The 138,249-nt window shown below is 47.0% G+C and overlaps 3 protein-coding genes across 3 annotated transcripts; all 3 read right to left on the bottom strand.

Moving 5' to 3' along the window:
* Positions 1–4,816: 4,816 nt before the first annotated feature.
* LOC144146567 (uncharacterized) lies at positions 4,817–25,844 on the bottom strand. Its single transcript, XM_077678510.1, has 5 exons — positions 25,783–25,844; positions 23,674–24,667; positions 7,379–7,524; positions 5,531–6,524; positions 4,817–4,955 (listed from the first exon to the last, which is right to left on the bottom strand). Coding segments are annotated over exons 1-5 (2,139 nt in total). The 5' UTR covers positions 25,786–25,844; the 3' UTR covers positions 4,817–4,953.
* A 19,789-nt stretch (positions 25,845–45,633) lies between these two features.
* Positions 45,634–60,581, bottom strand: LOC144146566 (uncharacterized). Its single transcript, XM_077678509.1, has 6 exons — positions 60,448–60,581; positions 58,487–59,435; positions 48,780–48,784; positions 48,565–48,594; positions 46,309–47,293; positions 45,634–45,768 (listed from the first exon to the last, which is right to left on the bottom strand). Coding segments are annotated over exons 1-6 (1,974 nt in total). The 5' UTR covers positions 60,451–60,581; the 3' UTR covers positions 45,634–45,766.
* Positions 60,582–83,123: 22,542 nt separating this feature from the next.
* LOC144146565 (uncharacterized) lies at positions 83,124–114,053 on the bottom strand. Its single transcript, XM_077678508.1, has 10 exons — positions 114,008–114,053; positions 112,203–113,121; positions 108,329–108,404; positions 105,768–106,547; positions 105,553–105,689; positions 104,804–105,207; positions 104,327–104,680; positions 85,805–85,846; positions 84,049–84,961; positions 83,124–83,263 (listed from the first exon to the last, which is right to left on the bottom strand). Coding segments are annotated over exons 1-10 (3,630 nt in total). The 5' UTR covers positions 114,011–114,053; the 3' UTR covers positions 83,124–83,261.
* Between the last annotated feature and the right edge of the window lie 24,196 nt (positions 114,054–138,249).

Raw genomic sequence — 138,249 nt, 5'->3', positions numbered from 1 at the left:
ATCTATCGCAACCGAAAATCGCACGAGCAACAGGCCGCGGTTAGGCCTAACGTCCTGCTGCGAGGTCCACGTGATCAGCCAGTACCCACAGCTTTACGTATGGTGAGTATGACCTTGCTTGGCACGCCGTGAGGATTACCTTGAAGATAACCTAAATTCTAACGTCGTTACAATTTCTAACGTCGTTCTAACCGTAATTTCTAACGTCGTTACGTACCGATTGGAAAAGGCACTCACTGTACTCATTGTACGGGAAGCCCCGGGCAACGAGTGGCCCCGGAATATCCCAACTGGTCCGTGCAACACTTCTCTTATATTTTTTTTTCTAAATGCTAAAAGCTTTCTAAACGCAGTAAAAAAAAAAAAAACATCGAGTACTTAGAATAGGAGGCCACAAAGCACATTGGCTTAGAATGGCTGTTCTATGGCCCCAGATACCTTAAAGCAGCAGCAAACCCCCCCCCTCCCCCCCCCCCCCCCCCGTCCCCGCAGTGGCAACAGATCACTCAGAGAAATTCGACAGCGTCAACTCGCGCGAAGAGATAGCAAATTACTACAAACACAGCAGGTGCGAATTTCCAGCCGCCCACCGCACACTCCACGCTGCGCAGGCCAAAGCATGGATGCAACTTCAAACCAATACCTACCCGAACCCGCTGGCCTATAGTCACTTCCATCCAGAGATCTTCTCGGATAAGTGCAAGCACAACGGTCACCGCGCAGACCTCACGCACACTATGTGGAAATGCCAAAGAAAACCACGGAGCAAGACCCCTCTACCCCCCATAGATATCAACCACGTAGAGCACTGGGAAGCCCTGCTGTGCAGCTCTGATCCTCTAACGCAGCTACGCCTTGTCCAGATGGCCGAAGAAGCCGCCAGGGGCCAAGATTTTCTGGCTGACTAACGCGGCAAAGAGAGTCCAAGCTCTCTACTTCTGGGCAAATAAAGTTCTTTCTCTCTCTCTCTCTTAGAAACTTGCTCAAGAAAATTTTCTTTGTTACCTGGTCTTGACGCTCTTCGAGCGCCCGAATTACAGAATTACACAGGTGTAGAGGCTATATGCGGGATTTCTTTCAGTTCTTTAAGCAGCAATCACCTGAAAGGGCCGAGAGAAGCAGAAGGCTTTGAGCTCATGACTTTACACAAAAGTTCATAACAAAACGCAACCTCTCTCACCATAATGTTGATTAAATCGAAATGAATAGATGTGTCTATGACCGCTTAAGTCTGCACCGTATCATAGAATATCGGAGCCAATGATGTAGCGTTGTCATGAGTCATCTTGTCTTGCATGTTGCTCATGCAATCACCATTCCCGAAACAGCCCGGGCACCTTTTTTATCACGGCAGTAGTGAATGGGGGGATCTGTCATTGCAATATTACTTTACGTCTAGACAAATGTGATTCGCTTGCCTGGAGAAAAGCTTGTTTTTTCATGCAACAATGTCTGGGCCATTTGCGCTTTAAAGATCAGATATTTTTGTGTTCCACAATACTACATTAGCCCATATTGTTTGTTCGTATACGCCGTCGTTTATTGTTTATATAAAGCTCAATCATTTTATTATTTTCGCAACGATGAAAGGTGCGAACGTGGCTCTTCGTTTAGGCGTTAGCATACTGAAAATACAGGCGTAAGTATAAGCCCGGCCGTGGGACGCGTTTTTTATAGAGGAGAAAATAAAATAAACCTGAGTGTGTGGAGATTCATGTGCATTTTAATGATCCAATCCTATGTATATTTATCCGTACCCCTGCGCTCCAGCGGAACTGTAACTTGGAGAGTTAGGTTTTGTTGAACGTATTCAGGAGTTCACTTACTTCTGCGCATCTGGTATTATATGTGTGTCACTTCGGTGTGTAAACACTACCCCATTTAGGAAAAGACGATAACTGTAAAATTCTAATTGTTATATTTTATGAAATTAAACAGTCTGCAGAAAGATTCTAACTTTTGATGGGGCGCTTAGTTTTAGCTTCTCCACATGCCATCAGGAAACATTTGCCGTTTCTCACAGAAAAGCTCTCATTTTCAGTGCATACAGTCCGAAGAAACTAAGGCCCACGCTTTCAATATCTGCTGGGAGAACGTGTAACCTGAAAGGGAGCGGAGAAATACACGTCTTATTCTAAGAACCTTGATGCGCTGCTCATGGAGCGTCATAAATTAATTTTTATTTTAGGTGAAAAAGGCAAACATATTCGTAATGGGCAGTTTTAAAATGTCTCGCACTTAAAGGAAAGTTTTATTTAGGCAATTTGAACTGGCGGATTTTTTGTTTTGTTTTTTAATGTGATAATATACGCAATTAGAAAAATAACGTAATTTACAGCCATAGTATGGCACGCGTCTCGTGGAGGAAGACAAGGGACGATGGTGGAGTTCCATGCGTTTCTGCAGGAGGTCGGTTGTTTCTCAGGATGGAGGACACGTGCACAGATGTGTTACTTGTTGCTCGTTATAGTGAAAGGCACATCTACTTGAAATGATTCGTATCAACTTGTTTGACAGAAGCCTTTCTGCGGGGGCAAATTTCTTTGGACAGTGTTGCCAAGTTGCCTTCCCCCGTCCGCTACCAGCGCTACGCTGACCTGAGCGACAAGGCTCTTTAGCCCACGTTGAGTTATATCATCGTTTATGAACAATATGTACAAGGGTAACAAGGGCGTTACATGGCTTGCAGAAAGGCTAGAGCACGTCTCAGCCCGGTGCCTCTGTTGAATGCCGCCCGCCGAATGCCACTCTCGCTTCTGCGCCCGCGCTTTCACCTGCTCTCCGGGATCGGTTCCGGAGGAGAGCAGTTTCATTCCTTCCAATTAAAGTTCTCCGCTGGCCGCACCTGGAATTCGACCAATCTGCCACGTAGGAAAAGGGGGATGCGACTCTTTGGCACTTGTTCCTGGCTTTTAGGTGCATCGTGGCCGGGAACCGTTTGACCGAGGCACGATTCGGCACACCAGGCGCCGCTTCGCCAGGCCCAGCGAATTTGTGTCGGGTGCTCCTCACAACAACGACCATGGTAGCTTGGTGGTCACGCCGGGGTCCCAGCAGGTGAAAGAACCACTTGAACGCGAAGTCTTCGCAACAAGACCGTCTCCTACCGAATAAGTGTACTGGAGATGTATGTTCCACTTGGTGGGATGAGGGCACGCGTGGTGCGATTGAGATCTTTTTTTTTTTTTGTTGGATAAAGCTTTCTTGGGAAGCTGTTGTCAACTATAGTTGCACACGAGAAATATACTCAGGGTAAAAAGCTCTATCCGCTGCAGTCTGAGTTCAGAGCATATGTCGGTGAATGTAAGACAGCTGCTGTGGGCAGGCGTACGCGGCCAGTGTAGTGTGTGTGTTCCTGTAGGTAGCCGAACTGTGGGCTACGGGAGCCAAAATTGCTAAGCTTTTCTGACATTCATGTATTCATGGTTGGTGTTATATACGCGGAGTATCCGTGTTTGAAGAATTCTTCGCGATATAGGCCTCAGACTTTCTTGCCGTCTAAATAATGGAACATTAGCCGTACGCTTAACTTCAACAGAAACTGATATCGCAGGGCTCATTCAAAGATACAAAATCTAATTTTCTGCTCACATTTTAAGGCTGAAGTCTTGGGTCTCAATGTTTCTAGCTTCCGCGTTTAGATGGATACAAGTTCGCTGGAAGAAAAGTGTTCAAGTTGTCGGAATGAGCGGGAGGCGGGTTTCGCGCACGAGGAACGTCAGAGGAAGGTCGGAGCAGCTCTGTGAGAAAAGCCGATGCAGAGCGCGCCCGAAGAGCGAAACAAAAGCTCAAATGAAAGCAGAGGGGCGCTGTCTTGCATGAAATATGATCCTGCTTGAGATGTGACGATGGCGAGGGAGCGGAAAAAAATTCAGAGGATTGTTGTTCAGAAGCACACAAAAGTTGTGGCGGCCACGGTAGCAAAGTTCATCAGCAAGTACAACAGCAAATCCGCAAAAAAACTCTTTCGCTTTCGCGTTCTCAGAAAGATCTTTCTTTTTCTTAGTATGAATAAGCATATTTTTCTTAGTATGAATAAGCATAGTTTGTAAATTTTAAAGAATGAGTTAAATCTGTATAACAAGTTGTCGGTGATGAACGTGATGAGTTTCAGATTTGGACCTTGATACCTCAGGAGGAGGCGTGGGGGCCAGATGAATCCCCGGAAGTCCGTTTTCTGGGTAGAAAGCGCCTTTTCCGATGAACTTCAAAATCATCGTCGAGCAAATTTAGCAATATTACATTTATTCTCCCCGCATAGAGCAGAATATCGCAAACTAGAGAGAAAATGTGTGGTGGGAAATGAGAAGGGGAGAACGGGGTCTGGTCCAGCAGATATGTGATATTAAAATTTTACATTACACATACCCATATTTTTAGTTTGCTACTAGCATGTGTGCCGGTGACCTCTTCAATTCTAAGCGCCTGTTATCTTGTCTGTCCAGCACTTCCGTGTGTGTTGCTTTTGCTGTGTTGATGCCAATGTGGTCCTGCCCGAAATCTTGCTGGCATCTCGTAACCCCTAAACCAAATACGGACGAGTGTTTCTAAATCATATTTTTATGTTCGACGTTTTCCGGTGTTCCTTAAAAGTATTACTCCCTTCATCGCAGACCTGTCTCTTAAGGAGGCATGGCAGTGACGACACACTACGCCTTAGCCAATTGTCAAAAACTCTGAAGATTTCTCTTCGATTTCAACTCTCTACCTCACATATTATGCAATCAATATGAATACAACAGACAAATGAAAGAGTAGACTGCAGCTTGAACAAAGAGCCAACAGTCATCTCAGGAGCAGCTATAAAGGACAGCATATTAGTTAATTTGTTTAATTTATTCTCGCATTTTTCTCGTGCCGCAGTTCCGGCGCCGAGAATAGAAATGCATCCATCGAGATTTGGTAAATCTCGAAATCTTCGTCGATAACTGGCTTGAATCCTACGACAGGTGTTTCTGAAAAAAAGAAATGAAATCATAATTAAACATTGCAGCTTTACACTATCTTTCAACATTGCCCTATTTTTTAGTATCCTGTGTCTATTAATTGCCTGGTCGAACGATAATGCATACTGGCAGAGAATATTTGAGAATACAGAAGAGCTTTAAGCTAGAAAAATACATCGCTTCCCGAAACACCTGAAGAACAACTTGCAGGATAAGAAAATCAATATAAGTTATTTTACCACTTCCGCACGTCGCTGCGAAGAACGTATGGGTTGCAAGTATACCTAAGACTTGTTGCGGGTACCCTCACATCAAGTTGAAACTTCAAGTGCTGGGATCTTGTTTTGTACGGTTTAAGCAAAACGTTTACTAAATCGCAAATCACTCCGCTATGAGAATTTCGTTCCCTCCAACAATAGCCGGGCTATCATAGTTATCCCCCCAGAAAAATAAATGTTTTCATTACAGCAGGACATCATGAAAAATCTACAAATCTCGCTCCGTCCTGTATGGTGATCCTGGAATAAATTTATTTTCTGTGTTTGCCTGTATAAGCTTGAGAATGAAATCCCCGTAGTACTTACACTTCTTCTTGCGGAGGAGGGTGGTGTAGTCGAAGGGAGAGCCAAGGCCATAGCCGTAGTTCAGGCCGTAGGCACCAAGGCCGTGGCCGAAACCGTAGTGGCCGACACCGTAGCCGAGGTGGCCAACACCGTAGCCGTAGGCTGGAGCAGCGTGGGCGACGCCGTAGGAAGCAACGACTGGGGCAGCGTGGGCGACGGTGGCCACAGCTGGGGCGTGGTGGACGGTGGTGGTGGCAACAGCTGGGGCAGCGGCGTAGGTGGCGACTGGAGCAGCGACAGCGGTAGCGACTGGGGCGGCGTGGTAGGTAGCCACGCGGGTCACAGCTGGGGCAGCGGCGTAGGTGGCGACTGGAGCAGCAGCAACGACTGGGGCGGGGCGGACGAAGCTGGTCACGGCTGGAGCGGTCTGGTAGGTGGCGACGCGGGTCACGGCTGGGGCAGCAGCGTAGGTGGCGACTGGAGCAGCAGCCACAACTGGGGCGGGGCGGACGAAGCTGGTCACGGCTGGAGCAGCGGCGTACGTAGCGACTGGGGCAGCGTGGTAGGTGGAAACGGTCTTGGTGACAGCTGGAGCAGCGACGGCGTAGCTGGCGGCTGGGGCGAAGGTAGCGACTGGAGCAGCAGCCACGACGGGAGCAGAGCGGACGACGCTGGTCACAGCTGGAGCAGCAGCGTAGGTGGCGACTGGGGCAGCGGCGTAGGTGGCGACTGGGGCAGCGTGGGCGACGGTAGTCACGGCTGGAGCAGCGTGGTAGGTGGACACGGTCTTGGCAACAGCTGGGGCAGCGACGGCGACGCCAGCGGCTGGGGCATAGCTGTAGCCGAGGCCGAGACCAGAGTATCCGACACCGTGGGCCAGGCCGTAGTTGGACAGGCCGTATCCGGCGTAGCCAAGACCACCGTAGCCGAGGCCGTAGCCAAGACCGTAGCCACCGAAGCCGGTGTAGCCAGCGAAGGCGCTGGTGGCCAGAGCCAGGACAATGCAGGCGCGGATCTGCGTACCAAACACGCCCAATGCACTGTTTGAAGGTTGGGAATAAAAGCATTGCTTTCTGATGCACGAACCATCACTGAGGCTTCGTTTACCGTTTATTTTGCAGGTATAGGATAGCCCTATTGTAAGCACCTTGATATTCTCAAGTTTTCACTGTGACACTGCTTGATATGCAGGGCAAAATATGCCGCAGCCAATATCTGGTAGGTAGCATAGTGTTGTTGTTACTTTTTGTTCGTATGAGGTAAAGCGATTTCTTTTTACCTCCGCCGGACAATTGCACGAGGCCGCAAACTTTATTAGGGTATATTTTTCCGGAAACGGCGTTTATGATGACCTATTATATGTCTCTTCAATGTACGAATTGAAGCATTAGGAGTTATTTACACGCTGCAGTGTATTTATTTGCGCCTCACCCTTCTAAAATTGGGGCACTACACTTTCTTGTAACAATAATTATGAGGGGGAGGAGGCTTTTTGATGAGTAATAATAAAACTTATCGAAATCTTTGTCCTTTCGATTTGCATTTGCAATTCGCGTGGGGTATACGCTACATATAGTAAGGAGCCTTTTCTCTCATTACTTCTACCTTGAAAGTAATGCGACATGGTTACTCGGATTGCATCAGTTTTAAATTTTAACAGGTGTCTTTTCCTACATCAATACGTCGGCCCTCATAATAGAAGTAAAGTTGTATCCTTGAGACAAATTAATGCTTACAGACAGAATTGGTGGTAGAATGGTGACGCAGGAATAGAGGAATTGAGTCTGGGTGACGCTTTCCAGTGTGGCAGTAGGCATTTTAGTGTTCGAAGCGAGTTGGGGAGCGTCAAGAAGTTGGAAGTTTTCTTACCATGTTGTCTTTCAGCTGCTGTAGGTCCAACTGCTGATTTCCTAGCAGTTGCGGCTCCTTTTTATACAGAACTTGCCTGGAAAGGCGCTGTAGTCCAGTCTTAGTAAATGGGTAGAAAGAAAAAATAAACGCGAGAAACTTGGAAATTCAGAAAACGAAAAAGTCAGCGGAAAGTAGTGCTCTAAGCTGGTATCACTATGTGCTTGAACTGCATGAGAAATGAGGGGCAAGACAAGGCGAAGCGGAGTGGCCTCATACGGCCGCGAGAAATGCGGATTCTTCTGGCTGTCCTTGACAATGTGAATCACCTCTTGAAGGATGTCGTCGTCGCTGGTGGCGCGTGATCGCAGGTTGAAAGTACGTAGTTTAATAGCGGGCATGGATAAAATAAAATCAGTGGGACATATTACAACGAGTGTGGGAGAGGATATGCTTACCGGGGCCATGACTACAAAATAAAAGTTCAAGTTTGATTTAGAAAGACTGCTTTGCCTCGGTAACACGGTTATAAATTTTATTCCAAGCTTGAAAAAATAATGAAGACAATAAAGATAACATGGGAAGGAGCGGCAATTGCCCGGCCACGTGTTCAGGCTCCTCTTCAATGACGTCCCTGAATCTTTTGCCCGAATGGCGGACGCCAAGTTAAACCATCGCTAAGACACACTACTGGACATTTTCAGTGGGCCTTAATAACGGTTTATCGCATCACGTGAACGCTAGTGCGCAGGTAACACGCTGAAAACTATTTTAGTGCTACCGTATATCAGGCCACTTCCCTCCATGACACATGGGGTGACCACGGCGCAAAACGATTGTTTTTCAATACTTCGTGCGTTTGTTCGGCTTAAAACTGTCTTTCCTTGATGGAATGGAGCTTAGTAATGTACTGAAGCCCAGTTCTTTCAAAATAAACAAAGTTGTATTTTTTCGCAGCCGATTAAAATATCAATGGCTCGCATGAAACTGGGTATTACCCGAGACAAGCGTTCGGAAACTTTGTCAAAGGGAGGATTTCACCACGACCGTCCCGCGTCATACGCAATCGCCAAGTCCAGCGGAATCTAGACTTTCAGTGTTTCGAGGCGCAGATGGGAGAAGCATCGGAGATACATCTCAACCGATACGAGGCGGCATGCGCCAAGGCGCGCGCTCGCCATGCGCGCTTGCGACCGTCGTCCGCGGGAGACAAACAAAGAAATTTACAAGGACCTCTGCCTTCCCGATAGACCCACCGTCCGCCCAGCGTGCGGGCGGTGGCCCACGGACAACTGAAGACGCGTAACCATTAACGGCACAATATCACAGACTATATCAAGGTACATACCTGCTAAATATGTGCAAGGTCTGCACGGAGGGAGCCATTTTAACTGGTATGCTGTGGGACTAATAAAAACCCGCACGGCACCAACGCAGCCTTAGTCTCGGCGACCAACTCTTGGGCGTCCAGCAGGCCCGCGATGCCGCGGAGAGGCGGACCCTTCACGCCCCCTTGTGGGTTACCTAAGACTTGGTCAGCGATTGCTCTGTACGGCCATCAATGAAGGTTTCACCAACGAAACGAAACGGGGCCCTGGGCACTTGTTCTAAGAAAGAATCAAGCAAGCTGATCTTAAAAAAGATTTTTAACAGGGAAGCTGTTTAGCAAATCGTTATTTCGTGCATCAGCAGTCAAAAATATCAAGAAAATGCCGAGCGCACGTGAGCACGTGCCTCGCGACGGCCGCCCGGCGGCGCATTTCTAAACGCTTCGCTGCCACCCACGTGACATGTCTGTTCGCACGATGCAGGACGGTAATTAAATGTCGCCATTGGCTGCGTCCTGAACCTAAAGTGACCTAAAACATACCAAATCTCTAATATTAACAAAACGAACACGTATATTTGTGTTCAGAAAAAGACATATAATTTAGAAACAAAATGTAAGGCTTAAAAAAACAGGGAGGTAAATCTGCTGGGGCTCAAACACACGCTGTCAGCGCTAGTTCTGAGTACTCTCATTCGAGGCCACACAGCCCGAACGGGTGGGCACCTTTTAGCAGGCGCCCAAAAGAATAGTGCGCGCAGTGACATTACACATGCCACGTGGCTGCTGTGTGCAGCGAAGCGTTTGCAAACACGCCGCCCGGCGTCCCCGACGCACGTATGTCAAACAAAGCACACACACATTGGGACACTGGTCAAGAGTGGCCAAAAAAAGAACTCCACAGTTCGCCGTATTCGTGGCCACACTTGAGGCGTTTTTTTTTTTCTCGAATTGAGCCAGATCCAGAAACCGAAACTGAGTCGGATAAAGCTGCAGTGACAAAAAAAAAAAAAAAAAAACACTCGGCAACTTTCCCTAAAAAAACGAGTGACTAGACAATAGTTGAGATAACCCCCTGAAAACGTGCACGCAGATCGTGGTTCGTATCGAAAACGAGCCAGATTCTCCTGCTTTACGGATTAAAACGAGCCAAATGCATTTGCCCAATGGGAGAGTGCTTTTGGCTTGAGTGTTCAGACTGTTTCGTTGGTGTTTTAGAGAGCTTTGTCAGTATGTTTAGGAGCTGGCCTATTATGAATTCAGACGGCAATTGGGAGATCGGCGATAGATCCGACCGCAGATGTCAACGACGAAGTGAACCAAAGGTTTGATCGTAATGAAAGAGAGATGTGAAACAATGATTTCATTGCGTCCCTCGCCCCCCCCCCCCCCCACCGTTCCGACAGAATAACTCTGGTTATATTTATTTTTACTCCCACATTTATCGTTTGAGTAGTTTACTAAGTAGCCGCCGCTTACAAGCCCTGGCGTATCCCCATCCCCCTTCCTCCATCTGAGAGTACGAACCACTTCAACGGGAAAAATAAGATATGAAAAAACTTCTAGTGAAGCATTTTGGAAATTCGTGGCAGTGCATTTAAGAGCTTGCTTACTTCGTTAGCGCCGTGATGCATGGCCAAGATAATTATTTTAGAGAATATTTCGAAAAGAGCAGCTAACGGGGCCAACTGGACTCACCTCCTATAGGTGTATTGTTCTGCTTTTCTTGAGACCCTGATGCATATTTTATTGCCTTTTCCACCAAAACTCAATAGCAGAATTTTGGAAAGTCAATTTAAATAAATTTTTCATAAGAATGCATCATCAACTTGAGGGTTTCAATTCAGTCTGAGCAAAATCCAAGCTTAGCACCCAAATATTGCTATATTGCTAAAGTTCGCGGCATAATTTTAAGTACTTGTTGCTGAGATTTAAATGTAAAGTAATTACTTTAATAACTTGTTTTACGTGTCCCTAGCTCACGTGTAAAATATATCATGTAACAGCTCCGGTAACAAACTTCTGCTTGTTTCTCAAATTTGCGTTAGGTGTATCTGGCTCATTTCGAAAACAAAAATGCCACACTTGCTCGAAACGAGAAAGACACGGCATATCGTACGCCTCTTCAAGGTGATATTCAATGGTTATCGCCTGAAGAAAAAAAAATGAAGGAAGTTCACACTTACAGCAACATAGATGGAGTAGAGGTCGTTGCAGCAGCGAAGAAGCAGCAAATCAGCTGCAATCGTGGTCTTAGGCTGTCGTGATGGTCGTGAATGTTGCGTACATCAGTCGGCAGCCGCAGCGCCGTGGCGCTGATGTTCCACTAATTCCCCTTGTGTCCACTTTCCAGGCTACCTGCTGCATAACCGTGAATACTGCCTTGTGTCGTCCTGGAGATTGGCCAGTCATCGCGAAGCATTCAACTTTTCTGTATCTGCGCCATCAAGTGCCTGGGCCGTTTCCTGACATCTATAACATAAAGCAACGCCTTAAGGAACTACGAAAGAAGACACCGACTCTACCCAAGCCTCAGTCTGCAGCAGCAGCGGGGCGGGAGGAGGGGGGGGGGTATTTGACGTTCGACTAAGTCCTCCTGCGACAACTTTCAGTTTTCTTTCAACTCGCCTCACAACCTTATAACGACTGTACTCTTGCGGCTTCGTTGCTGCTGCTCTCCTATTTTTACTGCCTCTATTTTCTTTCTGTTTTCGCTAAAGCATTGTGCCGTAAAGTTGTAATATTTCTGCCCCGACGTCATTCTTCGGATATGTCTCATGACTACTCATCAACGGGGCGCCACGTGCGCTGAAATGCATGAGCCAGATGAGCGTGTAATGTCATGCCTTTATTGCTCAAGCCAGTGCCACCTTCGTAAATATTCTGGCATTTCTGAAGAAACCTTTACGACAAAAGGAGAGGAGTACAAAAAATCTTGGCGATGTCCTCAATGCCGAAAATCGAAGATGAGGCCAGTCTGCCCAACAAAAAATTAGCAGACTCTTGCCGCCATGCTATTCGACGTAAGCGGGAAGCTTGATTATTTGATGCCTCTCAAAGAAACCGTAAGCGAAATCAAAACATCAAATCAAGCATCAAGTTCCCGCTGATGTCGCAAGGCAAGACGGTGAAATGAAATCTCTGAAATCCAGGGTCCTCAAACGCGAAAAAACTTGCACGCCACACGACCTCTCCAAAATGTATGCTGTAGTAAACAAATTGGAGTACGACAGCCGCAAACTAAACATGGAAATTTATGGCATCAAACAAATCAAAGATGAATGCCTTTTTTCCAACGTAAACAACATCGCTTGCAAACTCTCACTTTAACCTATGAACTAGCGATCACTCACAGATATACATCGACTACCTTGAAGGGCCGACAGGATCCTAGGAATTATCGTTCGCTTCGCGAACAAGGCGTCGCATGATCGGTGGCTTGACTAAAGGAAATGTATTCAAACTGTCGCGCCGAGTCACTTTATCTCCGAAAACCTCACCGCACGCAATCGAGCACTACTGAAACTTGCAAAAGAGTGGGCATCACGAAATGGCTATTGTTTCGCCTCGCACCGAAACGGGAGGACACTCGTTACGAAGAATGAAGGTGGGCGCAATGTCCGAATAAAGTGGGCCGATAATCTAGACCAGCTAGCCCCTCCTGGCCATAAAATGATCCCTCAAACGGCTATGTCTCGCGCAGATCGAGTTTTTCTTTCTAAAGTTCTGAATTTTTTGGAAATGAGCGTGCTCAAGTGACACGTTGTTTCCACTTGAACTACCAGTCCGCCCGGAATAAAGCTGGAGGTGGACGTATGTTTTCGCAGCCTAGACTTTAAACTTGATTTTCATAATTTTGTGCGAATATTGGTAAAATGACTACGGTGTTCCTTGGCGTCTGCCGGATTTTCGTTGTTTTACCACATAAAGAAAAGCGTCACGTGGAGAAGGAGTGTCCTTGCTCGCTGGCGAAGATATTTGTGTACCACCTATAGAAGATGTTTGCTCTATTACCGCTAATTACGCAGTTTTGTCTGTTTTATATGCGAAAACTGTGTATTCCGTGTTCTACCGACCACCGCTTGGGAATATCGATGACTTCATATGTTTTCTTCATACTTTCATTCAATATGTCTCCGACAATAAGTATAATGTCATCTGGGCCGGAGACGCCAACACAAATATGTTAGCTGACAGCACTGTAGAACAACAATTTCGCACGCTGCTAGCAACTCATGGTTACTACAGTCTGATGTTCGCGCCGACCAGAGAGACCATCAATACATCCACATTCACATGTATTGCTTTATTCATTACCAATTTTAATCCAAAAGGTGTAAAAGCCGGTGTGTTGTGACACAGTGTAAGTGATAATATGCACATTTTTTCTGATTGTAGGTTGACCCGCCGACGCAACGCAGTCGATGAGGCGCACCATAGTGGAGGGCTCCGGATTAATTTTTACCACCTGGGGACCTTTAACCTGCGCCAAAATCTCGTACACGGCCGTTTTTGCTTTTCGCGTCCATCAGAAAAGCGGCCGCCGCGGTCGGGAATCGAGCCTGTGACCTCGTGCTCAGAGGCGCAACTCTTTAGCCAGTGAGCCACCGCGGTGGTATGCCCATTTTTCTTAGTGTAAAAAGAGAAGTGAAGACCCAAAAAGCATGGTCCCATGAACTTCAACTGAATACACAGCATCAATTGGAAGCTTTTGGAAAATAAATGTTATCTACTCACTGGAACAATGTGTACAATGCGCGGAATGCTAAGCTGGCTATGAATCTTTTCTGCAAATACATGCTGTTATCAAAAACTCTTCCCTTTGCGTAACAGTGCGAAACGCCCTGCCAAGATACGCATACCATGGGTAACGAATGAACTTCCTGACAAAATTAGAGCTAGAACGAAGCTATACCTGAAGTTCATCGCATAGCGTTACCCAACTGATTTTAAACTATTTAAATATTTTCTAAACAAGCTACGAAAGGCCAAATCAAACTATCATTACCAGCCATTTACCTCCTTCCACAATGACAGCAGACTAATGTGAAAAAAAAATTGCATGATGACCCGCCGCGGTGGCTCAGTTGCTAAGGCGTTGCACTGCTCAGCACAAGGTCGCGGGTTCGATTCCCGGCAGCGGCGGCCGCTTTTCTGATGGAGGCGAAAAGCAAAAACGCCCGTGTGACCGAGATTTCGGCGCACGTTAAAAATCCCCAGGTGGTCAAAATTAATCCGCAGCCCTCCACTACGGCGCGCCTCATCGCCTGCGTTGCGTCGGCGCGTTAAACCCTACAATCAATCAAAATTGCATGATGAACCGCAACCGGAGCTCGGTTCAGCCGATTAAAATTGTAAGAAAGAATGTTATCATACCAGAACAACTACTCTCAGATACCTTTATTAATCATTTTACTAGTCTTGATGACACTGCTGCTAGTGACATGGCCTCCCGCCATATTAGGGCGTTTTGCACTGGCAGTAGTTCCTTGCAACTTGCCAATGTGGCTGAGATTATTATGTGGCGGCAAAAGCAAACGCAAATTGGGCAGAGCTTATAAGCTTGCCGAACGAGCTATTTGCACTTAAATTTAGACAACATTCTTTTTAAAGCCTTAAGAATGGTGGGACAAACAGTGGGAGTTAGTAAAACACACGTAAACACAGAAGTATCGATGCGTATGGTGATGTTGGCACTGCTCACACTATGCTTGGTGTAGCTGCACAGGACTGCGGTGCTTTGGGGTTGTTTCAGGCGACACCATGGCCTATTGACGCAAGCGACGATGTCTTACGTGACCATGTTTGTCAAGCGAGCACCATGTTTTACGAAACGATTGTCTCCATGAACAAAACAAGCCAGGTACAAATACGTTCTCAAACAAACCAAAGACAGAAAACTGCTTGCGGCGGTGTGGTGGAACCACCCAGGTTCACTAACGGTAAACAAGGCCCGGTGATGTTATTGCAGACCACAAAAACGCACGATTTAGCAGAGAAATCAAAATTTTACCTTAGATTCATTATTTCTTAGTGAATAAAGCATTGTTTGCATTCAGACAAGTGCTGGGGCACTATAAAACACGAAACCTTTCGAATAACACCAACTTGTATTTTGTCTTCAGGGCTCCTTTAAAGGGGCCATGAAGACAAAACACAAGCTTGGTTCATTCAAAAGATTGCCTCTTTAGAATCATACTGACACCATTTTTAACGCACACTTTGCTCAAATAAGCTAAATAATTAGGAAAAAAGGGAATGGCATGCTAACCACTGGCTCATTTCCCGCAACAGATCCTATGATGTCATGCCATCCAGCTCTGCGATTGGCGGAGGCAGGCGAAAGCAAACGCAGATAAGGCACAGCTTATAAGTTTGCCGAACGAGCTATTTGCGTTTAAATTCAGGGCACATTCTTTTAATAGCAGTAAGAATGGGTGGATAAACCATGGAAGTTGCCAAAGGATACGTAAACGTAGAAGTACCGATGCGTACTGTTGTTGAAACTGTGCACACTATGCTTGTTTTAGCTGCACAGCCGTGCGCCGCTTTCGGGTTGTATTTTCGCCGTATTTTCGCCGCTTTCGGGCCGATTGGCATAAGCGACGTTGTCTTACGCGACCGTGCTTGTCGAGGATATTCCATGTTCCACGAAACATTTACTTTCTACAGTAGCGAAAACAAGTCAGGTGCAAATGCGGTCAAAAAACAAAGCAACTGCAGACAAGGGTGCGTGCATGATTATGGTAGCGCCATCTGGGAGGACTCGCGCCAAGCATCGCTGCAGCCGAATCTGCAGTGCAAGTTAGTTGTATACGCGCGCTGATGACTTCCTTCCTGACGTCCCAAAAACGCACGATTTGGCGGGGGAATCAAAATTTTAACCTAAATTGGTAATTTCTCAGTGAATACGGCAACATGTTCTGCCAGAAAAACGCTATAAGAGCACTATAAAACACGAAATCTTTCGAATCAAACTAACTTGTATTCTGTCCTCATGGCCCCTTTAATGGGGAGCCGGGTATGCCGAGGATGCTTGCCAGACATACCTCGGACGAGACTAACGCGACATAGACTGTCCCCCACTCACCTCCTTCTTCCCTCTCTTTCTCTTTTCCTGTCCTGAATGTACCCTTTCTTTCTCTGGACTAGGTTGTATGAGAGTGAATTCCCCGTTGAGTTCAACAATATCCCCAGATCTTTTCTCTTCCCTGCTTTATTAATAAATCACCACCACCACAACCCACCCGGCAGTGACGCGCTATGAGACAACGCCCGATTAGCGCGCGCCGGCGTGCATTCGCTGATAACTCCATCACTTCCTCAGACGCCGCAGCTACGCACTCTCGTCGAGAATGGCTCAGTTTGCGGTGAGCCCAAATTTAGCATTAGGGAGTATTGGAATCGTCATCCAAATTAGTTTCTAATCACCCCCTCTTAATATTTTGGTGTTTATAACCAAGGTAATGTTAAGCAGCCATTCTGATAGATATAAATGAAAACAAACAGAACTATGACAGTCCAACGTAATTATTTTAACAGTGACGTTGAGTACAGTATGAGACGAAAGAATTAGGTGCCGCATTCTGCGAAAAACCGCCATAGCTGTTGTGGTTGTCCCGTCAAGAAAATGGAGTCCACTAAAAAGAATAAATATAACTACACTTGTGATCCGAAGTGATTTAAACCCGGGTCTGCACATTTGCAGCCAAGGGATATGTCGATTGTAATACGTCCTTTTTTTTCTTTGGTTTCCTTTTTAACATTTTACAAGTCGTCGTTTGGTTTGCGGAAGCTACCAGACACATAAAAAAATGTCAAATTTTCAACTAGTAGCGTGATTTCATCATCAGGATTTTGCACTGTTTGCATCATCATCATCATAATCACCAGCCTATCTACGCCCACTGAAGGGCAAAGGCCTCTCCCATTATTCTCCAATTACCTCGGTCCTGTGCCAACTGTGACCAATTTATCCCCGCAAACTTCTTGATTTCATCTGCCCATCTAACTTTCTGCCGCCCCCTGCAACGCTTGCCTTCTCTAGGGATCCACTCTGCTACCCTTAATGACCAGCGGTTATCTTGCCTTCGCATTACATGCCCTGCCCACGTCCATTTCTTCTTCTTAATTTCTACTAATATGTCTTTAACACCAGTTTGCTCCCTGACCCACTCCGCTCTCTTCTTGTCCCTTAATGTTACACCTATCATTTTCCGCTCCATTGCCCACTGAGTCGTTCTCAATTTAAGTTGAACCCTCTTAGTGAGCCTCCAAGTTTCTGCCCCGTAGGTGAGTACCGGTAAGATACAGCTGTCATACACTTTCTTCTTCAGCGACAATGGTAAGCTGCTATTCATTATCTGAGAATGTCTGCCAAATGCACCCCATCCCATTCTGATCCTTCTAATTATCTCTGCCTCATGGTTGGGATCTGGGGTCACAACTTGGCCTAAGTATATATATTCGCTTACCACTCCCACTGCCTCGCCATCTATCTCAAACTGCTGTGTACTGTCTGCATATGATACAAAAAATACACACGCTCACCGTCTGCGCATTGACATGTCCATGTCATACCGCCATAAGGGACCACCAGGTGCTACCCAAAGCAAAGAGCATAGTGACATCATAAGGTAAGAAGCCTTCTTTATTTACACTAAGGAACGTGGTTCCACAATGCGGGGGCCGGAAAAGTGTTGACGTGGAGGGCCGAGTTGAATGAAGCCGACACGGTTGGGGGCGAATGTCAAATAGGGGAGTGAGGGGGGGTTTTGCCGGCAAAGAGAAAACCTTGAGGGTAAATGTGGCGAACGTTAGCTCGCCAAGTCTAAATATGAGGGGCAATGGCAACTGGAAGCGACCTTTCTTGTTTTCTGTGTAACCCCAGTTTAGGTCAAAACTACCATGTGGGCGTACAGATAGGAAGGGACGAGAGAAGGGGCGGGCTCTGTGGTCGGGCAGGGAGACACATGTTGCTGCCCCACGTGCCGCAGGTTGCCGACCCCTGCAGTACGGTGTAATCGGAAACTTCTAAAGACTATAGCCTTTCTTGGGCTACTTGAACGCGAAATTTTTGGTCTGTCTGTCTGTCTGTCTGTCTGTCTGTCTGTTTGTCTGTGTGTCTGTGTGTCTGTGTGTCTGTGTGTCTGTGTGTCTGTCTGTCTGTATGTCTGTCTGTCTGCCCCTCAATTAAGCCAACCGGCCAAAGTGAATCAGAATATTCGCGATGGGCTTATGCACCCACCGCCAAATCTAAACAAACAAGTCCGGGGGCAATGTTCGTACTCAACAACATTGTTGACCCAAACCAAAATGTTACGCTAGTCGGGGGAGGACACCAATACAATAGGAATATTCTCAGTGTTATCTTTATTAGAAATAGACGGATGAGCGAATAAATAAAAAATATGTCCAGAAAAATACAAAAGTGATCGTTCACGGTTTCTCTAGCGGTATTTACAAAAAATGAAGCGGCAACAGTTACGAAGGGTTTTACTTGATAGTTTTCACGTTCAGCTTGGGACGCTTGTGCAGTAGGGTAACACTCTAGTAGGGTGGCTCGATTTACCTGCCTTTCCGCCTACGGGAGCGCTGGCATCGAGGCTTTCGGCGTAGAACAGTGGACCGCGGTAAATTTAAATCGATTTGAGCAAAGCGGTAGCGTGTTGAGCTTGGGAGGAGCGAGACGGAAGAGAAAAAGCATGAGAGGTGCGCGGGAGAAAGAGGGGAGGCATTCACTAAGCAAGGGCGCCCAACGGCTATCATCTTTCGTCCACATTTTCAACGAAGCAAGCAGATACCGGGCAAATTTTTCCCTTTAGGGGTCTCATCAGGACATGTTAAAAGAAAACGGCAGCCAGACATTCTGTGAAAAGAGTGTCACTAGTTTGGAGTTTACAAAACGTAATGCGCTCGTTATTCCAAGCCACCAAAAGCCCTCGCACTTCTATCCATGCTTTTAGAGAAAGTTTGTTAGTGTGGAATTTAGAAAAGAAGGTACCTACACTTACGGAATAGCTGATAGCATTCTTGGATTGCATAAGATTTCTTTGCGTGTTGTTTCGTTTTCAGCACGTGTCAAATGCTCTCGATACGTTGCCGAGAAAAATCTCAAGGGAGTACCCTTTCCCGTACCTCGTTAGTGAACAGTGTACTTTCAGGCAAGGGCGAAATGCTTTTTCCATGGTGGAAAACGATAGTAATTGGGACTGTGCTCTCTCCGCAAGCTGCCATTATAGAACCTAAGCTTTTGTCGTTGTTTGTATTCCTTCTATCACAGAACATACGAAGTGGGACGATTGACCGGGAATCGCGAGTATTGAGGGACGATGGGCCCGCTTTACAAAATTCCCCATACTTACCTTTACCTTTATTCCTTCCCAGAACGATATTAGCAGCCCACACAATTTTTCTTAGTATGATTGAAGGGTAGTTTGTAAATTAAAAAAAATAAGAAGTTAAACCTGTCCAGCAAGTTAGCGATAATCAACAGGAAGGGCTCCAGATTTGAACCGTCACACCGAACACGCAAGCATGGGGGCCTGATTTCAAACCCTCCGTGGTCTACCCATAGGCCTCAAAACGTAAATCAGGTCATGATCATCATCGTCACAGTCTTTATAAGGATGGGCTTTACTGCGTGGCGTTTATAATTCAGCTCTTCGGTAGAACAAATCGCCCGTGGCGTGCCCATAAACGCGCGAACGTTAGCTGCCAGAGCTTCCCTCCTTTACATAAGCGGAAATCCTGCTTGGCCGTAGGTAATTCAGTTCTCCGGCAAGCCTACCAAGCCCTAAACAAGCATCCCAATTGCCGCAACCACATTCATTGCGATTTGAGGTGGAGAACATGGTGACCCGTACCGGTACGCGCGGATAGCTTCTTGCTAATTGTTGGCATAATTTTCATTTGGCGAGAAAATTAGCAAATACAAAATGAAGTAAAATTTTGTGCAATTGTGTTTTTCTGTGGTAGGTGTTGAACCATATTCGCGCGTTACGTATGACGGTAAATCTTACAAAAAATACCGCATCTTTTATTTAAGGGCCGCGCTCGGGCAGAGCCAAAGAATTTTTTCTGGCATGGTGAGGGAAAACAGTGGTTGGTCGTATTAATGAAATGAATAACCTTAAGAGAAATAACGTCGAATGGACGTGTGAGGTGAGAATTCTCATTTCTCATCTACGCTGTGGCGATGGCGGCTACGGGTATTCTTTGTACAATGAAGGTATTCAAAATGTTGTCTGCTTGTTACTCATCGGCGAGAGAAGCTGGGAAAAATTCCCAATCAATGTCGGTCGAATGATCCGAATGGTGTCTCCAAAAGATTCCCTTAAGGGCATGTTAACATTTACGTGATGCCTGTATTACCGCTACTGGGGTCATTTGGGTTTGTAAAGACTAATCAAGCTGGTCCCGCACTTGCCGATACATTCATTCGAACAAATATTATTGAATTTAATCTCAGTGCGTCAGTTCGATAGAACAAATGGTACCATTTTGCTGACTAAAACTTAATCATATCTCATATCTGCCCAAATTTCTGTATTCCCCCATTATAGTGAATAAGGCGATACTTTGGCATTCATCTTGGGTATCAAGGCCGAAATCTGATTCGGATAGGTCATTGTCTATGTGATAGCATCGTCTAGTCGGCCAATGTTACATCGAATATCGCACGCACATTCAGTAAGACTGACAGTATGGCTATTGCTTCGGAAACATACACTTCCCCACATATTAAACATTTGTTCTGTTTTATGATTTCTTGGCTATGTTAAGGAAACGTCATTTTCTCAATAAATTTTGAAACCCTTCCGTGCGGAGCAAAAGGGCAACAGAATGGCGGTATAAAGTAATTTTTGTTGGGGATTCTTAGCGTTGCTCTTGTTTTTCTTTCTGAAAAACTATATGCAATTATTCTTACTCAAAAACAGGAATATATTTCAAGTCCTAGGACTAACAATTTTCTATTTTTAGCAAAAAAAAGGAACTCTGTACAATACATTTTGTGACTGCACTTGCATTATAAGCAAATGAGGCCTAATATTTGCGGGCTCTGAAACCACAACCAACAGATAGCAGACCATGGGCCCATTTCCCTATATTGCATCAGCTTCTGAGGCACCCAGGCTTTTGAGACAGTTGATACTCAAACTAAGTTGCGCACAAATGCGTGTTTTTGTGTTTTTTTATGATATAATAGTGAAGTTTCGCTATTAGGTATGGAGCCACACACAACCGGCCTTGCTCGCAATGCCTTAAAAGTCGGCCGGCGTTGGATATTTATGAAGCCAGCCAACCCACCTGGCCCCAAAGAATATTATTCAGTGTTTCTTTACAGTTTTCCTCTCCTACAACTGTAATTGGACTGCCACACAATTAAAATATTTATTCCGAGGGCATCCCTTGAACATGCGTTAGTTAGGCCGGCCCTTGTTGCAAAGATGAGTTTTCTTCCGGAAGAAAGCACGCACATCATCTACCAAGATGAAGGAAGAGCCCAATCACCTGCTTTAAATAAAAGGTCAAACGGTGGAGCGATGAAGTGGCAAGCAAGGAAATGGAAAATTGGCAGATCAAACACATACGTGGAAATTGACATAAAACACGTTGTTCGGACTTGTGCATGTACAGCAAACTGTACTTCGCTTGCAGCGGGACTGTGAACCACACAAAAAAACGATAAGTCTTGCCTTACAGAGTGCTTGTATGTAGTAAAAGATATATACTCTTTCGCGCTGTGATGTTCATATACATTTCCTCTTGGTTCCGAGTTCTTCCCTTTCTCGGCGCAGTTGTTTTTTTTAATATTTTGGTTCATCTTTCGCTTTCTCAGTTTTGTTTTCGCGCGTCGGTGCATTGCAGTCATCCTTTTCGTCTAGTATATTTTATTATTGTTCTTTTAATGTTGCTCTGCTTTTACTTTTACTGTAGAAATGTAAATCTAAGATTTGTCACTCTAATTTATGTTTGGATGCATTCATTGTATTTTTCTATGGTATAATAGACCGAGAGTCCCTGTGCAATATGAACTACGGGACCTTCGTCTGAATACATCTGCTATTGTAGCGTTTCTTTTACAAATCAATAAACTTTCTCTCTTCTGATTTCTTTTTTTTACCCTCTCTCTCCTGCCGCCGCAATGTCCTACATGCATCCCACATAAAAGTAGTCATCCCAATCAGGTGTAGCAAGCCCTGCTGTAAGCAGAATCCCTTCACCAGTTCACATTAAACAGCTCTCCCTCTCTCCTTGTGTGTGTATACTGAACTCACATAATGCATGTTTACAGTAGACGTTAACCTCCGAGCCGTCAAAAACGTCGCGCGAGGCGGACGCAACCATGACAACCACAACTAATACCTGTGCTACACGGTCGTTTCAAAGGCCTTCGGAAGGCCGTTGAACCGATTATCCATCGAGTGCCCCATTGTAAATACATAGGGAGCAGTTGCGGGCGAGAGTGCAATTGTCAGTTGAAAGTTACCATGTAGCACAGGCATCAGAGAGTTTTGACATGTCTACATTCGGGTATACACAGCGAAAACGTTCCTTCTGGCCAGCATGCTCTAGGGATGCCACCATCTTCAGGAGCAGAGAACATGATACACGCTTGAACTGCCAATTGCAGACCTCAACTCTATTTCTGGCCCCACGGACGTGGAACCCGGAGGCAAGCGTTATCTAATTTAACTTCAGTAGGGCTCCCACTCCCCCACCTGCCTTTCCCCGGGTTGCTCCCCCTGGCACACAGTCTCGGCATGTAAAGAAATGCCTTACCAATGTAAAATAAAGTCCAACACAACGCCCTCCGAGAAACCAGCTGGAGCAACACCCGGAAAGGCGCAAGGAAAGACACAGAAGACAAAGCTTTATAAAGGTCAGATAGTACTGCACCAAGACACTTTGGATAGAAGTGCCCCAAGAATGACAACTAATGTGTTTTCTATTTTTTACGCAGTTGTGTACAGGCTGATAAATCGAGCGAAGGCTCCATAGTTGCTGGTCATCCTTCGTGTACCATGAATACTGACATGTACCTGTATGCTAGGAAGAGGAAGATAACTGATCTCACACCTGTCTCCACAGTAGTCATGACAGCGAGGAAACTCTACTCCTGAGCCGGTTGTCGAAAATTCTGTAGATTTCTCCCAGATTTCACCTCTCTACCTTACATATTACCCCAGCAATCTGGATACAACAGTTAAAAGAAAAAGCAGGCTGCAGCTTGAGCAAAGTGCAAAGAGTCTTTTCAAGAGCAGCCACAAAGGACACAAGAGTAGTGAATTCGTTCAGTTTATTCTCGCATCTTTCTCGTGCCGCAGTCGCGGTGCCGAGAATATCAATGCATCCGTCGAGATCTGGTAAATCTCGAACTCTTCGTAGATAATTGGCTTGAATCCTAGGAGAGATGTTTCTGAAAAAAAAATAAAACCACCAATAAATTTTCAAGTGTTGCATAATTTTTCAACATTGCCCTATTATTTAATATCCCATTTCTAGAAATGCCTGTTCGTACCAAAATGCATGCAGGAACAGAAGGTTTGGGAATACACAAGACTGTAAGGTGGGAAAATACAACATTCCACGAAAGTCTTACAGAACATTTTGCGGCAGAGGCAACTCATTATAGGTGAATTTTACCACTTTCGCAATCTGCTGAGAAATATGGGTTGTAAGTATCCGGAACGCTTTGTAGTAGGTTCCCTCACTTCAACTTGACACATCGGCTGTTGGGTTCTTGTTTTTGTACTTTTGAAACAGAACGTTTGCCAAATCGGGTATCACCAAATTGTGAAAATTTTTATCCCTGTAAGAATAGCCCGAACATCATGGTTACCTTCACAGAAAAAAAATGTTTTCATTATACCGGAAATCATGAAAAAGCTACAAATCTCGCTTCATTCTGTACAATGAACCTAGAATGAATTTATTTTACGTGTTTGCCTGTATAAGCTGGAGAGAAAAATTCTGGAGTACTTACACTTCTTCTTGCGGAGGAGGGTGGTGTAGTCGAAGGGAGAGCCAAGGCCATAGCCGTAGTTCAGGCCGTAGGCGCCAAGACCATGGCCGAAACCATAGTGGCCGACACCGTAGCCGAGGTGGCCAACACCATAGCCGTAGGCTGGAGCAGCGTGGGCGACACCGTAGGAAGCAACGACTGGGGCAGCGTGGGCGACGGTGGCAACAGCTGGGGCGTGGTGAACGGTGGTGGTAGCAACAGCTGGGGCAGCGGCGTAGGTGGCGACTGGAGCAGCGACAGCGGTGGCGACTGGGGCGGCGTGGTAGGTAGCGACGCGGGTCACAGCTGGGGCAGCGGCGTAGGTGGCGACTGGAGCAGCAGCCACAACTGGGGCTGGGCGGACGAAGCTGGTCACGGCTGGAGCAGTCTGGTAGGTGGCGACGCGGGTCACAGCTGGGGCAGCGGCGTAGGTGGCGACTGGAGCAGCAGCCACAACTGGGGCAGGGCGGACGAAGCTGGTCACGGCTGGGGCAGCAGCATAGGTGGCCACTGGGGCAGCGTGGTAGGTGGAAACAGTCTTGGTGACAGCTGGAGCAGCGACGGCGTAGCTGGCAGCTGGGGCGAAGGTAGCGACAGGTGCAGCAGCCACGACTGGAGCAGAGCGGACGACGCTGGTCACAGCTGGAGCAGCAGCGTAGGTGGCAACTGGAGCAGCGGCGTAGGTGGCGACTGGGGCAGCGTGGGCGACGGTAGTCACGGCTGGAGCAGCGTGGTAGGTGGACACGGTCTTGGCAACAGCTGGGGCAGCGACGGCGACACCAGCGGCTGGGGCGTAGCTGTAGCCGAGGCCGAGACCAGAGTATCCGACACCGTGGGCCAGACCGTAGTTGGACAGGCCGTATCCGGCGTAGCCAAGACCGCCGTAGCCGAGGCCGTAGCCAAGACCGTAACCACCGAAGCCGGTGTAGCCAGCGAAGGCGCTGGTGGCCAGAGCCAGGACAATGCAGGCACGGATCTGCACACAGAAACGTCCAATACACTTCACGAAGTTCGTGAACACAGGCATTGTTGCCGTGGGCAAAAACCATCGGTGAGCGTGCGGTTAACCTTCATCTTGTAGGTATAGGGTTGCCTTATTTTAAGCCCCATGATAATCTCGATTTTTCACTGCGGCACTTCTTGAAATAAAAGACACAATCGGCAGCACCCAATATCTGGTAATCAGTCTAGCGTTAACTTGAATTCTTTTTATTTTAATTATGTGCGATGAAGGACTGTCTACAAGACTTGCGCAGTACCATTGTAGGAGGTCACGAAGGCATATTTTTTTCAGAAACGGCGTTTATGAGGGCTATTATATGTCTATGCAGCGTAGGAATTGGGGCATTAGGAGTTATTTACACTGCGTGGTGGCTTTGTTTGCGTCTCGCCCTCCTGAAATTGTAGTACTACACTTTCTGGTGGAAAAACGTTTGGGAGTGTATTTTAATGAGTAATTATTAAACCCATTCGAAATCTTTGTGCATTCGATTCGCATTTGGAAATCGCGATAGGGCTACAGAGAATTTAATGGAGAACATTTTCTGTGATTACTTCAATGGTGAAGTTTGATTGATTTGATTGATTGTAGGGTTTAACGCGCCGACGCAACGCAGGCGATGAGGCGCGCCGTAGTGGAGGGCTCCGGATTAATTTTGACCACCTGGGAATCTTTAACGTGCGCCGAAATCTCGTACACACGGGCGTTTTTGCTTTTCGCCTTCATCAGAAAAGCGGCTGCCGCGGCCGGGAATCGAACCCGCGACCTTGTGCTCAGCAGCGCAACGCCTTAGCCACTGAGCCACCGCGGCGGGTGCCATGGTGAAGTTAATACCATGCATATATTACTTTAATTGCAGCGCATCAGTTTTAAAATTTGAGTGGTACCATTTTTACACTCATACAGGTGCCTCCACAGTAGCAGTAAAGTTCTATCCTTCACACAGATAAGTGCAAACCGACACAATTGGTGGTAGAATGTTGCCGCAGGAATAGAGGAATAGAATCTTGATAAAGCTTCCCAACGTAGCCGTACGAATTGCACTGATCGATTAGATTTGTGGAACGTCAAGAAGTTGGAAGTTTTCTTACCATGTTGTCTTTCAGCTGCTGTAGGTCCAACTGCTGATTTCCTAGCAGTTGGGGCTCCTTTATATACAGAAATTGTCTGGAATAGCGCTGCAGTCAATTCTCAGCTATTTGATAAAAAGAAGAAGGAATAAATGCAGGAATACTTGAAAATTCAGAAAAAGAAAAAGCGAGCGGAAAGTATTGCTCTAAGGTTGTATCACTATGTGCTTGAACTGCATGAGAATTAAGGCGCGAGACAAGGCAAGGCGTAGTGGCCTCATACGGCTGCGAGAAATGCGGAGTCTGCTGGCTGACCTTGGCAATGTGAATGTCCCCTTGAAGGACGGTCTCGTCCCGGGTGGCACTTGATCTCATCTCGTAAGTATGCAGTTTATTAGCGTGCATGGTTAAAATAAAATCAGTGAAACATGTAACAACGAGTGCGGGTGAGTGAAGGTTAAAGTGCCAGTGAAGACAAAATAAAAGTTCAAGTTTGGTTTGGAAATATCTGCTTTGCCCTGATAACAATCGTACCAATTTTATTGCAAGCTCCAAAAAATAATCATTATGATAAAGACAATGTGTGAAGCAGTGGAGGCTCCCCACCGCCGTTTCACGTTCTGGCTCCTCTTCAATGACGTCCAAGATCCCTGTTTGCCCGATTTTGTGGCCACCCACATAAACCATCGCCAAAAAGACATGAGCAGCCATTTTTAGTCGGCCTTCAATTCCGCCAAGATTGACCAAAAAACTCCTGCGTTCACTGTAATCTTTGGAACACTTGCTCAGAATGAGAAAGTCTCTGCGTTCGCCGTGATAACGGCGACACTTGCTCGGAACCAAAAGGACACGTCCTAGCATACGCCCCACCTAGGTTATGTAATGTCGAATTATTATGACTTTCAAAAAATTCAACGAAGCTCACTTTTATGGTAGGAACGGTTTCGGCAGCGAAGAAGAAAATAGGCTGCAATGGTGGGCTTACACCGTCGTGATCGTCGTGATGGCAGCGTACAGCTTAGCTGCCTTTAATTCTTACGTATTAGTGTGAGCTTCCTCCATTTTTTGCCACTCTTTCTTTTCAACTTCCTTGGTCCCCGAATTGTCGCAGCATTAATCGGGGAAGGAATTTATTGTGCGTGCTCGTTACAAGGAAAGGGAGTGTCAGTAAACGATCACGTTGTGTATATAGTGCGGTGTGTCTCGATGGTTGCGCACACGGAACTGCCTCGTTTGTGGGCTAGGAAATGCTGCCAGAAAGTGAAGAAGGGTGCCTAGTTCGTTTTGCAACTCACGTGTAGTTGTAGTGTAGCGAACTTGAGCTCCACAAAAACTACGGTCATGAAAGACCGACCGTGGAAGCGGCTGCCTGGCCAAGTTACCTGCGCCGTTCCTCTTCGGTAAACAGAATGGTGCGGCGTTAGGTCTTCCTATAATAAAGCGAAGCTTTATTTTCATTACTCACAACGTTGCACGCCAATACGCCCTGTAGGAGGGCCAACTTTCTTTGACGATGAGGATAAATGATCACGGATGAAGTTAAAGACAAAAACGCTTCCCGTGTCCAATTTGAACCTGGGTCTCTGGTGTTAGGAAGCGGGTCTATCCATGTGCAATATATCGACATGGTCGAAGCGGCTTGGGAAACTCAGACGACAACCAAATAATGCGTCTTTCTGCGTGCTGTGAAGGCCCAACCACAAGCACGCGTAAAATCGATGCACCCGTGCCTCGCGTCGTTAGCGCGCGTAAAGTCGGCGTACTCTGTGTACGCGAATACAGTGCTACGCGCTTGTCACGCCCAAGTCAGAGCCACTCAGAGATCGACGTAAACTTTCAGGCGCACAATGTTGATGTCGACGACTGGCGGTGATGATATCTGGCGGTCAGAGCGCAAAATAAGAAAGCTAATTTATAAATGAGGTAACTTAAATATTAGTTATGTGATAGAACTGAGTAATTTGTCAAATACGGAGAGCAGACAACTTCAGAAAACACTCGGAGCAACTAGCAACGAAAAGAGCAAGGGCGTTTACGCCAAAAGTAGCGGAAGCTTCGGTGCCTGCAAAGCAAGCATACTTATGCTTAACGTTTTTAATGTCCCAAGAACTGTTTTAGGGTTTCCTGTTATAAATATACGTACTTTTGTGAGAATAGGCATTATTTGTTTTATTTAATTTTAACTATGGTTCAACTGGGCGCCACAAAGCTGAGTCCGGGGTAGTCAAGCCACATTGCGCGATGCATTGGAATGCGTTGGGTTTACGAGCGCGTTGCAGCGCCTATTTGGCTACCTGCCCTCTGCGGCCTCTTCGGATGGGCGTCAAGGCGTACGTCGTTGCCTCAAGGCCTCTTCGGACGGGCGCACGTCGTTGAGCGAGTACGTCGATTTTACGCATGCAGGTGGTTCGGCGTTCAGGCTGTTAGTCAGAGGACGGTTGGCTCAAATTTCAATTTCGAAGTTTACGACATTAGTCCCAACATTACACCTTGTGGTTTACAACATCAATTCGGAACCCACTCAAAGAATTGCTCACTGAACGCCATGCAGCAGGTACCGATTCGAGCCGTACACCCCAAACCCAACCGTTAGGCATACGGAAAGATGCACCCTATAGTTGGTGTGGGTATTCTAAAAAAGTGGAGCGCACCTCCAGAGTGGCACACACCCGCAATTTGTGATTTCCCAACCAACGAATACATCGTGAGAAAGCTTGGAGTCCACCATAGTCGTCGTTAGACCGAGGGCTGCATCTTTTTTTTTATTTGGAAGCACACATATTTCGAGAACAGTTTACTGCACCGATCTCATTGACGATCGAGCAGCAGCAATTCCTAGGTGTCCGAAGTCTGCTTAGCTGCTTCGAAGGTCAAATAAATAGGGCTTCGCGAATAACACTTATCAAAGACGTCTACACTGTGTCAGCGCTTTCGTTTTGTAGTTTTTCGGTGGATTAACTTGAATAGGCAAGCAGTATGGCGACGCTTCGCGCCAGAGGTTCCCTAGAATCATAGTTTAGCGTGGCTGGGGTGCCCTTAATCTACTTTCGTGGCCACGCATTCACCTACCCCGGGATGTTATGTCAGCGCGGCAAGCATTAGAAAAAAGTATTGAATTGTTCCTGCTTCCCATTTTCTAGGCTGTTATATGGCGTCTGGAAACGTGTGGAGGTAGTTTAGTGGTACCGCATTGGACTTCTACTCGAAAGACAAGGGTTCAATTCCTATACCAGCGCAAATGAGTTGTAAAGGGGCACTGACCCATGATTTTGAAGGCGAGATATCTTCGGAGATAGATTGGTGTGAAGTTTGAAAACACATACATCATCTGCAAAATATCAGCGGCAAATACAGCCTAGGACATATTTAAAACCAATTTTGAAGTGTGCGAAACGCAACCGAGCAGCCAGCGGAGGACCTCGCGCAATTGACATTCCCTGGATGTGGAGTAAATAAACAACATTCAAACACGTCACGAGACTGTGTTGGCCACTTCCGTACTGCCGCCGGCTCGCCGCTTCGATCGGACGGCGGTGCTTCTGCTCTCGAGCAACGAACGATCCGATCGTTGGCAGCAGAGGCGAAGGGATTTCGTTGGCTCATCGGGCCTAAGGTCTACAGCGATTTCAGGCACTGTAATAAAGCAAAGCTTGCTACCTCTTACAGCCAACGGCTCTTTCGTGTCGTGCTGAACAAGAAACTCCCACGCGGGTGGGGTGGCGGAGGTCGGTTTTCACTCACGCAGCACAGTGTAGATGGCGCTGCGATGGGGCGCTATTACCCTGCGTCCCTCTGCTTATCCCGGAGGGCGCGTCAGCGTGACCCTTCTGTCGGCTTCGTCGTCTGCTTTACCGAAGGTGTTGGCCCTGTTTTGGCGCACCTTCGCATCCAATGCGCGCTTACTTGGCACGGCTTCATTTCTTTGCTACACATCACCGTCTTGCTAACCCGGAACCGACGGAATTAACTGGTGGTATGGCAGATACGTCAAGGATTGATTGACAGGGTGGGAAAACAAAATGTAGAGACCACTTACAGACATCTAACCGCTAGAGAAACGCCACCTATTGTCCACTGCTTGTCGCGGTTGGCACTGCGTTTTCTAAATTGCTGAATAGCAGTTCGATTGTGTTTTAACAATTATCACAAAAGACGAATGGGGCAACTGGTTCTCATAAAAACCTATTATAAAATTTGCGTCAGCTTTCTCGCAACTATAAAAATTACGGAACTGTTTAGTTTAAATCTGTATAAATGAGAATCACAATGATCACATGCCAGATTGTTTCAGCCTTTATCAGGCGTTACCAGAGCAACTTTCTCGCATTGAACGCCGATGTGAGCTCAGACTTTCCTTCCCCCGCGGGAGGCTTTCCATGCGATATTTTCGCCCATGTATTTAACGCCTAAGGACACCACCATCACCGGTTGCCGGTTTATGCCTGCACTGGCTGGTGATGGATCTAGGGGGGCATGCATGGTCCGCTAGTCTTCGTGCTGCTACCGAGGGCATGTGCTTTGTGCTGACCGGAAATTTGAACCTGGCAGTCTCGTGGCTCAACACGACCTGTCAGCTGCCCTAAACGGCCGAGAAGTTTCTGGCTGCGTTCCAATTCGTGGACAGCTTGGTAGACAGCTTAAGAAGCAGTCTAAAAAGACGTCTAAAGAATTGGAACTGCACAACGGCCAAGAACGCAACACCAACGCAGACGACAACCTCGTAGCAGGCATGTTGAGAATGCGAGCCGCAGGTTTCGTAAATAATATTTCCGTTATTATTACAAACATTACGAGTTATAAAAAAAACAAAACCATCTGTACGGCCAGTAAATTACACTGAATATTTCAATAAAAGAACAAGTTAGTTTGTAACAACATTATTCGCGAAAAAGAAGCGCTGGCGCCGTTTTTCAGTTTAGACAGGAAGGTAGCCTGTATCGTTGCTGACTTCGATGCTGTCTCCTCGAAGCAGTCTTCGTTGACTGCTTCATTCGAATTGGAACAGGGCTTAACATGGCGGACTGTCCTCGAAGACGGCAACAAAGCCGTCTAAAGGGTAAATTGGAACGCAACCTCTGTTTTGGTAGGTGTGTTACACAGACAGTAAGAAGGCTATGACGCGGAACGGAAACGGATAGCCACATGTTTGTTTACTACAATAAGCTTCGAGTTCCAGGTTTTCAGTTCCTATGGGCCGACGTGTCGTTCGCTCGGAGGAAGAACAATGGGAATCGCAGGAGAGTCTGCCGGAGCAGAAGCGTGAATGGGTGCGAAAATAAAAAATTAATTCCCTTCCACTCTATGAAGAAGGATGACCTATAGTGACATATATGACCTATAGATGACCTATAGATGACATATAGTGCTTCGCAGTAAAAGCCGCTGCCGCCGCCGTTTCCACCGCAAAAGTCCACGTCGCCGAGTTGATGGGCATCTCTCCCATTAAACAGCAACGCCGACGTGAGCCAACATTTTTTTGCTCAGCTTTAAGGGCTTTCAGAGCGACGACTTTGGAGGTGCCTTTCACTTCTAACCATACGCACATTACTGGTTGCTGGTTTAGCATGCACGGGTTGGGAGTAGAGGGAAAGGGGGGGGGGGTGCCTGTGCAGATGTAGGTTTCATGCCCTCACTGAAGACATGTTCGTTTTCTGGGGGGAGGTTTAGGCATGTACGTCCACCTCAACAATGCGAACTCTCCCGTGTCCTCAGTGGTCGAGTGGATTGAGTTGATGTTTTACGAAGACAGTAAGATCCCTACGACGCGGGAGAAAAACAGGCAGCTCCATGTTTGTCCACTTACATAAATCTCGAGCCCTCCAAAGTTTCATTGGGATAAGTGCTCAATGCTCAATCGCGAATTACAAACACACGTGTTTTGTTTTGTGCATTTCATGTACGGTGTCCAGCTTCGAACGTCACCCTTCTTCGCATAGTAGAAGGGCACAATTTTTTTCTCTTTGCTTTTATCTTTTACATTTTACAAGTTGACGATGTATTAAAAAGTGCAGACCACGCTTTGATATGCGGAAGCTGCCAGAAGCGTCAAATAATGTACTTTTTTATAGTATTGGCTTGATATCAGCATTAGAATTTTGTAGTGTTTACAAGTGGGAAAAATAATTCGCTTTTTCCTTTTAATATACGCTCACAGTTTGACATCCTCATGCAGCACTGCCATAAGAGACCGCCATGTGCGATCCACTCCTAAGAGCATAATTACACCATGAGGTACGAAAACTTCGTTATTCCCGGAAAAGAACGTGATTCCATAATGCGAGGGTCGGCAACGCTTTGATGGGGAGGGGTGTGCAGCACGAAGGTTACACGGATGTGCGTGGCAGGAAAATAAGGGGAGGAGCAGGCGGTGGTTTTACCGCCAAAGAGAAAACCTGCCACGAAAATTGGGCGATGTTATCCGCGGAAGTCTAAATGTGGGGGACACTGGCACCTGGAAGCGACCTTTTACTGGTAACCAGTATACGTCCCCCCTGCACCCCCGCCCCCCCAAGTTTTGATTCCTGTGAAACCGATTTACTAAGCCCCGCTCCGGGGCTGCCATTCCGAGGGACATTCCGAGCGACATTGTCGCGTCGGCGGCCCTCGTTGACCAGCTGGTCACAGTGGTCATAGTTCCTCTCGCGGAAGAATAATAGACCTTAATCTCGCCGATTATGAAGTCTTTCTCTCTACCTTCGCCAGTGTATTTCCCGCCTAATTATGGGACCATCCCCGCTTGCGGGTTAAGGTGTGTAGGGGGGGGGGGGCGGTGGAGAGAGGAGCATACATGTACAGCACGGTTTAATGCCGCTGCCGATGACATACCCATTGTGGCGACGGAAGATTTAAACGAGGGAGGCTCATGGCTCAGTGTGCCCTGTCAGCTGTCCTCCGCGACCGAGCGGTTTGGGTTTGGTGTGACGTGTTGCACAGACAATAAGGTGACTACTATGGGGCAGCGAAAGCGACTCCCACGTGCGTGTCCGCTTTCGAGGCGTTTACTCACTATGGGGAGAACGCAAGTCTTTCGCTTGGAGGAAGGTGTGTGGTAACTGAAACTATCAGTCCGAACAGAAGCGTGAATGGGAGCGTTAACAACGGGAGGCTGCTGCTGCCGCCGTTTCCGCCACAAGCTCCAGCTGATCGAGTAGTTGCCAATCCCTCTCGGATAAACGACTGGCCCGTTTGGAACGCCGACGTGGGCTAATATCACTTGACCTTCAACGGATTCTAGAGAGACATGTTCGACAGTGTGTTTAACTTATAAAGCACCCGCTCATGACCGGTTGCCGGTTTACGCGTGCACGCGTTGAAAGTAGACGGAGGGGTGTGGGTGGGCACGCGCAGCTAAAGGTTTGTTGCCCTTCGTTATGACATGTCCGTTTTGTTGGCGTGATGTTTATACGTGAGCAACCCACTGCTCAACTCTACTGGTACCGTGTCCTCAGTGGTAGAGCGGATTGGGTTGGTGTGTTACACAAGCAGTAAGACGCTAACTACGAGGGAGGGAAAGAAAGAGCTCCACGTTGGTCCGCAAAGATAAAGCTCGGCTGTTTCCACGTTTTATTCACGTAATTGGCTCGGAAGCAACACGTGTATTGTTTCGTGCAGTCTTGGGAGGGCGTCGAGCTTCGAAAGTCATCCGTTTTCACAGAGTGGAAGGTCAGTAATTTTTGCTGGCACCTGTCTAACCAGATTTGAGGTCAGCACTGCCATGTTGGTCTTCAGATGGGAAGTGACTAGTAGAGGTGCAGAATTGTGGCGTCGTGCTGGGGGCCACAAATTGCTGCCTCGCGTGCCACAGGGTGCCGACCCCTGCCGTCCGGCGTCACCGGATACTTGTTCCTTAGGGCTGTCGTAAGAACATTCCAAAAGAAAGCGGCAGCCCAACATTATCTCAAAGCAGGCTCTGCAGTTCGGGGTTTCTAAGGGAAATGCTCAAGTTATTCCAAGCCAAAAAGGACCTCGTTCTTCTATCGATGTTTTTACAGAAAGTGGTAATGTGGATTTTTAAATATATATATATCTAGAATTAAGGAATAACTGAATAAAATCTTTGACTCGGTAAGATTTCTTTCTGTATGGGTTTCTTTTGAGCACATTACAAATGTTTTAAAAACGTTTCTGATAAAAATCTGACGGAAGTACCCTTTCTAGCATACTTCGAGCCGAGGACAAAATGCTTTGCCTAGCGAGACAACGATGGTAACTCCACCTCGCTATCTCCATGCGTTGCCATTGTAGAACCAGAGTTGTTGTAATTGTTGCTGTTCCTTCTTTCGCCACACATGCAGGGTTGGACGTTTGATCGCAAATCGTGAGTATTGAAGGACGATGGGGGCGCTTTTCGAAATTCCCAAAACAATGAATTGGAAACACAAAGGTTGTGGAATAGCGCGTGCGGTGTGACACCCATACGTGACTCTACGTGAGTAGAACCAGCGCATACCAAATGCACACAATCCTGTTTCTAGGAATGATGGTGCGTGTGCCTGTCTCCTTACTGACATAATGCGCGGCCTAGGACGAAAAAGCGACAGCGAAAAAACATACGCATACAAAGCGTTGCAGAAAGGTATTCGGTGGAAGTAATTCGTGCAAATGCACAAAGAACACAAGGGGAGAAAGAGGTTGCAAATACAATGTACCATTAAACAAGTTGTTAATAAGTACCACGAGGCTTTCGTCTTCAAAGTATGTAAGCAGATTCGAGTGCACTGAAGAATTTTTAGCCGTACATAAGTGTATCCCTGTAATGCCAATTGTAGGAAAATTTCAGATTTTCGGTGAAATACGTTTCAAAGTTATCGAGAAGTTTACATTCGGATGGGAAGAAAGTATTGACTGAAAATCTCTATAGCAGAAACAGAAGCGAACTCAGCTGCTTGACAAAAGGCAAACGACACTTTTGTCCACTTCGAAAGGAATCGGCGAGAATAACCAATGAGGCGACAAGCATAAACCGCTACTCTCCAAGGACATGTATTCTCTCTGCGTACGCGGAATCTATAAGCAGCTTGAGCAGCAGCCTAAGGCACAAAGATGTGGCATTTCTTTCAGACCTTGAGGATTCCCCTCTACGAAGGGGATATTGACCGGAAGAAGGTTGACCTAGAAAAACCATGTGATAAAGGACTCACTTAAAGAATAAATATCTGCTAGTGCACGTCTTCATGGCTTGCTGTGGTGAAAGTAGGCGATGTCCCCCAAAGGAAGTAAGAACCCACCGACCAAGACTGCACAGAGACCTTAGCTACTGCATCACAAAGGAGGTTGTAATATTCAAGGTATAGTTTAGGTGGGTTAATTAGGGATGTGGATACGTATGCCCGGGTAGTTTTTCTTGGTTTAGACATATATAAAAAACACATTTAAAATACTCGCCGTTAGACTCTATACTCAATAGCGTACAATTCATTCGAGCTGTAGATATTTCAATATAGATATGCACTACCCATAACCCCGAAAGGTAAAAAACTGTTTAATGCGAAAGCTTAAATATCCTATCAAGTAAGCTAGTGGATTCTGCCGTCTGTGGTAGGGCAACATATTATAAAATACGTGACTGCGCGACATTCCATAGCGCGTGCTTGGCATTCATCAATCACAAGAAAAAAGAACACGCCGCTATGCAGTGTGATTGGCTGGCGCACGTTCGAGCAGTTTAAACTCCTTAATAGAACACCGCGACAACGCCGAGCTTTCAGGCACCACTTTAGTAGCCAGAATGTTTATTATAAAGGTTTGCCACATGCAATAAGGCACTATATTGTCGCGTGCTATAAACACAAAGTTGTGCGGGGTCCTTGAAGGCGACGACCAGGTGAGTAGGGACAGCCGGAGCCATTTCGGGTGAGCTCAAGCCCAGCATTTCAAGCGCGAGCGCCAGAGCCCTGAAAGACGATTATCAGAGAACACGCTCACTCAACCACTTCGTCGTCACAGTCACCTCTTGGCGCCGGCGTTTAGAAACCTGTGACTATATGTACAACTACATTCCAGATATCTGAAGCATTAAGAGCAGAAGGCCACGCTAGGGACCCTGAATTCCTGTGTGGAAATCTGGTGGATGGCTGATGTCTGAGGCCGCAGCAGGCGGGGTGCACTGCTGAACGTTTTGCAGTGCACGTCTGCTCCACACCAAGTGTTCTGTAGAGTACTGTTCCACGTGAGTTGGGCAGGAAGGGCACGTCGAAGTAAATGGGGCAAAGCAAAGCACTGAGGTGTGCGCTAGCATCGCAGACAGAACAAGTGCTACCACCAGGCCAAGATTTGGGAGAAAGCCGTCATCCTGGTGAACCCACAAGCCGGCCAGGTCCGTACCGCGCGGAGGTTTGAGTGTTCGCACGTTGCGCGCCGACGTTACTTAGTTCTGGCGAAGCGGATAGCCCCTGAGGAAAGTGCAAGTGGGGCGGTATTTTGCACGCTCATGGGTGACCGGAATTTCAGTCCCACATCCCTGGATGGCTATTGCGCTGGCCTAACATCAAGTGAAAGAGCACGGGTTGGTGCTCAGAATACTGTGAATGCTAAATTACTGGGTCAAATATACTTGATTTATTGCTGCGTGTGACGTAGGAGCGCGTGCTGCTCACTTTTAAATCTTAAATCAGCGCGCGCTGCTGGGACACATTTGAGCAACGTAATTCGTAGACGAATTTCACAGCGGGTGCATTGCTTTTTGTCACTTTCATAATAGCTATCCTTAAAAAAACTCTCGGCCTTGAGCCTAGAGGGCTGCGCATCAACGAATGTGGCTTCGCGGAATACGAACAAGCGTTTTATTGTATTGAGTAAACACCGTTACTTTACTTCTGACATTGCGGAAAACTTGTTAAATCTTTCGTAAAGCCTAGCGAATTTTCATTTTACACCTCTTTTGCGCTTATGTTGGTCCGCAGAAGAGGAACAGATTGATACCGTAAGGCGTTGCGAGATTGCAGTCAATCCCGCACCCCGCGCTATCGACGAGTTTGCTCCCACAACTCCACCTACTGTTTTGAACAACTGCTAAACGACCCCCACAGCTCTTCCTCGACGTGATTGCTTTAGAATCTCAGGTTCTCGCGCGAACGGCCGGGATTCCAACTCGGATTGCGCGGGTCCAAATTTTTGCAAGAGCGCTAATTTTTTTTTATGTTGCAATGTCGCAACCGCTCAATTCTACGGATCCTTTCCGTAGAAAAGGCTGGTTTGGTACATTTTACGTCGCTTTACGGTATGCCATATCAATAGGTTGCATTCACTTCCGGCTTCCCGCCAGAAGTTCCAGGCCTCTTTTTAACTCGGAACGGAATATCGCACGAGCTACAGTTCGCCATTACGCCTAACGCCTGCAGTGAGGTCAACATGATCCCTGCTCGACGTATGATGAGTATGATCTTGCTTGAGCCGGCGTTAGGATGAACTTGAAGATTACCTCATGTTATTGCTTGAATTAGGATGCTATGCTTAAAATGAAACCACGATTTCCAACGTCCTTAAGAAGTACCGATTTGAAAAGGAACTCACTGCAAGCGTTGTGCGCCTAGCCCCCGGTAATGTTTGGCGCCGTAAGATATCGAAATGTCAAAGCAACACTTTGTAGCGTAAGCTACACTGACCGAGGTTGAGCAATTTCGCGTGACCTTAAAGGGCCGTGCTGCGCACGCACGAGGAGCATTGGATTGGGTCAAATTGAATTGGAGTGGATTGGATTTGGAATAAATTTGATTGCATTGGATTAGATTATCCAATCCAATCGGAGTACGGGTGTGTGGAGAATTGGGTCTGCACATTCGCGGGTCTGCGCATTCCGGAGGAGTGACGTCATAGCCGCGGCAGACGCACTGGCGCCGGCGCGTGCACAGCTGTGCGCCTCCGTTGCGCAGTAGCCAAGTCTGACGCTGCTCCGGAGCCGCTTGATAGCCGTTTTGCGTGGCTCCTGGAGAGCCGTGCTGCGCGTGCGCTAGGAGCAGTGACTGGACTGAGCCGAACTGGACTAGACTAGATTGGATTGGACTGGGCTGGGCTGGGCTGGGTTGGATTGGATTGCATTGCTGAACCTCAGCTCACGCTACGTATATACTGACATAGCCGAGCTAAGCCACTGCTAATTTTTTCTAACTTTTTTCTAAATTTTAAATGCTTCCAACACGTTGTAACAAGCGCATCCAGTACTTATAACAGGAGGTCACAAAGTACCTAAGGTTAAATTTACTGCCATATGCCCATCGGATACGTTAGAAACTTGCTCAAGAAAATTTTCTCTGTTTCGTGGTCTTGGCGATCTTCGAGCGCACGAGTTACATCATTACACAGGTGTAGCAGCTATTCACCGGATTTCTTTCAGTTGCAGCAATAAAGACGTTAGATAGCCCCTTAAAAAGACACAAAGCAAATTAAAAAGAAACGCGCCTCATCTGCGACGAGCAAATCACACGGTCCCGCTCCGTGCTGGCGATAACTATTGTTTCAAAAGGCTTCCAGAGGCGATGAAAAGAGTTAAAGTGTTTATCGCAAGTGTTGCAGGGTCTCTTTAAAGCCCGCGTTTAGGACTAGGTTGGCGGATGTCAAACATTTTATGTGCTTTCGCACAAGGTGATATGTACCTGCAGAAAAGCGTAGGGGGAAACGGGGATTGGGAGGCCACAGGTAGTCAGTTGGCACTTGAAATATTTCTCGGGACCCTGCCGCCTAATTTAAATCTGGGGAAGCAGATGTCGGAACCTCTATTACGGCGAAGAGTGGCCGCGCTTGGCGCTCTGAGCTCCGGTAAATGTGCAGCCGTAGGTGACATGGCAGTCGATCGCAACAGGTGCATCGGAAGATGCCCTAAAGAGGCTTGTGCATTCATTTATTCTGAGCCGAGTAACGTACGTTGCTGCCTTCTTCAACCTCAAGGTGGATCAGTGCAATAAAATCAACACCTTAACAAAACGTGTTTCAAAGCAGGCAATGTGCATACCAATTACGACCTCCAACGAGTGCTTTGAAGCACTAGGACTGAACAACACGCTCGACGAACTGGCAGAAGCTCAGAGGATAGCGCAGCTGGAAAGGCTCTCCAATAGCCGTACGGGCCGGAACATGTTCCAAACACTACAGAATAACTATGATGGATTACGAGAACAGAAACACGAGGGTCCGGGTAGTATCAGGGGCCACGTATGCATACCACCATTACCAAGAAACATGCACCCTGAACACAATACGGAACCCTTGACAGGCCAGGGCTCAAGAAATACACACAAGGTTGCCACACGTGAACGCCGCAGACTGTAGCCGCCTCGGCTCCATGGCTGTTTCGGAAGTTGACCAACAGGGCCATTCTATCACCTCTATCACGGTCCCCACAGCATTAACGGAAGTTGGGGAAGAGGCACTTGCAATAATCTCGTCCTCTCGAAAGAAAGTATTCCTAAGTGACTCCAAGCCGGAAATTCTAAATTACTCAAGGGGGCGCATATCGTCTGAGGTCCTCAGAGTATCACGGGTCGGTTTCCATGGTGATCGAGTACGGGGAGTTGAAATCGTATGGGCGACAGCTCCCTCTGGCCGACAGGGGAGGGAGAAAGCACATGACGGGGCTCGAGGCTTCATCGACCGGGTCGACATCCGCAACACCCTCGACGGACTTCAGCTCTGCCAGTCGGACAGGGAAAGGTGGGTTACGTATCGGGATCTCTTAAATTACTACAGGCTGGAACGGGCAAAATACCGTGCAGCAGACAAAACTCTGTCCAGATGGCAGGCACTGGCGTGACGCCTTCTCCAAACTCACACCTGCCCTAACCTGATTCTGCACAACCGCTGCTACCTGGCGATTATACTCCAGCGCATGAAAATAGCGAGGAAACATGGTGGACCTGCAACATATGATCTTGGCGTGCCCTAACAATGGAAACAGAATTCGCACGCATAAATACCAGAATTTAGCGTTAAACATTGAAAGATCTGAGCAGTGGGAGACCGTGCAGCTCAGCTCGGGCTCGGGAGAGCAGGTCGGTCTAGTACAGACGGCCGAGCCCGCCGCCGAGGAAACGAATCCTGGCTGAGGACTGAGGGGGGAGGAGCGCTCTGTTCTAGACTTCTCTTCCCTGACGCCCATCTATGGACAAAAAATCTATGTTATTCAGTGGGTGCACATTACGAATCAAGAACTACTCACCTAACAACAGCTTCTCATTTTTAGTGTATTCCCTTGGTTCTATTTGAGAGTGGCATCCACACAGTCACATTGGCGGCTAAAAAAATAAAGGCATGCTATTGGTCACGTCCGTTGCAGTGATGCTATTTCAAAGTTAGCTTGTCGGTTGGTTCAAGACGAAAATCGATAGTCCCGTCTAAAACAGCAGCCAGCCTTATTTGCCATTTTCTTCGAGGCAGACGACATATAATTTTGTTTTGTTTTATTCGTCCAGGCATTGTCTCTATTATATTCCCCTCAATTCCAGGAGCGCGAAAAGGTGGAAAGGTTTGACTCATTCAGATTCAGGCGTGTTATTACTGCAACACTTACCAACTGATTAGGGGTGTGTAGCTGATCTCGGCGTTTTAACAGCTGAGATTGGCTGCAGTACACAACCAAGCATATTTTTTCGGGGGTTGGGGAACATGACGGCCATTTTTAGTTCATAAGTGTGTGATGGAAGTACAGAAGGTGTGATAGAAAATAGCGAGAACGCGTGTGAGCTGAGCAGACAAAATATGTGTGGAAGTGGGGGAAGTACACGTAAAAATGTAGTGCGAAAGTCTGTGGTGCGCTGTTGCGGGTTCTTTTACGCTGTATTTTGCCGACGGTATTGTCTGAATTCGACCTCACATTGAGACCACTCTTTTAAGATTAGCGTTATTTCGCCAGTTGTTTGGAAAATTGTGTTACGCGCTGTAGGGACGGCGTAGGTATACTATCGTGATACATTGAAATATGGACAACGGAGTGCGTGGCTTTCAGTGCATGCCGTGCATCCTAGCGACGAGCTTCGTATGCGTAGTACGAAAAAGCTACAATAACTGGTGTCCAAACTTAGTATAGAAAGGCCATCGTTCGGCGTTTGAGTATTTGGTTTGGCTTCCCGCCGCGTTCGGCGCCCGCTTACGCGAGCGTTATGTAACTTCGTCGCTGCGCTGCAGGTAATAACTGCACACGCAGCTGTAGCCTTTGTTTTTCTATTTTTTGCCAAGCGCTCAAGAGATGATTGAAAGACGATGGTCTTTTCATACCACGGTTGGTCACGAACTCTCATAACGTCTTGGTACTGCACATACGCGTCCTGTGGCCAGGATGCGTGGCATCTCGTGGAAGCCACACGCTCTGTGGTTTCTATTTCAATTGATCACGATAGTTTCTTTTCGTATCCCAGTGCATTCCTTCGACGATGAACAAATACGTAGATGTCGGTGCAGGATTAATGTTTCAACAGGCCCAACATGGAACAATTAGGAATCAACGGTCGGCTCACGATTCGTACGCTGCCTCCAAGATATGCTCTTGGAATCCCGGTAACAAAGGGGTTCTCCCTGTGGGACCCTTTGTGGATCTAATGAAGCCAGTGAGTGAAAGCTGAGCTTTTGTCCTAACTTGCGTTCGCATTCCCCGGATCAAACGTTTGTGAATTAATTCTTTCGTCTACCGGACGTGTAGTTAGGGATGTGGAAACGGTAGCACCGTTATAGATGTAGCAATTGCTCATATCATCTCGTGTTGTAACGTCTACCATCGTGAGTTTGGAGGAGTGAGGCAATGGTTGTGTATACCACTTGCGCATGGAGACACGATTCTTGAGCGAACATGTTCTCGATGACGTGGATGGAGTGCTCGCAGTTTGGTGTCATCCAGTTGGGGATCACACCGTTAAAGTTGAAGGGAATGTCATAGGTTCAACAAGGTCTTGGTAATGGCACGGCTGCGATGAAAATCACTGTGCAGCAACACAAAACGAATGCTGCCCCTCAAGCTCGCTTGCTAAGGAAATTCTACATTTCTTTAATGTGTTCGGAGGGACAATCCGTGCAGGAGGAGTGCGTTACTGTATAGTGGTAGCGTATTTTTGGTTATGTGGCAGGGAAAACTTACTTTCCCTAAACTGCGTTAAAAATATAACGATCAGAAGTAGATTCGTTACCAAAAAAGCGGAGCGAGGTTTCTTGGGAAACATTTGCAAACTTAACTTTTTCTGGATACTCAGTGGAACAGTAGGAATTTTCCTCTTAATTTCATAATTTCATCCTTCAATATAAAGTCCATACCTAATAAAAATAAAATTAAATAAGGCTGGTTGGGCGGTACCCGGTAGTCAAAAGAAGCAAAAAAAAATCCCGCCATCTCCACGAAGTGAATGATAATCAGAGGGGTGAAGCTCAAATGCTCATCGGTAAAACCATGAAACATTAGCCCATACATCATATAAAGACTCGACACGTCAAGCTTTCCACCGCTCCGTTGACAAGCCCGTCGACGACGTTGATGTTTGTGGTGATTATGTAGGGCTTGTTTGGGATGATGAGAATCTCCATAGGTAAGTTGGCGAATTCGGTGTGTGATATTTTAGCCACCTTGGCTGTCGCCTTCTGCAGAGCGTCTTGTGTCGCGTACCCCCGGTACGTGTCTTCAGCTCACAGGCGATGAACGACAACCTCTTCTTCTTCCTCTCCTCTTTGTTGGGTAGCAACGAACGCGTTGAACGTTTTTCCTCTTCGGCCAATCTTTCGTTGGACAATCCCTAGGGGGATCCTGCCACAATCATCATCATTCCGCCGTGCTTGGCAACAACGAGGGACGGGGCAGGGCCCGAGCAAGGGGAGCTTCGCCCCTAACACACAGCTCTTGTTCAGCGCTACGCATAATAGAAACGTTGTCCATGCCAATTAGCTAGCCACGCATGAAGGAAACACAATATACTGCGTTGGATGATAATCTGAAGGTCCTGGAACATGCTGTATAGCGAAACTACCCTTACGTGTAGAACCATAGCAAAAAAGGTTGGTTTTTGGCTGGAAAGTTCTCCGTGATGATGGGAACAGTAAAGAGCTGCGGCTAATGTCTGAAACACAAACGTTTCTAAAATATGCATCAAAAGTAGGAACACCAAAGTGAATAATCAAAATTAGAATCTCCAATGTGTACGTTGCAGGCAACGTGGCGAGAATTTTTTTAAACACAAAATATAACTTGTTGCACCAAATAAAAGAGCAAATAAAAGCACATATACCTCATATAATAAATTTCTGCATGCAAGTTAAAACTTGAATTGACGACAATTATTCATATTTAAATCAAGACACTCCATATAGCTTGCTATAAAAGCCAAGCGGGTGTTTAGTCATTTGTTCACTAAAATGCCGGAGTAGATCTCTTACACTTGCCGCAAAAAGAAGGAAAAAAATTCCCTCGCACTTCCCCGAGGGGGAGAGTGTGTAAGTGCGAATGCACGGTTGTTGATTGCGCGATTACGGTGGATATCGTGATCTTGGAGTGGAGAGGAGGCGCCCAACACCCGCAGTCACTGAGCGGAGAGAGGAGGAGGAGAGTAGCGCCCGCCGTTACGGCGAGGGCTACACGAGCGCCCTCACGCGTCGGAATGCGGAGCGCCCGCTACGCGAGCGAGAGCTCTCCCGCCCGAAGTGGAGAGGAGGCGCCCAACACCCGCAGTTACTGAGCGGAGAGAGGAGGAGGAGAGTAGCGCGCGCCCATCTCCCCCCGTTGCTAGGGAAGACGAGGAGGAAGACGAGGAGCGCGCGCACCCGCAGCTGTTGCTATGCGGACGACGGCGGCGGACGATTCAGGCTCGCTTAAGAAGTGCATTCGCACTTAAAAAGCACCATTGAAATCTTTGAAACCCGCAATATGAAACACAAAGGCAGTGCCGCTGTATTTTCCAGTGATTGTGGAGGAATGCATTTGTTTCTTCACTGTTTATGCAGAGTCGTTTTAATAACGAGCGCACCATCTTATTCACGTCTGCTCCTATAAAAATAATTCCTAGACCTAACAAAATTGAGCAGAAACGCGGATGGTACCATCAGAATTGTTAAATAGGGAAAGACGAAGTACACAAATCATTACATGAAGAAAACACAGCAGTCGGTATACATTTCAACCCTCCCGTGCACATGATTTCGAAAATAATTATTACAACGCAAACAAATTTCTGTAAGCGTGATTGATTGATTGTAGGGTTTAACGCGCCTACGCAACGAAGGCGATGAGGCGTGCCGTAGTGGAGTGCTCCGGAATAATTTTGACCACTTGGGGATCTTTACGGGCGCCGAAATTTCGTACACACGGGCGTTTTTGCTTTTCGCCTCCATCAGAAAAGCGGAACTTTCTGTAAACGTGATTTGAGAAAATTAATGCAGTTGTTGGCTAATGTTGCGATAAAATCATAATAAAAACATGCCAAATCTAGCATTTCATTTATTAACTAAAGGATAACAATAAGGAATACTGTGCTGGTGTCCAGTGAAACCGGAGAAAAAAAACCCTATACTACTCGTGGCAGAAACGCATCACAAAAGTCTTCTAGAGTACTTTTAGTAGTTTTTCCTTTCTTGATACATCATAAGATTTTAAAGCTGGTTACTATTTCAAAAAATGTGTCCGATCGATGGTGCCTAATGTTTATTCACCCAGCATTTTGCGTAAAACGTTATGAGATTGTTTTCCCTTGTTGATGCTGATACGGTAAGGTAAGTGCCTCATTTGCGCAAAATATTTACTAAGTTGCTCGCAGCTGACTTCAAGGATGCGAGAGCGTAGAAATCGAAATCAAGGACTAGAATACTGCAACTGTGAGGCACCAATTGTACAAAAATTTCATGTTAATTCTGAAGAAAATCGAGGAATTTTGTTCGGGTGCTTGCCCACAACTAAAAGCTTGTTATCAGTTGCATGTGGTTAGATGCACTTTGGCGAGGTAACAAATTACAGTACAGTAGGGGGCATCAGACCAGTATTCGGAACCTTGCGTTGCGCCATCTATCACTTGCGCACCCTTTTTGAGACGTACGCTACCTTAAGAGGGTCCTACTAAGTTTGGAGGAGTCCGAAATTCAGGAATTTCTTCTTTCACTAGTAAAAAGTTTAAATAAAAAGCACGGGGCCGCATTACCGCGCCACAAGGGCAGGTCACATAAACAGGAAACGATATTGGGCACAGTAAGATGGCGTTTGATTTTTAGTCATCCAATAGAACTCTTGGCTGTATGAGGTACTTGGCAGTATTTTGCGAAATTGGCATTTTAATACTACTGTAGGTAAATTCGCACACTGTGAAAATACATATTTCTGGCGCGTTTTCAGGCCATGTATCAGTAGGGCCAGGAGTTAGGGAAATGGGAAATTTTATTGGAGAGACAGGTCCTGTAACGAACCTAATAAAGAATAGGATAACGATGGTCTTTGAAAAATACTTTTCAGCGTTCTGAAGATTAGGAGTCGAGCTTTGACATTAGAAAAAGGTTAAAGTTTTTAACCGGTATAATGCCATACCATGCCTACGTATATAAACTGGTCAAAAATACATCATAAACAGCTGAGGTTTCAAAGGCGTGTTCATTAAGTCGAGTATTGTTGCATAGCAGCCTCATAAATTGCCACAGGCGCCTCGTCACAACCACCGCACGTGGAAACCGGGGGAATGCGCATACGTGTTAACAATGAGGAGCGATATGTGCGTCGAATTTTAATTAAAACCCACCACGGCAGAAGCCAAAAGAACGCAGTGTTCACGTCAGTGCTGGCGTGTCGAAAGAGGTTCGTCCACAACCTCATGACTCTAATCAGCACCCTATATGTCAGCAATAGAAATTCTACGAGTTCAAAAACAGGGATAACTGTGGCTTAGACGAGGTGCGAGCCGCTGCTGCAAGAACTGAAACAGTGGACACAGCTTAGTGAATTTGTACACTTTATTTTCGCATTTCGGGGGTGCTACTATAGCGACACCGAAATTAGGAATGCATCCCTCGAGGGTTGAACCTCGTTGACTTCGTCGATTACTTGCTGCATTTCTTGAAAAGGTGTTTCTGAAAACAAAGGATGTAGAATTAATCGTGAGAGCAATATAAAGTGTCTTGATATGGCCTCTGTAAAGTTTCTTCCCTCTACATGTCAGGGTGTTTCTGTCCCGAAACATGATTGGTGCAAGTTTTATAAAATTTTATAGACCTTCAAATTAAGGCCATCATTGCATGAAGAAACATTCACAAAATGGCGAAAGTTGTATTCCGCAAACAACTCTGGGCGTGCTATGAATTTGGTATCGGTTGCAGCAATTTGTAATGCCCATGGCACTTTCTCTCGCGCCGTGTTCATGAAGGGAACTTGAGCTCCGAACGTTTTGGTTTCCCCTCGAATGAAGAGCAAACATGACGCATACCAAAAAATTGTCAAAATCCTACTACCTCAAAGGAAGACACCTCTAACAAAGATAGCGACCGGATAATGCCCCAGAGCTAGAATTCTAAAGTCTACTCAAACAATGCTTTTCCTGAAGTTATAATTGCGCACATTGGCGCAATTACCTCGTTTCTACTATCTCAGGCGAAAATATCTCCAGTACTTACACTTCTTCTTGCGGAGGAGGGTGGTGTAGTCGAAGGGAGAGCCAAGACCGTAGCCGTAGTTCAGGCCGTAGGCGCCAAGACCGTGGCCGAAACCGTAGTGGCCGACACCGTAGCCGAGGTGGCCAACACCATAGCCGTAGACTGGAGCAGCGTGGGCGACGCCGTAGGAGGCGACGACTGGGGCAGCGTGGGCGACGGTGGCCACAGCTGGGGCGTGGTGGACGGTGGTGGTGGCAACAGCTGGGGCGGCGTGGATGGCAGCAACAGCTGGGGCAGCAGCGTAGGTGGCGACTGGAGCAGCAGCAACGACTTGGGCGGGGCGGACGAAGCTGGTCACGGCTGGAGCGGTCTGGTAGGTGGCGACGCGGGTCACAGCTGGGGCAGCGGCGTAGGTGGCAACTGGAGCAGCGGCCACAACTGGGGCAGAGCGGACAACGCTGGTCACAGCTGGTGCAGCAGCATAGGTGGCGACTGGGGCAGCGGCCACAACTGGGGCGGGGCGGACGAAGCTGGTCACAGCTGGAGCAGTGGCGTAGGTGGAAACAGTCTTGGTGACAGCTGGAGCAGCGACGGCGTAGCTGGCGGCTGGGGCGAAGGTAGCGACTGGAGCAGCAGCCACGACTGGAGCAGAGCGGACGACGCTGGTCACGGCTGGAGCAGCAGCGTAGGTGGCGACTGGGGCAGCGGCGTAGGTGGCAACTGGGGCAGCGTGGGCGACAGTGGCCACGGCTGGAGCAGCGTGGTAGGTGGACACGGTCTTGGCAACAGCTGGGGCAGCAACGGCAACGCCAGCGGCTGGGGCGTAGCTGTAGCCGAGGCCGAGACCAGAGTATCCGACACCGTGGGCCAGGCCGTAGTTGGACAGGCCGTATCCGGCGTAGCCAAGACCACCGTAGCCGAGGCCGTAGCCAAGACCGTAACCACCGAAGCCGGTGTAGCCAGCGAAGGCGCTGGTGGCCAGAGCCAGGACAATGCAGGCGCGGATCTGCGCACCAAAAACGTCCAATGCACTGTTTTATGGTTGCGAATAAAAGCATTGCTGCCTTGTGCATGAACCACTGGTTAAGTTGCACGGTGTGTCTTGTAGAGTTAGGGTAGCCTTATTGCATGCGCCATGATATTCTCGAGTTTGCCCTGCTGCAGTGTGTGAAATGTAAACCGTCCGCACCATATTTCTGGTAAGCAGTTTATTGTTAACTTGCATTATTGTTCTTTCGTTCGTATGCGTTTAATGCTTCCTACATGTCTTGCACTGGAACATTGCACAAGGCTACGAAGGGATGTTTTTTCAGAAGCGGCGCTTTCGACGACTAATTATATTTCACTGCAGAAAAGGAATTGAAGCATTAGGAGTTGTTTACACTACACGATATATTTATTACACGGTGCGGATCTGCGAAGCAAAATGCCCAATACAGTGATTAATGTTTTGATATGACAGCACGGCTGCTTTGCGTGCCAATCTTTAATCATGCTGTTTACCAATTTGTAGACATTCCGATGTCAGGAGCCAATAAATCTCCTGGATTCTAAACACTTCCACGCAAAAATTTTCATGGCATAATTTGGTAGACTGTGCCTTTTTGTGCAGTTTTTAAAATCTGGTGTTCTTTCCTGTTTCAGTCTTGTAAGATTGACGGCTACTTAAGAGCGTATCACACGCGTTTTTCACGTCCAAAATGCTTCAGCAGCGTATTTTGTTACTAGGTGGCGGCCTATCTTGCACGATATTCTTCGATGTACGGCTGCGCAATTTCTTTAGAGTGATGGGGTATTTCCAGAACATATGGCCAAATTTAACGCGGAGAATTACTCTTTCATGCGCTAGTGTAAATGTGGAGAGCTTGCTGTGTGGGATGATGAAACTCTCAACAAAACTGTTATTTTTTCCCCGCTTGGAATCATCACCAAAGCTAATACATCGCCAACAATCAGCATTTTTCTTGTGATTTATGTATGCTACAATAATCGAATTAGTCACATCACGTATGTCTTTTTTGTAACAAATAATTCCAAACTTGTATTAAAAAGAGCCACTGCCAAATTAAATTTAGCCGTTATCCTAAGCAAAACTGAATCTAAAACGACTCATTTCGTGGAGAGAAATTCACCAGGAAAAGAGGAAGAAAACCTGGAGGTTGTGCTAAAGGTTGACTATTAAGACTGAATATAGTAAGAGATAGCGGGCCATGGGGTGCTTTGGAAAGGCATCGCAATATTTCAAACAAGTGGAAAATTTTCTAGGGCGGGACTTACCATGGTGTCGTTCAGCTGCTGTAGGTCCAACTGCTGATTTCGCTACTGTTCCAGCTCCCTTAAATACAGGTGCGCCCTTGGGTGGCGCCGCAGTGATTTCTCAGCAAGCGCTTAGCAAATACGGGCAAGGAGGGGTGTCGTGCATCTTTGGAAGGTCAAAAAGATGAAATAGAGCCGCGAGGAAATTGTTGCGAAAAAGGAGTACTACCATGCACTTGAACTGCATAAGAAATAAGGGGGGAGGGTGAGGCAGAGACTGCTGCGATTTCAGGCGGCCGCGAAAAAGGCGGATGCGGTCAGCTGACCTCGACACTGCAAATACTTGCCATGAAGAATGTTCTCGTCCCTGGTGATGTCCAATCACACCTAGTTAGAATGCAGTTTAATAACGCGCGCACGAATGAAAAATACAAGCCATGAAATAAAGACTTGGGCGTACGGTAGGAGAAGGCTCTAACGCGGCACGTACAAAACCGGCCTATGGGCACTCATGCTAACGGAATTTCAAGAAGCTCATTTGCACTGCGTGTTTTAATAGTCTCCCTTCGCACAACTTTGTCGTCTGATCATGGGTGCTTTAATTCTGGAACGCATTTATTGTAAGGGACCATTGTCCATCAGAATAATTTTGAAAAAATAATCACGTTTTTTCACTAGCCTGGTGGGCGTGCCGGATAGCATTGCACGGTGCATTCCAAAGTTTGACAACCACGATATGCCTTTGCGCCCGAGCGTGTTCCCGCCGGGAGGCAATACTTACAAAGCAAGTGAGCTTTCAGGCGTTTCAAGATGGCATAAACGACTCTGTCGTTAAAATTGTCTGCTGCACCCCCACACATTAAATAAATCTTAATATAAGGTATTTCCGAAACCTTAATTTCATAATAATTGAGACAAATATATGACGAGAACAAGCAATAAATCGAAATGCTCTGTGTCTACCACAGGTAATTTAACCAAGTGGGTCTACCGACATTTTGAAACCCGGTTGAAACACAATGCGTATAAATGAACTCAATGTATTCGTCAGTGTCATAATAAAATGTTCAATACATGTCGTGAGTTTGTGATAATGAAGAGATTGAGGTATTCGCAAAGTGTTTTCTAATTATACGTAGCATTCAGTGGAAAAATGACTCTGACCTACATAAGTCCCATTTTCCCTTATTTTGTGTAGTTCGCAAAGGGAAGGTACTACACTTTTTCTGTGGTACAGCGTCTAAAGTTCATATTTCAAAACGTGTCTTGGGCGAAAATATTATAAGCTTACTTTTGCCCGTTTTGCAATGTATTGGCAAAAAACAGTGTTACAACACGGATTTCGCGAAACCTGTGTCGTGACGCCTCGTTCACGACGCATCAGTTATCAAGTCTCTTCCGTGATGTCTTATCCATCAAGCTTCCAGTATTTTCAGTGTATAGGACACTTGCACAAAGGAAGACAGAAAGCGCGATGTTGATCGCGGCGCGGGAATGCGATCAATCGAATTCAGGCACAACGTTCCAATTCTAGGATCTGCCGTAGTCAATCGGCATTCCCAGCTAATGTACCGTGAGTACGTCACTAGGCACGAGTAAAGACTGTTGATGTTCGTTTCCCCGAAGTCCCGTGCCGATCAGGAACCCAATCACCCGGGCTCGGTTTGATTTGGGAGGAGGCTCGCGGGGCGATGGTGTTGAAGTTCTCGCAGAATTGACAAACTAAGGGCGTTTGTATTTGATGAAGGCAAACGAAGAGCTTATATACAACTATTTACATTAGAGCAACTGGATTCATGAGTAACAAAAAGGATAACTTCAAACTTCAGTTACACGCTATAGCTCCAAGTGTGCACCAGTCACTCGAGCTTCTCAACTCCGTCTAACTATCCTAGGCTCGGAGCGGACACAAACCGCTCTAGAAACGACGGCCGGGACTCTGTTTCCGCGCAGGACCCGTCTAGTTGCCCGGTACACAGCTGTAACGTAAATTTCTAACGCGATCCTCCAGTTTACCTCTCGCTTTGGGGGCTCACAAATCCCAACCCAGCTTCAGCAGTCTAGACTCCGTGTCTCGCCCGGAACTGGCTAGCTGAACGCTCTTTAGCGGCCAAGTTCGGCCTTATAACACCTTGCTATTACTGTCTCTTGGGAACGCCCCTCTAGCGTTAGTGCACGCGTAAGGGAGGGCCCAAATTTACGTAGACAGCTGTCACTCAGCCATTTTCCGAATATTCGATTAGGCGCCACCACCTTCGGGTCAAAAGCCTGTGCGCAGGCGAGCATGCACGCGGCGGCGGGTACACATGACTCCGAAGGGTGGAGAAAAAAATTGGCGGTTACCGAAAGGCAGCTGTTCCATCGGTGGTTCGCGACAAAGGGATCTCGCGGGAAAGCCGCCGCTGCCGTGCGGTCAGACGACAATTTTCCCTTCGTTGTCAGCTACGCACACAATGCTCGGAACTTGGCGGGGCCATCTGCCTTCGTAATTAAAGGGGATTATTCCAGCGGCATTCTCGACATCCAGGCAAGCCATCTCCCGAACGCGCAGCAGCGATTTGACGACGGCCACAGCGTAGTGTCGGCAGTTCTGTGCCGCTAGACCGAGCGGCGGGAATCTATCCTTTAACACGCAAGGCCGTTGCGCCTGGCCACTGACCTCATGAGCAGACCTTACAGCACGTTTTAATGCTCAAATTGAATGGCATCGCTCTCTAATGGCATCGTTGATCCTAAACCGGTGCTTGTTTAGGTAGGTTAGTTTTCCCTACCTAACTGGAAGTCAATGGCTCCGCAATGCGTGTTGTGTCGTCTGTGTAGTCATGTCTCTACGCGCCAGTGAATGTCCTGTGTTTAACCTAAACATGACCTTTATGGTCAGCAGCACGCTTATGCGTCTAGCGTCATGAATCGGTAACTGTAAAAAGTACAGTCCAACACAAAGGAAATGCGGTTGCGCACATATGAATGGGAACCCAAAAATAGCACATTTTTTCTATGCAAGTCAAATCGTGACATCACTTCATAACGGCAGCAAAATTTGTATGTGTGACTTTCTAAACATACCCCAGCCGCATAATTATGCCATCTCCACTGCCAAATTCCTCGATTACCTGTGTTCTGGTTCATATTTTTATGTTCGTTTTTCGTTTTTTCATGACATTAACATTGAATTTTACAACGTGAGTACCGGCTTAGTTAAGAAGGCCCAAAAGGGAAACTTTAGGCCTAAGCAGGAGCATGCCCGATAGTTACCCTGTTAATCTGTTCAAGTGATGCAAACGGACAAGCTTATTAGAGGGCACTCGTTTATGATGCGGACGAGTGCCGTCACGTGGTATTTTGATATTTCGCGGGGTTTCTTGGCCAGTCAAAATAAATGAGTGCGCTTAGTGTGGCGTTAAAATACCACAGTTGCATCCCACTCGTGGGTACCACAATTGCCTTACTGACGCGTTAATGACTGGGGCAGTACTTCTCGAGTTAAATAATTAATTAGTTATACCTAATTAAGTCTAATAACTAAAAAATCACCGGGTGCTACACCACCGTTCTGGAAACATTATGCGCTAAGTGTGCTTCGAGTGACTCCATTGCTCTTTTTAAAATCTCGGTGCATGATAGCTGGGACACCCTGTACAGCATCCCGTTGTCATGGTTGACTGACAGCGCCACGTCCCATGCAACTGCCAGCGCGAACTCAATGCAGACCTGACCCTTTTATGAAATTGTCCCCTCGCTTTTAATAAAACTAAGTGAGCTCAGAATCGATTTGAAAGGCAAAATGGCTTGTCAACTTCTGCATCTCAGGACGTCCTCTTAAATGTTGACTTTTATTGTCGTGAAAATGGCCTCGAAGCAATTATTAACAGAAATTTCATATTCGCCTAACCAACCCGATCAAACCCAAACATTCTATTAGCGTAATCCTTTTTTTTTGTTGTTGTTGTCAAGTGCTGGCGGTTGAATTATTTTGTGTCGCTATATAAACAGCTAATCTTTTTTTCTTTGTAAAATGCTTCCGTGCGTGAACACTGTTTGTGTTGCAAGTGTCAACGGGTGCCCGACGGTAAGCCGAGGGATATTTACGTCGCCTTTAGCTTCGGCAGCATGATAACATTGTTGACCTTACCGCCAAAATAAACTCAATGTAATTCAATTCAGTTCAAGTCAGGGGGCCCTTCTTCACACATCCCGCCACTCCAGTAAGGCGAAGTGTTTATCGCACTATGCCTGTTTTTCTGGTTCTTTTTCTGGTGATATAGTAATCACGTCTACAAAATCACCCGTCACGGTGAACATTAACCCTATAGTGTCAGCTGCGTACGGGAGTGTAACCTCCGTTCATTACGAAGGGACATGCATACATATCGGAGGTACTCTTTGCAGCGAAGCTGCATATGCCTTGGTTTCCACATACAGGGTCCGGGAAAAAATCGGCGGTAATTAGAAATTTCTCGCACCCAAGAACTGGTATTTGGTGTTTTCTTCTAGAAGTGGTCTCGGTGTGACATTAAGGGCTTCTGGAGCGACATTTCCGTCGGTGTATTTCACGTCTGGACTGAGGGCCGCGGGTTAATTGGCGTATTCATGGGAGGTTATGGGCAATACTACACCAGGGTGGCCAATCCTGCTTTGCTGAGGGAGCGCGTTACCGGCAATGATCGCCGAAGTCAGGCCGCTCCCCAAGCCTCATTCTGCAATTCCATTAGCTAATTAGCTGGCCAGTATTTTCAATAGGAAATTACAAACAAACGTATTTTCTTTCGCGCCCATCTGTGTACTGCGCCCAGCTTCATTGGCCATCCTTCTGCACAAAGTGGATTTTTATAATTTGTAGGAGAAAAAAATTGTGGCAGCCTCATGACTGCCACCAATTGTTTCAAATTAGTTGTCACCTAAAATAATTTTTTGCTTGTGAGTTGCTACACGGTGTAAGACAAATATTTGCCGTTCCTGCTGTTCCTACAAAAACCTAACGGACGCCACCGACCCTTAATGGAACGGTGGGGTCCCGCCATTCCTCCAAAAAGGAACTAGTTCCAGGAGCGCCGTTTCTTGGAACGCCGTTCCGGGGCTATCGCGTGTCCTCGTGATATCGCCCAACCGGCGCTAAAGCTGTCGACATCGCCAAAGCCGTGAGAGACGAGAGCAAACCCAGTGGCGTTGATGTTATTTAGTGTTTTGGTACCATCAATAATTAATGTGGTAAAGCAAGAACAGGGTACTGTTCATTGTTACGACTTGCGTCACCACATTGGAGCCTTAGCTATCACCACAATCTGCGGAATACGTAGAAGCAGCATAGCGGTGGCCGTAGCTTAAATCAACCTGGCTTAAAGTCGGCTGCCTACTACAGTGGAGTTTATTGATTATGACATTGATATCAGAAGAACACCGACGCGCTTGTTGCTCGCTCTATAGGAGCATGTTTCCGCCTGATATTTTCAATATATGCTCCGAATAAATGGCAATGTAAACAATGTGGTTTATTGGCGCCTCGTCCCATAGTAGGCACCGGCATGTGCAATGCGAAATGAAAGCAGAAGAAGAACAAGCCCAATATTTGTTCCGGCTCATGGTTGAGTGCTTCTTCAACGCCTTGAGCGCGCAAGCAGCAGGCGACACGCGGGCGCCCCAATGACAGGATGCGCGTGATGGTTTAGTCTCCCGGCTTCCGCAAAGCGCAGGCGCGCTGCTTTCACGCAGCACCGTTAGAAAGCTCTAGAAGTACCTGCAGCCACGCACTCCTTTGTTCCGCTCAAGTGTAAACCACATAGCCTGCAACAAATTCCGTGATGAGCGTGTAAGCACACAACAGCTGGGAGCGTGGCTATCCTGACGCGTACGCTGGCCGCTATCGCGAGACCACGGGTGGCGAAGAGGAGGCCTTGTAAGACGGCAGGCGCTTCAGACGGCCGCGAGAAGGAAGGCGCTGACACTGAAAACGGTGCCCGTCGGGCGCGCGGGTTTCTCAGTAGGCAGCGACCCTTGCATTTCAACAGCCACGCGAGCTACAAATGAAGGAGCAAGGTCAACCGGACTGCTTTAGAAGCAGACCGCTGTGTCCGCGCGCGTATCTTGGGGGTGGAATGCGCTGTGTGTTTTAATGTACTTACGTGGGGTCCCCTTCCTTTGGTGGCATTGAGAACGTTCACCTGCGCAATCGCAGCCGCGGGTGCAGACACAGAATTTCGCGCTACCCGCGCGCTGCGCAATTCGTTTGCAGGTGGACCCAACGGATCAGGGAAGTGGCCAATACGAATGTTTTAACTCGTTGAGTTGCGTTATCCGAGACAGGGTATTTGCTGATATGTCTGGAACAGGCGGCGGTGTGCGGTTATGTTTAGCGCGTGGCATTCGTGTCGTGTGCCGTGCTCAGTATTCGCCCCGTGGTTCTGGCCTATTACGATGCTGAATAAAATAACTACGTTGGGTCAGATCATGGGCGTTGGTTGTCTGGTTGAGTAAAACACTCATGACGGGAATGTGGTAGTATCTCTGCCTTAAAATGAGCCAAGGTATGAGGGTCTCTTTGCTATACTTCGAAATTCTTGCAACGAAATCAAGTCTAACGCATGTGATGAAAAGGAAAACCCGCCGACCGGACTGTTGCAACCAGATGGTATGTAGGGTAAAGGCTGGTACAAGCACGTACAATGCGGCAACTTTTCCGACTGCATGGGTACTTCGCAACCCACGCCCCATCAGAGTCTGAATATGTTGATGAGGTGGTTCGGCAAGCTTTAGCGTACGCAATTAACAAGAAGCGCTATTCCGCATCTGACCCCGGCCGCGGTGGCTACTTTTCTGTTGTAGGCGAGAAGCGGAAACGCCCGTGTGTCGAGACTTTCGCGGACATTGAAGATCCCCAAGTGGTCAAAATTATTCCAGAGCCTTCCACTACGGCAACCCCTCATGCAGCTTCGGAGCGTCAAAAAACGCAATCAATTAAACTATTGTTTGTGCTTGTTTGAATAGCTGTAAAAAATTCCAAATTTTTTTGGGCAGGTTGGCCAGTCTCCTCGCAATGCATTTAGCACGTGGTGCAGAAAGTATGAAGTGGTGCTTCAAACTTTTTATTAAACGAAATCGCGCAGTAAGCTGCAGTTTCTCTACGTTAAGCAAAAAAAAACGGATGTTAAACATTATCCTCACACTGCCCACGTACCATGCGAAATTTAGGCTTAGCTGATGAGAAAGGCATTATACGCTGTTCTAAAACTATCTACAACTCTCTACGCTTTTCCGTCGCGAGCGGCTAAAACTTTATTTCGAGAGTACACGCCGCCAGTGAACGCACAATTGAATTTTTCAAATGCTCTCATGCCTCGTGTGCATGCCCTAATATCTATTAATGACATCTCTCACTTCCTCCTTCATTTAAAGGCCTGACACCTGCCATAATTCATTCCATTATTATGCAAAATGTCACTAGAGCGGGTGCTCTAGTGACATAGCAAATTATCCGTTATTATGCGAAATGTCACTAGAGCGGGTGCTCTAGTGACACTGCAAAAAAGGATTGAAAATTGAAAGGGTAATTTTATGCGCGAGGAACGAGGGGGGACTTTTCGGGAAGACGCTCTTCAACTTATCCATATTTGTTCACCCAACACGGAAACTGTAGCAGTAACAGCAGAATTGCCTGTCGGGCTAACAAGTGAAACCGCTTCTCTGAAATAAAAACATCGCTGAGTCCGACTTAAATAATGATTACTCTAAAAAAATGGTAGCCATCCGGCAGTGCGAAAGTACGTGTCCAGCGAAACTGTTGCAAACCACAACACATGCTTGGGGGAGGGTATGAAATGTTCCTCGTCAACCCCACGAGCTTGTCACTGGCACTTGGTCTTGTCTGGCCACAACTTCTGGGTCCTACCTAGCCTTACACGTGTGCCTAACTTCGAATTAAGTCAACAACCGTTTTCGATAGCAGCTGCAGACCTAATATTCACCAGGAGCATAAGATGGGGTGGGGGATTTTTATTGTTCACTGGCGCCTTATCATCCAGAATGCGGTTTCGACGCTTGTTTCCGGGTCGTTTGTTACACGAATACTGAACTCTAAGCTGTATGCCTAATTAGCCTGACGCCTGCGCTCAGCGTCTTGGGCGATAACTGCTGGGCACCGCCTGGAGTTTTTGTTGATGACATGAAAATTACCGACAACCCAGATGCTAACAGCTTCGCTGTAAAACGGAGCAGGGTCGGACGGCCTGCCTTTCTGAATTTTCTGGTCTATTAGAGTTTTTTCTTCAAACATAAAGTACGTAGCGCCGTCACCGTCGGGGGTATAGTTCCTTGTGAAAGGAGGAAGATAGTAACATAAGTGTTCGTTTTTCTGTGTACCTTTATCACCACTAGTTGACTTCCTTGAAACAACGCAAACTTGCTCAATGTATGCGTGTTTCACAACTCACGGTTATACCAGGCACGTCGGCACTCAGGTCCTCCCCAATGGTGGACAGCTTCGTTATGTGGAGAGGAAGACACAGGAAGGGACGTCTAGAGCAAAATTGACGTTTTCGTTTCGCATTTATTTGATAGCTGAAGGCGGCGAACAAAGCATGAACTATTTGTTATGGTGTTTGAGCAAGAAACTTTTAAAACTGCACGCACAGCTCTTTTCTTTCTTTCAAACGTCCGGCAAAATGTATTCGCTCGTAAGTTTACCGTTTCCCGTATGTGACACGGTTCGATGAAGGTATAGCATTCGGAAATCGGCAACATGCGTCAAAACGTTTACCCAGGCTCGTATCATCGTCTATCTTCATTTGAAAAACAACTGCGGGGGGGGGGGGTGATTGAACACGCGTTCATGCAGTCAGCAGGACCAACTTAGTCACTCAGACACGCTGGCGGCTCCCACTTATGTGTTTACAGTTTACAGGTGCCCGAACTTCGGTAGAGCGCAATAATATACAAGTAGGGAAGTAGAGCGATCAAATGGCTCCAGGTTCCGCATCAAAGCCCAGCAGATGCGTCGAAGAAAATCGCTAAAAGTGAGCTAAGCGAGCCCCATGCAAACAAAACGTGCTCTAGCAGAAGGCAAGGCAGTGCAAAATGCGCAATGCTCTGTTCAGGCCGTAGTCGCATGTACCGGAGACTTTAGGCAGTGCATGCGAGAGTGTAAATCTCATATTGCACCAACAGTAGCGAGAGCACTGCCAGAACAAATGGAATGAATGCAGCGTATACCAGTACTAACTGCGCTTAGGAAACGGAAAAAAATGAGGAGAACCATATTGAATTCGTAAAGTTTATTGTCCCATATTCCTCGCGGCAGGTGGCGATTCCGCGAACGGCAGTGCATTTGTCGAGACTATGTAAACCTCGACGGTTTCCTCGATTACTGGCGTCAGTCCAGGGGCAGGTGTTTCTGAAAAGGAAAGCAAGTGAAGGTATTAATATAGTATTATAAGATAAGTACTATTGTGTGTTATTTTATTTTTTCTCGACACAGTGCAATGGTGGAATAATGCCGTGAAAGCAATACGTTTTCAAGAAATCACAAGAGCAATAAATTTAAAGACAGTTTTCGTGGGAAGAAGAAAAAACAGTGCGACAGCTGAACTCAATATCAGGACACTTTACCATTCCCGCGCTGTGGCATCGACCTTCTACTCATTATCGAAATTCATAACACACCATAGACACTGCTGTCACGTCGACTATACGAAACTCAAATACTCTGCTGCCTTCTAGAGTGGTTCTGCATGAACAACTTGGCAACCCACTCGCACATCGAAAATTCGTCAAAGTTACGCCGCCTTTCAGAATATTATCACTACATTTTTTTTGTACTCTCACAAAACGCTTCAGAGTACAAAAAAATTGTAATCCCACAAACACCGTGGGGTTACTAGTATTCCCCCCTGCCATTCTAATCGTTTACGGGTTTGCAAATACGAGCGTGAGAGAAAATTCGTGTAGCACTTACATTTCTTCTTGCGGAGCAGGGTGTTGTAGTTGAAGGGAGATCCAAGACCATAGCCGTAGTTCAGGCCGTAAGCGCCGAGACCGTGCCCGAAACCGTAGTGGCCAACACCGTAGCCGAGGGTGCCGACACCGTAGCCGTAGACTGGGGCAGCGTGGGCGACGCCATAGGAGGCGACGACTGGGGCAGCGTGGGCGACGGTGGCCACAGCTGGGGCGTGGTGGACGGTGGTGGTGGCAACAGCTGGGGCGTGGTGCACGGCAGCAACAGCTGGGGCAGCCGCGTAGGTGGCGACAGGAGCAGCAGCAATGACTGGTGCCGAACGCACAACGCTGGTCACGGCTGGGGCAGCAGCGTAGGCGGCGACTGGAGCAGCAGCTACGATTGGGGCCGGGCGTACAATGCTAGTCACAGCTGGGGTAGCACCGTAGGTGGTGATTGGGGCAGCAGCGACGACCGGGGCTGGACGTACAACACTGGTCACGGCTGGAGCAGCGTGGTAGGTGGACACGGTCTTGGTGACAGCTGGAGCAGCGACGGCGAAGCGGGCGGCTGGGGCGAAGGTGGCAACGGGAGCAGCCGCCACCACTGGGGCAGAGCGCACAACGCTGGTCACAGCCGGACCAGTAGCGTAAGTGGCGACTGGGGCAGCGGCGTAGGTGGCGACTGGGGAAGCATGGGCGACGGTGGCCACAGCTGGAGCAGTGTGGTAGGTAGACACGGTCCTGGCGACAGCTGGAGTGGCGATGGCTACACTAGCGGCTGGGGCGTAGCTGTAGCCGAGTCCGAGACCAGAGTAGCCAACACCATGAGCGAGGCCGTAGTGGGAAAGGCCATATCCGGCATAGCCGAGGCCGCCGTAGCCGAGGCCGTAGCCAAGGCCGTATCTACCGGCGCCGGTGTAGCCAGCGAAGGCGCTGCTGGCCAGAAGCAGGACAATGCAAGTGCGGATCTGCGAAGCAAAATGTACAGTACAGTTATAAAGTTAAAGGAGAATGCATTCCCGCTTTGTGCCGGAAGTTCTAGTGGCTTTCTTTTCACCTTCGAGTAGCTGTCTGCCAGACAAAAGTGAAAAGCAATAGCAACATTCCATTTGAATGTTGTGCACTTCAAGAAATTTTGAAGGATTATATAGTCCGAAACGTTGGGCATCAAAGTTGTGAAAAAACGTGTACTTCTTTTCTCTTTTTGGGTCTCGGGCTTTGCCAAGTGAAACTCCTACTTCCAACAATGTAATTTTCTCTACCGCATTCTTCGTACGCATTACCTTTCCTCGATATTTTTGTACGATGTGCTGGTCTTGCGGCCCACTGTCCGCTATAGGGCTTGCCTGGTTTGCTGCGTAAGGCATACAATTTTTTGTACTAACTCCCTAGTCTTTTTTTAACCCTTCGCTGCTTTAATATTCAGTTAATATATATATTCTATGTGGAGTTCAAATGGCATTTACAGGAGTTCGTAAAAATCTTACCGTTTAGCTCCGCCCTTGGAACACTGTCAATGCTACTACACAAACCGCGGGCATTCTTCAATTACGTTCGAATGCCATGTACAGGAGTTCGTAAAAATCTTATCGTTTATCTTCCCCCTTGAAACACTGTCAATGCTACTATACAAACCGTGGGCATTCTTCTATTACCCTCATAGAGCTGGTGTATGTAAAATAAAGCTGTCTTTTTCTTCGCGTTTTTTTTTTCAGTTTTGATAGGCAATTGTAGTGATTGCGTCTAGGTTATTAGATCATCAAAGTTTCCCTTCTGACACATCTCACACAAAACGAAATAGCTGGTGCAGCAACAAATCGCGATCATTTGGTATTGACGGTAGAAACGGGTAGAGAAGTTGGACGGGCCACTTTAAGATGGTAAGGATCAATTATACAAAAATAATGCTTGAGCACAAGAGGTCTTTTGGGGCTCTTTGGGGTGTTTCAAGCCACTGGACAAATCAACAAATGTGCTTACCATGGTGGGGTACAGCTGTTGTAAGTCCAACTGCTGATTTTACTATGGTTGAGAGGCGTTTATATACAGAAGGCCACTTCGATTGCGTTGGAGTCGGTTCTTAGTAATGTGGTAAAAATTTTGGGGAAGGAATACGGAAGAAGCCCATCTGAATATTCAAATAAAAAGCCGATTGGTGTGTAGTTTTCGGCTCTACGCTTGCATTGAATCTCTAATAAGGGGGAAGGCGATGCCAAAGCGTCGCGGGGCTAAAGCGGGAGCGAGAAATGTGAATTCGAATTCTGCCCAGTGACCTTGGAAGGATGACTTATCGTCTTGGCGAAAGTTCTCGTCATTTTTGACTGACGATTATATCTTGCGCGAACAGATTCTAATCTTGAATATAAAACAGACGCAATTAGGCTGGGGGAAGCCGGATGTGCCGCCGCGAAATGGTTTCATATCACGATCGCGAAACCTGCTTTGGGGCACTCGCGCCGAGGGAAAGCGAAACATACATGCGCGGCACCACCCTTTTCTCGCAACTCTCATTTTGACACTTCTTGCTCAAACCCCCGCAGCGTCCATGAAAGAAACAAATTGGTCATGTGCTCTCGCTGAATGCGAAAAAAAAATCGGAAGCGAATCAGGATTTGCGGCTCATGGCATGGATGAGCTGGAGGCGTGTGCACTGTTAAAGCTGGGAGTTTATAACCATGAGGCATTTTCGATGCCAAAGCGCTGCAAGAATATTTTATTTTAGGCACGTACAATTGAAGGAAGACAACCTGCCACCCACTTTCGAAGCCAGCCATATCGCGACCCCCTGCCCATCCAGCGCAAAATGGATTGACAACAAAGGAAAACCTTCTTTTCAGTAGCACATTTGCATCGTCTGTTGCAATCAATTCTTATTGTGGTCAATTGAAATTCACACCTTTTTCGTGTTATTTAACTTTCGGTTCTTCCGGAATTTCCTGCCACCGTTTCGTAGAAATAGAAATGCGTGATACCGGGGGGCTGGCTGAAAGGGGACCTCGGTGAGAATTTGATCGTGAGCTGCAATGTGAGGATCACCTTAGTGGCCCATTGGTACAGTCAAAGATGGCAAACAAAAAGAAAACACGGGCTGTTAAACTGTACTTGGAATGGCTTCGGCTGTTTTGAGCCAATAAATAGCTTTGAACAATTTCCGAACCTGAACTGCAGAAAACTATTAGAGACGTGCATATCGCAGGCCTAATTTACAAGAACGGATTCTGTTCCAACTGGCTAGAGGGCTGTTGCATTGAATTGCTGTAACGCCTATCTCGCAGTAAAGTGTGGTGTGGCATCTCGTTTGACATCATGCTTAAGACCAGGACCAGCGCACATAACTAATTTCTGTTAGCATGGTTGGTCTGTAGGTGCAGGGCAATGAACGCCGGGTGGGTTAAATTTACTCTCTCATACCGCGTGCTTGATAGCTGAGGTGTTGGCTGGGGCTGGCAGGCAACAAATTTGAATGTCTAATTTTAGCACGCCAGAAACTGACCCCATTGTTTCCATGCAGGTGTACTAGCATAAATGTTGACTGTACAGGTAAAACAAATGCAGCTAAAGAACTGTGCAAACTCGTAGAATTCTGGCCTAAGCACTATTATGCAACTTGTCCGTTTCATCGTCCCCACCTTTTCCTTGCTGCAGTGAAGGAACACGTCGACCAACACAGCGTATGTTTTTATTTGGATGTTTGTTTGGAACAGGTCGAATAAAATACTGTCTTTTCTATGTGTTTTACCTTTCTTTGTGTTATTAGCTTGAGGAAGCTAGATTAGACGCAACTTCAAGATGTCTTGTTATTTTTACTTTATTTTTACTTTGTGTGCGAATTTTTTGTTCTCAATTATTCTCAAAAATCAGCTGGACTACATGCATCTTAAATAATGTTGGGATTCATTTTAAGCTTACACTTTATTTCATTATCTCCGCGATTTCTTGGTTCCAATTCGGTTAATCGCGTGGCAGCCTTAGAATATTCACACTTTTGCAGTTTTTTTTTGCTCACTTTCAGCGCTTTTTGTATCTTGGAATGCTTCCTGGAGCGAACGTCGCATTACTTCGCTAGGACATAGGTGCTGCCAGCTTTGAATATCAGGGGCCAAACTTAATGTCATCTGAAATTGTTTGACTTGTTGTTTTGCTTAGAGTATTCTTGTTTTCTTTTCCATTTGTAAAATGATGTATGTTTCCACTGGTACAAAAATTATTCAAATCAACAAGTCAATTTTTTTATGTCCAGATAAAACTGGGTGGTTTCCTGGGTAAAAGCTACATAAGCAGCTTGACACAGCCCAAGAAACCACTAGAAGGCTCAGCAAAAAGCGTAATTACAAAAATACAAGTTTACACTTGAGCATAGCAGAATGGCATTGCAACAATAAAAAAATAAATGGTTTGCACACTTTCAAACATTCGTAATATTTCACAAAAGCACACAAAAAATGACAAGATGAGAATAGCATTTCCTACAGGCGATTCAAAACATAATTGCCAGAATATGTATACCTCAACTCTTAAATTATAAAGCAGAAGTAATCTAAAGAGTCGTACTACGAATCTCAAAAATATTGTCTAACTTGTTTGTGTGAGAATTTCGCTGTGTTTTGATATTTGTTCAAAGCCGATGGAAGGTTATAGGCCAACATTTGGAGTTTGTAATTACCACGAAAATAACGTGTTTTCATGACGTCATGACGTCGTCTGTCTATATTTGAACTCTGGTATTGTAAGCCATCGAATAAGGTTAGAACAGTTCTGATACTGGGTGAAGAGAAATAGTGAGTCTGCGAAAGCCGAAACTCATAAATGTAGTCTACTTTAATTATAGTATGTTCTTCGAATGCTTTCTGTGCTGCATAGAGTTGTTCAATGTTGGCTATCAGCCGCACCATTTTTTTTTTCTGGAGAAGGACAATTTTAAACTTTAATATGCCAAATTCCTCAAATCGGCCTTTATGATAAGATTGAAACCCCAACAATATTTTTATGGGGGCTCTTCCGAAATTCACACATAATAAAACTGTTTCACTGCCTACCTTTTAAAAGTATTGTTTACGCTATAAAATATAATGCAAGTGGCACAATGTAGTCTGTTAGGTTCCTATCTGATGCGTGAGTTTCGTATACTTGTACATCCGCTTGAATGAATCTAGAAAAGTGGTTATGGCGTGCTTTGAGCACAATCCAGTCTTTTAGTGCGGGGTTTTAGTTGGCTAGACAAATTCTTGTAAATTAGACAGCTTGCTTCTATTCTGTGTGGCAACAAACTTAATTGAATTATTTCCTTCACTTTCGCCATCTGTTCCATAATTACTGGATGTCGTAAGAGTACGGTTTCCGTCTACGTCATTTGGGCAGACAATGGAAACGGAATAGCACGGCGTGCCTCTTTAGGAGGTGCTCGTAATCCGGACGGGGCGAACGATCACATTTTAAGGCGGTCTGTCCTACGCTGCACAAAACACTGTTTCCGAAGCCATCTGAATGAGCAGTTTGGCTAGGTGTTGATATACCCTGTTAGGCTTTGTGAATTTGTGCATTTGAAAATATCTTTTCAACATTTTACTGACATCGCATGGCGAAATCCTTTAAATTGGATAAATATATTTCTGTTAGTAATATGTATTAGCAACAACCAATTGGTTAAATTAATCAATGAAACATTTATTGGAGAATCTGTCAGAACACCCATTCAGTAGCTGGTTCTGATACTAGCGATCATAAGAGCTTCCTCAGTTTTCTCGCAATCACCAAACTTGCCAAACGATACTTTAAATCGGTATAAATGAACATCGCTAATATCACATGCCGAATTGTTTCGGTGTCTGTGCCCTTGTCGCGCTGTGGTGTATCCTCAAGTTAGCGCCCTAGGATTACTTGGTTCCGCTGTCGTACCCTTCGAAAGGCGCTCCTCCTTGTACTCTTTCTCGCGACTCACGGCCGGGCTACAGCGGCAGCGTCCGCCGCTCTAGCCCGTCCATGGTCGACGCTGTTGCTGCGTCCTCGACGCCACACCCGCAAATTCCAGGTAACGGCAGAATGTCTGGTTTCACTTTTTGTAGAGCCACGTGTGTGAAATAATGTGACGTCACATGGGCAATTGTTGTGGTTGTCGTTTAAAGCTTTGCTTTCCAACCACCTTGATGGCGTGAATTGGAGCCTTTTTTTAATCCCCCTGTATTCCGTGATGCCGGCCTTTTCTAGGAACCGGCGGCAGCGTATTTTAACACTGAGTCAGGCAATTTTAAAAGGAAGGTCTCTAGAACATTGTAGAGCACTGCACGGTACCGGGATGATCCAAAAGCTAGGGCACGGCCCGTTCCGCGGGCCGGGCCGTGCCTCCCGAAGCGGTTTATCGGTGGGCTCGGGCAGGGCCCGGGCTCGAGGCCGTGGGCCCTGGCCGGGCTCAGACTTCGATACATAGGCCTGTCCTTTATTATTTCCAACGTGAAGTGTAGAGGATAGCATTAATGAAATGTTGTCAGTTTATTGGCACGTGCCTCTTGACGATAGTTCTATGCATTGTTTTAAAAACATGTTTTGCCAGGTCTTGTAGACATTCCGGCGTAATTTAATGGCATTTTATGTACTGCATCGCATTTTATATTCTAGAGTATAGCACACAAAAGATATGATTACGAGGAATGCCGTAGCGGGGAAGACATTAATTCGAACAATCTGGAACTCTGCACCTATGTCAATGAACACGTGCGCTTTACATGTGGAACCCATTGAAATGCGGCTACCCTGGTCGGGAATCGAACTCGCGGGGTAGGGAAACATAACTGTTGAGCAACCACTAGAACACTGCACGGGCGTGATCTTAATGCCAGAGCCTGGCCCAGATCCCGCATTGTGAAGCCCGAGCCCGTCCCAGGCCCGTTACACCAAGCCCGGGACCGGCCTGGGCGCGGCCATTCATAAGAGAGCCTTGCCCGGGCCCGGCCCGGGCCCGGTCATTTTTTTTAACCCAGGGAGGGCCCGCGTGTGCGTGACCAGGTCCGGTATTTGACGCTGAAGGAAATTGATTGCTAACATTTGGTTGAGCGTCTTGGCAGCGGGCATACAGATGAAACATGTCTATACAAGCACGTCGTGAACTGAAACATAAAAAAATAAGGGTTTAAAAGTGTATACGCAGTCTAGCTTACACCATCTGCTGTTCACGCCACATCGTCCTGATAATAGCTCGTATTCTTACACAAGAGATACCATCATTTTTGACGACTAGACTCTTGGCAACTTTATGTGGTTGTCTCGGCCACAAGTTGATGTCGCAGAATTTTTTTTCGCTCCGAATTTGAATCTGCAATATGTATGTACGTGCGTTGAAATATTTCACCTGCAGTGGTTGTTAAGCGGTGGTGTTTCTCTACCCCGCGAATTTGATTCCAGGCCACGGCAGCCGCATTTCGATTGGTAAGACATCTGAAACACACGTGTACAGAGACATAAGTGCACAGCTTCAGATTGACTGAAATAATTACTTCCGCGCTAGGGCATATCATGCTATATTCGCTTTGGTATTGTTATACTGTAGTTGAGGCCCGTCCGGCTGAACTTTAACACATGCTCAGTATAAGTATAGGCATCTTCAGTACATAACCATTTATTTATTTCTCCGCCATCTTTATCTCTCTCGTTCTCTATCCAAGCTCTTTCCTCGCATTTGCCTTCCACACACATAACAGCTGGCCAGATATAGTACCATCAGGACGACCTTTCTGGTTTTTTTTTTTCATTTCAATAAAATTGCTGTGTCTCTTGCTATGTTATACAGTGAAATATAAATCTTGACACAGTACAAGAAGCGTCCTTACATTATACTATAGTGACTATTAAACGTAGAAAAACATGTTTTTAAAACAACGCATAGAATAACATCAAGAAGCGCGTAAAAACAAACTCAGAATATTCATTTTAACGCTATTTTCTACACCTCACGTCGGATGTATGAACGGCCGGGCGTACGAAACAACTCAGAATATTCATTTTAACGCTATTTTCTACATCTTATGTCGGATGTATGAACGGCCGGGCGTACGAATTCAAGCCCAAGCCCGGGCGCGGCCCGGCCCACGGGCCGGGCCGTGCCCGGTCTTTCGGGTTGGCCCAGGCCCGTGCAGTGCTCTAGCAACCACTGCAGGTGAAACATTTCAATGCACGTACATTCTCGTGGATTGAAACACAGCCCCAAAAATTTCAGCATACCAACTTGTGGGCACGAAGACGCTCAACCATATATAATAAATTCCTTCATAGTTTGGTCGTGTCCCATCAAGAGTAAACAGGTACCGCAGAAAGAACGCCCCTTCTTAGACATTAGAAACGTGGAGCAGTGGGAGACCGCGCTGCTCAGCTCCCATCCCGAAGTGCAAGTCGAACTCGTCCGGATGGCTGAAGACGCCGCCGGTGTCCAAGGACTCCTGGCTGCCGCCTAAAAGGGGGAAGAGAACCGAGGAGGACCTTCAACCTCTTCCTTTTCCCACCGGGCACAAAATAAAGTTGTTCTCTCTCTCTCCTTCATAGTTTAAGTCGGGAGTGGTCACGCACACGCGGGCCCTCCTTATGCTTAAAAGTAAATCACCGGTTCCAGGCTGGGCCTGGGCTTGAGACGACGGGCCCGGGCCGGGCTCAGTACAGGTTAACTCATGAACGCCCGAGCCGGGTCGGGTTCGGGCTTCATAAAGAGGGCTTGGAGCGGGCCAGGGCCCTGAAATCAGTCCCGCGCAGGGTTCTAGTATCTTGATCAAAAATGATATTCTTTTCTTGAAAGGACTGGAAGCTGGTCTGCTTGATTTGAAATGCGCGCAAATGAGCATTTTGATTCAGACACCCCCGAATCGAATCTCTTCGTGTAAGCTTTTTAGAGATCCGCGTTGTGGCCTGCTCGCCAAAAAGAGCTCGTTCAGACATTGCTTATTACAAGACATATGAAGGATATTTCGGTGCTGTGCAATCGAGCTGAAAACAGGGTGATCAAGCTAGTGAAAGCTGGTCACTTGCTGTGCAAAATTGCTGAAGATAACTTCAATGTGTTTGTTAAGAAAATCTGCACCCTCGGCAGTGCTATCATACAGAAATGCCACCGCTTTAAACTTGTAAACAGCCGTCACATCACGCAACAGTTCGCGCGCCATTCAGGTATCATGGCGATTTCGTCCTGCACAGGAGCATCCTTGTCGTCGTGTTCTCCACCAACCGAGCTTATCAGTTGAACTGCAATAATAACGATACGGTGATAACTGTACGCCAAAGAAAGTCAGAAAGTATTATTTATTTATTTATTTATTTATTTTTTAATTTATTTATTTATTTATTTATTTATTGTACATACTGGAGGCCGTAACCAGGGCTATGGCAAGAGTGGAGAGGAGAGGGAAGTACAGAAAAACGCACGGAGTATAGTTTGTGGCGTCAAATGCTAGAGCATATTATTATACAATGAATAAATTTTAAAAAAAGGTGCGAAGTTCACGACCCGCACACAACGACAAAAAGAAAGAAAAAATACAAGAGAAAAATGAGTGAAGCTAAGAATAACGCGTAAGACGAAGGTAGTGAAGCTGTACGCAGCTTTCACGACCACCACAAAGGTCTAAGTCCACGATTGCCGCCGATTTGCTTCTTCTTCACTTCCGCACCGACCTATACTTCATCATTATTTCTTGAACTGCTAGCTTTAATTTTTTTGAAATTATAACTCTTGGGCATCACCTTGGAAAGGTGTACGCTATTATATGTCTTTCTCGTTCCGACGAGCAAGTGTTACTACGATTGCGGTGAACGCTGGAGTTTTTTTTTTTACCAATCTTAGCCAATCTCCCTAAGCGCGTACACTTGGCTTGACAAAAGTGTGCCGACGATCCTAGGAGGTCGCCGAGAGGCATGTACAAATGAGCGCTATGAATGTTCTTTTAAAGGCGATAGTCTTTCTTGGGCTACTTAAACCCAGAAATTTTGGTCTGTCTGTATGTCTGTCTGTCTGTCTGTGACTCGATTCAGCAACCCGGCCAAAGTAAACTTGATGTTGCGCAATAGTCTTATATACTCACAGCTACATGTAAACGTCCAAGCCCGGTTTATATGTTCATACTTGTTAACTTTGTTAAACAAGAACAAGACATTACGCAAATATAAAGCAGAAAATTAGTACACAAGGGATATTTACAGTGTTCCTTTATTAAAAAAATCATGTATGCTTGGTTTTTCGATAGCAAATGATATTCTACATCTACTGCAGAAAACCGCCGCCTCCTGGCGGCATATGAAAAATCACGCGGCAGCAGCAACGAACGGTTCCACTAGCTAGGTTCCATGTTCTGGTTGGAACGCACGTGGAGCACGGCCACGCGGCTCTATAAACCTTCTAGTCGGCCGCCTCCATTCACGCGCGTCGCCGCCGTACTGCAGCGCTGGCATCGAGGAACCCGGCCCGTAGCAGTGGAACGCGGTAAATTCAAATCGCCTTGGGCAAACCTTTAGTGTGTTTACCTTGGAATGACCACGACGGTACCCGAACAGCATGAGAGGTGAGCGGGAAAGCAAAGAGGGGCATTTCCTTGGCAAATGTCTACAAAGACTATCGTCTTTTGACGACATTTGCAACGAAAGGAGCAGATACGCGGCCAATTTTTTTTTTATAACTGCCAGGCGGTCGCCGCAATCTTGAACAGTCTCTCTAAATGAGCATGCTGGATTGACAATCGCACGCAGGGGACGCTGGGCGGTCGTCGCGAGGAAGGCACGCACGAGCGCTTGGTATTTTCTCAGTCTTTTTAACTGCCGGTGTGAGGCCAGAGGTTGCGTGCACGCACTCGGAAATTTCTTGGTATTTCTAACTGCGGACACTAAAAATTGCGCCTTGCTCATCAGGTTCCCTGTAAAAAACAGTCAACGGATTTTTATGGCTGCAAGAATTCTTTGAGGGCGAAAAACACGTGTGGCCGGGTAGGTTATTGCATAGTTGGACAGTGCAAAGAAAGAAGCTGGATTTGAAGGTGTCACACGGGCGTAGAAAGGTGTCAGATTAAGCGCATGATAATTCCGTGTCGAAGAAGGCCTGAAAAACATCAGGTACTTACCCTTTGACTTTGTGCAAAACGAGTTGGTAGAGGTAAAGTGCTTCAGCGATTCATCGCTCCGCTGCGATGAAACTGTTCTCGCTACTCTCATAATTAAAGCGGTTTTCCGTGAAGTATTCGTATCTTACTCCGTCAACTAGCAATGAATACAAGTCTTTTACACAGTTTCTTTCCGCAGCGAGTTTCCTTCTTACTGTTTTCGCAATAACGGTGTGCGTAACATTTCACATGACAGGCTCATAGGGCGGGACCTGTTGGGCACGTCGCGTGCCACTGCCAATGCCACCGCCTCCAGTTTTCCAAAACGACTATTCTTGTAACAATAATCTCCTCCGATAGTATTCCCCAGCTGTTCACATCAATGCACCAGCAGATATAAGCGGACAAGGCCTCCATTACAAATGCAGGATAGTAAAGCTTGAGGTTGTGCGCGTTTTCAGCGTGAATAATGCATGATACGACTATTCGTCCTCATCCCAGGGTCGTCGTCTCGTTAACTGCGCGCTTTTGCGCTCCTCGTTACCGACTACCTACGAACGTTTCTAGGCTGGGAACGGATGACTACACATCCCAGAAGTAACACTGTATTCACTGCATGACTGGGATACATTGACCATTCAACGTCGATCGGTACGATTTGTTACCGGTTGAGGTGTTCATTGATGCCCGTTCGGGCCACCGTTTATATCAGAATAACCTGGTCAAACACCTATCTCACCTTCATATTCTCCTGCCGCCTTACATCTCCCATGTACAAGCAGCTAGGATGGGTACATGGACTGCCGCTGATATTATGTACTCCTTGCGTCAGCCCTGCCTACCACTACATCCTTATTTCAATGTAGTCTTGTCAAGCTGCCCCGACGACGCGAAAGTAGGACGGGATCATTTAACGGACTCTTTTTCCCTGTGTTCAAAAATATTAAATGAACTGTAGCAGCATCCACAACAGCACCATCGTCGTCGGCAGGCTTTTGGGGGTCTGAGGTAGAAGAGAACGAAGTTGGCTTCCAGCCTGAAACTCCAACACTGTGTCTGCGTCTCTTTTCTCCGCGGCCCTGACCCGTCAGCCACAGGTGCCGTTCAAGGGGCTTCCTCCAGCACAATTTACGAAGACGAATACGACGAAGCACCATTCCGAGGCTCACTGCGCAAGCCTCGTGGCGCGGGAGGTCAGCGCTTCGAGGAACTCCGAGCGTTCGGCCAGGCATAGCTGCCGCTGGCCCGTCAGCTGCTGACTTGTGTTTTAAATATATGGGTGTTTCTGTGGCTCCACGTTTTCATTGCCTCGTGCTGCCACAGAACCATTGAGAGGAAAGCCCGACAACGCCACCTGTAGCACTGCAATCGACACAAAGGGGCTCAGGACTCAAAATGAAATAAAAATGAAGTGAGAAACAAAATAAAGAACTTTATAAGTTGCAAAGATTCCTACCTGGAGCTCCACAATGCCACTCAAGCACTCCACCACCCCAGTTAGTTTTTTTTTCCTTCATTGCCTGCATATGCACAGACACACCTGCGATAAGCGCTTTGCTGACTGTCATAGCAACATCTCAATTCCTTAAATGGTCGTTTCCATTCCCCTCTCGACCCAAATTAAATAAGTTGTCTAAGACACTTCTACATTTTATTTCCCTAGCCACTGTTTTCTCCCTGCTATATCCCACCTATCCGGTTACCATAGCTTCCTACTACCACAAAGAGGCGCAGGTATATTTATTTATTTATTAACGTAAAATACTTCTGGTCAGAGGCCAAAGCAGGAGAGGCAAAATAATAGTTATCATACACAACATTCCAATAAAACATATTAAAATGGAACCCCGGCTTCTCCCTTAAAAAAGTTAACAAAATCGTTCTTAGTACACAAAAGGTCATATCTTGGCAAACATTCTGGCACGGAGGGTTCAGCTTTCCGCTGCCCACAAAAGGAAAATATTAATTCTGTGAAACAATGAGGGCCCACCATGTCGGGACTCGAGTGCCTACGTCAGACTTGTGCCTGAACACCTGTGAACGCCATACACTACCAAAGCATATATGCAAGTTTTTAGGGTTAACGCAACCGCCTATTCCCTTTCGACGGCAAAGAAGGACCTTAGACAATCTAAGTCTACTTGTGAATGCTTCTGCAATGTTGTTTCAATACGGCTTAGATGAAGACGGCTTCCTACCAGTGTAATATTAATATTAATCTTTATTTTTTTCAAATGAACATGTTACAGGTGTGGGCCGGCCCGAGCCAAGGAAACTCTTGTGGGGCCGTGCCCGGCCGTTGGCTTCGCGTCACAGATGCACAAATGTCGGCAGATGTCGTTAATGAAGGAAAGTAAAAACCCAAAGAAAAAATGAAAAAGAACAATGACCACAAAAAGTAGTAGTAAAAAAGAACCAGAAAATGCATTCAGTAGCATACACCTCAATGACGTAGTCCGGAAATAACGGCTACTTTTTGAGCACGGCTGCTGAGCGAAAAGCGTTCAAGCCGGAGGAGGATTACGAATAGAAAGGGCATAAGGCATGCGCGACCGCTCACCATGCCCAGTACGCACCCCCAGTAGGATGAAGCGATCACGTAAGCGGAGGTAACATTGAGGAATGTACAGTGTGCAATGATCGTGCGTCCAAATATATTTCAATACTCTGTCTGAACAACACAGAAAAATCAGTCATGCATAAAAACACCAAGACATCTCAGTGAGACTCTAGCGATACAATTACATTACAGACCTAAGCACCGATTTCTATAGGCAGTTGATTTTACTTTTCCAGATAGCGGCACAAAAGTAAAATTTACAAATACCATATCGCAGGACACTCTAAGCAAGTGCGTATAATATTCGTTTACGTACATCTGTCGGGCATGACGCTTTAGTGGAAAACATCAGACAGGCAGCCTTTCGGAGTTCGTCACATGCATGCACTGAATGGCTATGCGAGGGCATATTGAAATCAAAAAACAAACCTGAGTGTTTTACAATAAACACAAGTGCATCAGGAGTACATGCGCACTGGAAAAAATCACTAGTATGCAAATAAACTGGAACGTGGTAAAGAATAATCTCGGCTGTGTTATAAAGAGATAAAGTTGCGACTTTTTGATTATGTTAATTGAATTATCGCTGAGCAATCGAATTACTTCCATACGCTGGGAGGATTCCAAAACAAATTCGTTATGCTTTCCGGATTTTGTTCGGGAAACAATTTTTTCCCCACGGTATAAATATTACCCTGCCAGCCACACATATGCTTACTAATAATGTCGCTGTGTGCTAGTTAAGAATGAATTCACCCAGGCAAAAGACCCATTTTATTTGCGAAAGCAATATTTGCCTATGAGGCAAAAACCTTGACGTTATGAGCAGCGAAAGCCGCAATCTCCTGCGCGCATTCATTAAAAATAAAAAAAATGGGGTCAGAAGGCGATTTAATTTCACAAACCTGGGGTCGCAAGTCGTGTGTCTTAGCCATTTTTATACAGATACATGACACAGCCTTCGTTTGGAGTAGAATTTCAGCCCACGCGCATTCTTTGAATACGAAAGTGCTACTGGTTTCGCGGACAATACTTTACAACTTCTTCAGGAGTGTGTCAGGCTAGTTCCATGAATTAAGATTCATGGCTTCTCAGTACGGAGTTCTGAATGGTCTTCCGGATGGTCACACATCCTCTGAAAAAGATATGGCGTGACAAAGTCACGGTTGTTTCATCGATTTCATTTGCCACAATGCTCTCGCATTGAAACCACATTAGCAGGTTAAAGTTGATGCTTGGGCGAGTTGGCATTTTATAATCTTGAATTCACAGCGCAAACAAGAAATGAGGACGATAGGGAGAGCACGACACACACGCGCTTACGTGTGTAAGCGCCTGTGTAAGCGTGTGTGTAAACGTAGGTAAGCACGACACATTAGCAGTCTTACGTACCCGAGTAATTTGTATGCCTTTTACTACGCAGTGTTTACCTATTTTTATGTATTATGTTTTTGTTAGTCATGTAGTACCGCTGTAGTTGTATAGATGACTATACACTTCTTTCCCACTTGTAATTTTTACGAATCATTTAACGTTTGCCTTCTGCCTCACACCTAACAGTATCAGTTTATTTTAGTTTTTTCTCTGAAGGGTTAGAGAGCAACAAACGCTGTTTGCAACTCTCATAACGCGGCCTCATAATTACTAAGCATAATTACTAAGTCATAGTTTCTCTCGTCGTTTAGTGAGCATTTCATCAGGCGCTTTACGAGGAACGCCGGGGGTCGTTCAGGCTTGCGCGTGGCGCTTGCAAAAAATACCAAGAAAACAGTTCACGTTTCTCCGATCCTCAAGGGGGGAGCACAAAACAGCTCGCGCTACCGACACCCAGTTCGCGAAGCTGGTTGCCGCCTGTTCTAGCGCTTGCTGACGCGTTCGACTTCGGGAGAAATGTGACAGCCTGCGGACAATACGAACCTGGCCCGCCAGTCATTCATGAGGAAGACGACGATATAGATGGATGTGACGACGACTACTACTGCCACAGTGAAAACCAACGACGGAACATGTAATTAAACAACTTCAAACCTAATGCAGTGCATGGTGGTGTGTCCTTCAGTGCTCACATAGCTAGGGAAATCCTCCAGCTTCACTGCGGTTCTACCCTCGTTTGACTTAGTGCAAGTTTCCGTAATTTCGTTTTATTGGACAACGACATCGACGATTTTTCGTTGAATAAGAGGCCTAACGCTGTTCTCTAATAAATAAAATGAAAGAAAACCTTAAGGCCCTCGTGAAACTGTTTACGAAAAAACAACCTCGAAAAATTTCTCTTTGGATCAGTCCTCGTCTTTGATGCGAAACAATGAAATCTGGAAAGCGCTTGCGACAAGCCTATCAAAGCCCGCGTGAAGCTGTAATTGGAGTCGGCGGATAGTGTTAAATGAAAACAAAGACACTTGCTGAGTAAACAAGCCAAGTCGAAGGCCGAACAAAAGGGAAAAGTTTGATGTTCATACTTGCTGGAAAGGAATTGCTACAAAAAAAATACCGAAGGTGCCGACAAGGATAAAACGCTATCTCAACAAGCTGCTGTGCTTCGGCGGCATGAGCAGAATGCATAATTAACTTGAACAGCAGCCCAACAGGTCAAGGTTGGAGAATTCCGTCCGGCATTGAAGTCTCCCCTCAATGGAGAGTATATTGACTGGAAGAAAGTGGATACGGACGATCGTCTGGTGGTGAGCGCTACCAACAGATAATATTGTCGCAAAAAGTTTTTTAACTTGGTAGAAAATCCGTGGTCTATGGCATGGGCGAAATCGCCGACGGACGGCACACGAACATAGCAGACTGCTCAAATGGCACAAGAAATGTCAATCGTAGTTCATAGTGACGCCACAATTGGGAGAGGAGCCAATAAAGATACGGTAAATGATTGACACGGAAAGGAATTCGCTAAAGTTTCCGCTAGTTAAAATTCGAACCAGGGTACTCCGAAATACGAGAGTTCTTACAAATTCTCTGGTCTTCCAATTACTCGAGAGCGGCTTGCCTTGCTTTGCGGGGTCAACGCGAAATTATTTCTTGTTTTTGGCAAATCAAAGTATCCCCGTTTACCTTCCTTATCGCCCGACTTGTCCTGCTTTCCAGGTAATGTGAAGAGTAGTAACCTTTCAAGCCTCTTTTGGAATGAAAGCTTTACATGGCAAGGCGAAAGGAGGGAGAGAGAGCGGCACGAAGCAATATTTATTTATTTGAAAGCTTAACTCGCAACAAAACAGAAACTGTCAGCTCCAAACCTTGCAATTATTAAAAGGTAGAACTACATTTTTGGGAAGAAACCCGTTAATAAAAGTTACACATACCCATGTGGGGGATTGGCCAGGAATCGGGCGTGAGAAGGGCTAATGCTCCCGCTTAAAGGAGTACTGACACGAAATTTCAAAGCTGAGATCCGCTCTAGCAATCAAGTACAACGACAACACAAATAGGTGTCTGTGAATAAATGCATCTTTCTTTCTTTGTAGTTGTGTGTGTGTGTGTGATCTCTCTTTCGCGAACATTACCGAACCGCGCAAATTCAACTCCTGCATTCGCACTTTCACATTCTTCCCCTCGGGGAAATGCGGGGAATTTTTTTTTCCTTTAGTGCACATTCCTGGCTATTTTGTAAATGGATTTCCGAGGCCTGGAGGGTGATTTCAGGTTAGGTGGTGCAAAAAAGCTTAAAAAAATTCACAGCATATCCACGGGGTGAATGATGATGAGTGGGCGAAGCTCCTGAGGGGAAATCATCGGTAAAACCGTGACTCTTCAGTGAAAGTTCGCCCACTACATCTGTGTCCGAACGTAACGTCTAGAAAGTCTCGCTTAAACCGCGCGTCGGCACCTTGGGGCTGAGCTCGCCTGATACGTTTTGCAGACGCCTCACGAGCTCTCACTGCATCGGGGTCTGCCTGCCGATACGCGCGCTTTCTCGCCGCTTCCCGTTCTCTGACGTTTTGGAGATCCTCTTCGCGCCGCAGCCGTGCCGCTTCGCGTACGGCAGGGTCCTCGCGCCGTTGCCGTGACGCTTGGGCCTCTCGTTCTCGAACGCTGGGATCTTGGCGGTGTCGTCGCGCAGCCAGACGACACGCTTCGGCCTCCCGCTCTCGTACGGCAGGATCTTGGCGGCGGCGTCGCGCAGCTTCACGGAGCACTTCTGCCTCGCGGGCTCGCAGATCTGCAGCCTTATCCATCGGGCGACTCCGAGCGCGCGCCAACAGCGAACGGATTTTATTACAACGCTCCCCGCCATCTAGTAAACAATCCAAGAACTAAACTAGAGGTAGCCACGCCATCTAGTAAACAATCCAAGCGCATCTTTTCATCATATACAAGTGCCGCCATCTAGTAAACAATCCAAGAACTAAACTAGAGGTAGCCACGCCATCTAGTAAGCAATCCAAGAACTAAACTAGAGGTGGCTACATACATACGTCGAGGATGGACAGACCCACGCCTTAAGGAGCTTCGCCCCTAAAAAATCCGCACCACAATCAACATGGGTGGAACCGAAGATGACCTTGTGTGCAACAGTGAGTACTGCGACTCGAATAATAGCTCTATCGAGAGCAGTGACACTGAGTCAATTGTGACTTTCGCCTTTCAGTCAGTGTTTTGTACTTCTCTCTTTCTGCCCGCATAGCATGGGATGAGTTATTTGAGCAGTGGCTTTGGTGCAGCCTTTCCTGTATTAAATGTGCGGGCAAAACGCGAGGATATTTTTTTTATTTTCCTGCGGGATGAAAGTGGGGGAGCGCAATATATGCAAGGGCGTTTTATTAATACCCGCATAGATAGGGTATGTGGAAAATTTAGAGTAGCCGCTGAGCTGCGCCTATAGGAAGAACTCATATAGAGGCTGTCATCCTGGTTGATTCGGCGATCGAAAACTTTCTCCTTGGCAACTGCCGAAACTCCTGTGGCAGCCACTTTCGGGTTCACCTTCCAAAACAAACGCGGCCATCTTCGCACTAGTGGCACGAAGACCCGGCAAACAACGAATCTGGCGGCCATACCAAGCCTAACCTTGGTTCGCTAAGTTTATGCGTGGCTATGCGTGGAAAGTCGGCCAAGTTTTCTGCGTGGTTATGCTTCCAAGCTAGGTCAATTTCTCGGCGTGGTGTCGTCGTTAGCTGCCCCCCCCCCCCCCCCCAATAAAAAGGCAATGAACACTTGGTCATCAAAGTATGTACAATGTACGCGAGCTAGTAACTCCGGAACTCCTGCAACTCGCTGACGTTTCGCCACCATTTCACGGGCGTGGTATTTGGGAGTAGACCGAAGTCGTCGCATCCGTTCTCGGGTACGGCACGACGACTTTCAATCCGCCCTTCCTCTTTTCGAGAGTGACGATTTTCATCTCTCACGCCATCTTTCCCGTCCTCCGAGACGCAGCTGTTGCACCTCACGTGGAATTCCGAACTTACCGGTGAAAATTCTCTATGGCTGGCAGGCCATGATTGTTTTGGCCACCGGCTTTCACCTCTCTCCCAAAGTGGACCACGTTAGCACGAACTAGCGGGAACAGGCTTCGCAAACTCAGCGTCTTTTGCGCGAGCTTTTCTGTGCTTCCCACTTGAGGCGCGAACGCGTGTGAACTGCCGAGGAGAAGAGCATGCGAGAGATCACGCCATGAACGCTGGGCTGAGTGTTCTCGAAGGTCGAGCGGTGCCGGCGCGCGCGATGACGTCATCGCTCGTCGATGTTTTCTGTGCACGTTCACCTGCCTAACACCAGCTTAAACAGCATTTCTGTTAAAGGACGCCTCAGACACAACTGGTTCCAACAACATTAGTACGCCCAACGGCCTGCTCTTGTAACATGGCCAATGTAACACCGCGCACAGACAATAGACAAAAAAAGTTGTAGGACAGGACGAGCGCCGGCTCACAACTGAATTTTAGCTGAGGAGTACCTTAGGACCGCACAATGGCCGCCCGCGCCTGCGCGCATAGCATTTACAATCACAAAAAATTACACACGCACCGGCGGGATTTGAGCCTGTGTATGGTACACCAGACGGAGTTAGCGTCAGTCGTCTTACCCATTCGGCTAGGACCGTGAGTCAAACGGCGTACTCCCTCACTTGTAACGGTGCGGAGTAGCTTGGGACCTCCCAATGTCCGTCCGCGTCCATCCGTGCGCACACCACAATCAAGCAAACTTCGATTTGAGCCGTGAGTTGCAGTTTCCTTTACGGAATAATCAAGGTGCAACTCACGGCTCAAATCGAATGACGGTCGGGGTGCAAATCGGATGTCACTCGGCGCGCAACCTGGATGTCATTTCGAGTCCCCGTACTCGACATCCTCGCCATCATCCACGGAGTGGAAATGCTGCCAGTTTTTATTCAAGAACATATTGAATATATATTATTCCGGCCGAGCTTCACGTGGCATACGACCGTTCAGAAGCAGCCGTGACGACGGATTGTTTCTGTGAACTCCGAATGACATGACAACATATCCAAGGATAACGAGCAACTGATCGCTGTGTGCTGTGTGTCTCACGTGTGGTCTAGGAATGCAATTTCTTTTTTTTTCATTTTAATATCAGGGTTACATACGCTTCTATCTCCCGGCTCCGCAATTTGAATGCCTCGGTTACTTTCCGCGCCGTCCTGTCTCTGCGCAAAAAAAAAATTCTTGTTTCAATAAACTTCGGTTTAGAGCCACAGCACAGGTAATTCAGGAAAAGATGCTCCTGCCAGTCATCCTCGAGGCAGCCCCTGTGCTCCATAAGCCACATATTCATCGACGGCCTGTCTCGCCCACGTACGGACGGCCGCGCTTCGGAGGCACGCGGTGCACTACACCCGCTTTGCATTGGACAAACGGTTACTTGTGGCTTTCCCAGCCGCCTTTGCGCTTGCTCCCTGATGGCACGTCTTTTCTTTTCACAGCTGGACAGACAGCACTTAGCTGGATAGGTTTTGAAAGAACAACGTCAACACCTTACCGCGTTCCACATTCTTGATTCCGTGCGACATTCGGTACACGTAGCAAAGCACTGCTAGTTCTTTTTCCTTCTCTCGTATATTCCGTAAGGGCCGGCGAGGTAGGTTGCTTCACCCATGCCACAAGGCATTCACAGGTGCGTGCTAACACGTGCTCTGGATACCCAGCTTTCCTAAGCCCCTCCTCCTTTCCTAAAAAAGTTCCAGGTATTGCGTGCGCGCAAGACTTGGCGAGTGAGGATCGGAGGAACGATTTTGAGGAGCCGTTCTTTTCGTTTTTGAAGTGCCCTGATCGGTAATTAAGCAAAGGGCTTGGCAGACCTGGGCCTGTAAAGCCAGCACACGCGGTCGCACAGGAACCTCAAGGTTATATCCAGATACTGCAGTTCATCGCAATGCGGAACCTCAAACGTAAATGTCAACACTCGCTCGCGTTCCTTAGACACGTTCAAGATATCGCTCGCCTTTTGCTCAAAGTCTCGCCTGTCTGCGAACACCAGGTAATCGTGGACAAAGCTGAACGTTCGCCTGTGCACTCCCATCATACTTCGCTGCAGCGCTTGGTCGACCCTTGAAAAGAAAATATTGGTAAGAACTGAGGCCACACGAGACCATATACAAACTCCAGATTTTTGCACATCCGACAGATTAGTTAAACCGACAATTGTAGATTTATGGGTCCCCGTTAAGGAGTGTGAAGCAGCCCAATGTGCGACATCTGAAATTCACAGTTGTGTAATAAAACAAGCAAAAAACAAAAATGCCTGAACACTCACGGAGAGCCGCGTGAGCAGAGGGGGTTGAAAGACAACTTGACCAGAAGCGCCAGATGAGGAAACACTGGAATCAGTTCGGTGGCTTGATGTGTGTACACATTTCTTATAAGGAACCAACCTGCTCGCAAAAAAGTACATTGGTCATCGCAAAATAGAAAGCAGCTGCTGAAATTTTATAAAGTAACATAACAATAATTGCTTTGATTTAGCAGTATTAGCTTTACTGAGATAACGTACAATTTCTTGTGCGCTTTTGTGGAAGGGGGGGGGGGGGAGAGTTGAACTCTCGCTATAAAGGGGCCATGCAGACAAAATACAAGTTTGTTTTATTCTACAAATTTCGTGGTCTATAGTGCCCCAAGGTCTTGTCCGGCTGCAAATGTTGCAGTATGCACTGAAAAATCAACAATTTAAGTAAATTTTTTTATTCTCCCACCAAATCGTGTCTTTTTTTTTTGGGGGGGGGGCAGCATTTCAGTCATAACTGCGCTTATTCAAATGAACTTTTACTGCGTCATTCGGCTGTGCAGCCATGCTTGCCGCCAGTCTTCCCAGCTTGCGCTTTCATATATACTAAGGCACGGACCGTTGTCACCTGTTGCTTTGTTTTTGTCCATATTTGCGACTGGCTTGTTGTTGTTCCTTTAGGAAGTAATTGTTTCGTGGAACATTGGGAACGCTTGATAAGCAGGGGCACGCAAGACAGCGTCACTGACGCCAATCGGCCAATGTCGTGTAAGACAACTCCAAAGCGGCGGAGTGCTGCGCAACTAAAACAAGCAAATGGCGCCAAGTACCACCAGCAATCCGCGCCTGCGCTTGTATGTTTACGCGTATTTTCGTAACTTTCAATGTTTACTGCCCCATTCATACTGATGTAAAATTAATATTCATTACAATTAAGCGAACATAGCTCGTACGGACAGATTATGAGCCGTGCCTAACTTGCGTTCGCTTTTGCCATCTTCAGCTAATCGCACAGCTGGGCGCATATGACATCATAGGTTTTGTTGCCGGAAATGAGCTAGTGGGTCGCATGGCCATTCCTCTTTTTCCTAACTATGTAGCTTATTTAGGGAAAATTTACGTTAAACGTGGCGTCAGTGTGATTCTAACAAGGCAATCTTTCTAATAAACCAAACTTATATTTTGTCGGCATGGCCCCTTTGAGTCGATAGCAGAAACAATGCTCAAGAGCCACTCTTCGTCACCCTCTTTCTGCAGAAACAAGTGGAAACCTCATGTAAAATTGGAAGTTTGTTTCTTGAGCGTGGCAGGCATGCGATGAAAAAATGAACGTAATAATGCTATAAAACTTTCCGGAGTTTTTATTGGGTGCGAGAAAGCTCACGGCAAACACTTTCTCTAAGAAGTCATCTCCGTGAGATTGTAGTTCTCAAAGTGACATTCATTGAAAATGTTACTGTACTCCGACGTGATCATACAATTTTAACCAAGCTCGCATAATAGAAGAACGTTGAGTTTTCTCAACAAACGATCTTTTTAAGTGTCATCGACAACTGCCAGCTCCAATAGGATTACAAATACTAAAAAGTTACCTTTCTTTTGCCATCGCTGAAGCATAAAAAAAGTCGCAAAACATACAGCGTAATCTTATCTACTAAAAAAACATCTTATCTAGTTTGTTGAAGTTTTAGTCAGCTCATTAATTAACTGACACGCATGGGACTGCAAATTGTAAGCAATCGTGTTATGTCTTCTGCACTGCTTCCGGCTGCGACAAGGTGAATAATGTCTCCTGTCATGCACTCGGTTGTTCCGTTGTCAAACTACGTGCACAACGTGGGTTCAGGCCAACGTTGCCCTTTCAATTTAGGTCGCGTACCAAAATTATTTCCTGCTTGCTCTACTCGCAGCTAAGCGGGTATTATGTTCTCATCGACCAACTTGCACTTTTGGGCAAGTATTTATATGAGCAGTAAGAATACGTGAAAAAGACCTGTTTTTTTGCTTTACCACGGCCCCAATGCAATCTTTCTTTCAATAGTATGCTTATATCTTCCATTCTTTTCCTTTGTTCCTTCCCAGATATATTTTCCTTAAAATAAGTACCGCTTGCTCAAGCGCCGTGTTGCTTATTCATTGCGCGGGTACGTGCCCGATAAAAAAACACTTTAACAGTGTGACAGTTGAACGACAGCCATACAAGAGTAAAAAAGAAGACGCTTCTCCCAAGCAACAGTGGAATTACAAAGTCATTGTCAAACGCACTAAACCAAGTTTTCTGGTATAGCAAAGGTGTACCCATTCCAAATCAAAGTAACCTAACAATCACAGAAGTATGCCAAACAGAAACTTCCAAATAATCGTGATTTGTACTTCCACTGGCTTGGGCTGCGCCCCGATCAATCTTGTTTTGTGCCCTACACTCGTCTAGCTCCTCTGTACAACCACTTTCACACCGTGCATTGCGGAAAGTTTTTCCTGGTTCTATGTTCCTTTCAGCCCCGTAGTTAATGGCCACGTGTTCGGGGGTGCTTGTGGTTATCCGCTTTGGTGCGTTTTGCCTCCAAAGGCAGTTTGATTCAGTGGCGCAGCCAAATTTCGTTGCTCAGGAAACGTGCGGTGACACAACCCATCGAGCTTGTCTGGGTTTGAGAATTCCGTTCCGCCCCGCTCCTTCTATACTGACAATGCTATGCAACTGTAAAGTAATAGGGGCCGCAGTGGGGCAGTGCATTTTAATTAATGTGTGGAGTCCCTTCACTCGCCTCTTCTACAGCTTTGACTTTCCAGTGATGGTCATCGTATTTGTAAGTGTATTTCATTTGTTCCTTGAATCCCTTAAAGTATTTTAAAGTAAATCAAATAACATACTTCCGTACAAGTGGCGACAAGCACATCTGTCTATGGAAGGATCGTTTGAAATTGTAATACTTTTGAATGAAGGAGAAATTAGGAGTTAAACGGAGTGCATGTAATTGGGCATTGCTTACGGTGTAAACCGCCTAAGTCTGTGCAGGGCGGTTTTCTTAGTTGCGTAAATTTCTCTAGCAGCCCGTGTGCAGCCCGCGCATTAACCATATCTGTCGAGACAATATTGCAAAAATCTACATCTGTGCAAGTGTATCGAGACCTTCATGCGACTGGAACCTTCGTGGGAACCAGGCATTGTAACAGCAGATCGCGCAAATAAGTGTTTAATCGGGCAGGAACCCGCATAATTTGGTCCCCCCTCTAGACGCCTTCTCGACCCGCCACCCAAGTGCAAGCGGAAACACAGCTGCGAAACGACTTCATCGCGAATCAGTATGAAAAAGCCTCTACAAGAGTGACGACAGTGGACGTGAGAGTACCGAATTCGTATAATTTATTGACACATCTCTCTTCTCGTATGGCAGTGATGGCACCGAGAATGGAAGTGCATCCGTCTGAAATCGACAAACTTCCTAGAACTCGTCGATTACCAGGGCGATTCCTGGGAAAGGTGTTTCTGCAAGAAAAACCAAGAAGGGAGTTAGCGATTCACTCACCACTATCCAAAACAACATTTTGCCGTGTTCAGGACGCACTCTCCGTAATTTTTGAAATGGCTGACTGTCAGACGCCCCTACAAACTATCAACCTCTACTAATACTCTTTCCTCCGCCATCCTATTCTCTCCCTCTATTCTCCCCTCCCCAGAACAGCATTTGTTGAAGCTGTACCCTGAGACACGTTATTAAAAACCCCAGCCGTGCATTCTTTCTTTCTCGCCTTCTATTGAATCAGTAAACAAGAAAACACTATAGCCAATAACACATTAAAATATTTTCCCGGCTTTTTCATCTTTTCTGTTGATGCAGAAATGCAATGCACTCGGATAATTTTCTGGAGTATTGAAATGACCCGAATTTTAATACCTTGACTTCACGGCACATGTGAAGGAAGAGGTCAGAACTAAGCAAAAATTAACATATACCGCCTAACTTCGCCTTATGGCAAGGGCATAACGCGAAGAGGGCCAGAGTTCCTTTGAAGCGTGGCGGCAGGCGCCATGGCATACAGTAAAAAAGGGAGGTGCTATCATTACGTGGGGCTCCAATCAAATCAAGTTTGTAGGGAGAGTCATTTGCTGTCAGGAAGCAAAATGTCAAGCATTAATACATTACCCGGGTAACTGTAGTAGTCCTCCAGACGGTGATGTAAGTTTTCCAGAATAATTTGCAAATTGCATGCGGCTTACATTCAATTCTGACATTTCTGGATGTGTGAGCCTCGGCGAAAATATATACTTACACTTCTTCTTGCGGAGGAGGGTGGTGTAGTCGAAGGGAGAGCCAAGGCCGTAGCCGTAGTTCAGACCGTAGGCGCCGAGACCATGGCCGAAACCGTAGTGGCCAACCCCATAGCCGAGGTGGCCAACACCGTAGCCGTAGACTGGAGCAGCGTGGGCGACGCCATAGGAGGCGACGACTGGGGCAGCGTGGGCAACAGTGGCCACAGCTGGGGCGGCGTGGACGGTGGTGGTGGCGACAGCTGGGGCGGCGTGGATGGCAGCAACAGCTGGGGCAGCAGCGTAGGTGGCGACTGGGGCAGCCACAGCGGTGGCAACTGGGGCAGCGTGGTAGGTGGCGACGCGGGTCACAGCTGGGGCAGCAGCGTAGGTGGCAACTGGGGCAGCGGCCACAACTGGGGCAGAGCGGACAACGCTGGTCACGGCTGGGGCAGCAGCATAGGTGGCCACTGGGGCAGCGTGGTAGGTGGAAACGGTCTTGGTGACAGCTGGAGCAGCGACGGCGTAGCTGGCGGCTGGGGCGAAGGTAGCGACTGGAGCAGCAGCCACGACTGGAGCAGAGCGGACGACGCTAGTCACAGCTGGAGCAGCAGCGTAGGTGGCAACTGGGGCGGCGGCATAGGTGGCAACTGGGGAAGCGTGGGCGACGGTAGCCACGGCTGGAGCAGCGTGGTAGGTGGACACGGTCTTGGCAACAGCTGGGGCAGCGACGGCGACGCCAGCGGCTGGGGCATAGCTGTAGCCGAGGCCGAGACCAGAGTATCCGACACCGTGGGCCAGGCCGTAGTGGGACAGGCCGTATCCGGCGTAGCCAAGACCACCGTAGCCGAGGCCGTAGCCAAGACCGTAGCCACCGAAGCCGGTGTAGCCAGCGAAGGCGCTGGTGGCCAGAGCCAGGACAATGCAGGCGCGGATCTGCACAAAAATTGAAATGAAGTGAAAAAGGTGTGGTCCAAAATGCGTGTCGGCTTTTTGCGGTGAACTCCGGTGAGGCTTTTTGTAACTTTGATATTTGTACAGCTCTGCCTAAGCCCATACACGGTACAGTTCGCAATTTATACAGTTCGCGATTCTGTGATTTATGAGCCAAAAATTACCATGCTAAATTCTGTTCACCAAAATATAGAACGAAACTGGGTACGATTTTGTCTTGTAAGCAGCGGTGTTCCCATTCTCGGTTGTACTCCCGATTGCGATGTGGCCTGAGTTATCGGAAAATATGTTTCTGTAGCGGCTACTTTTTTTCGTTTATAAAGAGTTCATTTTTCTGTTACTACACTTTTGATTTTAAACCCTTGACCACTGTGCTCTTTAATTATTAGTCCTCATAAGGGCCCTCCCTAAATAGCTGTAACTGTTTTCTCAAATCCTTAGGGTGTGGCTTAACTTGCGAAAGAACCATCTATACAACGCTGCCGCAAAAAGAGCGTGCTCCATGCGATTACATCCACACAAAGGTAAGGCACTTAGAGTTGTCTTTTCTTTACAAAAGTGCTCTGAAAATGATCTACTATTTCTTTTAGAAAGTAATCAAACAAGAAAAATGCCTTCATACGATTGAGCAACCTACAATCTATTTTGGCCACTAAAAATTGGGATGATTTGAATTTGCAGAGGAAGGCGGGAGGAGAAGTTCGGAGTCGCATTTCAACGCAATTATGCGAATTGGGTCTAGTACGCAAGTGCGCCAGCATGCCAGCTATTTTATACGCTTTGAGGTGTTCGAAAGCTGTGAAAGAGGCCACGAGATGTGCTTACCATGGTGTCTTTCAGCTGCTGTTGGTCCAACTGCTGATTTGACTGCGGTTGGAGCGCGTTTATATAGAGAGGTTATCTTGGATGGCGCTGCAGTCATTTCTGAGTAATTGGGTAAAATATAAGGGTAAGGAGGAAACCAGGAGAATATCTGGATTTTCGAACAAAAAAAGCCGCGGGGTAAGTATTGCAGCCAGCGAGTACCGCCCTGTGCTCGAAGTGCATGACAAATAAGGGGCAAAGAATAGAAAAACGTTGTGGAGTTCAGGCGGCCACGAGAAATGCGGATCTCCCCTCCTGACCTTGGCGGCGTGAGGTCTCGTCTTGGAGAAAGTTCTCGTCGTGTTGACGGCCGATCGTATCTTTCGAAAGTGCCGTTTAATAGCGCACTTGAATGTGAAATAGAAGCAGTGAGGCGGGGCAGACCGGATCTTGTGTGGCTGAGTGTTTTCATATGGCAAGCACGAAACCACGTTCAGTCCGAAATTCCACCAATCTCTGAAGCACAGCCATTTGTTTGCAGTATTTATTGCTTCGACTTTTTTACTAGTTTCAACAGCGATCATGCGGCATGATTGTCGATTTCAGGTAGTATTCAAGGAGTATTCGCTACGTCATTGTAAAATTGCAACAAAAAAATGAAGTACCTAAATAAACCATAAAACAATATATGAAGCTCAAGATGTAGAAGAAAATACTGGGTCATATCCACTAACGTGAAACCAGTGTAGGGGTGAAGCATGCAGTGTATAAGTGTATTCTTGGCGTTTTTTGCAACGGAGATGAAGCTGTTGGAGGTATAAGTATACAGCTTTGTTGTAAAAGTCTCGTGTCTTTGAAGCACGAAGCTCCCTATCGCGAGGCATAAACGAATGTCCCGGTGTTTTTTAGCACGTGTTACATTCAAGCGCGAGGCGTAAACCAGTTTCTCGGTGTTTTTGTACCGTGACTACATGAGACGACGATTTCGACGGCGACGGTTACGACGACGACAGGAGATGCCAACAACCGTGGCCCCTAAGGGGCTTCGCCTCTAAATTAAAACAATATTATCGACAGCGTCAGCAGATTTTCTGGCTCGGAATAGCTCGTTCGAAAGCTGATACTAGTAAAATAATATTGTTCGTATTTCGCCAGTATTTCTTGTAATAATCGCCATGTTCACCACTAAAGTGAGTGCACCCTTCCAGCTTGTCCTAAGGAATAAGTATTGCAAATCCAACGCCGCCTGTATAAACACTGCCTAACGCGTGAGCGAAAAATGGCCAAACAGCCACTCTCCTGTTGCTCTCTCCTACCCTTCCCCGCTCCGTAGCCTTACAGCGTGCTTTCGTGTCCGTCAGCCAGCGCCGCTTCTCGGAAACTATGCAAAATAGTGGAAAGTTTGTTTAGCGTTCCCAAGGTGGCGCTCCTACGCCTTCTTGCTTTTCACCATGCCTGTCTGTCTTGGTCTGTCACTGACAAAACTTCCTTTGTCACGAAGCAAAATCCCTTGCGCTGCCGCAGGCTGATGCCGGCTTTGCGCGCTTATCTGCTGGGATCACAGGCCTTGAAATTTTCTGAGTGGGGCATCCCACCTCTATCCCTTCCGCATTTAGATATTGTTTTGACCCCGCTGTTCGCACTCCGCATCGGTACGCACTTCTAAGATTCAGGACTGTACTGTAGAAGCGCCCGGACAGCGTGGCGGGATCCCAGCTGCTTATCCTTTTGTTTCCTTTAATTTTCTGAAGTTTACAAGTTTACAAGCACGTGATATTATTGGAAAGTAATCGTAGAAGTGAGCGCCTGAACAAAAAACGTGCACGCAATTTTTTCTTCTCTAAATACTCCAGAGAGAAAAATATCAGTAAAATAATGGCTGCCCCATCCGAAAATATCGTTTTTCTGTTAGCTATATGTCTACCCGACAATCAGTATGTTCTTACACTATTTCAGTCCGCCTCCGTCCTGATCTTTGGAAAAATGCAGCAAGTATGAAGCGAGCGACACGTTGAACGAGATCCCCAGTGCGCCACAGAACTAGCGCCCCGTCGCGGCTAAGATGTAAGCGAAACGGCCCTTGAAGCCCAAAAGGCAAGCTGACAGACACACGTCGTAGAAGTGGGTGCAGCGTTCGCGACTCGCGAGCAGTGACGTAAGGCGAGATGTCCGCCGGCACGCGCCACATAGCGGATCAGTGCCTGAACTAAGCGTCCCTACCCTTCCCATTGAAAAGCCCGCGACGCGTCAGGCAATGTTAATACAGGCGGCGTTGGCAAATCAATAACCGTTTGAGGGCAGCGAAATTGGCTAGGCCGAAATGTTTTGCACGTAAACCCTGAACGTTTATGACAACAACATAATTTTCTGCGTAAGCATTTTAACACCGCCGATATTTGATCAAACGCAGATGTCAAAGTGAAAAAGGAGAATGTACTCTTCTACTAACGCAGGTACAGGTCTATCGCGGCATCTGCCCATGCCAAATCCGCCTAATATGGCTACAGGTTGAAACCTTTTTCTTAGCGCCGTGGTCCTGACTGGCGGCACCTACTTCATATTCTGGCGAGTCGACATAGTGAAATGTGTGTGTGTTTTATTGCAGTTAAACTTGTCGGGATTCGCGCCCCAGCCTTTTGCTAAGCGAGCAGTTAGACTTCGTGACCCCGCCCAGCCGGGAGACCTCGATTAGAGCGGCATCGCAAGCTCCACTGGACGCAAGTGGAGCGACCGAATTGTCTGTTGTACGTGGTAATGGTAGGCCAGCAGAAAAAGTGGGACATAGTGCAGTTAGGTGACGTCGCGGGATACATTGTCGTGAAGGCTGAAGCAACTGGCGTGCCGTCGGGTTTGCAGCTCTCTCTTCGAATCCGTGAATATAGCCCATTCTGCTGATGGCTGACGAAGAATGTAGGGGAGGGCTTGCTTCATTGCATGAAGCTCGGTCGACGTGGATGAAGTTGCACGTTAAAGGCGGTAGGACAGCATTTGGCCGGCTGACGAAACGTAGATGCCCGATGCAAAGGTTTTGTCCTTCTGAGCATTCATTGACGTACGTGTGTTTTATTCTTTCAGCATCCGTCATTCTAGCCCCATTCGTAGGCCAGCTTGCATGCCATAGATGCATGTATTTGGACCAACATTGTCAATTAGTGCTTTCACATTCTTGAACAGAAATGACGAAGTGAACCTTTTTATTGAGCTCAACGTCACACCGCCATAGAGGAGCGCACAATGTTTTAGCGCCCGTGGTCCGGCATAAGAGAGCTGGCGATTATTTTGTGGCAGAAGTGCGCCAATGTACACACTTTACTCGGTCATCTCAGCATGTTGAGGAAGCCTAACGCAGGCCGTAGTACATGTATAAGCATACCAACAACAAATACCTTTAAAGAGAAATTTGCCGTGTCTTAGTACGTTGGCACGTATGACTAGCTATGTGTGTATAGAGCACAACTTCGATACATTACAGTCCAAGCACAGAAAACTTGCTCTGTTATCAGCAAAGCGTTCTTAAAATGGGAATGATTTGCTGAGTGCGCAGCGCGATGTGTATGAATAAAATTTCAAATACAGCAAGGTTTTTAAAACAGGAATTTGGTCATAACGGGCAATAAGGTCGGAATCTGGGCTAGTTGGTATACATCCATAATGTATAACCAGCGAAAACTAAACGGGGCGAGAGAGGAGTACACAACACGAGCGTTCGTGTTCTGTGCTCTTCTCTTGACTCGTTTTGTCTGCGCTGTTTAATCATTTGGAATTGGTCATAACGTTAATGTGTCGTCCGCCTATTATTCCTGTATGCATTATCTTTGCGACGTTACCAATATTTACTTGCAAAAAGATAGAATAATATTGCGAAATATACGTGGCAAATATTACGGCATCGATTATTTTGATCAAGCTATACATACATCACCCTTTCGAGAAAGCATCTGTAACACAGCGTACGAAAAATTCAATTTCTTTTACAAGAAACTACTAGATAGGTTTTGACGCGACTGCGTACTCCTTCTCTGAGACCGCGGAGTGCTGTTGCCGGTTCTAAATGCAACACAGAACTTTGCAACTTTTCTATAAGCTCTCTTATTCTGAACATGCTTCAAATCATGTTCTGTGCCTGCGGTCGAATATAAATAATCCTTCTGGTCTCCGTTTATACGCGTAAAAATTCAAAGTTCACCTACGGAACTTCCTTTTTCTTCGAACCTTTTCTTCATTGCGTTCACCATTCGTACACGTTCCTGCGATGTATCAGAAACTGACACGGCGTTATTTGCAAATGATAACAGAAAAGCATCATAATAGCAAAACGGGTCCTTAGTTTTCACTGACTAAAATTAAAATTCTGGTGGCCGAAAGCACCCTGGCTACTTGTGAGCTATTAGGCGCACCATACTGGATGGGTAGCTCAAGAGTAGCTCAATACCATCAGCATGCTACGTAGCTTTCGCTGTATAAAATTTACATTTTTGAGGATTAAAGCATCCTACCTACCCCTGAGCTATCAGGCGCAGCATAGTGGACGGGTGGAAATTAATTTCAACCATATCAGCATGTTTAACGTGCCCCGAAATCTCGACAGACGGGCATCTTTACCTTTCACCTCCACATAAAGAGTCTCCACACCAGTGGGGATTGTACCCGTGTCCTTGAGCTCAGCAGCGCAAAGCCTGAGTCACTTAGCCATCCCAGAAGCCACTGGCTGAAGGTATACCTAGTGAATCCGTTGCGGCAATTTACGTAAAAATCGTCAGCAACATGTGCAGGCAGCTCAACGTGCAGTTCTCTTGGCATTGACAGGCGCGTCGTGGGGCTCAACGCTAAAACAATGAACGTTAAGCCCTAATTAACATAGGCGTGGAAAAATACCGTTCTAGGTGAAATGGTCGGTATTTGCCACTGGTTGTGATGGCATCCATACAGCGTGCATTGAATAGAATGTAGAACCCATTGCAGTACTTGGGTTTGGTACAAAAAACACGCCTGGAAATGGACGCATCAGGTGGTTACGTGTCCAATTACGGGTTTATAAAAATTTGCGCGGCATTGCGTTCCCGCGGGATAGGCCGCTCTGCCACCTGGTGGCTACTTTACCGCTATGAAATCTAAGTCATCGACGTCTCCAGCGGCCAAAACCTCAGCAGTAACAAAAAGTCACAGTCCACGCAATAACAGCACACGAAAAGGGAGTGGAACACAGCAGTAAAAGCAACGAGAAAGGAGGCCGGTAGCGATGAACACAAGCGTCGTCCTTTTTCCGGGAGCAAGGTGGCTCAACCGAGCATCCGCGGAACGCGCTACGACACCCGGAATGCACTGCTTGGAAATACGTGATTATAAGAAACGCCCTCGAAATCATTATTGCAGACACCCAGCCTTATAAGGTATAACCTCTAAAAAGTAATCCACACCAAGTCAATCGCGAAACTTAAAGACCTACCCTGCAGTGAAACCTTTCCCGCAGAGCAAAAATCGACGCTGAATCTGGCTGCGTTGAATTGGATAATATTTCTGTCGAGTGCAGAAGAATGCGTGGGTCGTATTTTTGTGCATCAGGAATGCGTAGGTCCCATTGGAGGTTTTTTTTAATTGGTTAACTCACTGTTAAAAAACAACAAACCTCACAAATTTTGTTATCATTTTTCGAGCAATGGGCAGTGTAACGTTGCTCGTTACATCCAATTTCGGAACTTTTCTCCTCCGTGGCATGTGCAAGCACGCGCGAACATGCACATGGACAACGCACACACACACACACAGAGACAACACATTTACAGACAGCCTACGGGCACACACGCAGACGCAGGAGCACACGAACACGCACACGCGCACGCACGCACATACGTACAAACAAACTCACACATGAGCACACACGAAGGAAAGGTTAGTTAACGTGGTAGGAGTCCGCAGTCCTCCAGTGACAAGGTGTAAAGTGTCGAATGGCATTTTACGGGTATGACACGCGTCGGACGGGGGGGGGGGGGTGTAGGGGCAGTGTGGTGAAGCCTTGTATAGTGTTGCTACGTACCTGTTTGCACGCGTCCTCAAGTGCATGCTTTTGATTGAGTGGTGCAGGGTTGTGATGAAGGACATTTTTAGCGAAGCGTGGGTACTAGACTAACCTTTCTTGCTCCGCGGTGGCTCAGATAGAAAACACGTGTTGGGTGAAGGCACTAAACCTGCGAAAAAAAGAGGCACACAAACGAAATAAATAAAAAGAAGTATAGGCTTGCTAAGCAACGAATTTCATATTCCAGCATTGGGAACACGCAAGGCACTCGTGACGGCCCTTCGAAAATTTATTATGTTTTGGGGGCAAATGTGCCGGTTGAAATTTTTTGTTTGTAATTTCATGTATCATTTTCAAAGATGAAGAATTCGTGACATTTATTTAGCAAATCATTATACCTTCGGCACTTTTATTTTTGTAAGAACAAAACGGCAAGAGAAGGAACGTTCGCTACCTTCTTTCTTCGAGTTACTGAAACACGTCATTGGGGGAAAAAGGGGTACAAGAAATCATTGTCCAATTGTTGCTTTACTTTTCGTAACGCCTACAACACTGATTCTATACTTACAAATTCAAACAAAAAACAACATCGTAAACTTTGAGGCAGTGGCATTGAGCAGCTATAGAAGCAACTATAGAAGGTGGGCTCGGCAGCAGCGTACTGGGCAAAACGCTCATGAATCCCTTCTGCTTCTTGATTCAGGTGACCGCTGCCTTTCTGCAAACGCACCAATCATCAGATGGCTGCTTTTCGCCAGGACTGTACGAGGACAACCTCGGAGGCGTTATCGTCAATGCACGGACACGTGCGGACCAATGTTTAATCAACGACAACTCCGTGCCTGTAACCGCTACTACTGCGCCTGTGCCGATGTCTGGAACGTCAGAGCACGTGGGCCTTCACTTCTCTAGAAAAGGCCTCGGATCAACCTCGCAAGCCAGTGGGCTTGACAGCAGCGTACTGGGCAAAACGTTCATGAATCCCTGCTGCTTTTTGATTCAGGTTGGTTTTTACATTCCTGCTAAGTGCTGTAGAAGCGACAACTGTTTTTTAGTGCTGCTGCCTTGCGCACTGAGTGTAAGAGAGTTTCTAAGTTATGTAAGCGGCTTCAAATTCAACCTTTTGTCATGTGGTGACGTAGAGTCAAACCCAGGGCCTTCAGAAAAAGAAATGTTGGAAAAACTGCTAGCTGGCCAAAACAACATTCTATCTTCCATAAATGACATCTTGAACAGGCAAAATGAAACCGATAAAAAAATTACTGAATGGAACGAAATTGCTGGCCTGGAAACTCAACTGTCTAGCATAAATGCCTTAAAAACGGAAGTTAATGATTTGAAATCTACCATTAATAGCACTCAAAAAGACACCGCTTACCTTCTAAATAAAATAGATAATTTGGAAAACAGGAGTAGAAGAAACAATCTTATAATCTACGGAATAGACGAGCAAGACGAGGAATCACCCGAAGACCTAACGAGTAAGATAAGAAACGTCGTGTTTCAAGAAAAACTTGAAGTCACAGTTGAAGGTATTGAAAGGTGTCACAGACTAGGCCGGCGTGGTGAAATAAGTCGCCCGGTTGTGGTTAAGCTACTTGACTATCGGGAAAAAGCAAGAATACTAAGCGCGTGTGGAAAATTGAAAGGAACAACTGTATCTGTATCAGAGGATTTTTCTAAGAGTATAAGGGAAATACGAAATAAGTTATGGCCAAGCTCGAGTCAGCAGAGGAACTCCGGAGCTAAAACAAAGCTGTTTTTCGACAAACTCAGCATTGACGGGACAATGTGTGCATGGGACGAAGAAAGTGACAAACGATACAAAATTCGCAGAAACAAGTGACCCGAAGACTTAGACAGGTATTCACTATTTTAAACGTGAACTGCCACAGCATTGTAAACAAACCTGTTGAGCTCGAAAGATTACTTGTTGCTCATTACGCGGAAGTTGCTTTACTCACAGAAACATGGCTGAGTGATGATATCTTCGAAAGTGAATTCGTCCGTGCAAACTATTGGGTGTTCCTTAAGGACCGCGACCGAAGAGGTGGGGGAGTATCTATTCTTTTTAAAAGTAAAATTCGAGTTTTAAGGATGCCTGACGTTTCGGGTGTTGAAAGTATCTTCTGTAAGGTATGCGTTAACCAAATTAGACATATAATTGGAGTAGTTTATAGATCGTCAAACAGCTCTGCTCTGGTATTAGATAACATAAAAAAATATCTTCTCAAACATGTAAAACCTGGCGATAAATTGATAATAGCTGGAGATTACAACATGCCTAATGTGGATTGGGCAGACTTCTTGCCAAGTACAGATGCTTAAAATAAAATGCTAGAGATTGTTTTTACGTATGACCTATCTCAGATCGTAAGCGACTACACAAGAACGCAAAACGGATCAGCCTTCATTCGTGATTTATTTTTTGTTAGCGGTAGTATGGAAAGTAAGACGTCATGTGATGTCACGCCAGGTATATCGGATCACCCAGCTGTATTAAAATTAGAAGATGTACATACTATGGAATATAATAAAATTTGTATGCACCCGAATATGTCTCGCGCTGATTACGTATCCATCATTGACATGTTGGAAATTGGTTACGACAATTTTGCAAACATGACCTGCTCTGTGAATGAATTGTGGCTCCAATTCAAATGCATTGTGAATGAGTGTGTCGAACGCTTTGTGCCTAAAATTTCTAAAAAATCCAAAAACCGGAATCCTTGGATAACTCGGGGTACGTTACAATTACAACGGAATCTCAAGAAATTAAAAAAAAGTTCAGAAGTCCTACAAACGTCCAGCAGCAAGCGGTAATAGGTAAAATATCAAGTGAGCTAAAATAAAAATTTCTCAAGAGAAGGATAAATACTACGGCTTCTCGCTTCCGAGTTTAATTAAGGCGTCCCCCGATGGATTTTGGAAAACAATTACTCCTAAGTCTTGCTCTCCTGACATGTTCGTCATAGACAGAAAATGCGTGCACGACGATGAACTTGGTGCCGCCTCCTTTAATGCCTATTTCACTTCAGTTTTTACGACGGACAATAATGTTCTTCTCGCGTTTTCAATGAATCTCCCCCCACTTTCTGATGTTAGTATTTATGAGCCTGGAATATTGAATTTACTGTTACATCTTGATATAAAAAAATCTCCAGGACCAAACGATATCCCCAATTCCTTCTTAAAAAGATACGCAAAATGGTGTGCAAAATACTTATATGTTGTCTTCACAGTCTGCAAGTGATGGAGCTTTACCTGATGACTGGAGGCTAGCCAAAATCAAACCTATACATAAAACCGGAGGAAAAATGTGCATGCAAAATTACCGCCCCATATCACCCACTTCAACATCATGTAAACTGCTAGAACATATCATTTAGAAGCACATGTTTAGCTATTTAGAAAAACAGAAGATTTTTAACAAATATGCAGCACGGATTTCGGGCTGGTTACTCGACCACTACTCAGCTGGTGGAAACCGTTCATGAATTTGCGAGTGCCATTAATGAAGGAAAAGAAACTGACGTAGTATTTAGGGATTTTCAAAAAGCATTCGATAAAATACCGCACTAAAAGCTTCTGCACAAATTAGGACATATTATACGAAATGATAAATTACTTGCCTGGATTTCTGCATACCTCCGAAATCGAAGTCAATTTGTCGCAATCAATAACGCTTCTTTCAACTGCTCACCGGTTGATTCTGGCGTCCCTCAGGGGTCCGTACGGGGTCCTTTATTGTTTCTATTATATAATAATGACATCGTTCTTGACCCTTCTGTTCATGTTAAACTGTACGCAGGTGACAGCATTGTATATGAAAAGATAGAATCTCCGCAAGACCAGTTAAGACTAAATAATGACTTCCAGAAAATACTTGCTTGGTGCCACGAGTGGCAAATGTCTATCAACTTCAAAAAAATTGTCTTAATGAAAATAACCCATCAAAAATTTCCCTTCCAGTACCAATACACCGCTAATAATATTCGTCTGCAGGAAGTAGAACACTACAAGTACCTCAGCCTATTGATATAGAACAAGCTTTCCTGGACGAAACGCATAGACAACATCACAGCTAGATCTCTAGTCAAGTTATTCTTTCTACGGCGTTGCTTAAAATCGTCCACACCTTATGCACGTCTTCTCGTATATAATGCAATTATCCGACCAATAATGGAGTACGCAGTAGTAATCTGGGACCCATTCACAAAATCCGATATTAATAAATTTGAAAGGTTGCAAAAAAAGGCTGCAAGATTTATTTACAATTCATATGCGCGCACCTCAATATCAGCTCTTCTTGAACAAAGTGGGATGTTGCCCGTTTCAGAAAGAAACCGGATTTGCCACCTGAAGTTCTTCTTTCAATAATTAGATGGCATTACTTTGTTGACACTTCTCGCATCCTAAAATATCCATCCGGTTATAATACAAGACGCCGCCACGCGTTCTCTATAACCCCATTGAACTATGGAAATATTTGTTACAAATATTCATTTTTCCCTCGAACAATTGTTGAATGGAACGACCTCACTAAGGAAGCGGTAACACAGCAGTCATTGATTTCATTTGAAAAGTGTTTGTAATAAGATATGTATCCATATTGTTGAGCATTTTATGTTCTATTGTTTGTTGCATTATCTTGGACGTATTTGCATTTACTTACCTGTACCCACCCTGCAAAAGTCTCGAGAGAGACTGCAGTATTTACAAATAAATAAATAAGTAACATCTGGACACAATACGCTCCCAAGGCAGCGCCAGAAATCAACACACTCCCAAGATTATGCACTCACGTTAATACTTACCGCCCTCACCTGAAATGGGTGACTGTTGTTGGAAATTATGAATGGGTGATGTGAGGCAAGCGTGGCAGAGGTCGGCAGAAAGTTAGGTGTGTACGTGAGGTCAAGAAGTTTGCAGGGATATATAGGTCGCAGTTAGCAAATCACAGGTATACCTGGAGATCTATGGGAGAAGCCTTTGCCCTGCAGGGTGCTTGAACTGGTTGATAATGATGATTATGATAATATGAAGAAGACCAACAGTGCCAAGCTGAGAACGAGAGAGGAAGCGCGTTCAGTTGTGAGAGGCGCATGAAAGGGTCCTGAAGTGGCCGTCCTTTTAAATGTGTCATTTTTTATCTTATCGTGGCCTTCACAGCTCGTAGTCGTTCTTTTTGCCGCCTCGTATTTTTACTACTTCTAATCTGCGTATGCAGAACCGCTGTCATTTGACCTTGTGTCCCGTGTGTAGAACTTCCGGCAGTGCACATGGAAGTAAATGAAACCGGATGAAATTCCTTACGGCCCGTGAAACTCTTTGCCCAAGGGTTTTGTTACAAAGTAGTCTGTAGCTGCATAAATGTCCTCTCATAACAGGATAAACCAGGAAGGCGTCTAAGCGAGGCAAATTGCATTCAAACTTGAAAAAAAAAAAAGATTTACATGACGATTTGGAGAAAGTATGCAGTAACAAACGACTTCAAATTTAACTCATCTGCTTGACAATATAGGCAACATTTCCTCTATTGAACCAGGAAAACAATTTGTAAGAATATCAAATTGAGTAACAACAATAAAACTCTACTCTCCAAGGACACGTATTCCAGTGACGTGGGAGGAATATATAAGTAACTAGTGCAGACCAACACGGTAATTGTTGCAGACATTGAACTTAACCGCGCTGTAAATATTGACGGGGTTAAAGCTTTGATGGAGCAAAAACGTGGTGGGTAGTTGGCCGCAAAATTATATGAACCAAGGGAGCGGTGCGCGGACCCTATCGACGCAATACCTGCCGGTACAGCGCCTGCTGTCGAGATAGGTAAATGTTTATGCCTGCCCTTCCGTAATCACACACTGAATGTCAATTTTCTTGTGCTCGGCGGCAGGGTCTTTCCAACCTTGAAACCGGCGGCGTTGTGCGGTGCGCCGAGCGAGCGGGAGCATTCTTTCCAGAGGACCGCAGCGTGTGGCGTGGGGGGAGCCGTGGAATCATTCGGGTGTAGCTTAAAGTATAAAGTAAAGCTTAAAGTAAAGTAAAGCTTAAAGTGTAGCGTAAAGTATAAAGTAGCTTAACGTAGTGCGAGTTTTAGCTTACCGTTTTTCAGGGTACGCTCCGCTTCGATACCAAGCGGGAGCGCCATTGCGCATGCGTGGCGCTGTTGGACGCGAACAGCATTGGCTCCGGTTGCGCTGAGCGGGCCGCCGATCGCGGAGCGGGCAGTCCGAGGCGGTCAGCTAAAACACTAATATTTCCGCAAAAGCTCGGTTATTATCTTTCAATGGGCTCATCCGTGGATTGGCATTGAAGCAACTCGACGATAAATCTTCACGCGTGACTGAACGGTCGCTGATCGGTATGTGACGGAACGACAGCTAATAACAAGAAATACTGCATTCGCCACTTCTCTTTTTTCTAAGTTCGTTTTTCTACTTCGACAAACCAAGTACAGATCCGTGTAGACGTAAACAGAGCACGGGAGCGGTGCCCGAATTTCATTGCGGCACCGCCTAGAAGCGCCGACGAAAAGCAACGAGTGGCCTTCTGGGGATGCGGGCGCACTGCCCCGGCCATAGAGTTCAATAATAATTTACGCTAGAGGGGACACTGGCGCTAGTGTCTATGCGAACCGCCGAATGGCGCCTTAAACCCCTTTGGAGGCGGCCATTCCTGGAGGATACAAAATTTTCGAACTCGGCTTGACCCAGCAGTGATCTTGACTTCACTTAAGCCAGTTTTTTTAATACAGAAGCCATAAATATTCAAACGTTTATGAACTGTTAGTCGGTGTGAACAACTTGTACTTTGTGTGAATTTGATATTGGGGTTTTAGGCGAGTTCTATTGTTACACAGGATAAATTTCTAAAGTACCTATACGGTTTTAGCTTAGCGGAGCCGGCAATTCGGTGGCGATGCGTTTTTTTTTTTTTCTTTTTTATTGCGTGCGAGTCTGTGCTGGCGTGCGGCTAAAAGCAGGCCGTGCGGCTGAAAGCAGGCCCCAAGTTTGCATGGTAATTGGCTGTGACAGTGATTTTTCGTGTGCCTTCTTCACGTCAATGATTACAGGCAACCGATTCCCAGCGGAAAAGAGCTGTGGTGGGCCAACGCGAACATCCTGGCAGACTACGGTTGAACTGCCGAAATCTTTCTGTGCAAACGACCTACCCTCGCTTGTTTCGCCTATTGTTACCGTGATAAGGTGCTGACCCACCCGTCGGTCACCGCTTTTACGTGAACAAAAATTCGACGACTGTACACGTACACTGACGGCTGGTAAAGAATTTTTACTGGCTTAGCCGCTACGCACTCGTGTTGTCCTCGCAAGTGTCGTCATGAACGGGACTAAGATGGAACAGCATGCTCGTACCGTTTACCTCGAGTGGAATATTGAATTTGCGTCCCTTTCGTGAAATTCCGTTGAACATGACTAGTGCTGGAGTAGAGGACACATGGCGATGCTAGTACTTTTTCGCATTCATTTCATTTTAGGGGAACAGTACTTGCTTATTGCAGCTACTGTAATCGGGTTCTTACACCAGTTCTGCCCTGTAACGAGCCGTCGACGCTTTCAACGCCCAAACCGAAACTGATGGCGCAGAACAATCCGGAGCCAAGTACACATAACTACCGCCAAGCCAGAAATTAGGCGAAGTTCGAAAACCACAGGTATACGTCACACAAACGATTGCAGCGGCAGTGCCCACTCATTTTGTTTGTGTAAAACTCTATGGCCCCCGCCACCCTCTCTGACAACGCTTAGTCGTCGTTCTGCTGTCGTGTCTGACTGCGTGTGCCAGTTTTCAAGAGGCAGCGCTTGGCTGTAGAATGGCGCTGTCACATTGCCGCTCCACGCAATTAGCGGCGACCGAATCCACTGCTGTTGAATAGCTTCGTCCTTGAAATCGTGCCTTGTTGCGCGCTATTCAGCGCAGTCATCGATGTCCTCGTCACGGGCCGCATTGCATTGCATACCTATCATGGAAAATTATCGCCAGCAGACGCATTTTTAAAGACGATGGTCTTTTTTGGGATACTTCAACTTGGAAATTTTGGTATATCAGTATGTCTGTTTTTATGTCTGTGTGTCCCTTCATTCAGCCGTCAGGCCAAAGCAAATTGAAGATACTGAATAAAAGGTTTCAATTCTCCGGATTTCCAGCAATGGAGATTTGTCCAATTTATTGGACGTCAAATATTACCCCACTATACACCCTTACGCCAGTAATACGCCACTTACACCCTTAAAACCGAGTTGTCCAATATTTTGCACGGTTTTCAGGGCAATCAATGAAGTTTTGTTGAAATTGAGCCAACGGAGACGGCAGTAGGCGAGAGGAAATGTCGGCGTTCAGCAAAAAGGTGTTTTCTGGGGACCGGGGGACTGTAAGTGCTAATAATGTGATATTTTATACAAGATGTGTTTCGTTAGCTTAAAAGGTTATCATGCCGGGAGCATGATCAATGGGAAATTTACTTTAGCGCACGTGGGTTTTTCTCTGCTTGTGATTTAATTTTGCATCTCCAACACGTTGGTCACCGCTACTCAAGGCAGTAATTTCCAATGCACTGCGCACTTAGTGCGTTAAACGCGCGTTCATTTTGATGTGGCGCGGCATTGTTGTACTTTCTTGAAATTTCTCTTGTGCCGTGCTCGAATAAAATGGCTTCTTTGTCCATTCAGGGGAGTGGTCTTGAAGGGTGTAAAGCGAAGAATTGGAATCCTTTTAACAGCAGAGTTGGTCAAGCTCTCTTGGTTGCGCCGTCAATGAACGGGACGAACAATACCAAGAAAATGCCTCGCGCACAGGAGAGTGCGCCTTGTGAGAGTACCCGGTGGCATGTACCCACGTCGGGGATTGGCCATGAATCGGGCGTAAGGAGGGCTAATGCGCCCCCTACAGAAAACTGTAACTTACAAAATTAAGTATTTGGATGAAGAAATAGCATACAAATCACATGTACGATTTGCTAAAAAAATTCCAACACAGAGTTTGAAACAAAATATTGTGCTATGCATATCGAGAGAGCACCCAGCGGAACGTACCAACGTCGGGGATTGGCACGGAATTGGGCCAACGGTGGGCTAATGCACCCGCTACACAAAACTGCGCTCATTAAACTTAGAGGCGACGCGGCGGCTGCGCCACAACTGTCTCCGAGTCTGTGCGCCCACATGGAGGGATGGGATGACCAAAGGAGATCCGGATGCCTGAAGAAGAGGCAGCTTATCAGGGAACGTGCCGCACAGCCAGGTGATAATGCATTCAGTTTATGCCGAATGGCGTGTTTCCGCATAAAAACGAACAAAAAAAAGGAGCAGTAGTGCAATTAAGCACCTCTCAGGGTTGGCAGATAGGGCAAACGCCGCCCGCTGCAGGCTTCAGGGATGCAGTTGTAAGACGAAGTGGTTTTTCCATCAATCTTCGTACCGACTCTACGCAAGTGATACACTATTTGAAACAGGTTGCGCAGACCCCCATCCTCTGCCAACGCATCCACCAGCTCCACAGCAAAATGCCACCCAAAGTGGTTGTGTCATGGGTTCCTGGTCACACCAGTATTGCAGGAAATGAATGGGCTGACTTCCTGTCACACAACTGCCCGGCCCCATCATCCCCCGCCCAGCTCCCAACTGACCCATGGGCCACAAGAATGGCTGCAAAGGAGGACCTTCGACGCCGAACGCGTGCTCTCATACCTCTGTGTTCGGTTCTCCTCCCCCTCAATCTTACCAGGATGGAGGAGGTTGTACTACGAAGGATCCGACTGGGCGTGGTTCATACTCCTGCCCGCACGAGTGGATGGAAAGGGGACTACCGAGGACAATGTAAATGTCCAACCTGCTGTGAGGAAACGGTTCCGGCAGACCTTCACCACCTACTATGGACATGCCCTGGAACTAAGGTCATTCGAAGAAAATGTTTGATGGCAGCAGGCCTAAATTTGCAGCAAGACACGCATTACCATCGGTGGCTCCATGGTCCTGCCTACCGTTCCCTACTGGACTATATCCGGGAGGCCAACCTAGTTTCCTGGATATAGATCGGACCCGCTTGGTGTCTACTAAGCCTTGAGGCTATTAAATAAACGAACAAACAACAACAACAAAGGGACAGCCATAGCCTCCTGTATACCCATGTCAATCAGGTGATCGTCCCCGTTTAGGGCAACCATGGCCCCGTGGTTGCGTGATTCCTCTGCCTTGCGTGGTTCCTCGTCCCACAGTCTCCTGTATAAGGCGTTGTACCGGAGGCTATGGGACAGCTCTTCTTCTGCGTAACCACGAAGAGATGTGAAATGGAACAGCCCACACAATATCAATTTCAGAAAAAACTTGTAAGAAGCAATTAGGGACAAGTTTTCTTTGTACCTTTTTTGAGATTTGTAGAATATCGTATAATAAAGTGTTCTTCAAGCATGTGTAATAATTTCACTCGGTAGAGTCGGTTCACGTTACTGCTAGCCCACTAGTTCAACACATTTTGCCTGATAAATTTCTACTGTCTTTTAGACAAAAACACTATCATCATCACCAACCTATCTACGCCCACTGCAGGTCAAAGGGCTCTCCCATTATATCCAATTATCCCGGTCCTGTGCTAACTGCAACCAATTTACCACCGCAAACTTCTTGATCTCATCTGCCCATCTAACTTTCTGTCGCCCCCTGTCATGCTTGCCTTCTCTAGGGATCCACTCTGTTACCCATAATGACCAACGGTTATCTTGCTTTCGCATTACATGCCCTTCTGCCCACGCCCATTTCTTCTTAATTTCTACTAATATGTCCGTAACACGAGTGTGTTCTCTGACCCACTCCGCTCTCTTCTTGTTACACCTACCATCTCCCGCTACATTGCTCGCCGAGTAGTCCTAATTTTATGTTGAACCCTCTTAGTGAGCCTCCAAGTTTCTGCCCCGTAGGTGAGTAACGGTAAGATGCAGCTGTCATACCCCTTCTTCTTCAGGGACAGTGGTGAACCATCGCTTCTTCAGGGACAATCGCTTCTTGGACTCCTGGCTAAGATCAAACCTTTATTGGACACATGCCATACTAAAACTGCGGCGAATATTGAAATAAAAAAGTAACTTTTCATTCTTCTCGCCTAAACAACTTAGCCGAAAATTTTATGAAAATTTGTCAATCCAAATAAAACCCGGAAATAAGGAGGATATACCCACAACCATTTATAAACATATAAACCTCGTGGGAATGTTCCTGCTTGTCATAATTGTTGAGGAAAAACAAAATATTCCTCATATCAATACATAAGTAACATTTGCAATGTTTCTTCCCGCAATGTTTCTATCGCGAAAACCAAGCATCGTGTATTTACACGATGCTTGGTTTTCGCGATAGCAAATGAAATAGTACAACCCCAGTAGAAAAAAATTCCCCGCATTTCCCCGAGGGGAAGAATGTGAAAGTGCGAATGCACGAGTTGAATTTGCGCGGTTCGGTAATGTTCGCGAAAGAGAGATCACGCACACACACACACAACTACAAAGAAAGAAAGATGCATTTTTTCCCAGACACCTATTCGTGTTGTCGTTGTACTTGATTGCTAGAGCGGATCTCAGCTTTGAAATTTCGTGTCAGTGAGTGAGTTAAAAGAGTGAAAAGACTTTATTCGATCATCCGGCGGACGACTATCCTAGCCCCACGTGGGGAGGGTAATCGCGATGCCGCCACACATCATCTCGGCGTGGTGTCCTTTACTCAGCGAGCAGCCCTTACTGCTCCCGCCTTCTGGCACCCGCGCCTGCCCCTGTGCTGGGGTGTTAGCGAGCACCTGGTGCTTTCGCTCGGCCGCTGCTTTTCGAGGGCAGCCGAAATCCACTGGACGGCCCGTGTTTGTTGTTCCCGTTGGTCGCTTCCCGCAGCGGCCGCAAGCCACGGCGGGATCGTCGTCACTGTCCGTGCGTCCCTCGGATTTTGTGCACAGTCCCACAAAATGTGGGCCGCAGTAGCCCTCTCCGATTCACACACGCGACACAAGTCACTCACATATACGCTACAGCACACGTGTTTCATGAGCACCGGCGTGGGTAGCGACCCAGTCTGCAATTACCGGAACGTCACCGCCTCGCTTCGGGTCAGGCCCGGGTGAGGCGGGGGCATAGTCCTGCGCCCTAGTCTATACCAGTTCAACACTTCACTATACTCCGTCATCCTGTCTTTAACTTCGCACCACCACTCCTTCGTCGAGTCGGCCGGTTGGGCGGGGCGGTATGTGAGACCTCGCGCTGCCTCGTTGGCCGTCTCGTTGTGGTTTGCGTTGCCTCGGGCTGACACGTCCCTTCCCATGTGGGCCGGGAACCACTTGATAGTCACCGCTCTGTTCGTTGGGTTCACCGCGCGCAACACCCGCACTGCTGCCACACACACACTGCCTCTGGCGTAGTTCCGCACCGCGGTCTTGGAATCGCTCAGCACGGTCGTGCATCCGGGGTGGGCGAGGGCCAGGGCGATGGCTACCTCCTCGGCCTGATGCGCCGACCGTGTCCACACGCTCGCCGCCGCCTTCGTCTCGCCGGTGACCGCACTGACCACCGCCGCGGCGAACGCTCCCCTCCTGTCCTGATATTCCGCCGCGTCCCCATATACGGCACCGCTGTCTCTGGCGTGGAGGTCGATCAAGCTGCTGGCCCTTGCCGCCCTCCGCTCCCTGTTGTACTGAGGATTTACGTTCTTCGGTATCGGGCACACTTGCACGTGTCTCCGCACACACTCTGGTACCTCCGCTCCTTCCGCAGTCTCCTCGTCCGCTCTCCTCAGCTCCAAACCTAGGTTACGGAGCACCTTCCGGCCGGTTCTCGTGCCCGAGAGCCGCTCCAGCTGGGCCGTTCTCTGGGCTTCTGCAATCTCCTCGAGAGTGTTGTGCACCCCCAGTGACAGGAGCTTCTCCGTGTTTGCACAGTCGAAAAGCCCGAGTGCGGCCTTGTAGGCCCTTCGTATGAGCGCGTTGATCCTGTTGCGCTCGTGTACCTTCCAATTGTGGAAGGCCGCCACATAGGCAATATGGCTCACGGCAAAGGACTGGACCAGCCGCGTTAGGCTGGCCTCCTTCATGCCTTCGGCCCTTCTGCTCGATACCCTCTTTATGAGGCGTATGGCCGTGTTGACTTTGGCCGTTAGGTGGTTAATGGTTTCGCCATTGCATCTGCCGCGCTCTAGGAGCATGCCCAGCACCCGGATCTTTTCGACGTGCGGGATCACCTGGCTGCCGCTCGTTCGTATCATGATTTTCTCGCTGTCCCTTCTCGGGTCTCGCTTCTTCTTTCTCACTCCCTTCGGTGGCACCACTAGCAACTGCGACTTGCTCGGTGAACACACCAGCCCCGAGCCGTCCAGTTGCTCCTCGATGGCGTCGACCGCCGCCTGTAGCGTGTCTTCAATGTGGGCGTCGCTGCCTCCCTTTACCCAGAGCGTGATATCGTCGGCGTAGATGGTGTGCCTGACCCCGCTGACGCGCAAGAGCCGTTCAGCCACTCCGATCATCACTAGATTAAACAGCAGCGGCGAAATGACCGACCCTTGCGGGGTCCCCACGCTGCCAAGCTTCTTCTCTGGTAGCTCAAGGTCGCCAGCGTGTATTTCAACCGTGCGACCCGACAGAAAATCTCTGATGTATCTGTATGATCGCTCGCCCATGTTCAGCCTCGACACTTGCGCCAGGATCGCAGAGTGCGTCACCTTATCAAAGGCGCTCTGCAGGTCCAGGCCGAGCACGGCACGGTTGTCCCTCGTCCTGGTGTTGTCGTCCAAAATTTCCCTCTTGAGCTGGATCATAGCGTCCTGGGTGCCTAGCTTGCTCCTGAAGCCGATGACCGTGTCCGGGTAGAGCCCCGACTCCTCCAGGTACCGCTGCCACCTGTTCATCAGGACGTGCTCCAGCACCTTGCCCACACAGGACGTGAGCGAGATGGGCCGGAGGTTTCCAATGTCTGGCGGCTTGCCCGGCTTGGGAATCAGGATGGTTTTGGCCGCTTTCCACTGCCGGGGAAGAGTCCCAGCCCGCCAGCAACGGTTGTAGTAGTCCGTCAGGTTCGCGATCGCTGACTCGCCGAGATTCTTCAGCACCTTGTTCGTCACTCGATCTGGTCCTGCCGCCGATCTGGTATTGAGGTCATGCAGGGCCGATCGGACCTCCCATACCTCAATGTCTCTGTCCAGGTTCGAGTTGGCCACACCCTGGTAGTCCGGGTGATGCACCGTCGGGGTGGCCAGCAGGTATTTGGCGTCCAGGCGCCTTCTCACCTCGTACTCCCCGCATTCCGTGACCGCTGCGTGCATGATCCTGGTTAGCCGCTCTCGCTGGTGCGGTTTGGTCCTGGTTTCGTCCAGGAGGTGCCGCAGCAGGGTCCACGTCCTGCCGCAGTGCATCTGCCCGTCCGCCGCGCTGCGGATCTCGTGCCATCGCTGGGCGCACAGTGTTGTGCAGTGGGCCTCGATTACTCTGTTTAGCTCCGCGATCTTCTTGCGGAGCTTCCTGTTGGTGCGTTGCGCTTTCCACCTCGTCAGAAGCGCTTTCTTGGCCTCGATGAGGTGGGCCAGTCGGTTGTCCACTCGCTCGATACTGGCATCCGTCTCAATCTCTCTGGTAGCTGCCGCGGCCCGCTCCATGAGCCCCGCCGTCCACTGCTCGATGTCCTCGATCACCACCGTCTCGCCCGGTAGGGACCCTCGGAAGGCGTTCCAGTCGGTGACTTTGTGCGTCCTGACGCAGTTTCTGGGGCCCCGGCATTAGTCGTGTCAGTACTCCTTTAAGCAGGTGCATTAGCCCTTCTCACGCCCGATTCTTGGCCAATCCCCCACGTGGGTATGTGCCATGTCAGCGGCCAGGCAGCGCGCGCCCATCTCCCCCGTTGCCAAGGAAGACAAGGAGATTCCTGGCGAATCCCCCACGTGGGTATGTGCCATGTCAGCGGCCAGGCTGCGCGCGCCCATCTCCACGTGCGCGGACATCGCCGGTGGACGCAGGTTCAGGGTCGCTTAAGAGGTGCATTGCACTTAAAAAGTTCCCTGTTATCAAATGAAATATCTTCGTCGGTATGTTGCGCGGTGTATGTATCACGTCTCCTTTAAGTGGCGTCGATTTTCATTGAGTGCGGAGTGCGCATATCTCAGGAAAGGAATGCGCCAGATACCGATTTTCCATACTTCAGCCATCATGGCAGTGGTGATGAAGTGTCAAGTCTAGACGCGAAGACATGCCCGCCAATCGAAAGGAAAACACCGATGACACGGCATTGCGGCGGAGGAGTGCCGAGTTGCCGACGCCCGTCGTCTCAAGCGCGCCCAGAAAAGGTCCTAGCAACGGGGCTAGCTAAAAGACCGTGTGGCGAGAGGCACCTCGAGGCAGCACGGCACACACCTGGCGTGCGACGCGTGAATCGTCTGTTTCCCGACCCTTCCGCTACGACGCAGTAAAAATGAAATCTCGTTAAAGAAACCGCAATTTCACATATGCTGAACGGAAATGGTAGGAGAAGAGTATCACTGGCTGACAGTAGAGAGAACAGGACTGATGCACCCTCGGCGGCAGAAGACCATCGTATTTTGACGACATTTGCAGCGGCGCAAGCAAAGACGCGGCCAATTGTTTATTGACCTTTCTTGGATACACTCCTGAGTTACTAACTGAGGTCCTGAAATTAGGAGCAAACAAGGCAACCCCGAATAGAGAAAGATATCTTAAGCCGATAAGATTTCTTAAAAAAAACAAGAAGAGAAATCCTAGAGATTTATTTTTAGTTTCTGGTGGACATATTGCGAAGCTACATTTGTTGTTGGCTTATTCTACCGTATTGCACAGGCAGGCCCTGGGAAACCAAATAGGCCGAATGCCTCCCGAGCAGGACACCGATGGCTGCGCAGTGTTGCGCCAGCAAGGCACGTTTTCCAGCGCCTAGATTCTTAGAACTCCAAAGCGGCGGATTTCTTTCCATTACTTCTAGTAACATAGTTGGGCCACGGGGCGGCCTCTGTAGCATCCACCGTGGTTCCGCAATCGAAACCGAAACTAGCCAAAGTCGCCGACCAGTGGTTAAGCACTCTGCTTCAATGCAAGCCGTATTGCGTTATCACGTTCCCGGCCTTCGCGGCCGCACCCTATCGTCTGCTGCTATGTTGTAGTTTATGGCGTCATCACAGAAAAAGGAAGCTCAAACTAACGCAAAAGTCTTGAAGGTAGCGAAGCTGTACGCAACCTCCATGAGATCACTACGGTTTAAGTCCATGGTGGCAACTGATTTGCTTGTTCGCGGCTGCAACGACCATTGCTTCATCTTTGTTGGTATAAGTGTTATCATCCTTCATTTTTGTAAGGTATAATCATTGGTCAGTTGTGTGTGCATTAGCCCATTTCACGGCTCGCGGTTCAACCGAGCGTCGGCTCCCGGTACCGACAGGTGTTCCCGCTGCTGACGAACCGTATCAGCTGGACGTTGCCTATACCGCTCACAAACCTTCGCGCGGTTGCGTTGAACGGATTCAGTGATTTGGGCCCGCCGACGACTCTCGGCAGCCTTCTCTGTGGCCACGCTGTCGGTGTTGGCTCTCTTGACTCGTTTCCGTTCTCGGTCCCCTGCGCGACAACCCTCGAGGCGAGCGGCGCCCTCATTGCGCGTAAGGGCGACCCGTGGGCGACCCATCCCTGTGCTTGAGCCGGCGCTCTTCTAAGACGCATTCGAATGACGAACGTTGAGCGGAGCCATCAAGTGACGCGAGCAGTGTAGTTGCGACAGCGAAAGCGTTCCGACGATTAGGCTAGGGTGCTTCTTTTCGCAAGTCTTGGCCAATCTCTGAGAATATTTGGCGTGCCAAACGTGCGCCGGAGCCCGAGCAACGTGGGAAGTGTGATTGCGATAGTGAAAGTGCGGCCACGATAACGCTGGGGTTTTTTCGGGGGTAGGGGCAATCTTGGCCAAGCTCAATCAGTGGGTATGTTGGCCATGACAAACATGCGCCGGGGTTTTAACGGCTGGGCGGTCGCCGTGAGGCAGGAGCTCAGGTGCGCCCGCTCAGCAATTTCTTGGTATTTTTAACTGCAAACACGAAAAATTCTGATTTACTAAAGAGCTCAGATCTTAAAAGACTGCCGTGACCTTCGGTTGTGTGACGCGGTAAGGACAGCCAAACGCTTCGCCCCATAACGGCCTAGCGTGTCGACACCGCCGGTTCCCTCGTTCGTAAGGCTTCAACTCCATCAGCGCAATAATTAATAAAACAGACAGTTTTATTTTATTGTTTTATTGAATTCTATCATGTGACCCACCAGCTAAGAGGATTGTGGACAAATGTCATGCGTTGGGTTCTTTGTAATGGAGGGGTTTGTACTGCTCTCTTGCATTACTGTTACGTTAAACATTTATTAGATAGGTTTGTTGCTAACTATAAAAGAAAACACGGGACTTTATTTTCACGTTCCGTTATTCCTGACCTGGAATCAGTCAAAACTACAAATTTCTTTTGAGCGAAAACTGTTTTAAATCGCGTGTCTTACAAAACTGAGCATGATGCATATTCAGGAAGATTTGGCTGGTATTCGAAAAAGTGGGTGGTATTGGAAATGGTAAAGTCTGAAAACCATAATTGTTACGAGCTCTAGAACATTGAAAGTGTGGACAGAGAAAATGGAAAATGGAGTGCTTTTTCAAGTTGCATGAATTATTAAAATGATTAAAAGAGACAGTTAAAAGACAGTAATTATTAAAAGAGACGGTTTTCTTTGATTTTTTTATTGAATTCTATCATGTGACCCACCAGCTAACTAGAAGGAATGTGGACAAATGTCATGCATTGTATTCTTTGTAATGGAGGGGCTTGTACCGCTCTCTTGCATTAATGTTACGTTAAACACTTCTTTGCTATTTTTGTGGCCAACTATAAACAAAACACGGGGCTATATTTTCACGCTCCGTTATTCCTGAGTTGGAACCAGCCACCCACCTCAACTTACTGGAAACGTACCCCACTCCATTAGAAAACACTTCATAGTGCCTGTCTTACCACGCAATATGCACCCTGTGCATCACGAGGATCGCAGAGAAGCCGGAGCCCGGGCAATATTTAGGTTGTACGGAAATGCACCATCTACCGCCTCAGTAAGAACTACGTTTAGAACTACTTAAGAACTACTATTAGAACTACTACTCAGTAGAACTACTTAAGAGAAAACTGTTTTAAATCGCGCGTTATACAAAATTAGGCATGATGCAAAGTCAGGGAGATTTGGGTGGTATTCGAAAAAGGGGGTGTTATTGGAAATGCTAAAGTCTGAAAACCATAATTGTTACGAGCTTCAGAACATCGAAAGTGCGGACAGCGAAAATGGTAAATGGAGTGCTTTCTTATGCACCATGACACCTCGCTAATACGCATTCGTTTAATGCGTAATTTCGGTTTAAACGTAGTTGCGAAGATTAACCCACTTTCCATTAAACCCCATGCATTGGCTACCCGTTTATAAGGGGAATTTAGTGAATTTGTTAAGCTTCTGTTTTTGCTTGCGTTGCGTTGACAGGCTCACATACACACTTTTCATCATTTATGTGGTCGATGAGGAGATATTGATTTTATAAAGCACAAGAGAAGACAAACTACCTTGCGCTGCCTGCGGCGCCCGCACCGACTAAGCAAGCGGCATCAATGCAAGGTGCTATCGTTATTAGGCGATGAAAATGATGTGAAAAATTTGTTTCTCGGGAAACGTGTCTGGTGCCGCGACCCATCCAGCGTGTCTGGGTTTCACGATTCCGTGCCACCCCTCTTTCTATAATCTGATAATGTTATGCAAATGTAGAGTAATACTGGAAGTAGTGGGACAGTGCATTTTAATTGATGGTTGGAGTCCGTTTACTCGCCTCTTGTACAGCTTTGACTTTCGGTGATGATGACCGTATTTTAAGTGTATTGCAGCTCTTCGGTGAATTTGGAGATTTCCCTCGAAGTATTTTAAAGTTATCCACTCAGCACGTAAGAACTACTTCCATACCTTAGGGCACAAACAAACACACCTGTTTATGGAAGGCCGGTTAGAAATGGACAGCAAGGAATTCAGTATTGCTCATTATCTGTAACGCCTGACTCTGCCCACGGTAGTTTTCTTAGTTCCAGCAATTTCTGTAGAGCCCTTGTGCAGCCCCCTGCTTTCTGCTTTAACCATAACAGTAGACGCAATACCGCGAAATTCGACATCTCTACAAGTAGAGCGACGCCTTCATGCGACTGGCGATTTTGTGGGAACAATGCATTGTATCAGCAGATCCCGCAAATAAGTGTTCAATCTGGCAGGAAGCCGAATAATTTGGTCCCCCACGGTTGACGCCCTCTAACCCCGCCATACAAGTGGAAGCGAGACGACAGCTGCGATAACTCATACGACATCATCGTGAATCAATATGTAAAAGCATTTCCAATAGTGACAACAATGGACTTGAGACTATCGAATTCGTATAATTTATTGGCACATCTCTCTTCTCGTGCGGCAGGGATGCCAACGAGAATGGCAGTGCATCCGTCTGAAATTGACAGACTTCCGAGAAATTGTGGAATATCAGGGCGATTCCTGGGAAAGGAGTTTCTGAAAGAAAAAGCAAGAAAGCAAATTAAGGATTCACTCATCACTGTCAAAAATATCGCGATGGGCGTGCGGCCCACTAAAAGATTTTTGAAAAGATTGACCCTCATGCGGCCTACAGGCTAACCACATATACTAATACTCTTTCTTCCACTATCGTATGGTCTCCCTCAACTCTCCCATCCACAGCACAGCGTTGGGTGAAGGTGTACCCTGAGACAGGTTATAAAAACCCGAGCCGTGCATTCTTTCTTCCTCTCCTTTTATCGAATCCGTGAACAAGAAAAAACTCGCTAATAACGTATTAAAATATTTTCCCGCCGTTTTTATCTGCTATTGCTGCAGAAATGTAATGCTCTCAGAAAACGTTCGGAAATATGGAAGTGACCCGAAATTAAATACCTTGAATTTAGGAAAAACATGGAGAAAGATACCACAACTATACAAAAACAATATAACCTGCCCCCTTGCCCCCTTCGCGTTGTGGTAAGTTCACTCTATTACTTTCACTTGTCTTAGCGCATGGTGGCGGAATCCATTGCGTGTCGTTAAAAAAGTAAAGCGCTATAACTACATAGGGCACATTAACTATTAAATTTGTTGAGAGTTGCATTTGAAGTTGTGAAGGAAATTGTGAAGCAATTTACCATCACCATGATTCATGTAATGGTCCTCCAGGAGGCGATGTAAATTTTTGGAATAATTTGCAAAATTCTCCATTCAACGTGGATGCCATCCTTCATCCCTTACGTTGCTTTCTTGCATTTTTGGCCGCATGAGTCTGAGCGGAAATATAATACTTACACTTCTTCTTGCGGAGAAGGGTGGTGTAGTCGAAGGGAGAGCCAAGGCCGTAGCCGTAGTTCAGGCCGTAGGCGCCAAGACCGTGGCCGAAACCGTAGTGGCCAACACCGTAGCCGAGGTGGCCAACACCGTAGCCGTAGACTGGAGCAGCGTGGGCGACGCCGTAGGAGGCGACGACTGGGGCAGCGTGGGCGACGCCGTAGGAGGCCACAGCTGGGGCGTGGTGGACGGTGGTGGTGGCAACAGCTGGGGCGGCGTGGACGGCAGCAACAGCTGGGGCAGCAGCGTAGGTGGCGACTGGGGCAGCCACAGCAGTGGCGACTGGGGCAGCGTGGTAGGTGGCGACGCGGGTCACAGCTGGGGCAGCGGCGTAGGTGGCGACTGGAGCAGCAGCCACAACTGGGGCAGAGCGGACAACGCTGGTCACGGCTGGGGCAGCAGCATAGGTGGCCACTGGGGCAGCGTGGTAGGTGGAAACGGTCTTGGTGACAGCTGGAGCAGCGACGGCGTAGCTGGCGGCTGGGGCGAAGGTAGCGACTGGAGCAGCAGCCACGACTGGAGCAGAGCGGACGACGCTGGTCACAGCTGGAGCAGCAGCGTAGGTGGCGATTGGGGCGGTGGCGTAAGTGGCAACTGGGGCAGCGTGGGCGACGGTAGCCACGGCTGGAGCAGCGTGGTAGGTGGACACGGTCTTGGCAACAGCTGGGGCAGCGACGGCGACGCCAGCGGCTGGAGCGTAGCTGTAGCCGAGGCCGAGACCAGAGTAACCGACACCGTGGGCCAGGCCGTAGTGGGACAGGCCGTATCCGGCGTAGCCGAGGCCACCGTAGCCAAGGCCGTAGCCGAGACCATAACCACCAAAGCCGGTGTAGCCAGCGAAGGCGCTGGTGGCCAGAGCCAGGATGAGGCAGGCGCGAATCTGCGGAGAAAATTGCCAATGAAGTGAATGTGGTTTGGACCTAAATGCATGGCGGATTTTTGCTGTGAACTTCGGTGAGCCTATGTATAACATTTATATTAACACAGCTCAGCGAATGGTTCTCGAACACGATAATGCTTTGTTGTACAGCTCGCAATCGCCTGAAGTATGAGCCAAAAATTACGAGGCCAAAATGCTATCCACCTAAGTATAAAATGAAACTCGGTACTTCTTAGTCTTGTAGCCAGCGGTGCTCCCACCCGCAGTTGTTCTGACGATTGCGATGGGGCCTGAATTAGCTGAAGTAATGTATTTCCGGAGTGGCATACGTTATGGTTCGTTAAATGTTGAAGCTCGTAAAAAAGAATATACACTGAGTTTTTCTGTTACTACACTTTTGATTTTAACTCCTCGGCTGTTCCGCTACTCATTAGGCCTCATTAGGGCCCTTTACAAAATAATTGTCATTGTTACCTCAAAGCTTCGGGGCGGATTGTGTTCACGGCACGATTGCACTCATGAACAATTAATCTGTGCACCGCTGCTGCATTAAAGAGCGGGCTTCGTGTGATCACATCTACAAATGGGAGAGGGACTTCAAGTTGTCTTTTCTTTAAAAGCGTGCTCTGAAAGTGATGTACCATTTTTCTTGGTAAGTCATACCAGAAGCAAAGTGTCTTAATACAACTGAGCAACAAACTACGCATGGCGGCCACTAAAAATTGCGAATATTTGAAGTTTTCGGATGACGGAGGTACAAATTAGAGGTAGTGTTTCCGCTATACTGTGCAAATTCGCTTTCGCACGGAATTCCTGCAGCATGCCAGCGATGTCATATGCTATGAGGTGTTCGAAAGCTGTAAAAGAGGCCACGAGATATGCTTACCATGGTGTCTTTCAGCTGCTGTAGGTCCAACTGCTGATTTGACTGCTGTTGGAGCGCTTTTATATAGTGTTATTCTTCGGTGGCGCTGCAGTCATTTCTGAGTAATTTGCCAGAAAATTAGGTTAAGGAGAAAACCAGGAGAATCGCTGCATATTCGAACAAAAAAAAAAGCCACGGGGTAAGTATTGCAACGAGCGAGTACCGCCCTGTGCTTGAAATGCATGACAAATAGGGGTCAAATAAAAGAAAAACGTCTTGGGGTTCAGGCGGCCTCGAGAAATGCGGATCTTCCCCACTGACCTTGGCGGCGTGAAGTCTAGTCTAGGAGAAAGTTCTCGTAGCTGTTGACGGCCGATCGTATCTTTCGAAAGTGCAGTTTAATAGCGCACTTGAATGTGAAATAGAAGCAGTGAGGCGGGGCAGACCGGATCTTATGTGGCTGAATGCGTTCATACGACAAGCACAAAACCACCTTCACTTTATTGGCGCCAATCGAAATTCCCCCAATCGGTAGCGCATCCAATTTTTGCCATATTTACCGCTTGATTTCTTTTTTACTATTTTCAACAACATACACGCGACATGATTGTCGATTAGGACAGACTTCAAACAGAAATTGGTAAATGATTGTTAAATTTAAAATGGGAATGATATCATATCAGTACTTGAACTATAAAACAATTTATGAACCGGGGATATGAGAAAAAATAAAATACTACTATCGCCAGCTTCACCAAATTTTCTTTCACGGAACAGCTCGTACGAAAGCTGATTCCCGTCAAATAATATTGCTCGTATTTCGCCAATTGTTTCTTTTAATCATTGCCATATTCATCAATAAAGTAAGTGCATCGTTACCGCTAGTCCAAGGGAATAAATATTGCACATTTAGAAAATTACGAGGCCAGCGAAATTGGGTAGGCAGAAATGTTCTGCACGGAAGCACTCAAGGTTTATAATTTCGCAACCTAGAAATTTTCACGCGGAAACGTGCTGCCAGAGCCAATATTTGATCAAAGGCACGTATAAAACTGGGGCAGGACCCTATACCTGCCACACTCGTGCCGGGATGGGTAACTCGCCACACCCTGCCCATGTCATAACCGCTTAATTTAGCTACTTTTTTTTGTTGAAACCTTCTTCTTTAGGGCGTTGGTCCTGACTAGTGGCACCCGCTTCATATTTTGATGAGCAGAAATAATAAAATTTGTGCGTTTTCTTTAGCAGTTACACTTGTCGGGCTCCATGCCATAGCATTTTGCTGAGCGAACAGTTGGACTGAGCGACCCCGCCTGGTCGAGAAACCTCGACCAGCAGGGCACCGCAAGCTCAACTGAATACCAGTGGAGCGATCGAATCGTCTGTCGTACGTGGTAGTGGTAGGACAGCAGAAAAAGTGGGATATATGCTGGAAAGTGGAGGCTTATTTTTTTTCTCCAACCGTAGTAGAAATAATTTTCTCTCAGCTACCTGAGATCATTACTTTCAAAAGAATGAAAGAGATGTCTGTGCTGCTAACTCTCGTTATAAGACCGGATTGTGTTCACGCCACCAAGAAATTTCTACGGCGAAACCTGTACTCCCTTTCTTGAGGTCCAGCCCGTTGACACCCTGTTGACTGCATTAAATAAAGGGCACTCACAGTGGCTGCGGCTGAGCGCCATGGGAAATCCACTGCGATGTATATGGGATTTTAGTGAATGGTAGCGAATCTTAGGTGGCTCAAGTGGCCTACCCTAATATCGCTCTTTAAATAAAACTGTTGGCGGAAGCATTAAAAACGGTACGTCGGAAAGCATTTAAATAACGTTAGTGAGTATTGTTGTCCTAAGTGGTCAGTAAACTTATATTACATCGAAATCTATGGGTCCTATACCAGAATTGCCGTAAAATTTTTGTTGCTTGCGTTAAACTCTAGTCTATTCCGAAAATCCCTTGGAAGTGGTCGTATCCTTTATTCATATTTCCTGTTCTTAACAACATTGTTCGCTACTGCCATTCGGTTTATATTTTCGTTTTTCATCCGCAACCTAAAGGATTGGAACAATACACTCGAACAATTTTTGAACTCTCTTGATTTATTAGGAGGTAATGTTTGTTGTGTCTGGCGACCATTTTTCTTAAACTTTCTTTGGGGGTTCCACTTAATAAATATATAATAAAACATAAAATGATGTTTTAGGACCATTCCTGTTCAAGACGACAAAGAAAACATTGTATGATTCACTGTTAGTATGTAGTCTGTACTCGAATTACACTTTAGGAGCAAATGAGCTTGAGGATTGTCATCAGAATCGATGACCTTCAGCCTTATGGTACGCCCCTTTTAAAGAATATGTTTTCTTCGCTATGCTGAAAGGCCACATTTTGTGCTTATATGAAAGACCTGTTTTGTGCCAGTTAAATACGAGCTTTGTCAGCATACTGTATCACTGGCTACCAACATTGCTGTGCTATTCATTCTTTCAACGCCTTAGTTTGTGATTGAACGAATAACCCTGCCTCGTGCCCGCGATAATAAAAATTCACTGACCCAGTCAATTGTTCCCGGGAAGCTGTTGCCTTCGTCGGGTCACTCTTGGAAGAGATCTTGTGGAAGGAGATATCATGGGGGTGGATCCAGAGAAGATTATTCCTTATTCCTCAAGTTTTCCGTCCCCTAGGCATGCTAGATTAACCCGTGGGTACGTGTCTGTGAGAACGTTACATATAGTAGAAACGTGCACTATGAACACGAGCAATGGTATTTTTGCACCGAATTTGTGAATCACTGAGATATCATTTGCCCGTTAACAAAATTAGCGCAGCATTTTGAAATAAATCGGTCACATTTTATTTAACTCGGGGAAGAAGGGACAAGGTGTATTGTTTTATGCTCCGTTGTGAACTCAAGCGTATGGTGCAGATGTGTGTTTGCAATTGCACAGATCCAATACAAACAAATGCAGCTTGCAGAGTAAGTACCGCAAACATCTTATCCGCATGTAATGTTTAAGGAAGCCATGTATCCTCTTCAGTACGCTCTTGTTATCAGCCATTTTGATCAATTGCCGCTGCATAGAACGCGCACTTTTTGATTTTCACTTGAGGTATCTCGGAGCCACCGAGCAGAATACTGACATTGATTACGAAAGCTTTACATTTCAAGACGTGGTCCCAGGATCTGGCACTACTGCCGTAATGGCATGCGCAATAAAACCGAAATGAATAATTATAGGACATCAAAGCACGCTTGAAGATGTAATGGACTTGAAAGCCTTAGCAACGAATACGGGAACAGATATACCGGTACTTCGTGCGCCTGCATGTTTCACAGATGCTGTAGATGTAAACGGGTCACATTTCATTGCCGCACACACGCGACACTTTAAGATAGTCGTAGAAAATGTGTGGTGTTGAAGGAAGTGAGTTAATCTTGCGCATGGTAATGACGTGCTAGCCACTGTACCACGCGTTCATTAGTACCCTCGTACCAACTTGTCCATTCATTATCATGAATATTCGCATAATAATTTCCGTTTTGCGACATTTCTAATCTTTCAATAACGGCGACTCCGAAGCCCTACCAATCACCCTTACCGCTCCTGCATAGCAGCTATACTTGTGTTAAGGTATTTTGCTAACACGTTTGTAAGTACCGTGTTTTTGCGGTTTTAAGCACCCTCCGATTCTAAGCCCCCTCCCCTACTTTGGGGGAGAAAAAAATGGAAAAAACACCACCATCCCGTGGGAAACCCTGATGAGGTGCGAAACATCATGGGGGTTCCATGTGGTTCCATTGTGTTTCCGTTATGTTGAGTGATCTGGTGTTTAGTAGCGTCAGAGGGAATTCCGCGTCCGGGTCCACACCGGTGGCAAAATCATTCAAGTACTGTTGTGTTACGCTGAGTAGGCGATGGTTCTCGAGGCGCCGAAACTCGTCCATGATGTTCTTGTCGATGTTTTCGTCTCTGTGGTAAAATCGGTAGTCTCTGTCATCGTTTGTGAGTTAAAGGTTGTTGACGTTGGTGCACCGGCTGAAAGCAACGTGCACACCCTCCTCTTTGCCGCTTTATCTTCTTCTCCTTCAACGGTTCCCCTACGGGGAGATGACGACGCTGTTTAAACGCGAACCTATCTCGTGATGGAATATTTGGTTGGCCAATCCCTAGGGTGGCATCCTGCCACAATCATCGGCGCTGCGGACGGGGCGAGAGCAACGTACGCGCCCTCCTCTTCGCAGCTTTGTCTTCTTCTTCTTCTTGTTCTTCTGCTTCGGGAAGATGACGACGGTGGTTGAACGTGAAGCCATCTCGTGATCGATTTTTTGGTTGGCCAATCCCTAGGGGCATCCTGCCACAATCATCATCAGAGGCGCTCCGGACGGGGAATGGACGCGGGACATCCCCTCGAGCAAGAGATGCTTCGCATCTAAAAAATTTTGCATTCGAATCTAAGCACCCCCTTTTCTAAGGAACCATTGCAAAGCGGATTTGAGACGCGTGGAAGCAGACCCGGGTTGACGTTGTGGCCAACTAATTTACAAAGATTTCAATTACAAACCACTTCAACGGATCAGGAAAACACCTTCTGGGGGGGTACTGAGAGCGGGGGCCCAAGAGTGCCAATGGACTCAAATAGTATAGCGAAGATGACTGAGCACGATACGTAAGCGGTGGTTCAGAGTCTGTACCTATTTTTCTTATGAATGTTTGCTAAATTAATCTATATTCCTTGCGCCTGCCTCGTGGAGATACGGCGCAAAAAAATCGGAGGGGTGGGGGGGGGGTGGTGACTCCGATTTTAAAGCAAAGCTTTCTACCTCTACCCCCGAAGGGTTATTTCGCGACCGTTGGTGTCACCAGAAAACTCCAGCGAACAAATAAAAGAATTTACTGGCACCGCCGGGAATGGAACCCGGAACTAATAGACTAACAAAGCGAGAGCCCGTTGTCTTACCGATTTAGCTACGAGCCCACGCTAACACGGGAAGACAAATGGTGTACTGGCCAAGCACATCTACGGGTTTACCCCCTGCCTTCTCGCTGAATGCCACGTGAAAGCGTCACACGACCACTCACGCCCGTCTAGCGGCCCTGTGCGCACCTTGCTCATGTGCTAAGAGTTACAAAAATTAAAGGAAGCTCACACCAATCCATGGAATTTCACTTTTAGTACGCCAATGTGCTAAAGCCTGTGGCCTCCAGTGTTCACGTAAAAAATCACAGCTCCTTGTCGTCCGCCCTCACGCCAAATCAAGGAATACATTCAAATACTCCTTGATGACCAGGCCATCACTCCAAACCCCAGCATCAAGATCCTGGACCTACATTTCTAGGCCAACACAAAGAGTGACGCCTCCTTGTAGCGCCTCAAAAACAGCATTAATCTAATCATACACATGATCAGGCGAGTTGCCACCAAGAAGCGAGGTCTAAAGGAATCCGGTACCTTTCGATTAATTGAAGCTTTTTTCCTCTCGAGAGTTACTTACGATAAACCCCTATCTTCTTCTCGACGAGGAAGACATAGAGATGCTTTATATAATGATTAGAAAGGCGGTTGAGCAGGCCATTGGTCTTCTCATGAGTGCGTCCACACTGAGGCTGCTTAGCACGGGCTCCACAACACGGTGGAAGAGCTGATAGAAGGCCATCTTTCTAACCAGAAGGTCCGACTCAGAACTGCGGTGGGTAACCGCATACTTCACCACATTGGCTGGGCAGCCCAGAATGTCACTCCGCTTGACGTACTCCCAGACGCTTGGCGACTAAAACTAAAGATGCTCCGTTTGCTTAGAAATATGATACACATGACGAGGGTCATCGAAAAGCACGGGCTCAAGCGCTAAACACCACCCTCGGTGGTGCTCATGCAGTTATCTACACAGACTTCTCCAAACATCGAGGGCAGCAACACGCCATCATCGTGGCTACCTCCAGAACCAACCTCCTTGCGTGCACCTCGCTTAGGACCCAACAAATGACGGCAGCAGAAAAGGCAGCCATCACCTTGGCTCTCACTCAAACAGGGGATCGGAGGGTAGTAACCGATTCCCAGCAAGCCTACTGGAATTACCAGTCGGGTTGGGTGTCCTGACCTGCACTGTGCGTGCTAAAAAACCACTCCCCAAACGGTTCCATTCAGCTCATCTGGACACCGCCTCACGCTTCAATGGAGGGCAACAAATACGCCCACCCAACATGCCTGCGGCTTTTACCTCCCGTGCTATGGAGCTGCACGAGGACAGTCACCCGCTTGTCACGTCCAGGGAGATAATCCAGCATTATCGCCTTCTGAGACAGACCACACCTTCGCCTTACCCTGACCTTTCCAGAGAACAACAAACTACCCTGCGGCTCCACAGCCTACGCGTCTTCACGTAATGCCTCCGAATCGCTACGATGCTGAATGTAAATTTTGCTCAGAAGTAGGAATACTCCGCCCCGCAATCGGGGTGTGCTACTTTAGCCCTGAGCACCTTCCTCTCTTTCCGTCAACTACCCAACAAGAGCAATAGGAGATGCTGCTATCCAGGCCCTCTCTACCTACCCAGCTTCAGCGGGTAGACAGAACACAGGCCGCGCGGACTGCATATGGGCCCCACAGAAGAAGGAATCACTCCCCAGGGCTGCACTATGGGCCGTTCAGAAATCTGAACAGAAGTATTTCTTCCTCCTCCTTCTCAGCCGTAAGTCTCGTCGCTTCCGTCCGCGGCGCAGAGACGGAGAAGTCAGATCGTCTAACACCGGGTTGGAGCTTACTTTGATTTAAAAAAAAAAAGTTTCCACTCTTGTGCTACACCAATACAACTCACCCAAACACCGTTCATGCATCATGCATTGATTTAACCTTACCAAGAATATCTCTTTGAAGTAATAAATGGTGTGGTTAAGTGCATTTCACTTCTCTCTAGTTTTACTATTTGTAGAGCGATGTGAGTGATTATAAGTGACGTCGCATGAGTAATCGTTATGGGTGCCGTTTACAGCTTTGCTTTCAAACCACATTCACAGGGTGGATTGGCGCGATTTTTTTTTCAAATCTAAGCATCCCTGTCATTTTGTCTTCGCTATCATGGAAGAAAGGGTTTGCTTAGAATCTATTAAATCTGCTAGAAGGCCACAATTGTTGCGAATGGTCCACTTAGGTCAGATAGAATCATCTCCCTGAGTTTCTCCAAGGCTTTCTGCTTCTAATTAAAGGGGGGCCTCGTTTGAATACTGCGCGATGAAATATTTGCCTAAATTTCTTCTCAAAATAATTAGTTTTTTTTTTGTTTACGGCAGCTTGCATGAGAAATGTTTCGTCATTCTGAGCATTCATGGAAGTGCGCGTATTTTATTCTTTAGGCAATTTGCCATTTTATACCTCATCCGTAGGCCACTGTGCATGCCGTGGACTCCTGTGTTTTGACCAACATTGTCATTTAGTGCTTTCGCGTTCTTGAAAATGAATGACGACAAAACGCACCTTTTTGTCGAGGTGAACGTCACAGCACAATGGAGGAGCCAACAATGTATTAGCGTCCGCTGTCCGGCAAGAGAGAGCTAGGCGATTATTTTGTGGCAGAAGGACGCCAAAGCATACACCTTAATTTCACGCCTGCAGTATGTTGCGGAAGCCTAGCGCAGGAAATAGTACACGTATAAGCATACCGACAAGAATAAGTTTTACAGAGAGGTTTGCCGTCTCTTAGCACGTTGACACGTATGCCAAGCTTTGTGTGTATACAGCACAAATTCGATACAATACATTCCAAGTAGAGAAATCTGGCTCCGTTATGGACAACACATCTTTAAAAAATGAGAAATCGATGCTGAAGGCGCAGCCCAGGGAGTATCATAAAAAGTTCAATTAAAGCAAGATTTTCAAAATAGGAATTTGTTCATAACGTTGATGTGTCTTCCGTCTATTATTCCTGCATGCGTTACCTAGGCGACCCTAACAATATTTGCTTACCAAGAAGGAGGATAATATTGCAAACTATACATGGCGAGTAGTACGGCGTGGATTATTTATTTCGTTTACCCTATACACATAACACCATTTCGAGAAAGCATCTCTAACACAGCGTACAAAAAAATTCCACTTTGTTGTACAAGCAACTCCTAGATGTGTTTTGCCCTCACTGCGTACTACCTCTCTGAGATCGGGGAGGGCTGTTCACGGTTCTAAATGCTACACACAAGTTCGAAGCTCGGGTATAAGCTCCCTTACTCGGAACATGCTTCAACTGCTGTTCTGTGTCGGCGGTGGCATGTAGATTATTCCTTCTGGCCCCCGTGTATGCGTGTAAAAATTAGAAGCGCAATTATTAAACTTCCTTTTTCTTCGAACCTGTTGCTCGCATTGGAATAATAAAAATAACAACAACAACAACAACAATAATAATAATAATAATAATATTAATAATAATATAATATTCCTTATTGCAGGAAAGTGCGTTCAGTTGACCATTCGTACACATTCCTGCAATGTATCACAAACTGATATTGCAGTATTTGCAAATGATAAAAAAGAAGTATCTCAATAGGATAAGCGCGCTCCTTAGCTTTCGATGACTAAAATTTAAATTTTGGTGGCGTAGAGCGCAAAGCTACCACGGAGCTATTACGCGCACCATAGTGGATGGTTAGCAAATTATTTCAACCACCTGGGGATGTTTAACAGGCGCTAAAATCTCGGCATGTTGAAGCCTTTACCTTTGTCCTCCACGTAAAAGGTGTCCACTGCAGTCGGGATCGTACCTGCGTCCTTGAGCTCAGCAGCAGAGTGCCTCAGTCCCCCAGCCATCACAGACGTCTCTGGCTGAAGGTGTACCTAGTGAATACCTTGGGGCATTTGACATAAAGATCGTCCGCAACGTGTGCAGGAAGCTCGACAGCCAGTTCTCTTGGCATGGATAGGCACGTTATAAGGCTCAACGCTAAAACAACGAACGTTAGGCCTCGATTAATATAGGCGTAGAAAAATACCATTCTAGGTGAATTGGGTGGTGTTTATCACTGCCTGTGATGTCTTCCGTATGGCGTGCTTCGCATAGAATCTACAACTCATTGCAGTACTTAGTTTTTACAAGGAAAAAAAAAATTGGCTCCAATCCACGCTGTGAAGGTGGTTGGAAAGCAAAGCTTTAAACGGCAGCCACAACAATTGCCCACGCGACGTCACTTGAATTCACACACGTGGTTCTGCAAAGAGTGCAACGAGAGGTTCTGGCAGCAGTTTTTTTTTAAATACACGGTGATGGCCTCCCGAACGCAGCAGCGTCGGCCACGGCCGGATATAGAGAGGTGGACGCCGCCGCCGTAGCCCGGGCGTGCGTCGGCACAAAGAAAATGGAGAGAGCGTCTCTCGAAGGGTGAGACAGCGCAACGCAGCCATCCTGATGTGCTAACTCGGGGCTGTATACCAGCGCGTGACACAAGCGTAGACACCTTAGTGATTCCCAATTATACCGATTTAAACTAGTTAGTTTAGTAAGTTTGAGAATTTCAAAAAGCTGAGGGAAGATTTGTAAGCGCTATTTATAAGGACCAGACACTCCTTCCGCCTTTTCTAATACCTAATAAACACAAGTGAATCGGTATTAATCAATTTAGAAAACGGAGTCCCATTCGTGGCAAGCATTGCGCAAAAGTAGAGTTTCTCTAGCGGCCAGATGTCTGCATATGTGGTCTCTCCATTTTCTTTTCCCTCCCTTCAAAACAATCCCAACGTATCTTAGCCGTACGACCACTTAATTCCGTCGGGTTCGGGTTACCCAGGATGTGCTATCAAACAAGATAATGAAGCCGTGCGAAGGAAGCGCGCAATGTACGCGCAGTTGCGTCAAAACAGTCCCCAAACTACCAACGCTAAACAAGGCGATAAAGTCGGACCGGCGACGCGCCCTGCGGAGAGCAGGCACTTACGCGAGGGGAACACTGGGTAAATTGGCCACGCCATCTACCCTGTGCCCCGTGAGTGAAACCCTCCGACCCACTAGCCCCCCCCCCCCCCCCCCTCCCTTCCGCCGCCTTCGCAGCGTTGCGGGTTCATTGTCACGCATGCCACGGAAGAACCGTTGGTCGTAAGAGGTAGAAAGTTTTGCTTTAAAACACCTGGGAATGGACGCATCAACTGGTTTCGCGTTCAATTACGGGTGCATGAAAATTTCCAAAGTTCTGCACTTCCACAAAAATCAAGATATCGCGGAAGTTCCACCTGTAATCGCTATACTACCATGAATGGAGGTAACTGGTCACACGAAATTTAGAAAAAGTAAAAAATAAAAAATAAAAAAAATAACGAGAAATGGCGAAACGTGGAACGCCTTGCATTTCCTCAAAAATGCAGATTGCGCGAAAGTTCCACCCGTAATCGTTATAATAGCGTAACTTGAGACAATTGTTCGAACTAAATTTTGAAAAACTAAGAAATAAGAAAATATAAAATAATTACGGAAAATGGCAAACCGTGTAACGCCCTGAATTTCCACAGTACTGCAGGTTTCACAACAGTTCTCAATGTAGTCGTCATAATAACGTAAATGAAGAAAATTGGCTGGACGAATCTTAAAAAAACTACAAAATAAAAAAGAAATTATTAAGGAATTACGAAAAATGGCAAAACCTATAACGCATGGCTTTTCCACAATATTCCAGATTTCGCAAAAATTTCCACCTGTAATCGTTGTAAAAGCGTCAATGAAGATAATTTGTCGAACGAAATATTGAAAAACTAAAAAAATTAAAAAATTAAAATATTCAGGGAAAATGGGGAACCATGTGACACCCTGAATTTACACAATAATGCCGATTTCTCTAAGGTTTCAAATGTAATTGTTATAGTAACATTAAACAAAATAATTGTTCAAACGAAATTTTGTAAAAAAGAATAAATAACAAAAAATACGAAAAAAATACGCAAAATGGCAAACTGTATAACGACCTTCATTTCCACAATAATGCATAATTTGCGGACGTTCCACCTATTATATTTGTTATATTAGCACAAATGAGATAATTTATGAAAGTAAATTTGGAAACACTAAAAAAGAAAAAGTAAAAAAAAATACGGCAAACGACGAACGGTGTAACCCACTTATTCCCACAATAATGATGACGTCACGAAATTTCCAAATGTAATCATTATAAGAGCGTAAATTAATAAAAAATTTTCGGACAAAATTTCTAAAAACAAAAAACAAAAAAATATTAAGCAATTACTTAAACTGCAAACCCTACAAAACCCTGCATTTCCACAATAATGCATATTTCAAGAATGTTCCACTTCTGATCGTTAGAATCGTGTAAATTGAGACAATTGGCCGGACAGGATGTAGAAAAACCAAAAATTTGGCTCTAAAAATCTCACACTCAAAACAAGCGGCATAAGAATGCTACGCATTGGTAGATAATTCTGTGAATTTCGGCAGAATTTTGTTTTATCCTTTTGTGGCCTTCACCACGCAAATGTGATCTAATTGCTGCTCCCACACCAGGTAGTTGTTCTTTTTGTCACCTCGTTTTTTTAGTACTTCCAATCTGCGTAGTCTGATCCGCCGTCATTTGACGTTGTGTCCCTTGTGTAGGAGTTCCGGCGCTGCACATGGGTGTAGATAAAACCGAAGAAAATTTCGTAAAGCCTGCGGAGCTCTTTGGTCAAGAAGCCCGTTACAAAGTAGTTTTTAGCTGCATGAACGTCCTGTCGTAATAAGATAAACCAGGAAGGCGTCTACGCCAGCCGAGTGGCGCGAAAACTTGAAAAAAGAAAACTTACATGACGATTTGGAGAAAGCATCAAGTAAAAAAACTTACTAATCATCTGCCCGACAAAATAGGTGGGATCAGATCTATTGAACCAGGAAAGCAATTGGTAAGAATACCGAATGGGATGAGAAGGATAAAAAGCTGCTCTCCAAGGACACGTACTTCACTGACGTGGGAGGAATAGATAAGGAACTAGGGCAGCCCAACACGGCGATGGTTGCGGGCCGCAAACTCTACCACGCTGGGAATATTGACCCGGACAAGGCTTAGATGAAGGCGGCCACAAAACAAAACGGACCAAGGGAGTGGTGCGCGAGCCCTATCGAGGCAATACCTTCCGGCCTAGCGCCTGCTGGCGAGATAGCTAAATCCTCAGACGGGTCCTTCCATAATGAGGCACTGATGTCAATTTTCTTGAGATCGGTGGCAGTGTCTTGCTTATCTCGAAACAAGGGGCTGTGTTGTGCGGCGCGCCGAGCGAGCGGGAGGATTCTTTGCAGAGGGCAGCAGCGTGCGGCGTGTGCGGAGCCGTGCAGTGATTCCGGTGTAGCGTCAGGACAATATTTCACTCAAAAGCTCGGTTGTTATTCTTCTATTGGCTCTTTCTTAGTATGGAATTGGAGAAACTTCAAGATAAATCTTCATGCGTTGCTGATTTGATTTAAATGTAGGGCTTAATGCGCCGACGCAACGCAGGTGTTGAGGCGCGCCGTAGTGGAGGGCTCCGGAATAACTTTGACCACCTGGGGATCTTTAACGTGCGCCTAAATCGCGTACAGGCGAAAGCGTTATGACAGTAAACACGGGATCGCGTGCCGCTCAGTACATGCAGAGCGGTCTAGCGATGACATGACGAACTAATCGCAGTTCGTACATTCGGCGGATCCACTCCCCGAAAACAATTGATTGCGCTGTGGTCTGCTGCGGTAGCTACGTTAGATATGTGGAAACAATTCCAGAGAATACTTGGGCTGATGAGGGACTTTTTACCAAGCGCGAAACCCACGAACGCCGTGAAACGTTTGTTTTCGCTGCCCCATTGGGTGATAAAAATGCGTTATCTTCCGTGACGTTATCAATGCAGCAGGCAGCCGCACGATAAATCGGTTTCAGGGAGTGCGGCCGCTAAACGCACAAACAACGAGAGCGCGCCAGCCTCTCACCACAGCGCTCTGCGTGTACTGAGCGGCACGCGCTCCCGTGTTTACTGTCATCAAGCTTTCGACTCTACACACGGGCGTTTTTGCTTTTCGCCTTTTTTAGAAAAACAGCCGCCGTGGCTGGAAATCGAACCCGCGTGGTCGTGCTTCATGAATGACTGAACGGTCGCTTATCGGGATGTGAGGGAAGAAACAGATAATACGAAGCAGTACTGCACCGTTTTACCTTTTCGGAGTTCGTTTTTCCATTTGACAAACCACGTACAGGCCCGCGCGGAAGTAAGCGGTAGACTGCATGGATATGCCCGGAACAAACATCTTTAAATGGCACCTCTGCACTCCACTATAATAATGCCACAAGTCTGGAAGGTGAATTGCACGCTATAAATAATGCACTTAGTCACCTATGCTACGATCTCGACACCCGGCCCCCTGGACACGTGCGTATCTTCACAGATTCGTTTGAAGCTGTACAAGAACTCCGGAAACCTTTCTCATCCAACCCAATAGTGAACTCTATTTTGCTGCAAATGGATCTCTTCAGAGGACAGGGTGTACAAGGCCGAATTGACTGGACGCCGGGCCATGAGGATACGAACACAGGAAATCGGGCTGCCCACGAGGCAGCGCAGGAGAGCATCGCTCGTTCCTCTCCACCGAACTCCTCGTTGTCCTCTTCCACGCCCCCGGCTCTTCTCCTGCTCCGACTTAAGAAGGCACGACAACAGGAACAACGGATGGACTCCCCGACAGGTTACTTGTTCAATGTCGGCATGCAACCAAGAGCGGCTGAAGTGTTCATAAATAAGTTTTGTGCTAACGCTGCGTATACTCCACATATAATTCAGAAATGGACCCGCAGACCTGAAGGAAGGGAACATTGCCCTTATTGCAATATGGGTGTCAAATCTGATTTACACCATCTAATTTGGTTATGCGTATACTTCCAAAAGCATCGAACTCAGCTTCTATCACATCACACTCCGTTTACTTTCCCTGATATATCAGACAACATAGACCGCGGTGAGCTTCTTTCGGAGCTAGCTAGCTTCGCAATTAAGACTGGTCTGGCGCGAGTCGTTTAGCAGGGCGACGCCTAATCTGTCACACTGACTCAAAAACTGTGAAGTGTGAATAAGTTTAAAATGTGAACTAAGTGTGAGATGTGAACTGAGTGTGAACTAAGTGTGAACTGTGAAGTGCGAAGTGCGAACTAAGATCATATTCTATATACCCCCCTTCCCATCCCTATCCCAACCACCCCCTCATTGGCTATGGCCTTCCTTTCAAATAAAAGCTTCAACTAACTAACTAAGCGGTAAACGGCCGGAAACGTAAGTAAACGGAAGTAAACGGCCGAATTGCATCGCGCCGCTGCATGAAAGCGCCGACGGGAAGCAACAAGTGTCGTTTTGGGGATGCCCCCACGCGGCCCTCGCAACCCTATCTGACAATGCTTAATCGTCGCTCGGATGGCGTGTCTGACTGATCGTGCCAGTTTTCAAGGGGCGGCGATTGACTGCAGAATTGCGCTGGTTACATTGCCGCTCCCCATTGCCGCTCCTCGCAATCAGCGGTGACCGAATCCGCCGTTTTAGAGTTGGAAGATGCTACATCATTGAAAGCGTGCCTTGCTGTGCGGTACTCAGCACAGTCATCGACGTCGTCGTCGCGGGCCGCATAGCATTGCAATGCCTCCCTATCATGGGCAAGTTTCGCGGGCACATGCATTTTTAGAGGTGATAGTGTTTCTTGGAACACAGAGACATAAATTTTGGTCTACCTGTTTGTCTGTCACTTGATTCAGCCGTCCCGCCAAAGCTAGTGAAGACATTTAACAGAAGATTTATATCACCGACAAGATTTCTAAAGTTGGCGGGAATGTCCATGCTTGCGGAAATTGTGGAACAAAAACAAAAGATTCTTCGTATCCGAGGCAAAACAACAATACTTAAGTGACATTTGCAATGTTTCTTTGAAAAATTACCTGAATGCTTGTTTATGGCGATAGCAAATGAAATAGTACAGCCCCAGCAGCGAAAAAATTCCCTGTACAAAAAGGCGCCAACTGGCAGTGGCCTTGGGAGAGCGATGTTGTGCGTTTCTCACGGCCAGTGCGAGGTGGCGCAAGCGTCATCAAAACAAATATTTGCGGTGGTACGATGCGTGATTTATATTTCCTCTCTTCATTACGGGGCGCGGAATTTCATTGTGTCAAGAGTGTCCATAGCTCTCGAAAGAACGGCGCCAGATACGCGATTTTCCATCCTTGAATGACTATGACAGTGGTTATGAAGTGCCAAGTCTAGAAGCGAAGACATGCCCGCACGTCGAAAGGAAAACACTGCGGAAACGGCATTGCGGCGGAGGAGCGCTGGTGTGCAGACGCCCGTCATCTGAAGCGTCCCCACGAAACGTCCTAACAACGTGCCGAGTGTCTAGCGAAAGACTGTCAGGCGAGACGCACCAGGAAGGAGCACAACCCACACCTGGCAGGCGACGCTCGAATCGTTCGTTACCCGACCCTTCCGCTACAACGCAGTAAAAATGAAATCTCGTTAAAGAAACCGCAATTGCACTTATGCCGGGACAGAAATTGTAGGCTAAGAGCATCACGAGTGGGCGGTAGAGAGACGGGGACTGACGCAGCCTGGGTGGCAGAAGGCTATCGTCTTTCGACGACATTTGCAGCGACGCGAGCAGAGACGCGGCAGATTTTTTATTTAACTTTATTCAAAACACTCCTGGGTTACTAAGTGAGGTCCAGAAGTTAGAAGCCAACAAGGCAACCCCGAATAGAGAAAGATCTCTGAAGCCGATAAGATTTCTTAAAAAAAAAAAAAGGCAAATCCTAGGAATTTATCCTTGGTTTCTGATGGCCATATTCCGAAGCTACATTTTGTTGTCGCTTTATTTTACGGTATTCGCCCGTGTGTACGAGATTTCGGCGCACGTTAAAGATCCCCAGGTGGTCAAAATTAATCCGGAGCCCTCCACCACGGCGTGCCTCATCGCCTGCGTTGCGTCGGCGTGTTAAACCTTACAATCAATCAATCAATTTTACGGTATTGCACCGACAGGCCCTGGGAAACCTAATAGGGAGATTGCCTCCCGAGCAGGACACCGATGGCTGTGCCGTGTTGCGCCTAACAAGGCACGTTTTCCAGCGCGTAGATTCTTCGAAATCCAAAGCGGCGGATTCAGTCGCCGCTGATTGCAGTGACCGGTAATGTAACCAGAGCCATTTTACAGCCAAGCCCTGTCGTTTGAAAACTGGCAGGCGGAGTCAGGCATGACAGCAGAACGATGATTGAGCATTATTACATAGGGGGCCTATTCTTGACTGCATAAATTCACAGTGAATTTGCCATGCCTTTTTGCGTAAGCAACATGTTACCAATCAGTGACGTGATGCACGTATAGCTATGACGACATGCAGTGTAATCTGACGCTTAGTTTATAAAGATCACAAATAAGCTTTGAAATATTGCGGATAAAAGATATGAAGATACTTGAGACGTATTATAAAAATTATGACAGCAGCTTAGGTGGGCAAGGGACGCACATTTCAGTGGGATAAAATTGGCCTGAAAAAATAAAGCGATTAAGTAACGTTGATCCAAACGCCACCGAAAGAAGGGTGTTGAGCTAATGAACACCACACAATCTTTTTTCCGTATCTATTTATTTCTTTCCATCACTTCTAGTAACATAGTTGAGCACTCTGCTTCAATGCAAGCCGTATTACGTTATCACGTCGTCGTATCGTCTGCTGTATGTAACAAGTTTATGGCTCGATCACAGAAAAAGGAAGCTCCTCTAACTTGTAAGTCTTGAAGGTAGCGAAGCGTTACGCAAGGTCCATGACAATCACGACGCTTTAATTTCGCGGTGCCAGCCGATTTGCTTGTTCGCTTCTGCAACGACCATTGCGTCATCTTTGTTGGTATAAGTGTTATCATCCTCCATTTTTGTAAGGTATAATCATTGGTCAGTTGTGTGTGCATTAGCCCGTTTCACGGCTCGCGGTTGAACCGAGCGTCGGTTCCCGGTACTGACGGACGTTCCCGCTACTGACGAGCGGTACCAGCTGGGCGTTGCCTGTACCGCTCACAAACCTTCGCCCAGTTGCGTTGAACAGATTCAGTGTTTTGGGCCCACCGACATCTCTCGACAGCCTTCTCTGCGGCCACGCGGTCCGTGCTGGCTCTCTAGACTCATTTCCGTTCTCCATCCCCAGCGCAACAACCCTCGAGGAGAGCGGCGCCCTCTTTCGGCGTACGTACGACAGGTGGGCGACCAATCTCTGCCCCTGAGCCGGCGCTCTTCTAAGACGCATGCGAATGACGAATGTTGAGCGGAGCCATAGAGTGACGCCAGCAGTGTGGTTATGATAGCGAACGGGTTGCGACGATTAGGCTAGGGTGTTTCTTTTCGCCAATCTTGGCCAATCTATGCAAGTGAGTATATTTGGCATCACAAAGGTGCGCCGTAGCCGCAACTGGCAGTGGCGTGAGCAGCGTGATTGCGATAGCGAAAGCGTTGCGACGATTACGCTGGATTTTTTTTTTTTTTTGGGGGGGGGGGGGCAATTTTGGCCAATCTCAATTAGTGGGTATGTTTGGCAAGATAAACCTGCGCCGGGGTTTTAACTGCTGGGCGGTCGCCACGAGGCAGGAGCTCAGGTGCGTCCGCTCCACAATTTCTCGGTATTTTTAACTGCGAACACGAAAAATTACGATATCCTCAAAAACTTCAATCTTAAAAGACGGCCGTGACCACCGTTTGTATGACGCGGTAAGGACAGCCAAACGCCACACCTGGTAATGGCGTAGCGTGTCGATGCATCCGATTCACTCGTTATTCAGACTCGAGCTCAATCAGCGCAGTAATAAATAAAACAGACACTTTTCTTTGCTATTTTTTTTAATTCTATCATGTGACCCACCAGCTTACTAGGAGGAGTGTGGAGAAAAGCCATGCGTTGGATTTTTTGTTATGAAGGGGCTCGTACTGTTCTCTTATGTGACTGTTACGCTAAACCTAATTGCTATTTTTTTTTTGCCTAATATAAAACAAAATATGGGACTTTATTTTAACGCTCCATGTTCCCTGACTTGGAAACAGTCAAAACTAATAAGTTCTTTTGAGAGAAAACAGTTTTAAACAGCGCGTCGTGTGAAACTGCGCCTGATGCCAATTCACGCAGATTTGGGTGGTATTCGAAAAAGTTGCGGTATTGTAAATGGTAGTCTGAAACCATATATGTTACGAGCTTTAGAACATTGAAAGTGTGGACAGCGAAAATGGTAAATGGAGTGCTTTGTTAAGTACCGTGAAGCCTTGTTAATACGTAGCTCCGAAGATTCACCCACCAACCATTGAACCCCATGTATTGCCTGCCTAATTAAAAGGACACGGTAGGGAATTTGTCAAGCTTCTGTTTTTGCTTGCATTGGGCTGACCGGCTGAAATAAACACACTTTTCATCGTTTATCTGGTCGATAAGGAGATATTTACTTCATAAAGCACGAGAGAATACCAACTAACAAGCGCTGCCTGCGGCGGCTGCATCAACTAAACCAGCGGCCTCAATACAAGGGGCAATCATGATTGGGTGAAGTGAAAGTTATGAAACATTTGTTTCTAAGGAAACTTGTCTGGTGCCGCGACCCATCCAGATTGTCTGGGTTTCACAATTACGTGCCGCCCCTCTCCTTATGTACTGATAAGAGAGAGCGGGAGAAAGAGAGAGAAAAACATCTTTGTGTGCCCTTCTATAAAGGGTTCTGCGTTGCTGGGGAAAGGGGATGCTGTTACCTGTTGCCCCCAAGAACTACTTGAATGTGTTGGAGGAGGGCCTCCCATTGCTCCTCTTCTGTCAGTCGCAATGAGGAGGCGGTCAATTGTCGGACTGAGGGTGGGTACCGGCCGGCGCTTTTCGTGCGCTTGCGGAGAGCGAGTTTGAGTTGTTTTTGGGGATCCTCTGAGTGTTCAAGCCACTCCGCCCAAGGACCAGGAGAAGGGGAAAGGGAGTCTGTGTGTAGGCTCCTTGTCTGCATAATCTCTAAGCGATCCCAAATGTAGTGCTTTTTAGCAGTCCGTCTGTTCTGTCGTGTACGTAGTTACCGTGTTGACCGGGACCCGTCTGTTCACTTGTGCATTCGTCCAGGTAGGGGGATTAGTTCCGTGGGCCAGCCTTCGCCATGTGCGCTCATTCGTCACGGTGGGGTGTGCCTTCTCGCCCTTCCTCCTCGCCCTTCCGCGCTCGCAGGCGAAGTCGGGTCCCGGTCAGCACGGTAACTACGTATACGACTGAACAGGCGGACTGCTAAAACCATCTAATGTTATGCTACTGTAGAGTAATGGGGCACGTAGTGGGAGAGTGCATTTTAATTAATGCTTCGAGTCCCACAACTCGGCTCTTGTACAGCTTTGACTTTCGTAGATGATCATCGGATTTTAAGTGTATAGCAGTGCTTCGGTGAATCTGGAGTTTTCCCTCGAAGTAATTTTAAGCTATCCACGCACTTAAAGTTATCCACGCATACTCGGGCCCTAAAACATGTGTCGATGAGGACATGCTCAACCAATTTGGAGAAGACCTTAGTAAGACCATAACCGAGACGCTCAGCACACCATTCAAGGCCATGCTGGCGGAACTCGCCGAAAATATCGGCTCCCAAATTTCCCCACTTAGACCTCGGGTTACAGCCTTAGAAAGCACCACTACGTGGATGGCCAGCGATGGAGGAACGGTGCTTATGAAATAAACCAAACCCTACTGCCGCCCACCCTAAGCGGAAAGCTCTAAAAATCTTCATTACCAAGTCCAATTGCTTACAAAACAAATCCCGAAAGCCAAGTACGCTTGTCGTATGGCAATGGAACTGTCGAGGACTTAGGAGGAAACGCGCTCACCTTGAACAATTTATTAGGACCAAGGATTCAAGCGAAATGCCTGACGTCGTTTGTCTTCAAGAGACCGGTGTTTTTGCAAAGCTCAGCAATTACTAATCTTTCGCAGGCTTAGAAGCGGACGCCGCTGGTGTTAACTCAATGCAAAACCCACGGTAGACACTCTCGTGAGGCGAAACATTCCGGCGATTCATCACGATGCCGTGGTGGGTGCGTTGTCTGCGGCTCACATACTTGCTGAATTTATTGCAGACAGCAAACACAGAACACACAGTATATTTATACTTAACACATACAGCTCTCGTCGAAACGCCCACAAATATGGCAAACGTTTTCCTAAAACCCTCGAACTGGCCAGGGCAAACACCCTAACAATCGTCGAAAATTCCAGCGCTCACCACACCGAGTGCAGCTATAAACGGCACACGATTAACGGGCGAAACCTCTGGCTCGATGTGCATAGGAAGGGCCTCACCGTGATCACTCACCCTACACGATCCACCCGCATAGGAAGCAGCATGAGTGGCGATACTACTCCCGACCTCGCCCTCACGAAAACCACGCGCAAAGATGCCACTTTGTTCAACAGTAAAGAAAACCTCGGCAGTGACCACTACATCATCGTGATTGGGGTCGAATCGAGGGTCCATAAATACCCGTACGGTAAAAAACTCCACCTTATAGGTTGGGATTCCTTCCTCAAAATATGGGCCGCCGAAAGTACCTCATCTGAAGTTGCGGAAAGACCTTCCATTGAAGAGATATCTGACATTCGGGAATGAACAGAACAACTCTGCAGGGATGCTAAGCAGGATACTAAATAAATACCGGCTGATGCAGGCCTTTATCAAGCCGCTGCAAAGTTCCTTCACATGTGGCAGGCCAAGCGCTGTTTGCACCAGAGACTTCGGAAACAAAAGCTAAATCGCAACCTGAGGTGGCGCCTCGCTACTCTCAATTGCGACATTGAAGATTACACAAGTCAACTAACACGTGAAAATTGGCGCAGCACGTGTGATCGAATGGAATATGAAATTGGACCGTCAAAGACCTGGAATATTCTACGCTGTCTCATCGACCACGACAATAGTAAAACCACACAGACAAACAACTTCAACATACATCTACACAAGTTTAAGGGTTCCGACACCGAGCTAATCAAGACAATTAGGATAGATACTTCGGTGACGCCACCTGTGAGGTCCTCCCTCGCTACACGGAACAGGAAAATGACCTTCTTGATCGACCCATCACGGTAGGCGAAGTCCGATGGGCCACATTAACCCTGCGAACCCACTCGTCTCCAGGGCCGGAGGGCATCACGAACGAAATGCTCCGAAATCTGCACGATGAATCAATTGAAGCCCTAATCCGCTATATGAACGTGTGCTGGGAGCGGGGCCAAATACCCGACATGTGGAAAACGGGAAAGGTGATGATGATTCCAAAACCAGGCAAGAAACTGCATCTCGAAAACCTCAGGCTAATTTCGCTCACGTCTTGTGTAGGGAAATTAATGGAGCACGTCATTCTTAACAGGCTCAACAGCCACATGGAGGAAAGTGGTCTTTTTGCGCACACGATGATAGGCTTTCGACCAAAACTCTCTGCGCAAGACGTGATGCTTCGCCTCAAATACGACGTCATAGACGGGGCACGCTGCTCACCCTTTGACACTGGAGCAATTTCGGGTCTGGACCTCAGAAAGGACCTCACAACGTCAAACACTCGGCTATCCTCACGAACCTGAGCAAACTCGGTGTCGGGACAAAAGTCTACGAGTGCATCAGCCACTTTCTTTCAGACCGCACAGCTACCCTCGCTGTAGGGGGAATGGAATCGGATGCGATAAAGCGAGGGAACAGGGGGACGCCCCAAGGCTCTGTCCTATCCCCTTTTCTCTTCAACGTCGCCATGATTGGTCTTCCCGAAATTTTAAACGGAATTGTCAGCCTTCAACATAGCCTTTACGCCGACGATGTTACGCTCTGAGTCCGCGGAGGCCGTGGTGGCCACATTCAGGACACGCTACAACAGGCAATCGAAGCAGTCGAAGATTACGTCGGCCCTCGCGGTCTCAACTGCTCTCCGAAAAATCGGAGCTTTTACTATATCAACCAACCAGTCGAGGGCGGCCCACAGATAAGACCCTTCCGGAAGTCCATCTCTTCGCTGGTGGTGGAACCCAACGCATCCCCATAGTGACAAGCATAAGGGTCCTTGGCATTCGCATACAAGCAAATGGACACAATTCCGAAACCATCCTCGCTCTCAAAAAGGTCTCTCAAATCATCCGACTCATCTCGCGTATTGCAAACCGCCATCACGGCATGAAGGAACTCAATCTAGTAAGATTAGTTGAAACTTTTGTTCTAAGCTGGATGACGTATGCCACTCAGTTCTTAGACATTAAAAGGGACGAAGAGCACAAGATCGACGCTCTCATTAGGCGAGCTTACAAGCAAGGTATCGGGATACCGCTTACCGCACCTACCGAATGCTTCGAGGCACTTGGGCTACACAACACGCTAAGCGAACTCATCGAACCTCAATGCTTAGCGCAACGAGAACGACTAACGTACAGCACGACTGGACGGCACATCCTTGACTCTATTGGCATCCCCTTTCCGAATACTGTTCCAACCAAGGTCCCACTACATCCAACCATTAAAGAAGGCATATCCATACCACCTATTAAAGGGACACTGAAGTGAATTTGTCAAGCTCTCGTTTTTGCTTGCACTGCGTAGACTGGCTCAAATTAGCACACTTTTCATCGTTTATCCGGTTGACAAATCGGTAATTATTTTACAAAGCGCGAAAGAAGAAAAACTACCATGCGCGGTTTGCGGCGGCCGCACCAACTAAAGGTGTGACGTTGGAAGGAGCGGGCACCGTGATTGGACGATGCCCAAAGTGAGCAATCAAACAAGTTTCGGTTTCGGTTTCGGTTCTGTAAAACATAACCAAGGGCGTTGTTGGATGGGCATTCTCAATATCTCAGTAATCATCGTACCGCGCTTCTGCCATGTTGTCGGCTGTAAAATGCACAAGATAAGCCTCCCAGGACGGCTTGAAATCGTAGCATTCACTAGCCGAGGCCTACGCAGTGCATGAACGCCCTCCGCGTACCCGTAGACGCCCAAATGTCATGCGCTTTTCCCCCATATTTGGAGCTTGCCTCCCTTATGCCTGTATCGTAAAAAGCGTGCTCACACCAGGCCAAGGGTCTGTTCATTCTGGCCTGTGCCCACTGCCTGCAAGAGTCGGTGCTTATGGCAACAGCACGCCAACGAGAACTCGCTAGCGCGCCAGTGCCAGCCTGCGCGCGTTTTGTGAACTAGTTCGTGGAGCCATGAACGTTGCGGCCCAAAAAAAGGTGAACTCAATATAGAAAACATCGGCGGAAAACGAAAAAGTTGACTTACAAAAAAAAAAGCACGTACCCGCGGGGATTCGAACTCGTAACTTACAAAATACTTGCGGTTGCTGACCTAGCGCCCCAGACAACTGGGCCACGGGACTTTTTTTTTCTTTATTACATAGAAAAATACGCTCAGACGTTGCAGTACGAGGAATACAAGCAAACAAAAGAATACCCTGAAGTTATGAGAAGCAAATATACATCAAAATTCAGGCAAACACACACAAGCGTTCAAAAGAGGGAACCAGTCAGGTGGTTGGTCAAGCGAACTATACACACTATGTACAAATGCCACAGTTTCTCTGAAATAAGACTTAATTGATCTTGACGGGCTCCCCAGCCCTTGGTAATATAGGGTATATATTGTACAACCAGTTTACACTTTTATTCAGTTTTGGCGTTTCAAGCAGCTTAGGTGACTATTTGTTGTATTGCGCTCGTGCAGTAAGCGTCGCCCGAGTTTCCACCATAGCTCACGTCTAGCAATTGCATTTCGTAGACGGGAAAGCGTTCGCAGATGCGTAGTCGTGCTGCTGACCGCTGTGCTTGTTCGCCCAGCGCAAAAAAAGTGCTTCCCGCACCCTAGTTTTAACCCTAGTTTTACGCTGTACGGTAAAAATATCAGTTGATTTTATTTCCTTAGTACCTATATAGACTTCGCTGACTCTTCTCCCGCCTTCAAGAGGCCTTATATTTTCCTACTGGCGTACCAGTCAGCGAAGCGTCGCATGTGCGCTTGTGCAGCGCTTGTGTGAAGCGACCTTGACTTGGAGCTAGATACAGTGTACAAACTAACCAAGTAAAGAAAGGCAGATTCTTCCATTCTCAAACGTGTCCTGGCTTCGTGTCAACTGAGCGAACGAATTGCGACAACACGTCGGCTGCCGGCGGACTAAACGTCGGGCCCACTGACTCGGTCGCGGAAGGTCGGCGAGCCGTGCAGTAGCGCAGCCAATTGCCAGCTCTTGTCCTGCTGACGTCACACGAAAACGCTGCAGAAAATGG

This window comes from Haemaphysalis longicornis, unplaced genomic scaffold (genome assembly GCF_048455015.1).
Source record: "Haemaphysalis longicornis isolate Haplotype H1 unplaced genomic scaffold, Haemaphysalis longicornis Haplotype H1 scaffold_7, whole genome shotgun sequence".
NCBI classification, from domain to species: domain Eukaryota; kingdom Metazoa; phylum Arthropoda; class Arachnida; order Ixodida; family Ixodidae; genus Haemaphysalis; species Haemaphysalis longicornis.
The sequence above is the reverse complement of the archived record's forward strand: the minus strand, read 5'-3'. Positions and strand labels throughout refer to the sequence as shown.

Excerpts from the sequence above, each read along its gene's own strand:
- LOC144146567 (XM_077678510.1), bottom strand. Across the intron at positions 7,525-23,673 it reads CCTCCTCCGCAAGAAGAAGT|TTTCCAAGTTTCTCGCGTTT; the intron begins GTAAGTACTCCA and ends TCGTTTTCTGAA. Across the intron at positions 6,525-7,378 it reads AGCAGCTGAAAGACAACATG|ATCCGCGCCTGCATTGTCCT; the intron begins GTAAGAAAACTT and ends TTTGGTACGCAG.
- LOC144146566 (XM_077678509.1), bottom strand. Across the intron at positions 47,294-48,564 it reads AGCAGCTGAACGACACCATG|ATCCGCGCCTGCATTGTCCT; the intron begins GTAAGTCCCGCC and ends TTTGGTGCGCAG.
- LOC144146565 (XM_077678508.1), bottom strand. Across the intron at positions 106,548-108,328 it reads AAGGCTGCCGAGAGTCGTCG|AAACTGCGTCAGGACGCACA; the intron begins GCGGGCCCAAAT and ends CCGGGGCCCCAG. Across the intron at positions 105,690-105,767 it reads ATTCCCAAGCCGGGCAAGCC|GTGGCAGCGGTACCTGGAGG; the intron begins GCCAGACATTGG and ends CCTGATGAACAG.